The sequence below is a fragment of the Microcaecilia unicolor genome, chromosome 1 (genome assembly GCF_901765095.1).
Source record: "Microcaecilia unicolor chromosome 1, aMicUni1.1, whole genome shotgun sequence".
In the NCBI taxonomy this organism is placed as follows: Eukaryota; Metazoa; Chordata; class Amphibia; order Gymnophiona; family Siphonopidae; genus Microcaecilia; species Microcaecilia unicolor.
In genome coordinates, this window is record NC_044031.1 from 440346327 (window position 1) to 440490505 (window position 144179).

Here is a 144179-nt window from a genome sequence, read left to right on the forward strand (position 1 = left end):
GAACAACCATTTTGCCAGCTGAAATGTTTAAATTATAAAGGGGGGTAAAGCAAGGCACAAGGATGTTGTCTGGCAGCATTCTTATTATAATGGCCTCACAGACATCTTTACAGAACACAGAAGTTACCTAGTTGGACTATAAGCCAAGAGACACAATTTCAGATCTCACTGTAGCTCTTGTTGTTGTTGTTATACATGTGATCCCTCCAGGAACAGAAAAATGCTTACTATACTTAAATATACACCACTTCAATAGCCTTCAGGCAAGCAGATGCCTTATATCTTTAGGTACAGAAAGTATTATTATTTTTTTTCTGTTCCTGGAGGGAACCCAAGGAAAAATAACAAATTTGCAGTGGGATTTGCACTTGTGTCCCTTGGCTTTTAGTCCATTTCACTAGCCACCAGGCTAGCCCTCTAACCTGCTTACTGATGTATTCACAATAGCCTTAATACCTACAGTTAACATGAAGCCTGGTTTTCCTTTTCCATTTCTCTTTCAGGGGAAAAGGAGGGGGACAGTAACCACTGGGGGATTAAGTAGGGGTCATGCCTTAATCCCTCCACTGGTCAGCTAGTCAATCAGAGCACCTTTTGTAGTTTGGACGTAACTGAAACAGGTCACTTTTGAGAGACATCAAACAATGTGTTTTGCTGATTGCTTTGAAGGTGCATTATATTACCACACGAGATATAAGAAGTAGAGCATTTGAACCCATCCTTTCTTTAGACTCCTAAGGCAGGCTGTGTGGCTGAAACATGATTTGCATTGAGTCTTTGAATGATTTTATTAAAGCTGTACACTTTTTAACATCATCTAGTCTTTCTCTTTTTTGATGTCACCTTTATGTTAGTGACTTTTGTGCCCCACGAGGGACCTTGTTCTTCTGTTTTTTCACCAACAGTCTAGATAATACCATCCTTCTTTTTCACATGGACATTTCTTCCAGTTTAAAAATTGCTGTTGGACATTCTACTTTTGGCCCTTCCCTACCACCCAAATCACACCCACAACATATCCCTGTGCTATTTGGATGAACTTCAGTGTGACACATTTGAATTCTGACTTTCCAAAATCAGGACTTGGATGTTTTTGGCAGATGGACGTTTTTTAAGGCATTTTGAGGTGTCCATCTGCTTTGAAAATGAGCACCATTTAAAAAAAAATTTCTCTCAAAACTATAGCCACTTTAATACATATAGGGCTAGATTCTATATATGGCACCTAAAAAAAATTCTGCACTGAAAAAAACTCGCGTAAATGGTATTCTAAAAGTGGCACCTAAAATTTGGCACAGTTTATAGAATTTACGATTAAGTGAAGAGGTTGCACGTAAATTTAGGAGCAGCCATTTGCACCAACACAAATGTGGTACGAATGCTCAATACTAAATTACCGCACAGAGAACCATTATTCTACAATTATGTGTGTAACTCGGAATCATACCTACAACCCACCCTCAAACACCCATGACCCTTCCATTTTGTGCCATCTTTTTTGGACCATGTGTAAATTTTAAGCATGGATCCTGTGCCTAACTTTATGCAGGTAAGTCCCAAATAAATCTAATTAGTGCCAATAATTGCTTGATAAAAAGCCAATTATTGGCACTACTTGGCTCATTATTCTGTTAAATTTGTGCATGCAATTTTTGTCGACCTTAATAGAATCAGGGGGATAATAATGATAATTGTAATAATAACCAACTTTTATATACTGTCAAAACGAATAGCTCAAAGTGATTTAGAAACATCAGAAAACATACTCAATAAAAATATAATTTTTAAAATAATATAAGTTTAAAAATATGAAAAGGCAATAAAATCAAAGTATAACAAAGTAAAATTTAATCCAGATACTTGTTAAATAGCCACATAGAATAATATATAACATTTCTTTTATTCATGTTCTAGTCTTTAAGCAGAAAAAAATCCATAATCTAAGAGCCACAGAGCTGAAATGTTTCTTCTGAGAAGAAAGCAACCCTGTGGCAGAAGCTGCAGATAACTCAGATTTAAAAGCATGAACAGAATATGGGGTCAGGATTTTAACTGTAGATAAGAAGCCAAACAGCATGGACTAGAACCATACATTGTTTTAAAGGAAAGGCATAATACTTTAAACCCAATCCCTGCAACAACTTTAAAATGTAGACAATTGAACTAATAGACACATAGACCCCCCCCCCCCCCCCAGTTTATTAAGCCACGTTAGCGGATGCCATGCGGCAATGCCGACACAGCCCATTCAAAGTGAATGGGCTGTGTCTGCATTAGTGTACAGCAGCTGCTAGTGTGGCTTAGTAAACAGGAGGGAAAGTGCCATGAATGACAGGGGGGAAGTGCCATGAATAAACAAAAAACAACAAAATAACAGCACAGGAACTCATGCATCTCAGCTATTGAGAAAAGAAGAGTAAGGAAAATAATCTGCAGATCATTGACATAGAAAATACATTTTCCCATAGGTTGGAGTTCTAAACCAAGGAACTAAAGCAATCATTAAAAGAATGGAGGAGAGGAGAAGAACCCTGAGGTATACCGCATCCTGGGGATCAGGAGGCATAGATTTCTCCTTTTCTACTGACCCTATAATGGTGGTTCTTTAAAAATAAAGGGGGTCTTTTACTAAGGTATATTAGCGTTTTTAGCTTGTGATAAAAATCAGCTGGCACTAAACAATGAGACACCCATTAAATTCCCAAGGATATCTCAGCGTTTAACACTAGCTGATTTCTAGTGAAAACTAAAAATGCTAGTGCACCTTAGTAAAATACTCCCTTAGAGAACCATTCAGTACCAGTAATATCAATGATAGATTATGATTCACCACAACAAAAGCAGATAATAGATCCAACTGTATTAGCAAGGCAGATTTTCCTTATTAACAATTGATAGTGTGGGCAACTCACAATCCCCAATCCTCTTCTCCCAAAATAAAGACACAAATTAATATTTCATGGAATAAAACAGGGCCACTGCTTTTTAAATAAATTTCAATATATTAACAGAATAATATATATACAATTTCCTTTCAAATATCAATATTTTATAAATAATAAACTGACTAGATGGTGTCATACTAGTCAACATGCAAAATAAATAGCTTGGCCATCGGTGCCCCTATATCGTTTTTGAAATATGGTGACCAGAATTGAACACAATACTCAAGATGAGTTCACACCATGGAGGCATTATAATATTTTGGTCTTATTTACCATCCCTTTCCTAATAATTCCTAGCATCATGTTTGCTTTTTTGGCATATAATTGCTACATGTGACAAGGTATATTTTCAAAGTACTTAGACTTACAAAGTTATGTGGAGGGGCATTTTCAAAAAAAATGTCCAAGTTGCAATTTGGACGTCCTTGCAAAATGGTGAAATCCAGGGGCGGGTGAACCCATATTTTCGAAACAAGATGGACGTCCATCTTTCGTTTCGAAATTCTGTCAGAGACATCCAGATTCTTAAATTTGGACGTCCCTAGATTTGGATGTCCCTAGACATGGACGTTTCTGACTTTCAGCGATTTTCTGACTTTCAGCGATTTTTGAAATCAAAGACGTCCATGTCAAAAACGTCCAAATGCAAGCCATTTGGTCATGGGAGGAGCCAGCATTTATAGTGCACTGGTCCCCCTGACATGCCAGGACACCAGCTGGGCACCCTAGGGGGCACTGCAGTGGACTTCATAAAATGCTCCCAGGAACATAGCTCCCTTACCTTGTGTGCGGAGCCCCCCAAAACCCACTACCCACAACTGTACACCACTACCATAGCCCTTACAGGTGAGGGGGGACACCTAGATGTGGGTACAGTGAGTTTGTGGTGGGTTTTGGAGAGCTCACTCTTTCCTCCACAAATTTAACAAGTAGGGGGAGTATGGACCTGGGTCGGTGGGAGGGGGTTAGTGACCACTGGGGGAGTAACGGGAGGTCATCCCCGATTCTATCCGGTGGTCATCTGGTCATTTTGGGCACATTTTGTGCCTTATTCGTAAGAAAAACAGGTCCGGGTGAAAACATCCAAGTGTGCGTCAGGGACGTCCTTGTTTTTTTTAATTATGGGTCAAAGACGTCCAAGTGTTAGGCATGCCCAAGTCCCACCTTCTCTACGCCTCCGCCACACCCCCTTGAACCTTGGACGTCCTTGTGACGGACTGCAGTTGGAGACATCCAAAATCGGGTTTCGATTATACCGATTTGGACATCTCTATGAGAAGGACGTCCATCTTCTGATTTATGTCGAAAGATGGACGTCCTTCTCTTTCAAAAATGAGTCTGATAGTAATCTATAGAACTTTGTAAGTCTAAGTGCTTTAAAAATGAGCACCTTAGTATCATAGCCTCCCAGTGCCCAACCTTTAGCAATCTGTAGAGAATTACCCTTGTACCTGCTATTTAGGAGGTGGTAAGTAGCCCTACATTAACTCCATTTTAGGCAGCACAGTTAGCACAGTGCATTAATGGACCTTTTTACTAAGCTGTGGCAAAAGGGGCTCTGCGCTATTGTTGGCAGCCATGTTTGCTGTGTGCCAGGGCCCCTTTTACTGCAGTAGGTGAAAAGGCCAAAAAAAGAAATGGCCATGCGGTAAGTTCACACTTGCTGCATGGACATTTTGGTGGAGATCACTTATCACCAACCATTGAGATGGCAGTAATGGCTCTCACACTAACCCTGTGGTAACCTGGCAGTGATTACTGATGGGTAACCCCTGCACTAGAAAATCAGACCTGATTTTTTGTAGTGCCAAAAATGGTGCACACTGAGGATAGAACTATCGCCGGCACCCACATTGGGCCAGTGGTAGTTCTGGATTGCATTGCAGCAAGCCCATTGCTGCATGGAAACCCTTTACTAAAAGGGCCCCTAACTGCCAAATGCCTTCCATGCCTTCCACATCCACTCTGTCTGTGGTTTGCTGCTCATTAACCATGAAAACACCACCAAGTCTCTTAACATGGCTCTACGCTAGCAGTTGCCATACAATATATGCATGTTAAGTGCTTACTCAGGTTTAGTAAAAGGTCCTCTTAGACATCTCAGAGACCTGGGGATGGAGCAAAAACAATGGTGATATTAGGGTACATATTATGCCAAACTGATAGATCAAAATGGTGGAGAGGTGGTGCTATATGTTAAGGATGGATTAGACTCAAACAATATAAAATTTCTATCAGAAACAAAATACACTTTGGAATCTTTTGGATATAAATTCCATGTGAGATGGGGATGAGTATAGTAGGAAGGCTGTACTACTGTCCTCCTGAACAGGACGCAGAGACCGACAGTAAAACACTAACATAAATTAGGAAGGTTAACAAATTTACTAACATAATAATATTGGAAGATTTCAATTACCCCATTATTGGTTGGATAAATGTCTCATTAGAAATGCTAGGGAGCTAATGTTACAGCGTAATAACACCTACATGCATGATTGGCACCACAAATTAGCAATTATGTACATAAATGATAGGCACTATTCTATAGTATACATGCCAACTTTGCTTAGTGTGTGTGTGGGAAAGTAAATATGGGCAGAGTATAGGCGGGTCATGGGTGTATGTATAGAATACTATAAAAGTGCACTTCATGGAGTGGCCTAGTGGTTAGGGTGGTGGACTTTGGTCCTGCGGAACTGAGTTCAATTTCCACTTCAGGCACAGGCAGCTCCTTGTGACTCTGGACAAGTCACTTAACCCTCCATTGCCCCAGGTACAAATAAGTACCTGTATACAATATGTAAGCTGCATTGAGCTTGCCATGAGTGAAAAAACATGGGGTACAAATGTAACTAAATAAATGAAGCACCAACAGTAGTAACTGCCATTGACTTTGTATAACTGTTGGCATCTAACTTTAGGTGCACCAATGCCAACTTACACTAGTATTCTATAATGTCTTTTTGGTGCCAAGATGTTAGACAATTGGCAGTAAGTGTATGGTACTGGGGTGCCTAAATCTTGGCACCAGTTTATAGAATTGCCACCAATAGGATCAATCGTCATTACTAGAAGGAAGATACAGCAATATCTATTGCTGCAGCAGTTTAAAATGAAAAGGGAGATTATCAACAATCTACGAAATTAGGTTGCCAGATCAAGTTTCTAGGAAGCACAGACATTATGAAAAAAATAATAATATTTTTTTAAATGATGCAATATACACCACACACATTGAAAAAAGGTCTTGGATTCCTAAGTAAACTGAAAAAGAAAAATCCAAAAATCAGTGGGGAAAACTCATGCAAATGAAAAACAAACTACAAATATTGCTCTGCACACATCCCTTCTGTTGAAGATGTTTTGTGGTTCCTGGCAAAAGACATACATTTTCACTTTCCCCTTTCATTAAAGATACTGAGGTACTTCACTAATCTTCTTACTACAAGTTCCAGTGTACTAGTGAACTCTGCAGTGTCTCTCCACCAGTTTCTGAACTTTGCAGAAATCTGGGTAAACCGCATCTAGTGCATTCCCTCCCCTCTCCTAAATGCATGGCTCTACTCCCTCAGGGATGTCCACTTTGCTAAATGGAAATGTATGCTTATCAGAATGCATTTGGTGTTCCTTAAAAAACATAGTACATGATAAATGAATTTAATGTGTGTTAATCTGCTAATTAATACACTTTAGTTTGATTAGCATAATGTGGTATAATTCTCTAGACACCTTATTAAAACATCTGATTAATTTGACATACTTTTTAGCTGTAAATCACTTTGCTGATATTACAGAAACAGCAATACAAAAAGTGAAATAATGAACCAAAAACTATATTGTACTTCTGGTAAAACAATGCTGCTTGCATTTTGCAATTTACAGGATTGTATATACTTCACTACACTTTCCTTCAGTTGTGTCTGACTAGCTTACCACTTTTGTGAAGGTGGATCACAATGACTCTTCCCAGTCCTGTGGAGCCTTTTCCATCTCCAAACATTGAAAATATACTTAAGTACACCCACCTCTCTGAGTTCTCTTAATATCTGAGATTTGTCTCTTCTAGTCTGGTGGCTCTCTCTACTTTCAGTTTCCTAGGTTCCTCTAAAACACTTTCTTCCCTGACGTATGGAATCTACACCATTCCTGTATTTTCACTTGCCCAACCAGCCACAGTCCTTCTCCAAGGTATTCATAAGTAAACCTTACAGTGATGTATTTAATGTTTTGACCTTCTCAAAGTAATTCTTCACACACACTTTCTGAATCTACTTTGGAACCACTGTATAGCTGGAATAGAATACAGATAAGGAGTTACAAAACTTGCCATAGTTCTACTGTGTTTTACACTAATTTGTTGCTCCCTCAACTTTGCCTGCAGGGTCATCCCTATGGGTAGAATATTTGTTTGCAGGCTCGCCGCCTCAACTGCTGGCATAGGGCGTAAACACCATCACCTGCGCATTTCGCGCCCCCTCCAGCTGGACCTGCACATCTGGCTTCGTTTCCTGAAGGACTTCAATGGTAGATCCATGATACAATCTCCCCCTTCGTCCAGCGTCGACCTTTGCCTCTATACTGACGCAGCAGGATCCTGTGGGTGTGGAGCCTATTTCAACAGGGATTGGTCTGCAGCCCCTTGGCCACTACATTGGACCCGCGCAAAGCACGTGCCAGGAGTTGACAACTGTATTGCTGATGCTCTCTCACATTTTCAATTCTCATCACCTTCTTAGGTATTGAGATTGACTCCAAACTCCTCCATGGCCTTTGGCTTGCCCTCGAGAGAGTGTGCAGGGATGGCTACGAGACCGCATTGTTCAGAGCGGCCTTTTCTCTGGCCTTCTTCGCTGCCCTACGCATCAGCGAGTTCACCGTGCACTCCAAGGCCAAACCATCAGGCGGCCTGCGGCTTGCTGACGTCTCCATTACACAGGATACCATCTACCTGCGACTCGCCAGATCCAAAACTGATCAGCAGAGAAAAGGTCACACCATTACCCTACATGACGTCCCTAGTTTGCCCACTTGCCCGCTCGCCAACCTCAAAGCATACCTAAGGATGAGGCCTTCTGGATCGCTCCTTCTCCTACATCTGGATGCAACTCCGCTCACGTGCTTCCAGTTCACGGCTGTCTTCCGACAAGCTCTCCTCGAAGCTGGCCAGTGCCCCAACAACTATGGGACCCACTCGTTCCATATAGGCACAGCAACGACCGCCTTTCAACAGGGTTGGTCCCCCCCATGCCATACAGCGCCAGGGACGATGGCGGTCCTCTGCATACCAAACGTACATCAGGCCACAACATTAAACTTACCATTCCCTTCCCTTTCAGGTCTACAGTCGCCGCAGCACACTGAGCAGAAGTTTTCAGCTACAGTGTGGATAATTGGCCACTCATACATCGCCCATGCCTGCAAGCACTTGACGTCCCGGAGACCAGGTTTACACCTTGGCCTACATGTAAAAGATGTAGCGATAACCTGGATTGGCATCCCCAGTTTGAGATGGCACCAGCTCCTGCCCGCCTGGTGTCGAGTGGCGTCGGGTTGTGGCGTGCCCATCCTCGCAACAAAGTTCAAATCAGGAAGCTGGCACGAGGATTGCCCCTGCCGCAGAGCTTGGCAAAGAAGGAGAAGCCTGTGATGCGCAAAGTGACTGTTGTCCTCGAGGCGCCCTGCTCGAAGGAATTTGTGACATAACATGCAATGAGGTGGTCGGGAACCACACCCTCTGTCCATCCTTGTCGTACCAGGTATTGAGAAACATGATGAAACGCATTCTGGTAGGCTCGTAGTGTAGAACAGCTGATAGCCGGCTAATACCGCGATTGAAACTCCTGCACCGCTCGCTGCCAACAAGAGGCTCCCTAGCCCTCGCTGGCAGCTTTTATGCTTTCCCCTGTAGCCCTGCCCCTTCTGGCTTCCCAAACAATGGCAAGGGGGTCTCCTGCCACGTCATCTCAATCGCTGATGGGGAAGCCGGAAAGGAAGGGTCGCTCTGACGCAGGAGCTGCCGGGCAGCAGCCTCCATGTTATGTGTGGCTGCTCAGCATGCCCCTCGCCGGCCTACCTGAGTTACAAAACTTGCCATAGTTCTACTGTGTTTTACACTAATTTGTTGACTGATTTTCAGGAAAATAAAATAAATGCCAGTCTTATTTATTTATTAGGATTTATTTACCGCTTTTTTGAAGGAATTCACTCAATGCAATGTACAGTACTTAGACTGCCTTTGAGTGAACTTTCAAAATTCTGGGCTCCTTTTACTAAGATGTGCTGAAAAATGGCCTACGCTACTGTAGGTGCATGTTTTGGACTGTTCGGATCCGTTTTTCAGTGCACCTATGTTTGTGCAGCGCTGCGTACGCCTTGTAGCGCTGTAGAAATGCTAAATAGTAGTAGTAGTACCTGTAAAAAATTGGGGGGGGGGGGGGAAATGGACGTGCGGCAAAATGAAAATTGGCGCGCATCCATTTTGGGGTCTGAGACCTTACTGCCAACCATTCACTTAGCGGTAAGGTCTCATGAATTAACCGGGCAGTAATCATCTCTACTTGTGCAATGCCAATTACCGCCTGGTTAGCACCACGCATAAAAAATGAAATGGACTGCGGTAGGGTAGACATGGGTTTTGGGCGCACGCAGAATCATTTTTCAGCACACCTGTAAAAAAGACCCTTTTTAAAATTTTTGCCGAAAATGAACGTGCGGCAAAATCAAAATTGCCGCACACCCATTTTGGGTCTGAGACCTTACCACCAGCCATTGACTTAGCAGTAAAGTCTCACGTGGTAACCAGGCAGTAATGACCTACGCACGCCAAATGCCACTTGGTGTGCGTCCTATACGTGCGGCAGAAAAGAAAAATTATTTTTCAGCTGCACGTATAGGACGTGCAGCAAAAATGAAATTACCGCAAAAGTCACACAGAATCATATTGGCATGCGTCGGGCACAAGTAGACGCTTACATGGCTTAGTAAAAGGGCCCCCCAATTTTTTTAATTATTGTTAATAACTGTCAGGTATAAACTAGTTGTGTACTGATGACCTTTGAATTAGAGCACAACTGTCCTCCAAGGAGAGCCCTTCTATCTTGTGAGAATCTGGTGGTAGACAATCCATTCCTAACTGTGGCTTATATTTCTTGTAATTTTAGTAGTTTCTGTTTCTTAGGTATTTCTTTTATCACCTCTGGGGTTGTTCCCTGCTACTTTCACTTGTTTTCTTGTCCAGCCATGAAATTGGTTGGCTCAGTCAACTAAATAAAAAGATGACAGAAAGATTCTGCTCTGTTTGAGTGCCCAGAGCAGCTTAAGCAGAACTGCCAAATTACTCAGATCCTGGAAGGAGACTTTTCGACCAGTTCTGGTTTTAAACTTACATTCCAAAATGGTGTGATATTTTTAGTTCTTGATTCTACTCTCTGAAATCAGTTCCACAGAATCAGAATCAGAAATCCAACATGTTCCTTGCACTATAAGTTCTGGAGAAAGTATTCTGGAACTCCTATTACAATCCTAAATCCTTGTGTGAAATTCACTGTTACTATTATACTATCAGCAGAGCTGCCAGCTACCCATTTCCATGATACAGACTTTTTCACCACTCCTGGTTTTAAATATATATCCCAAAGTAGTATGAGATGTGTAGTTCCTGATTCTACTCATTGAAACCAGCTCTGTGGGTCCCATAATGCACCAGAATGAGGTTGTCAGAAATCCACCAAGTTTCTAGCACTATAAGTTCTGGGAGAAGTATTCTGGAACTGATGGTAACGTGTTTTCCTTGTTGAATTGACCTGCAATTCTTAATTCTTGTGTGAAATTCACCATTACTGTTCCATCATCGGGAAAGCTGCCAAGATACCCAGATCCAAGAGAGAATTTTTTTTTTCACCAGTTCTGGTGATAAGCTTAAAGGTACATTCCACATAGACAAACATGGTTTAATGGGACAGAGTCAACATGGATTCAGCCAAGGGAAGACTGGTCTTGCCAATTTGCTTAATTTCTTTGAATGTGTAAATAACCATCTGAATAAAGGTGAACTGGTTGATGTAATGTATCTAAATTTTCAGAAAGCTTTTGACAAAGTTCCTCATGAGAGATTCTTGAGAAAAATAAAAACCCATAGGATAGGTAGCAATGTTCTGTTGTGGGTTAGGAATTGGTTAATGGATAGAAAGCAGGGGGTAGGGTTAAATGACCAATTCTCTCAATGGAGGAGGGTGAATAGTGGAGTGCCTCAGGGATCTGTACTGGGACTGGTGCTATTTAACATATTTATTAATGATCTGGAAATGGGAACAAGTGAGGTGATTACATTTGCAGATGATTCAAAACTATTCAAAGTTGCTAAAATGCATGTGGATTGTGAAAAATTGCAGGAAGACCTTAGGAAGTTGGAAGACTGAGCATCCAAATGGTTAGCCCCAATCCATACTCAAAAAGGCTTACAAGCAGACCCTTTATGCCAATAAACAATTGCTTATGCAGCTACAAAAATACGACAAACAGAATTCTTTGGTTTGTGTTATGCCTTTTTCTACAGGGGCTTCTATGGTTTGATCTGCGATTATGAAATATTAGCATGTGTTAAGGATATATCATTCACTAAGGGATAAACTGCAATTTGCATATCAGAGGGGCAGAAATTTTGGGGAAATGAAGTTTAATCCCCGAGAGTTTACATCTCCTGCTCAGGGACATGTTTATTTATTTATTTATTTATTCAGAGCACTTATACCCCGCTTAATACCACTTAAAGCGGCCTCAAAGCGGCTTACAATGAACTGAGAAAACAAATACATTGCAGTGTCAGTATAGAGGGTAGAAGGATCAAAGGGAGAAGGGAAGGGATGGGAAAATGTTAAATGTGGGAAGTGTTTGTATTGTGATTTTGTTAAGGACGACACTTTTGTTGAAGTACCCCATACTGCTCGCAGATTTTATTTATGGTCTGGGACCAATTGCAATTTGATAAGGGTTGTTAATATTTGCCCTGTGGCTTATATTACATAGGGCAGACGGCATGTAAAATAAACGTTTATAAGGGGGAACATATAAATAATATAAAGACTGATAAAATTAGATGCCCCATTGACTGCACATTGGAATGAACGGGGTCATCAAATTTCAGATTTAAAATATGTGGTTCACCTACAAGTGCGAACAAGTTCAACAGTTAATAGAATCCTTTACAAGGAACAATGGTTTATATACATGTGGAACACCACTCACCCTATGGAGTTAAATAGGGATGTAGAATGGTTGTAGAGAAAATATTGATTGGATATTGTAGGTCACATGCACCAGGATCATACATTCAAATTCAGATATGCACAACAGGAGCATGTGACATTCAATAAAATTTCATTATGGGTTTCACTTCCTGATGGGAGAAGCATCCGCAAGTGAGCTTGGTGTTATTTAGAGGTAATTTGCACATAGTTTTTATAGTTTATTTTTGGGAAATGTTTATGGTAAGGTGGTAATTGGGTCTTTATTTTATGACAGCATATCCTTCTGAAGAAGCCACTGGTGAAACCCGGCCTGAGTTAAGGATTTGTACTTTGATTTGCACAAGAATTTGAATGTTTGGGAAAGAGTAGGACTTCAACTCTGATTCCAATGGATTTTACATAAAAGGACCAACTTGAACCTATGAGACGGGAGCAATCATATGGTGGTGTTGAAAGTGAAATAAACAAAGTGTTTTAATCAGGAGTTGCTTGCAACTTAAGATTTTTTTATTTCTTTTTTGGACACTATTTCCTATCTAATTGGAGTTTGGGACATTCTCTTAAGCGCCTGGTTTAAGACTCTTGCTACAGATAAGTACATATATATGCATATATTTTTTTGTGAAATTGGGATTGGGTGAGGTTCTTTTATATATTTGTAATAAATTTACTTTACTTCTTATATGCTTTTGTCTCTGTCACCTTATGTATAATTGATAATATGTTTGTTTAATTGTATTTAAGATAGAGGTTATGTTATAACTATTAGATAATTGCAATTGAGCATAGAAAAGTAAACTGTTTTTCCTATTATTTGGCTAATTTTATATAGTCTGGCCACTGGATCTTATGTGGCTCTCGGCCGATATTCAGCCAGGGCCCGCATAAGACTGTTATGCAGACTCCGGCTGAATATATCAGCCAAGACCCGCATGACCCTTTTTTGGTTTTTTGAAGTCCCCAGCTATCTCTAGTTCCCCTGAAATGCCCCCTCTCCTTCGATCACCTCTCCCCAGCCTGCTTGGGTCAAGACCCCTTTTATCTGGCATATTCCATACCTCTGGGATCCAGGTAGACCCCTTGGCCTACTTTTCCTCCCTTGAGATCATTGGGGGCTACTACTACTACTACTATTTAGCATTTCTATAGCACTACAAGGCGTACGCAGCGCTACACAAACATAGAAGAAAGACAGTCCCTGCTCAAAGAGCTTACAATCTAAAGCCTTCTTGCTCCTGCCCCTTGCAACTGCTAAGTAAAAGTGGATACTGTGACCTCTCATGGCAGCTCACAATATTGTTTCAGCTGGGGAAAATGTCTTCCCCTTTCAGATTGTGATTTAGAGTTCAAATCCACCCTCTTCCTAAGGCTTGAACTCCCAAGATGAGGTGCTTCCTAGAGTAAATTCACCTTTCAAACTCTCTCTTATGTTCAGCTATAGGAGTCTTCCCAGAATGTTCTCTAAGCACCTGGATTATATGGCAAATGAACTCCATTGTACTCTCTTTATCACTATAAAATTAACAGCATATAGCACAGCACTTTACTCAGATAAGATATTTATGTATCTACATATCCATATTGACTACAAAATGATTTTTAAAAACATACAGGAAAGCACTGGCAACTAAATATATATTAACTTACTACATTCTTAAAATAATTAACTACACCATCACTATGGAAACCTTTAGCACCTTCTGCTCACAACTGTCATGCAGCAAAAAATGGAGTACTGCAGAACATGCTCAGGTATCCTGCTGTAAATTTGCAATCTGTGCATGCTAACATTATTTTATTTTATTTTGAGGATCCATGTTAGGGGCAGAGAATGAGAGTTCCTATGTTAACCAGTTCACACATCTATCATTTCTTAATTTGATATACCACCTCTTTTGAGCATGAGGCAAGGCAGTTTACATACCATTGTACAGGTACTTGCATTGTCCCTAATGGGCTCACAATCTAAGTAGTATATTATACCATGGACAATGGAGGGCTAAGAGACTTGCCCAGGGTCACTCAGAGCTACAGATGGAACTGAACCTGGTTCCCATGATCTCACCCTACTGCCAACTGTTAAGCAGCAGTGGGAATCAAAATCAGTTCCCCAGGTCTGCAACCTGCTTCATTAACCATTAGCTCCTTTATACTCCGGTGCTTTTTGGGAAATAGGCTTTCAACCTATGAATTAGAGGGTCTTCTTTGTATATGGATGCTTTTTGAATATTTTACAGTTCTGCTTTAATGCTATTATATTGGAAATTTAAATAATATATATACAAGATTTAAATAAATTAAGGGTTACATATAGAGAGTACTCATGATAAATAGAGCTCTTAAATGAATCACTTTGCGGCTAGACTCACTGAAATTTAAGCTCGGCCGTAGGTACAGCCTATACTGAACTCTCCTTTGTTCCCTTTTGACTAAAGTGTTGCCGAAGTGTATTTTCTTTAGGCATCTGATATACGTTTTCTTTGGGATTAGCTATTTTTGAGTTTGGATATTTGGTAGTCATTAGCCATTAGGCCACTCCTCCACTCTACATTACTGCACACTAATTGGTTAGGACATTGATAACGCAGGAACCCTTAGCACCTGTAAAATAGCTGTCGGTAAGTGCTCCTATGGTAATTTCTTAAAAATGGCCATGCACTAACAGCAACATTAGTGCATGACCTTCTGTACAAAAAAATAGAAAATCAGGAGGTTTGTGGCATGGTTAAAATGGGCTTAGCTTGTGAAAGACTCATATTAAGGCACAATAAGGCCTATTATTACCACAGTTTAGTAAAAGGACCCCTAAACTAGATCCTAACACACAATATGCACACAAATATTAAAAATAATAGCATATAGAAAGCCCATTCAGTTCCTATGGACTTCCTCTCATTTGCCATGCCGGGAATTTCTACTGTAGTTTAGTAAAAGAATCACTGACTTTCTAAGGAAAATTAAATATTATTATTATTTCTAGCACAAGCACAGTTCATATTACAAATGGAGGGGATCAATGATGGTTAAGGAGCTTAAATGATTTGCCAGGGAAATTGGCATATTTATTTATTTTCATAAATTAAAGCTCATCGGACCATTTGGAAAGGTCTGTCTAATTGAATGTCTTCTCCCTTTATAACATTAATTTAAATCCCTTGTTTCTCATATACTCGGGAGCAGTTCTTATTCTGTTAATTTAACTTGCAAGCATACTTTTTGCTTCCTGAATCATTCCAGTAGTTTTGGCTTGAAAGATCAGCTTATGGAAGAACATATCTTGGCTCATTTACCATAATGCAAATTAAGGAATATCATGGGGGGATTGTAGTTCAAAGGGCTTGTGTTCTTAAATTTTTAAGTAAACCACAAAATCTTTAAGGTTGAATTTCCCACCCCTTGCAGTAAGGGTAAGGTATTCACCTGTATGCAGGAATGATTTATAGGGGCCGTCACTTGCATCACATTTTTTTCGAAGACTTTTAGCTGGCTAGGTTGCCGCTGCTTCCCCAATCAGCTTTCACCTACAGTAACTCAATATGGAGGCAATTTTATAACTGGGTGCCTCCAATTAGCAACTGAGGGGCCCTTTTACAAAGCTTCGGTAAGCCCAATGTGGACTTACCACCAGCTATCCCGGAAGTACCGCTGGCCCAACCTGGCCGCCTGTGGTAGTTCTGGCTTGAGCATGTGCTAACCCGGTGGTAATCAGGCTTCTCCACGCGCTACCCTGTTACTGCTGGGTTACTGTGGCGCTCTTACCACCACCTCAATGGATGGCGGTAAGTGCTCCTCCCATATGGCCATGCCATAAGAGTACTCTTACCCAATGGCCATTTTTTTAGGGGCTTTTTATTCGCTGGAGTGAAAACAGCCCTGGTGTGTGGGCAAAATTGTCCCTACTGCTACTGCAGGGCCCTTTTTCCTGCAGCTTAGTAAAAGGACCTCTAGAGGGCCTGTAGTAGAAGCCTATTCTATAAAAGAACCTGGGTGCCTATATTCCCTTATAGAATACTAGCATAACCGAATATCAATGTATCTAAAATTAAGGTTTGTGCACTTATGCCAGTCACAGAGCTGGTAAGTATACGTCTAGTTATGGGATCTCTACCTATGTCTTACTTATGCTTTGTCCCTGTGTATGCCTCCCTTATAAATATGGGCTATGCAAGTTAAGCAGGTGTTTGCAGAATATCACAGGTCCTATACTAGCATTTGCGTGAGTACATATGCACATGTATGTGTAAATGCTAGCTTTCAAAACATTCACTTGTAGCGTGCACATAAATGTGAGTACGAAGATTATAGAATTGCCCTTTATGTGCATCAAATCTAGCCACATTAGTAGAGATCGGCTGGAAATAATCCTGAGCATGCTTATAACTTGTTCTCAGTGCTGGTACTGAGCATTAACCACATAAAAAATATGCTAAAAAAAAGTTTATATTGAAAAGGCTATCCAAAGAAAAAAGAATAAAGATCTATGCATAAATTTATCCAGAGATACTAAGTGGCAGACTCGTGCATATAAACCCCTCTGAATATCCAAATAATGTTATGAGCATATCTTTAACCAGTTAACTTATGTGATCCCCGGTCTTTTAAATATTGGTCCTATGTGTTAGTATTAATTAAAAATAATAGCTATGGGCTTAATAATGGTCAACCAATAATTCTTCAAAAGTTTTGGCATGAATATTTTGAAGTTGATGTTTTCTACCCTTTCTATGATTTTCAGCAGCCATTAACGGAGGTCAGATAGAATGAGGAACCTGCTTATAATTATTTGACATTTAATCACCATTATGACTACACAACTCCCTTTTTTCCTGAATTGCTAATGCATAGTTTTGAAATTAGCATTGTATTCATAGCACATAATATATTTCCTGCAAGGATGAATAAAATAGAGATGGATAAGCTGTTCAAATACAAAATGTTCCAGATTATTACTGAATAAATGATGAGTAGAATGAAGGCTTAAAAGTAAAAGCATAGTATGGCTGTCACTGTTAGCATGACTATTTGCAAAAATAGCTTTCAAAAATAGCATACACTGTTCAAGGAAGACCACTGTAAAGGTGTTTAACATCTTTAATTTTACAAATGTGAAACTTAAGTAAAAATACTATTACTAACTATGGGGCATACTTGCTAAAGAGTATTAAGCATATGCACTTACCCCTGCATTTTATACATGGTGACTAAAGTTGAAAGTTCAATTCAGTGTGTATAGCTGATTTGTGTATGCAACTTAATTGATTAATGAGCCAATCATCACCAATAATTGCTGCTACCAATCAATTATTGGCCTTAATTGGCCTCAATTGGGAATTACATATACATTGTATTCTATGATGCTGTATGCTGAACTCCTATAGTGCATAATTTCAAGGAGGCATGGACAAGGCTGTTTTTTTTGGGGGGGGGGGGGGGTGATTCCAGAATTTATGTGTATTATTACAGAATAGACTCGATTGGCGCCTAACTTGGGCACTGGTGCTTAAACCTGCTTTCAGCATGCGTAATTGCCAGTGCATTGTTTATGTGTTTAGTGCTATTCTATAAAGGACACGGATCCTTTATAGAGTAGCACTCAGTGTTTAAAGTTTTCAGCACAATTTATAGAATCTAATCCTTAATGTGTATTAACAGTCAAATGTAACATGACTTAAGTGCAAAGGCCCTGCTGTAACTGTTGGGGTATGTTCAGCTTTCCCCTTGCAGTTTCCACATAGATATATTCCCTACAACATTTTTTAAAACATATTCAGTACTCCTATCCAGATGGATGGTGGCATTGAGGAGCATGGACAGAGAATGCTTACTGCAGAGCAACATATAAAGGAGACAATTCTTTTACAATGGATCATCATTTAGGTGCCATATTTGCACAGGCAGTGAGCCCATTCATTGAGAATCATTACATTCATGAGTGTTCTTACATAATCTTAGAATAAACCAGCATTTGTGCACCTAAATATGGCCATGCACACTTATTCTAGGTCTATGCCTGGCAGAAGTGCATGCAGCTAAATGTGGCACATGTTAATCTTGGCCCTAAGACACAGCCATGCCCTTCTTCTCTGAACACCCCTAACAGTTGTGCACAAAGCCATTTTAGCACACATAGCAGTTAGGCGCACTACTACCATTTACTTGGGTAAGTATAGAGTTATCCACATGAATGGAAGTATTCTCTACATTTAGGTACACAAAGGGGCTCACTTTCAAAAGAGAAAAACATCTAAAAAGTGGCATAAAGCAACATTTGGACGCTTTTCTCAAAAAATGTCCAAATCGGTATTTTCAAAACCTATTTTTCAGAGGTTTTTCTATGCTGTTTGTCTGCAGTACATCCAAATTTCATGTTGGGGGCATGGTAAGGGCAGGATTTGGGCATTCCTAAAACTTGGACATTTTTCAGTCATAATAGAACCAAACAAATTCATCCAGGACTAAAACTAAGACATTTTGAGCTAGACCTGTTTTTATAACAAATAAGGCATAAAAAGTTGCTCTAAATGACCAGATGACCAGTGGAGAGAATTAGAGATGACCTTCCCTTACTCCCCCAGTGGTCACTGACTCTCTCCCACCCCCTCCAAAAAAGTGATTAAATCTATGCCTGCCACAGATATTATACCCAGGCCCATTATAGCAGCATGCAGGTCCCTGGAGTAGTCTAGTGCTGGGTGCAGTGCATCGCAGACAGGTGGACCCAGGACCATACATCCTCCTACCTGTTACACTTGTGGTAAAAACTGTGAGCTTTCTAAAACTCACCAGAAACCCACTGTACCTACATACAGGTGTCCCTTCACCTATAGGGGCTATCGTAGTGGTATACAATTGAAGGGTAGTGGGTTTTGGGCGGGTATGGAGGGCTCAGCAGACAAGATAATGGAGCAGTGGTGAGGTATGTACCTGGGAGCATTTATTTGAAGTCCACATCAGTGCCCTTTAGGGTGACTCATTGCTCTCCTGGGATGTCTCTGGGACCAGTCTAGTAAAAATGCTGGCCCCCTCCTACATCCCAATGGCTTGATTTTCTCTGTTTTTCATTTGGACTTTTTTTTTCTTTTCGAAAATGGTCCAAAAAATGTACAAAGGACAAAACCTTGTTCAAAATGGTATTGAACAGTTTTTCAATTTCTCAGTTCCATTCTAATTGTTGTTATACATGGACGACTATAAATTGTTACCTTTTTTGCACCTAACATTCGTTTCCATATTACATATTGTAATAATCTTCATTTAGGGCCCTGTTTATTAAGGCACGTTAATAAACTACTTAATAAACACTATCCCACATCACTTTTTGTACTGTTAATTACAATAAGTTGTTAGCCACATTGAACCTGATCTATTGGGATAATGTAGGATATAAATGAAATAAATACATAAATATCACAGAACATTTTTTAGTTGGGAAATAGAAATCATATAAGGACATTGGTGACTACATACATAGAAATACATTTAAACATATATACTAACCTAATAGTACTTTTTATGAAGAAATCCTTGGGAACCCTGGAAAGAAAAGGAGAATCAACCACTTTAATTAACTGAAAAATAATTGTTAAGATAAAATCTATGGTACTTATCTGTCATTAGGGGAGAACACTTATCAATGTGGGTAACCATTAAGATGTGTTATTTTACTACTAGCCAATGCTATTTTAGCACAGGTCCCATTTTATGCAATGAGATCTAGTTATTAATAACTGGGGTTAAAAGCAAAATAACACATTACTTTGATGTTAACCACAGTTATTAATAACTGTAGCCCACATTGATAACTCCCCCCCCCCCCCACACTAGATGTTTTTCTTAGAAAGCATATTCAATTGGAATATCTTTCTGTGAAGAAGAGTTATCACCATTATTGAATTTAGCCTAAGACTAAATTTACAGAATTCATCTATTAGGTGTGGAGGGGCATTTTTGATATTACATCTAAATCCAATTTGGGATGTTTTGCTGAAAACATCCAAAAATCAAATGATGAACATAGCAATTTTTGAATCTGAAAAAAAATCTATTGTTTTGCTTTGAAAATGGCCATTTGCTAGATGTTTTTGTGCTCAGTATTTCTATCTTTTTGGACTATTAAAAAAAAAAGTCAGAGAGGAAAATTTTTAAAAACAAGCCAATGGGATCAATGGGAGTCCGTATTCTTACTAGACTGGCCTCACAGACATCCCAGTGGAGCAGTGGAGCACCCTAGGGGGCACTGCAGTGGATTTTACATAAAAGGTCCCATTTACACATCTTACTGTTACCTCCTTATATTACATGGAGAGACCTCCTAACCCTGTCAGAAACCTACTCTCTGACCTTATGTGCAACTTTCTTTAAATTAGTAATCTTACTTTCTAACTCCTCTTATTCTCTTACCTAGCTATCCTGCTTATAATCGAAAGAGAAAAACGCCTATATTGCGACCCAAATCGGGAGATAGACGTTTAGCTCCCAAAAACGAATAAATCGGTATAATTGAAAGCCGATTTTGGACGTTTTCAACTGCACTCCGTCGCGGATGCGGACAAAGTTGATGGGGGCATGTCAGAGGTGTGGTGAAGGTGGAACTGGGGCGTGGTTATCGGCCGAACAGAGATGGGCGCATTTCACCGATAATGGAAAAAAAGTATGCGTTTTTAGCTAGAATTTAGGACACTTTTCCTGGACCCTGTTTTTTCACGAATAAGGCCCCAAAAAGTGCCCTAAATGACCAGATGACCACCGGAGGGAATCGGGGATGACCTCCCCTGACTCCCCCAGTGGTCACTAACCCCCTCCCACCACAAAAAATGAAGTTTCACAACTTTTTATTTTCACCCTCAAATGTCATACCCAGCTCCCTGACAGCAGTATGCAGGTCACTGGAGCAGTTGTTAGGGGGTGCAGTGGACTTCAGGCAGGTGGACCCAGGCCCATCCCCCCTACCTGTTACACTTGTGCTGCTTAATGCTGAGTCCTCCACCCCCCCCAAAACCCACTGTACCCACATGTAGGTGACCCCCTTCACCCCTTAGGGCTATGGTAATAGTGTAGACTTGTGGGCAGTGGGTTTTGGGGGGATTTGGGGGGCTCAATACACAAGGGAAGGATGCTATGCACCTGGGAGCTCTTTTACTTTTTTTTTTTTTTTTTGTAAAATTGCCCCCTAGGGTGCCCGGTTGGTGTCCTGGCATGTGAGGGGGACCAGTGCACTATGAATCCTGGCCCCTCCCACGAACAAATGCCTTGGATTTGGTCATTTTTGAGCTGGGCTGCTTCGGTTTCGATTATCGCTAAAAAATGAAAACGCACAGCTCAAAAACCGACCAAATCCAATGCATTTGCCTGGCACAAACTGTATTTTCGCAAAAAAAGATAGACGTCCATTTTTTTCGAAAATACGGTTCGGCCCGCCCCTTCATGGACCCGTTCTCGGAGATGGACGTTCTTACACATAGGTGTTCGCGTTCGATTATGCCCCTCCCTATGTTCCATCTTTGCTTATACCCTACACTGTCAATTAAAATGTTCAATTACGTATTGTGTTGACATTGTAAGTAGTATACTATATGGCCATACTTTGTATTGTTATTTGAATATTTTTACTGCTGTAATTATATATTGCTCATGTTTGATTTATTCTTATTGTACACCGCCTTAAGTGAATTTATTCAAAAAGGTGGTAAATAAATCCTAATAAATAAAATCAATACTGTATCCAACTGTACATCACCACAACAGCCCTTATGGCTGCAGATTTCACTTTTAAGGGTACAGTAGATATCTGGTGGATTTCAGAGGGCTCACACCTAATATGCATTGTTTAACACTGAAGCTGTCATAGAGGCTGATATTTACTTTGTCTTTCATAATTTTGAGGGGTGGGAGGGGATCATGCCTTAATATTTTGCAGTGGTTATTTTGTCCTTTGGGCACCTTTTTGTGACTTTCTCGTGATTGAAACAGGTCTAGACCAAAATGTCTAACCTTTAGCCCTAGCCAATTTAACTTTGTTCCATTATTGCAGAAAAACGTCCTAGTTTTGAGAATGTCTAAATCCCACTCCCAACATGCCCTCTTGTGATTTGGATGCACTGCAAATGAACTTCATAGAAAAACATCTTTAAAATGGGTTTCAAAAATGAGTGATTTGGATGTTTTGGCAAAAAAAAAAAATCCATCTACCACTTTGTGTCACTTTCTGGATGTTTTTCTGTTTCAAAAATGAGCCTCACAGTGAGGGAGCAAAAGAATATTTGTGATAATAATAATAATTACTAATTATTCATGCAATTTACATGTAAGTAGAAAGGTACTTCATTAACAAACTTCTCAAGAGCAAGTTTTTAAAAAAAATATTTCAATTAATTTTAAAACTATAATAGAATAATGCATTAATATTTATTGCAACATCATCCTAATTCTCTTTAGTTCAATAATTAATAATTAAATTAATTTAATTTACTATCTTGATTTACTAAATCTACTAATTTTCTTAAATAACTCTCTAAATGTCTGTGAGGGAGTCTACGGAAGTTACCATTCTCCTTAACAGATCTCCCTCTCAGTTACAGAGCCACTTTAAAAGGGAAGCCACAGAGCAGTGAAGAGTTGGCTCAACAGGAGCAGAGCAGGTAGGGTGTGGTCAAGGCAACATGAAAACCCTCAGCATAGATCAACCAGGAAGGCCCAGAGAAGAGAATAAAAGCCCTCCAGCATATGCCCCTACTGTGTACTTGTAAGCTTATCTTGGAACCCTGCTGAAATTATAACTTTGTAATTTTGAAAGACAGAACATTAACTCTGGGACTCCCCAGGCCAGAGACAAACTGTTTGTGCTGTTTTGAGAAACATATTAGTGCATGTCGTGGCCCTGCAGGAGCCTCTCTCTGAACCTAAATAAATTATTGTATTTTACATTTAACCACTGTCTGGATGTGGTTAATTAAGGCTCTAGGCCCGCCCTCACTCACACTGCTACATATGGTTCTGGTGATGGGATCTGAGCTTCTGCAGGTAGAAGGAGCCAGATTCCTCAGTCTCCAGGACTCTGGGCATTATAACCAGTACCAATATAGAATTTGGGCTAAAGACGATAGCCCTGCTTTAGATAAGGGCAGGAAGGAGTGTAGCAAGTGCCAGATAGGCAGGCTTTTTTCTTTCTTTTAACACAGTGTTCACTAGGGTGGCAAGAAAACTATGGATAAACTGATTGAGGCCCTAGTGAAGGTCCAGCAACAGCAGCAGAAATTCATGCAAGCACAGCATCAGCAGTAGCAGTTCATGCAGGCACAAATTGAGCGACAATGGCAGCAATAACATGAATTTATGCAGGCATACTGAACAGCAGCAGCAGCAACAACAACAACAAGGCTAACAGAAGCTCAAAGAGCTACAACAGGGCTCTCTGATCCAGACATCCCTGGCACTACAGAGCCCAGTATACCATGCAAACATATCTGTCCCAGTGTTGTCTAAAATGACCACAGAAGATGGCCTAGATAATTTCCTAGTGAATTTTGATAGGTCTACTTTAATGGCTGGATGGCTGGAAGCCACATGTAGTACATGTGGAGGTTGCTGCAACTGGAAGGGAAGTCCGGCATGGTGCTAGCAAACATGGTTCTCCTTGAGCAGACCTAAATGGACTATCCCAGCCTATGAAGTAATACCTCTAGTAGACACTCGATACTACCTTAGAAGTGGCAGAAATGTTCCATCAAATACAACTGGACTCTTAACTGGGTAAGGAGAGAAGGCCATGCAGGAGCCCCAGAAAGTCAAAAGAGAAGGCATTGGGTGAGTACACAAAAGAAAGGAAGCCACCTTTCTGCCCAAGAACCAGAGGGGAAGGTCAGAGAAAAAAGTCTGTCTTTCCCCTTAGCCCAAACTCACATATCAACCACGTACAGTAATGGGGCTTCTTCACTTGCTTCAAATGTGGGAGCAAAGGACAGGGACTTTTACAAAGGCGCGCTGAAAAATGGCCTGCGGTAGTGTAGACACGAGTTTTGGACGCATGCAGAATCAATTTTCAGTGCACCTGTAAAAAATGCCTTTTTAAACAGTTTTACCAAAAATGGACGGGCGACAAAATGAAAATTGCAGCACATCCATTTTGGGTCTGAGATCTTACTGCCAGCCATTGACCTAGCGGTAAAGACTCACGCGGTAACCAGGTGGTAATGACATATGCGCGCGCCCAATACACATGTCTGAAAAAATTATGAATTTATCGCAAGAGCCACGTGGTAGCCGGGTGGTAACTAAGTAGTAGTAGTAGTAGTAGTAGTAACTCCATTTTGGCATGCGTTGGGCGCACGTAGATGCTTATGCGGGCCCTTGAGTGAGAGTCTGCTCCAGGATGAATGAAGAAGCTATGAATATAAATATGATAGATCCATTTTGTTGTAATTTTGTGGATACTTCTCATTTGAAAGTTGAACTTTGTGCCCCAGATTAACTGGAGGGGAATTCACATCAGGTGTTAGTGAACTCTGGCAGTATGAAAATCCTTATCCAAAGAGGAATTATCATCCGACTTCAAGTATATTATAAGCAGACAACAACGTTGCCTTGTGTTCATGAGGATCAGAAAGAATATCCCACCACTCGAATCTCCTTCAAAACCTGGTCACCTGGGCAATGACAGTTTTAGCTGTTGCCACAGGAGCCCTAGAAGTCAGCATGACTGGAAGTTTGTTAGTGTGTCTGTGACACCTGAGAGCAGAAAAGGATACATTTGCTTTTAAATTTGGTACAATGGTAATTGGAATAGCCTGAATGTGAAAGGAGAAAGCAGTTTCCCTTGGCTAGAAACTTTTGGTGAATTTCACGTGTTAATGCTGGATGTTACCTGGCATTGCGCAATCTCCTGTTTTAAATAATTAGTCCAAAAACTAATGGTGACACATTAAGGGGCACTGAGTTTTGTGATAGAAAATAATTTAATCCAGATTTATATTTATGGAGTTGACTGGATTATGAGCAAGAGATTATGTTGTGTGAGTGAAAGTAGTTTCTTTGACATAGTAACAAGAATGTTGCTCACCCTGAGCAGTGTAAAACCTGGGTTTTTTTTTTGTTTGTTTGTTTGTTTTTTTAACTGAGAGACTGAAGTTGATTGTTAAGCCTGTGTTTGTGGTTGAGTGAACTAGTGGTGTGTGTGGGACATAAGAACATATGTGTTTACCATACTGGGACAGACTGAAGGTCCATCAAGCCCACTATCCTGTTTCGAACAGTGGCCAACCAAGGACACAAGTACCTGGAAAGATCCCAAAACAGTGCTCATCCTAGAAATAAGCAGTGGAGTTTCCCCAAGGCTATGTTAATAATGGCATATGGACTTTTCTTTTAGGAAGTTATCTACCCTGCTAAGCTAACTGATTTTACAACATTCTCTGGCAATTAATTCTATAGTTTAATTACACATTGAGTGAAGAAATATTTTCTCTGATATGTTTTAAAATGACTACTTTGTAGCTTCATTGCATACCCCTTAGTCCTAGTAAAATAATTACCTTTATTTTATTGTTAATTAAACATCCACAGTTACCCTTTATACCATATTTAGGGAACCAACTTGCATACAAAAGTGAGGGAGATAGGGTATTTCTCCTTTTTAGCTTGCAGTAAAGACAGGTGAGAAGATACAGGGGTGGCACGCCTGAAGACAGTGTCACGGGCCATCACACAACCAACGTCAAAGTCCTTCTCAAAACAGATCCAGATAAGTGGCTGCTGCACACTGCACCTGCACTTATAAGCCTAAGAAGGGCTACATTCTGTGCTGGGACTTGAATAGTGCTGGGGAGGAATTCTTGCACTTACCTTGGAAAGGGAGGTTTGAAGTATTCTGGGTGGAAAACCTGCAAAATATAAGATCACAAAGGATCAGTAAAAAGATTAAAATAAGGGAAATACCAATTTTAGAAAAAAAATTTTATCTGATTGAAACTCCTAATTGTATATGAATTGGGTTGTTAAATTGTTGGGAACAAGATCGAGGGAAAATGATGTTAGACCCGGAGGGGAAGGGGAGAGAGAGGGAATGATGTTGGACACAAATGTAAAATGGAAGATAGAGAGGGAATACTGTTGAATCTAGAGGTGGAAGGGAGGGAAGGGGGGTGCTGGATCAACTGAAGGAGAGAGGGCAGGAGAGAAGCCTCAATTTATACATGGGTCACAGCATTTTTGGCCATTTTTAGTCCCAAAACTGTCCCTGACTTATACATGAGATCAACTTATTGTCACAGCTAGACTAGAGATGTCCTGGTGTCCATTCCCAGGTTCACTCCACTGCCTAAGCAAAACTTCCCTGTATTGGAGTCAGCAGCAGCCAGAGATGCACTGTCCTGAAGAAGGAGTTCTGTCTATACTTTACCCTGCCTTCCCTCTAATGGCAGGCCCTCCCTCTTTTCATCCTAGGCTGCTATAGCTCCAGAAGCTTCCGTGATACTCAATAACAGACCATGCTCTCAGTCCAAAATGTCACTTTTTTATTCGTATTAAAAGTATAAACTTCCTTCTTTTCACTCAGAAGGTAAGCACAAATTCTTCTTATAAAATGTCTTTGTTCCTTCTAGACAATTAAGAGCATTTAAACAAACATAGTCAAACATTCCTCAGGTAAGTTTTCAACAGTGGAGGGTTAATCTTAGAACTCTCTATGTGCATAATAAACAGCATTAAACATTTCTTAGCTAACTGCTGCAACTTGAACATGCTAAGCAGAGTGCAACCCCCCCCCCCCCCCTTGGTTTCAACTTGTAACAGGGGTAAACCAAGGGCATAGCCAAGGGTGGGCCTGGGTGGCCCAGGCCCACCCACTTTTGCCCAAGGTCCACGCTAACTATCCCCAATATAATATCCCTTGCTGCCTTCCCTCCCGCAGGTCCGGCCATCCAGGATTGTTGCCTCTTCCTGCTCCCCCTGCTCCGCTGCTGCCGCTATGGTGCTTGCAGCTTTCATTTTTGGCTGTTGCTGTCAGTGATTCACACAGGCACTCCTGGACCTTCCACCTACCGTGTCCAGCACTTGCATAGACAAGAAGTTGCATCAGAGCGGGTCGGATGTGGCAGAGAGAAGGCCAAAAAAGAAAACTGCAGAAGGCACCACAGCAGTGGCAGCAGCAGCAGCGGGTCAAGCAGGCAGTCAGGAAGAGGCAATGATCCTGGATGGCAGGGTTGTGGGAGGAAAGGGTGGAGGAAACCAAGAGACCTGCTGGATGTGGGAGAAAGAGGAGGAGAGGGCTTGATAGAAGGGGAAGAGCTGCTGGACTTCTGGGAGGAATAGAAGGAGGGGGACTGGAATGAAGGGAGAGAGCTGCTGAACATTGTAGGAAGAGGAGGAGGGGGCTGTTGGACCTCTGGGAGGAAGAGAAGGAGGAGGCTGGATTGCAGGGAGAGAGCTGCTGGATGTGGGAAGAAGAGGAAGAGGGAGCTGGATTGAAGGGAGATAGGTGCTGGATGTGGGAGGAAAGGAGGATGGGGCTGGAGGGAACAGAGAGAGTTGCTGGATATGGGAGGAAAAGGAGGAGGGGGATGGAGTGAGAGAACTGTTGGAAGTGGGAAGAAAAGGAGGAAGGGGCTGGAATGAAGGGAGAGAGCTGTTGGATGTGGAAAGAAGAGAATGAGGGGGGTTGGATCGAAGGGAGAGAGCTGTTGGATGTGGGAAGAAAAGAAGGAGGGGGCTGGAATGAAAGGAGAGAGCTGTTTGATGTGGGAAGAAGAGAAGGAGGAGGGCTGGATTGAAGGGAGAGAGCTGCTGGAGGTGGGATGAAAAGGAAGATGGGGCTGGAGGGAAGGGAGAGTGCTCCTGGAACAGCATAAGGGAGAGAGAAGGGAAATAGAGATGCCAGACCTCACAGTAAGAGGGTGGGCAGTGTGAAATATCCGTCCCTCCTCCAGGGGTTCTCAGGATCCCGTCTCTTCCTTTGGAGACTCCGGCTATGGGCCAAGCTTCAGGCCCAGCTCCATAACCTACTGTAATCCACAGGGCACGACTTGGGTAACCAATAATTCCAAAAGAAAACCAGTTTTTATTTCCTTGGTGCTCACTGTCCAGCAGTTCAAAATAAAACTGGAACAAAAACACCACCCCCACTGTTTTTCCTCATCAATGGAATCAGCACAGCAGGGTAAAAAGAAACATAAACCCCACTGCTTCCAGAACTCAGTTCGTTCCCCTTAAACAGTCCTACAGCCTAGCGCTTCCCCCACTGGGGAGCATCTGCAGGCTACAGCCCAAAAAAGGCAAAACCACTGCTACACGTCTTCCCCAGGTGCAATGGCAAACAGTTAAAAAAAACATCTTCCTTTCTCTTTGAGTAGTTCACAACGGAAAAAACAATAATCCCTCCCAAAACAACACACTTTTCACTCCAAGTAGTTCAGCAGCACACAGTTCAAAACAGCTTGAACTCTATGGGGAAATAAAAGGGTCCCACCCTTTCTGGGTCACACTTTCACAATCACTGACCCTTCTCCCGCATGACCCTTTTCTTTCCTCTTTCAGTCCAGCTTCCATACCAAGAAGTCACCTGCTTCCTCAGCTTTTTCCCCAATGATTGAGCCCATGCTGCTATGTCCATGGGCTCGTCCAGGCTCTCCCCCTTCTCTCTCTCTCCAGCCTCTTGCCACTCCATGGGTTCCTTATCCCACCCTTTTCTCAGCTGTTCCTCCTCCTCCTGATTAACCCCAGGGGACACCTGCCTTGCCTTGTCATGGTTCTCCCCTGGAGGCTGCTGGGGAGGATAGTTTCTATACCAGGGTTTTCCCCGGGGCTGATGGGTATTTTGTAGTTCTTTTCCAGCCTCCATTTTCCAGTGGGAAGAAACCCTTTTCTTTTCTCCCTCTGCAGAAGTAGCAAAGGCAAGGCTCTGTTCTGTCTCCCTTTCCTCTGGACCCTCTTCACTTCTTCTTCTTCCACTTCCAATTTATCCACCCCCTCGTCCTCCTCTTCACAGCAGGCAATCAAGTTCTAGAAAGGGAGGAGAGAGGGGAGACGCTGGATGGGGTAGATTTGGAGAGAAGAGTGATACATTGGCATGGAGAAGAGAGGGAATAAGCTGGACAGAGAAATATAGGGACACAGAGAAAGGGAGCTATTGAACATGGATGACGATAGAGACACAGAGTTGGAAGAGGATAGATAGTGGACATGGAGATGATAGAAATGTCAAATGGATAGAAGACCTTGGTGTGCGAGTTAAGAGAAGACCGAGGGAAGCAGAAACCATAGCCTGGGGCCAACATGATTTGAAAAATAGAATGACCACACAACAAAAGGTATTTTGTGATTAGAATATGTCAGATTTGAAATGTACATGCTGCCAGAGCTGGTGTTAGATATGGCCAGGGCCCAGGGCAGAAATTTGGGTGGGGACCCCAAAGCTTGCTACTAGGCTGTACCTTCTTCAGCTTCCAGCTGGCCAGGGGCCCAAGGGCAGTTGCCCTAGTTGTAACCCCTAACACTACCAGTGGCATGTGCTATTGTTATATTTTGCACAGTGTAGGAGAAAGTGTATCTCTTTCTATTTGTCTGGTGCTGTGTTACATGCAAGGTCTGGCCTCTTGGGATTTCAATTGTGATCACTTATTCTGTATTTGCCATTTGTGTTCTGTGTGTGTGACCAAAGTATTGTTAGCATGAATTTTCTATGTAGTATTCTGTACTAATTTGGCCTGTTCAATTTACTTGTTAATATGTATCAATATTTTAGAGCCCCACTGAATTATTTAGGGCACTAAAATATCATAGGTAGGATCCTTGTTTTGGATGTTAGTGCTGACATGATTGATTTGCTCTAGATTCTGAGTGATTTTTGTTTGATAGATTGTTGTACTATACCATATGCCTTGTTATTGAGATAACACTAGAAACAAACATTCTTGTATGTCCTAGCTCTGTCTGCATTCACTGTTGGGAAGGGCCAAGGGGTTCTATGGATGCAGAATATTTGGGGGAAGCATATGTGCGTTGGAGGTATGCTCAATGGAAGATGAATAGTGCACCCTCTTGTACTTCCCCTAGCCCTCAACGTGGCCTGTAGCCACTGAAGCTAGTACTGCTACCCTCTTTGAAGTTATTGGGAGTGGGGTACATGTGCGATAGGGGTAGGGGCAGAGGCATGGTAAGGGTGCATCAGGTGGCAGGTGTTTAGTGCCCACCCATCCAACCTGTTCGCCCACCCAAAAATTGCCTTCTGGCTACGCCACTGGGTTAAACGCTTCTCTTCCAGAACCTCATTTCAGAATTGCAACCTTTTTCCTGCTCAGGCACTTCTCTAGCCCAGGCTTTCTCAAGCCCTGATGCTCAGAAGCAAACGTGAACACTAGAAGTCATTAGTACCGGACTAGTGTCTGCATTTTCTACCGCAAAATGTTCAGAGCCGGTAAGCACTTGAAATGATCTCTCCAGCTCTCAACACTTTGAGCATGCAAATAGATGCTAAACAAGGCCATCACTATTTCTCCCCAATGCTTAGTGTGCAGCTTGTCAAACAAGGGTGCTGCTCCCATAGCAAGTTCTATGCTAGGTCAGAGCTGGCATTAGGGTTTGTAGGGCATCACTGGATAAAACAAGCTGAACTGTGCTCCTGAACACTTGAGACAATCTCTCATCAGTATAAATTTCTTGCTTTACTGGGTGGTACTTTTCTTAAGATCCAGGAAGATCATTATTTTCATGCCGACATGGAACAAAGGGGCTTTAATTTTCACATTGTGTTTTGTTGAGAGGGTTTGAGGATAGCGAAACCACCGGAGCACTATTGTCCTGTTGAATTTCTGAGAAGATGAACGAGTTGAGGGAACACAATGTGCCCTCTCAATTTCCAGAGGTTTTTTTTAAAGAAAATATCCAAGAGAGAAGGAAACAGAGATTCAAGGTATGCAATCATGTCTTTACGTTCCGCTCCTTCCCGTATTCCAAGAATGCTAAGATTAATTTTGCAGGACCTGTTGTTTAGGTCTTCAATTTCTCAATGTAGTGAGTCTATTTCTTTGGCCTTCTTATGTAAAGATAAGTTGGCCATGGCATTGGTGTCGCATGTGGCTTTGACAGCTTTCATTTAGGAACCAATTTCTGCTACCTGAACTTTTAAATCTGAAATTTCTTGCTTCATTTTAGCGAGATAGTTTTGGTTTTTTTGCATGATGTCTTTAAAGGAGAGAATCTCACTCATTATGGCATGTAAAGTTATTTTACTGCCAGGACTGGATGCCAATTTCATCTGAGAGTGGAGCTGGGTTTTGCCATTTTGATGCGGGAACGGGGGTGCAAATAGCATCCAATTTTGGATTTTATTAGCCATGTGTGTTGCTTTAACAATTGAGGAAGATGGAAGTGTATAAAATATGCTGAGAAGCTTGCTTACACAGGATTTTGTAGATTGGGGTTAAGAGCATAGGAATCAGGCGTCCATCTTCTACAGAGCTCACCAGTGCTCCAAAGTAATATTTTCTGTTCTAATAAATTAAAAAGAGAAAGCAGTTTCCTTTAATTCTGAGTGTTTCTCATTCAGAGGATGCCTTAAAAACAATGCCCCCACTCCTCTTCCTCCACAGTTTAAATATGGCAGTCATTGTTGACATCAAACACCTGCTGCAAGTGTTTAAATTTATACCAAGAAATTCAGTGCAGAACCCAATGTGGATACAGCACTGAATATTCAGGTATAAGTTGACTGACGGAAGTTATCAGAGTACCACTGATATTCAGCATTGGTAGCCAGATGTCTATCCAGGCAAGCTTGGACAGGAATTCTGCAGCTTGATATCCTGAACCAGGACTTTATTCCATAGGAACCCAATGCAAGACAGCAGGAACTTCAGTTTTTCAGATATTGGAGTACACTTTCCTATTTAATTTACTACTTTTTGTGTGTAAGATTGAAGGAACCTAAACTTATCAGGACAAAAAAAGTTCTCTTAACTTGCCCTGGAAGTTATCTGAGTATCAGAGGTGAATATTGGCAGTACCTGAATAACGTCCTTCTCTGTCTCAGCTCTGCCTCTGGACTGGCTTGGCACAACCTGGATAGCCATAAATCACTCAAAGAGGAAGGACATTTATCACTAGATATAATCGTATAACACTTCACTTAATTTATTTTCAGTATGATCTAATAGACAACAAATGGAAGAAAAAGCCTCAGAAATTGAGGTTTGAAGCTTTACGACCTGCATTTCTGAGGCTTTACCTTCCATTTTTTTGTCTATTAGATCATATTGAACATAAATAAGTGAAGTGTTTTGTGACTGTATCTAGTTATACAACCTAGATAGTACCAAAAATGGTCAGACATGATTTTCAGTTGCATTATCTGGACAACACCACTGAACAGTGGTGTTAGTTATCTGGATAGCATGTGCTGCTACCTGAATAACTAGCTTTAAATATCATGCCCCATATTTCTAGAACCCAGAAAGGAAGGAATTTAATAAATGACACTGAAAATTAAGTGCTCAAAAAATTAAGGGTGCCTTTTACGAAGCGGCAGTAAGCCTAAAGGTGGTTCCCTCACCTAGAGTGTGCCATTTCTGACACTGCAAAAATATTTCAATTTTTATAGCGTCCGTGTGTACCCAGTGGTAATCATTGCCCAGTTACCACCGGGTTAGCATGGGAGCCCTTACCACCACTTCAATGAGTGGAGGTAAGAGCTTCCCCTGAAAGGGCCACGCAATAAGTGCTTCATTTGCCACATGTCCATTTCTTGAAAAAAATAAACACTTGCCTTTTACCTACTGCAGTAAAAGGGGGCCTCAGCGCACATCAAAAACACATACTGACAATAGCGTAGGCCCCCTTTTGCCGCATCTTTATAAAAGGACCTCTGAGTGATAAGTGCTGTTCTATAGAGCGTGTCCTTTATAGTGTTTGTCGTGAATCTGGCACCTAATATTTGGGCACCATAATTAAGCCTGCTAAAAGCATGTATAAATGTTGGCGCCCAACTTAGGTGCACTTTGGAAGAATTCTGTAAATCCACATGTAACTTTTTAGTATGCCCCTGACACATCCCCTTTTCCAGATATGCGTGCTTGAAATTAGGCGCTGTGCATTATAGAATAGCTTGCAGGAAGATGCGCGTGAAAATATTTGACTGCCTATTAACATCAATAATTGGTTGTTAGCAGTCAATTACTGAAGTTTCTGAGCTGATTAGTCAATTTATTTTCACACGCATCTCTTATATGCACACAAAATTGGGCATGGAAATTTTGACGTAATCTGGTGTATTTGCAAAGCACTTCATCTTGCAAAGTTTTATAGTAACCTATGGAACTCTGTAAGTCTAAGTGCTTTGAAAATGAGTCCCTAAATTAGTAAGAATATGGGTGAAAATGAAAGAAAAGTAACAAGTTTTTTTAACCCCCCTTTTTTGACATTTTTCTCCTAATCCTCAGAATTTTCTGGCTTTACAACGTAAGATCTCAACAAATATCATCACTAAGTAACTTTCCTTCCTCTTCTCCCACACTTAGATTTACAACAAATTTTAGTACAGTTTCCATAATCACTGTAGAGCTTACTAATTAAAATTCAACTCAGCAGAGATTAACAGCTTCACTGATATTCCACTGAACACATTCTGCATGCTGCACGTAATGTATACACTAATAAACTTTCATCATTCAGAATAAGCAGAAGAGTCTGACAAATCAACAGCCTCAAAATAAACAGAGTGATGTGATGCACAGTTTCACAGCCACTCCAGCTTTTTAATTTTTTTCCTGTTTATAATTCTCCTAAAATTTCACTCTATGATTTGTCTAGTGATTTGCCATTTTTTTGTTTAAAGAGAAAAGGGGCTGACATATTGTTATGCCAAGGACAGTAAGGCTGCTAGGCTCCCAGCCCAAAGATTGAAATCAAGGAGGTTTTGGCATTGTATACAAGCTATTAGATCTGCAGATAGGGACCTAATTCCTGATGCTGAAATGGTCAACTGATTCAGGGAGTAATGTCAGAAGAGAATGCTTCTGGCTCTTCTCTTGATCAATTCTTGTAAAGAATGCAGCACCCTTCCTTGACTTCAATGCAGCAAGAGTTATTGCATGCTGAGAATACTTAATCTGAAATAGAACTGTCTCTAAGGAGTTGTCTTAACTTGCCCTGCTATGGTCTTATAGCATTATGCCCTGCTGCATAAGGTCATAGTACATTTTTTTTTGCTTAATATTGTTTGATCTTTTGTAATATATGAGTTCCTATGCTTAAAAAAGTTATTTTATTCTTTTGTTGCTGAGAAAATGGCATTGGGAACCTGTGAGAAAGCTGTGATTATTCTACTTGTAAAACCAGGTGGAGACCCTGAGCTTGTTCAAAACTAAAGATCTATTTGGCTGATTAACATGGATATTAAAAGCTATGCTAACATTTTAGCAACAATTATGAAGTCTACACTTTCCTCCCAAAACTCAAGGGGTCCGTTATTCAAAACTATTTAACCTGCCAGGAATGGCTCCTGGCCGGCTAAATTGCATGTTAGCACCTAACCACCGGTTATCTCCCACTGAGTATCTGTGGTTAGCAGCTAGCCACTAACCGGCTATATCATGCAACATAGCCAGTGAGGCATGCATTTTCAGCACCAAACTGGCTATGTTTAGCAGTTAAAATAGACTGCATAAATAGCAGGCCTATCTTTAACCGCTAACCCCTGGAATGTTCCGCCCTGAAATCCAAGTGTATTCTATAACAACACGCATAACTTAATTGACTCAACAAGCCAATCAATGTTGTGAACAGCGCTTAACAAGCAATAATGATTGCTAATTGGCAATCATTAGAAATTACACAGAAAACTCTTTATGCGTATTCTGTAATGCACTGTGCCTAAATGTTAATGTGCGCAGGCAAAAAGGGGCGGGGAACTGGTGTTTCAGGGCATTCCAAAATTTACGAGTGTAGTTATAGAAAATGGTCCAATGTGCCTAAACCTACGCACCGGGATTTACGTCACATTTTCCTTGGTGCAAATGGATACGTGTAATTATAGGCGCTGCGTACGCCTTGTAGCGCTATAGAAATGCTAAATAGTAGTAGTAGTAGTAGTAGTATATCAACTAAGCATATTCTATATAGTGCTTATAGATTACAATTAGGAGGAAATATTTTCCATGTAGATTTTTTAAGCGCCATATATAGAATATCGGCTTAACCAGTTAAGTTGTTGTGGTTGAAAATGAAACCAGATATTGAATGTCGGTCTCCAGAAACTGCTCGTTATTGAATATTCAGGTTTAACGTTGGCAGCATACAGAAAAAGTGCTGTCCACAGCTGGCTGAATATTGGGGTAAGTTTATTTGCTAATATTATTTATATAGCTAAGCAGATAAATGTACCAGTTATTGCTCTGTCTCTAGATTCAGAGAGAAGAAGACAAGACAAAGTATACATTTTTGACTTCCACCAAAAACATATGATCATTTTCAGACAAAATTAAAAACACGGGGTAAAAATTAAAATAACCTTTTAATAAAACTGAAACTGGGCAGAGAAAGAATTTGGGACTAGTTTTAGCTCCATAGCCATAATAAAAATTTAGTCAGCCTCAAGCATAGGCTGGTGCAGTGGAGTGTCTATCCCATCACAGGGAGCCAGGGATCTCTAAACCAAGATCTACCAGGACTTAATCTTATAGAAAGATGACCTGTGATTGAGGTAGTCCCGTAACCCACTTGTACAGTTAAGGCAAACACCAGAGACCCTGAGTGGGAGGTGATAGCTTAGCAGGGAAGGCTATATGGGAGGTGACTTTGGGGGGGGGGGGGGGGGGATAACCCTTCTAAGTTCAATTGGTGCTATTCTCTGAGTGCTGGGAACAAGAACAATATCCAACACGACTCTGAAGATACATTAGCATATTATTTGTGCAAGAAGATGAACAATGGACATTACTTGCTGATAAAAACCATGGGAGAGAGGAAAATGACCCTGTTAGGCCTGAAATGGGGCAGGGGAAATAGTTGTTTTTCCCAGAACTGCAAGGACTAAAAGATGATTGATTGCTGAAGGTTATAGACTCACCCTGACTGAAATGGGAGATCCTAACAATGACCCCATGTCAGGTGTGTGGCTAAGGATTTAGAGATTGGTCCTTCTTGCCTCCCCCAAAGGTCTAGGTTATAATCATTGGAAAGTGTTTACCACAGAGATTAAGAGAGTTAGACCTTTGTGGATTTGGTCTCCCTATAGTTGATGATCTAATGTATGTTACAATCCAATCTATTACTCAGGGATCTTCTTACAATACCATAATGTATTTTCCCTTATCAAATATGTTTGCAAATTGTATATACTCACATCATGAGCTGTTCCATATATACTATGTTTCATATATGTTACCATGTATGTATACACCCTAATGCAATACCATTTGTAAACCTGATACACGGAAATGGCAACCGCCATTCCGGCAAATGTAAGCCACATTGAGCCTGCAAATTGGTGGGGAAATGTGGGATACAAATGCTACAAATAAATAAATTATGGACTGAGCTTTTGGCTAGACTACTACTGTACACCAACTTCTGGATAGAGACATGAAGCCAGAGATCAATGGTCAGCAATTTGTGGTAGTGGTAGAATCAGCTCAAACCATCATGAAAGCAATGGATGTGTGTCCCTTCAAGGAAGGCACTGCTATCCAATAAAACCAGGTAAAGTGTACTTTGACTAGGAGGAGGGGTTTATGTTAGTGTATAAGAGAACTGAGAGTTCCGGATTAGGTATTCCACACTAGGTCTTTGCTTTCTTCTTATTATACAGGACCATAGCCTCAGAAGCACCACTCAAGTGGATGGTGGAGCAGATGCAGGCACACCAAGAGACTGTGGAATGCTGGTTTGCCCAAGTCATGGAGAGACAGTAGTAGCAACATCAGCCCATTCTGCAACTGATGGGAAAGCAAATGAAGAAGCTATAATTCCTGTCAGATGGATTATAAAAGACTGTGACCCAACAGAAATCTGAGATAGGATGGACTAGTGGGACCCCAGGGCCAAACCCCATGGATTAGGCAAAGGGACTAATTTTGACCAAGTTGGGATTGGGGGAAGTATAGCCACAGTGACAAGATAGTCAGTAGAGCAGCGGCAATCCAAAGAAGAGCAAAACACATGTGGCCACTCTGTAAATTGTCTCGACGTGTCAGGAGCTACAACAGCTATTGCAGTCCCAAAGACACATACATGCAATTTTACAGAGTGGCACAAATAAAGCCTTAAAAAAAAAATCATATTAGATATGTGTTCTGCTCTTCTTTGGCCTGTTTTCTGCACTGCAAAACATTTTGTTCCTCTTCTGGTGTTTCCAGTAGAACAGTGGGCTATCAGACTGACCCCACATTTAGCAGGGGAAGCCCAGGTAGCATATAGTGCATTGGATGCCAACAAAGACCTGGAATATAATCAAGTAGGACTCTTTCCTGACCAATATCAGAAGAAATTTAGGAGGAGAGAATTTCAGAAGGGAGAATGGCCATGGGCAGTAGTGCAAAATCTCATGGATTGGGTCACAGAACCTGAGCGGAAAACAGCAGAGCACATAGTAAAGTTGATTGTGTTACAGCAATTCCTAACCATTTTACCTTCCTCAGCCAAGTTGTGGGTCACACATCAAAGACGGTGGGAACCCTCATCCAGAAATCTAACCTCCTTTAAGGTGTGTTAGTTGTGGTGAAGAAGGTCATTTTAAGAGAGAATGTTCATTAATGGAGTTTTCATTCTCTGGTATGAGCATTGGCTCCTCCTGAATAGAAAAGGGATTGGATTAGGTCTTAAAATGAAGGGTGAGGATCAGAAGCGGAGCCAGGATGAGGCAGGTTGACGGCGCGGGGGAGCAAGAATGGACTTTCGCGGCACACATTTTCAGTGCAACAGGACAAAAAAAATAGGCACCAGCAGAACTCCATTTGGGGGAGCGGCCGCTCCCCTGGCGCCCCACCTAGCTATGCCACTGGTGAGGATGGAGCTAGTAGTCCTTCTGGACACAGGTAGCAATCAGTCACTGATGCCAGAACTCTTCACTAAGAGGATAGGTATTGAAGAGAAGGAGAGACATTTAGTATGGCAGTGCAAGTCTGGAGTGTTCATGGGAACATCAAACAGGAGCCCACCTTTGAAATTAGGATCACCTGGGAGGGAAAGATGCAACCCCTAAAAGTAGCAGTAGTGGAGAGGCTACCTTTTTCCTTTAATATTAGGTCAGGATTGGGTGGAGATGCAGAAAGTGTTAACCCTTAAGGAAGGTTGAGTATCTGCCTAGGCAAAGGACTACACCACAGAGGAAAACATTCAAACTAGGGTACATATTTCCCTTTGCAGATCAAGGGGTGATAGTAGACTCTGGAAAGACTAGGAAGCCACAATCTCGAAAGAGACTACACAAGTGGAAAGGGCTGGTTCTTTCAGGGCAGGTAGAAGCAGTTTGAGAAGAGGCAATGAGTAAATCCCACCAGTTCTCATTAGAGCAGAGATGGGACCCCTCACTTCAAGCTTTCTGGATCAGCTGCATTGTTGATAGCATATCCTGTTCAGATATTTTTAGAAGGCATTGTCAGAAGGTAAGACCAGTACACCATTTCCTCTATTGATATATTGCACTTCCAGCACTTGATAGTTGGATCATACCTCCATCATGAGACTCCTGAGGCAGGCATGGTTAGCTGAAACATGGTGCCATGTTGAGTCTTTAGCTACCATTAATAAAGAGTGTTCCCCAATGCCTGACTGTTCCATGGTTTATTCTTGAATAGCCATTATCTGTTGCCCACTCCTTCTTTTTTAGGTGTTCCTCTGTGGGAATCTGGTGTTCCTCCACTCTTGTGGATTTTTTGCTTAAGGGGGAACAAAAACAAGTCATGTCACTGAAATTTTTAGAAAACCTTTGTTGATAATAGCCCATTTCCATCCATTAGCATGACACTTGACAACTAGTGAATGGGCTAGTCTCTTTGTCTTGGTCCTACAACCCAATGGATCCACCCACTTTTGTATGGATGCTTAACCCTTTTTGACACTTAACCCATGCCCCAGGTAGATGGTTTAGAAGACCAATTGGGGGTAACTTAGTTTTTGTCCACTGTTAATCTTACAAAGGGATACTGGCAGATTCCCTTAGAATAAAAGTCAAAAGACTGAATTCATTAACCATCAAGGCCTGTATCATTTTAAAATACTCCCATTCGAGCTCCATGGAGCTCCAGCTACATTACAGAGAATTGGGGGGGGGGGGGGGCTTTTACTAAGGCACACTGAAAAATAGCCTGTGGTAGTGTAGACGCGTGTTTTGGGTGCACGCAGAATCATTTTTCAGTGCACCTGTAAAAAAATGCATTTTTAAAATTTTTGCCTAAAATGGACGTGCAGCAAAATTAAAATTCCCTTGCAGCCATTTTTGGTCTGAGACCTTACCACCAGCCATTGACCTAGTGGTAAGATTTCACGCGGTAACCGTGCAATAATTGTCTATGCACACAGAATGATGATTACCACCCGGTTTTTGCTACGCACCAGAAAATAAAAATATATTTTCCAGTGTGCGTAGCGGATGCATGTCAAAAATGAAATTACTGCAAGGGCCACGCGGTAGCCGAGTAGTAACTCAAAATTGAGGCACATTGGGCACGCGTAGGCGCATTCACAGCTTAGTAAAACGGCCCCTATGAACCTTATACTGAGACCGCATCAAGCATATGCCCGGGCTTATTGGAATGATGTGGACATTTTTTCCAGTAGTTAGGAAGAACATTTAGAATAAGTGGCAACTGTATGTGAATCCCTTAGGTGAGCAGGACTTACCGCTAATCTGAATAAATGTGCCCTGGGCAGTTAGAAATCCAATATTTAGGCCATTATTTAGGGGAAGGTTGGGTTAAACCTATGCCCTCAAAGGTAGAGGCAATCCAAAATGTAAAGATTTCCCAGACTAAGAAGCAGTCATGAGCATTTTTAGGCCTGATAGGATATTATCAGAAGTGTATCCCTAACTTTGCAGAATCAGATGCTGACCTCACTGAATTATTACAGAACTCCCAGCCCAATAAGTTAGTGGAACAGGGCAGCAGACCATGCATTCACTCAGTTAAAAGAAGCCCTATGTAAGGAGCTAGTGTTGAAGAATATAGATTTCCACCAATAATTCATTTTATAAACTGATGCCTCAGGGGTAACATTACGTTCAGTGTTGAGTCATAAGGTAGGGGAGGAGGAACACTCTGTTTTGTATCTCAGCTGGAAGGTGTCTGAGACTGATCAGTGATATTCCACCAATGAGAAAGAATGTTTAGTAGTAAAATGAGCCATTGAAACCCTCCGCTAATACTTCTTAGGAAGGCATTTTTCATTTGTGACAGACTATAAACACCTGAAATGGTTGGGACAGATGAAGAACAACATCCTGTGATTAATGTTTTGGTATCTGACCCTCCAAGTGTATGATTTTAATTTGGTGTATAGCTCTGAGAAGAAAAAATTAAATGCTAACTTCCTGTCAAGGGAGAGGGGTAGAATGATTGAGGTAGAACCAAAGGTCCAAAAATATAAAAGAGAAATTTGTCTTGTAAAAGGGTGCTATGGACCCAAACTCAAAATCTACCAGGACGTTTCCTTATATAAAGATGACCTGGGTTTGAGGTTAGTCCCATGGCCCACTTGTACAGTTAGGGCAAACACTTGGGACCCTGTGTGGGAATTTGTAGCTTAGCAGGGAAGGTTATGTGGGAGGTGACGGGGGGGGGGGGGGGGGGGGGGGGAGATAACCCTTCTGAGTTAAATTGATACTATTCCTGGAATGAGAACAATCCCCAACACAGCACTTTACAGACATCAGCATATTATTTGTACAGAAAGGTGAACAATGGACATTACTTAGCTGCTATACTATTCATTTCTTTGTTATGTTTCTAATACCAATAAAAATTATTTGAAATTATTTGTAAAAAAAAACCCTGGGAGAGAGGAAAAGGACCATTAGCCCGATGATCAGAAGCTGGAACAGTGCTGGGCAATAAAGCCCCTATGATGTAAATTTAGGCACGCATGTAAATTTAGGCACGCTATTAGCTCTGATCATAGGGGTACTTTTGCAGTAGGATTGTGCCTGGTGGGCTAGAGGCCCCAAACCTTTATACGATTGAGGAGAGAGTAGCAATCCCTTATATGGTAATAAAGCCCCACCCAGCACATCCCAGAATGCACTGGGCAGGAGAAAGAACTACCATTTTGAAGGCAGCACTGGAAGGAGAAGGGAGTGCTACTCCCTCTACCATCATCTAAATGTAAGGAGGGATGCGGGGCCTCTAAACTACCAGGTGGGGGGCACTAAACCACCAGATTTAGGGCTGGAGGTCCACCAAAACTCCAGCCTTCTTCTGTCAGAGGAGTGGGTGGGTCGAGGGTTGGGGCTCTTGTGGGGGGGTGGGCTGCGGCTCTTCCATTTGGGGGGGGGGGACCTGCTAGCATTCCTCCCCAATGTTCTATAAATCCTAATGCCAGCTCTGAGATGGCATTGGGTTTACAGTGGTAGTAGCACGCTAGTTTGGCATGCTGCCTGCTGAGCATTGGGGAGGAATGCTAAAGTCCTTGTTTAGCATGCATTTTCATGCTATTAGTGTTCAGGGCCTGTGAATGTGTTATTACAGCTCTAATTCCGGGATGTAGGTAAATGTGGGCACTAGTCCAATGCTAATGGCCTCTAGTGCCCACATTTGCCTTTGATCATTTGAGCCCGTTAGGCACAAAAGTGGGCAGGGAGAATATTTGTTTACCCCAGGACTGCAAGAACTAAAAGATGATTGATTGTTGAAGAAGACTGAAAAGGGAGATCATAATAAGGACTCCATGGCAGGTGAGCCTAAGGGTTTGGAGACTGATCTCATCCTTCTTGAAGGTCTGGTTGCTGGAGATAGTGTCAGAGGAGAGTACTAACCATATGATAACTAAGGGAGTTGAATCTTGACAGATCAGACTCTGACTTTTTAGCTGGACTACAACAGTAGACCATGGACCAACTTGTTCAGAACAAAATAGATTAGTACCAAGGCAGGTACGCGCATCATACATTCATTAATTTTGAACTACTCACCCAGCTACTGCGTGGCCCAAGCAGAAATTTCATTTTTTACGCGCATCCACTAAACTCAGTAATCGGCATTCTGCTCATGTAGATCATTTCCACCCGGTTAGCACGCGAGACCTTACCACTAGCTCAGTGGGTGGCAGTAAGGTCTTAGGCCCAAAATGGATGTGTGCCAATATTTATTTTGCCACATCCATTTTCGGCCAAAAAAACATTTTTTGCAGGTGCACTGAAAAATGGACCTGCGCGCATCCAATACACACGTCTACACCTGTGCAGCCCATTTTACCACACACCTTAGTAAAAGGACCACTCATAAAGTAGTTTGGACACCGTATAAAGCTGCTAAGGCCTTTATTGGTCCTGCAATATGCAATCTGATACACTAATGTATATGATCTATGATTGTTTCAACCTGCAATGTTTTTTGGCAAAATGTTTGAGTGCAAATTTGTATAATATTATCCATTTAGGAAATCAAAAATTGTTCAGTATGCTTAGCCGATGACAGATTCTCACCTACTGGAAAGACATGAACATTTGGTGGAATGTTTTACATAATACCCTTAAATTTGAAAAAGCTGCAACTGAATAAAACAATAGGCAAAATGTATGAAAACGTTTTGCAAAAAAAAAAAAAATGGAAGCTTTCACTATGATATGAATATTGTCAGCCATATATTTCTAATTCTTGTGTCTTGCTATATAAGTTAGGAGTGTCGTGGAGGGGCATAATCGAACTTTGCCGGTGAAATAGATAACCGGCGATCTATTTTGGCGGCGGCGCAACAGCTGGCCGGAACCGTATTATCGAAAAAAATGGCCGGCCATCTTTTTTTCGATAATACGGTTTAGCCCGGCCAAATACCAGAGTTCGCCGGGTTTGAGATCGCCGGTTTTGTTTTTCAGCGATAATGGAAAAACATGCCGGCCATCTCAAACCCGGTGAAATCCAAGGCATTTGGTCGTGGGAGGAGCCAGCATTTTTAGTGCACTTGTCCCCTCACATGCCAGGGCACCCTAGGGGGCACTTCTAAAAATGTTTAAAAAATACAAAAAAAGCTCCCAGGTGCATAGCTCCCTTACCTTGGGTGCTGAGCCCCCCAAATCCTCCCCAAACCCACTCCCCACACCTCTACTCCATTACCATAGCCCTTATGGGTGAAGGGGGGCACTTACATGTGGGTACAGTGGGTTTTGGGGGGGGGGTTAGAGGGCTCAACACAGCACCACAAGTGTAACAGGTAGGGGGGGGGGGGATGGACCTGGGTCTGCCTGCCTGAAGTGCACTGCACCTATTAAAAACTGCTCCAGGGACTTGCATACTGCTGTCAGGGACCTGGGTATGACATTTGAGGCTGGCATAGAGGCTGGCAAAAAAGTGCTTTATTTTTCTTTTTTTTCGTGTGGGAAGAGGTTGGTGACCACTGGGGGAGTATGGGGAGGTCATCCCTCATTCCATCCAGTGGTCATCTGGTCAGTTGGGGCATCTTTTTGAGGCTTGGTTGTGAAAATAAAAGGACCAAGTAAACCCGGCGAAATACTGCTTAATGCCGCTTTTTTTTTTTCCATTATCCACGAAAGCCGGCCATCTGGTAGCCACGCCCATGCCCGCCCATGTCTCTCCTTCGCTTTGCCGGTGACACACCCCTTTGAACTTTCGCCGGCGAGGCGACGGGAAAGCGGCGATGCTGTCAAAAAAGCAGCTTTCGATTATACCGATTTCGCTGCTTTTCCGAGATCGCCAGCCATCTCCCGATTTATGTCGGAAGATGTCCGGCGATCACTTTCGAAAATGAGCTGGATTGTCTCCTTTTGTGTTTTTTTTAATGGATGTTATATAATTTTAATATTCAAAAAAGGTTTGTGAATTGGGAAAAAGGGAGAAAGGAAAAGAAAAAGCCTCTCAACCACATCAGAACACATATGTTTTATGCACTTTAATCATACCAGACTTTATTTTTAAGTTCAATTCCCCCCTTCGCCAAACACACAGGGCTCCTTTTATGAAGTGGCGCTACAGATTAGTGTGCGCTGAATACAGAGAAGCCCATTCAGTCCCAATGAGCTTCTTCGCATTCAGCGCATACCAATCAGTAGCACTGCTTTGTAACAGAAGCCCTCAGTTCTCAGTACTTTTCAAAACATTCAACCAAAAGAAAAAAAAAACAGGCATTTAATCACTGCAGGGTTTTTTTTCTCAGTCTTTCCTTTTTTATCGTCCTCCTCAATCCAATTCCTATTTTGTCAGAGAAGTCCAAATTTCCCATAGAGAACACTCCATATCACAGAGCTATACCCAGCAGCAGCAGCAGCTTTCTCATTCAACTCTCTATCCCCCAACTGCCCTAATGTTTTCTGTTTGTATTATTTGGGCCCAAATCAGTTTCTCTGGCACAAGATTTTCCCACCAGTAGCATGAACCCCCTTTGAGCTTGACTCAAACTAAGGGGCCCTTTTATTAATGTGCACTAAGTCCTAATGTGGGCTTAGCATGTCAAAAACTGCATACCACAGGACACACTAAACTATCCTGAATTAATTTACCTGTTGCACACAGTAATAATTATTTTCTATGTATTTTTAGGAGGGTGCGTAAGGCTAGGGGACACTCAATGAAGTTCCATACAGAAGTTTCCTACAGATCTCCCACATTGGGTGGAAATGTTCTGCTTTTGGATTTCATTTTCCAATCACCAGCAGGGAAAAGATCCTGCCAAAATCAAAAGACTTGATACACTGTTAACCACAAGAGGCGCATATAGCTGTGTGATCTACCTCCAATGACCATGCATACAGCACAGTTGACTTCAAAGAAAAAACAAGAGGAACAGTGGAAACTTTATATGGTTGCTCACAACCCCGTACCTATTTGTATCAGGCTCCTGAGTGATTGCCAGGAAGACAACAGAGCCCAGACATGCCAGGTGATGTACATAAGTACATAAGTAATGCCACACTGGGAAAAGACCAAGGGTCCATCGAGCCCAGCATCCTGTCCACGACAGCAGCCAATCCAGGCCAAGGGCACCTGGCAAGCTTCCCAAACGTACAAACATTCTATATATGTTATTCCTGGAATTGTGGATTTTCCCCAAGTCCATTTAGTAGCAGTTTATGGACTTGTCCTTTAGGAAACTGTCTAACCCCTTTTTAAACTCTGCCAAGCTAACCGCCTTCACCACATTCTCTGGCAACGAATTCCAGAGTTTAATTACACGTTGGGTGAAGAAAAACTTTCTCCGATTTGTTTTAAATTTACTACACTGTAGTTTCATTGCATGCCCCCTAGTCCTAGTATTTTTGGAAAGCGTGAACAGACGCTTCACATCCACCTGTTCCACTCCACTCATCATTTTATATACCTCTATCATGTCTCCCCTCAGCCGTCTCTTCTCCAAGCTGAAAAGCCCTAGCCTCCTTAGTCTTTCTTCATAGGGAAGTTGTCCCATCCCCGCTATCATTTTAGTCGCCCTTCGCTGCACCTTTTCCAATTCTTCTATATCTTTCTTGAGATGCGGCGACCAGAATTGAACACAATACTCAAGGTGCGGTCGCACCATGGAGCGATATAACAGCATTATAACATCCTCACACCTGTTTTCCATACCTTTCCTAATAATACCCAACATTCTATTCGCTTTCCTAGCCGCAGCAGCACACTGAGCAGAAGGTTTCAGTGTATTATCGACGACGACACCCAGATCCCTTTCTTGGTCCATAACTCCTAATGTGGAACCTTGCATGACATAGCTATAATTTGGGTTCTTTTTTCCCACATGCATCACCTTGCACTTGCTCACATTAAACGTCATCTGCCATTTAGCCGCCCAGTCTCCCAGTCTCGTAAGGTCCTTCTGTAATTTTTCACAGTCCTGTCGTGAGTTAACGACTTTGAATAACTTTGTGTCATCACTGCTTTATATTTTGCCACTTGTTCTTTCGCCCACAGCACATGGCCAGTGTTCTCTGCTGACCAAGTGTCAGAGGTACAATGATGAGAAGGCAGAGATCATTTGGAACAGGACTGCCATACATAGCAGTGAAAGAAAAAAAAAAAAACAGTAAAAAAAATGCTGGAGGGTAGGGGTATAGAGGTAAAGAGATAGCACAAACATGAAGAGAGAATAAAGTATATCTAGGAATCAGTAAGCTGATCACCATGAGGCGAGGTTGAGTAGTGAATGTTCCTACCTCCTTTTGCCCCAACACTTCCAGGATGAATGAGTGGCTCTAAAGAGGTTCTAGGAGGATCTGAAAATTTAATTGGAAAAAGGAAAGGTAATAGAAAAGTTGGAATGTATCCTTTGTCAGGGGATTAGGGGGCCACTAGGCAAACAGATTATAAAGATAACCCGATTAAGAAGCTGAGTGTAGAAGGACCACTTTTAACATGTATGCTCCAAGTTGGGGCTGGTGGGAGATATGGAGTGGCTCCTGACCTAATAGGGATGGGAACCCCCTCCCCAGGAGTATTTAAAAAATCACACACACACACACACACACACACACATACTTTTGCACTTTGCTATGGCCAGGAATTTGCAATGTGCACTGCTCTTGCAATGCACAATTTGTTTTGTATAATTGCTCACACCAGCTGCCAGACAAGAGCAGTCTACGACCGCTGGCAAAAGAAACCGAAACCAATGAATGAATCGACTTTGGCACTGTCCTTAACTGAGTTAACTATCCTACTGTCTATACAATTTACTGACTTTAACAGAGGTGCAGCCCAAAGCGAACCATCACCACAATGAACACTGTCAAATTGCTCCTAACAATTTACTCCTTATCTCTGATCCACCATAAACTAACCACCCCTTTCACAGAAACCAACATCATACACACAATACACAATTTCAATAGACTGTCTAGATACAATACATCCCACCAAACTGACAATAACCAAAATAATGGAAGATCTCCAATACGCGGACAAAATCAACACAAAGCAAAGAAAGGTAATAACAAACCCAAATTACAAGAGAATAGACAACTAACAAAAATCAGCACAACTCCGAACATAGCTGACCCCTACCAAAAAATTCAAGTGGGATACATCAACGCCAGATCAGTAGTCAACAAAGCTACAATAATAACAGATTGGATCACGTCAGACAACCTCGACCTCAATGAAACCTGGATCCACAATCAAAAGGACCCCATAAATCTAGATCTATGCCCCCCAGGTTACAAAATCACTCACTGGACCAGAAAAGAAAAAAGAGGAGGAGGCATAGCACTAATCCATAGATCCCACTTCACCGTAGTAACCGTAGCCGAGTTCATAACACCCCAACTTAAAATCGCCTCAGTTAGAATTCACCATACAACCTTGCTTGACCACCTAAACTGTGTCTTGTTTTACAGATGACCAGGAAACTGGTATGAATGCCAATCACACTTCATGGATTTCATATCAAACACCTGTGTATCTAACTCCAATCTACTTATGCTAGGTGACATCAACCCACACCTAGAAGACCTAAACTCTACCATTGCACGTGAATTCAAGGAATTCCTCCAATTATGGGGCCTTAATTGGCCACATATGTAAGCAACACATATCAAAGGACACACACTTGACCTTATCACACACAAATTGTCTTCAGACCTGAACCTAATACTATCAGATACAAAATAGACAGACACACCATGGTCAGACCACCACAAATTAAACCTATCCCTACAATGGCGAAAAAAAGGCTCACACCATTCACAAGAACGCTCAACCTACACCACGAGAGGCCAAGTAGACTCTGTAATCTTCTGGCAACAGATATACAATAACAAATGGACAGCACAAACGGACTCGATACACTATCTCCTAGAATGGGATTACAGATGCAGAAGCATATTAGACGAAATAGCACCACTACAAACAAGAACGTCACGAAGACACAACTTGATACCATGGTACAACGAAGAACTGAAAAAACTAAAAACACAAGCTAGGAGGCATGAACGAGCATGGAAAAAAACAAAAGATGTGCACACACTCAATGTATGGAAACAAATGCAAAGAAAATACAAATATGCAATAAGACAAATCAAAAGGTCTTATTACAAAACCAAAATAGGGCCAGACTACAAAGAAACGAATAAACTATATCAACTCGTGAACAAATTACTAGATACCACATTGGTTACCACTACCAACACAAACACCCCATCTGCAGACAAACTTGCTAAATACTTCAACGAGAAAATTGTAAACCTACGCAATACGTTACCACAGAACACCACCGACATCGAAAAATTCACTGACTGTCTGGACCCAATCCTCGGTGAATACCCAGCAGACAGAATCTGGACAAACTTTGCTCTCCTTACTGATGAAATTGTCACCCAAGCGATTAACAGGTTCGCCAAGACCCACTGTAAACTGGGCATATGCCCCAACTACCTAATAAAATCCGCCCCTCAACGCTTCATAGTAGACCTCACATTACACCTAAACTACATGCTGCAACATGGACTATTTCCTAAGGACAAAGGAAACATACTACTCACCCCAATACCTAAAGATTCAAAGAAAAAAGCAAATGAAATCACCTACTACCGCCTGGTAGCATACATCCCTCTAGTAGTCAAACTGCTGGAGAGCATGGTAACCATGCAACTTACCGAATACTTAAACAAATTCTCAATATTACACGAATCACAATCAGGATTTCACTCCAACCACAGCACTGAAACAGTACTAATCACTCTCCTAACCAAATTCAAACAAGAAATTGCAGCTGGCAAAAGCGTACTTCTCATACAATTCGACATGTCTAGTGCGTTTGACATGGTAAACCATAAAATACTACTAAACATCCTAGAATACTTCGGGATCGGTGGAAGTGTACTTAGTTGGATCAAAGGTTTCCTAACCACAAGAACATACCAAGTGATATCAAATTCGAATATATCATCACCATGGAAACCAGAATGTTGAGTACCCCAAGGATCACCGCTATCTCTGACCCTTTTCAACCTAATGATGACCCCACTAGCTAAATCCCTATCCAACCAAGGCCTTAACCCTTACATCTACACAGATGATGTCACAATATACATCCGGTTCAAACATGATCTAACAGAAATCACAAACGAAATCAAACTCAGCCTGCAAATCATGAACTCATGGGCTGATACATTTCAACTAAAACTTAACGCAGAAAAACACATTGTCTCATCCTCTCATCACAATACAACACGTACAAACCCACCAATATAAACACCCCAGACTACACCCTTCCTGTTTCAGACAGCCTGAAAATTCACAGAGTTATAATTGACTGAAACCTCACGCTAGAAAGCCAAGCAAAAACTACAACAAAGAAAATGTTCCACTCAATGTGGAAACTCAAACGAGTAAAACCTTTCTTCCCGAGGGAAATATTCCGCAGCCTGGTACAATCAATGGTGGTAAGTCACCTAAACTACTGCAATGCAATCTATGCCAGATGCAAAGAACAAATCATTAAGAAACTTCAAACTGCCCAAAACATCGCAGCCAGACTCATATTTGGAAAAACGAGATACAAAAGCACCAAACCCTTACGAGAAAAACTGCATTGGCTCCCAATCAAAGAAGAAATTGTGTTCAAAATCTGCACCCTGGTTCATAAAATTATTCACGACGAGGCCCCGGTATACATGGCAGACCTCATAGACTTACCAATCAGAAACACAAAAAGGTCAGTATGCACATACCTAAATCTCCACTACCCAAGCTGCAAAGGACTAAAATATAAATCAACATATGCATCTAGGTTCTCGTAAATAAGCACGCAACTATGGAATGCATTACCAAACGTCATGAAAACAATGAACGGCCTAACAAACTTCCGGAAATCATTAAAAAACAGTTTGTTCAAAAAGGCATACCATAATGATCCAACCTAAACACCTGAACCCTGCAACACAAAGAAACCTATGTGAGAACTGGACAAAACTTAACTCTCCCTCCTTGACTAACTAATGACTACCTAATTTAATCTGTCACTCATGAACTTTAACACAATACCACTCTGTATTTTTCATACCGGAATAGGCGATTGCCATCACGGTACTAAGTAAGCCACATTGAGCCTGCAAATAGGTGGGATACAAATGCAATAAATAAATAAATAAAATAATTATTTAGTTGCAGATGTAGATAGGTAGCAGCTCATTTGCATCCTGCAGCTAAATTGTGCTAAAAATGTGTACTAGCCCAACAAATAGTAGTATAAACCTGTTAGTTGAAGAAACCTCAACATTATTTGTGATTGCATCCCTCCAGAATGTACAGTTGTTTTTATGTACTCATGCCCTACTGTTGATCTAAATTATAAATCAATGATATTTAATACAATCCTCTGGTTTTAAGAGGATCTATAGTACATTCACATTCAGTCTTTTGCCTATGCAGCCTCTACTGCACATGAGTTTTAGAAAGATGTCATAAGCATGGTCCTCTTATATTTAGATTTCAAAAATAGTTCTAACCTAAAAAGCATACTACTACTACTGCTAATCATTCCTATAGCACTGTACACAAACATTTAAGGGACGGCCCCTGCTAAACAGAGCATCAAAATTATATTTAAAAAATGCTAGAATAAATTTGTTTTTATATTTTGAAAAACAATATACATTGACAATATTTATTTTTCCCCGGTCAGATTTTCTTCTCATCGTCTATGTTTATATTAATTCATACAGGTACAAAATGATGTTTTATGTTCCAAGCATAAAATATAGAAAGCAAATCTATACTGATTGGGACTATATTGGATTCTTGGTTTCTAGCATTTCTTATTGCTCTTTCTGGTGAAAATCACATCAAGTTGTTCTTTCAACTTTATTTCTGTGAATACATTTTGGAGGCAATTTTATAAAGCTTTTCTCTTCATTGTAAATTCATAATTTACACACAGAAAAGGAATCCTATAAAATTGTGCAGCCAAAATACTCATACATTTATTTATTTATATTTATTAGGAATTATTTATTGCCTTGAGTGAAGAAAGTCACTCAAGGCGGTATACAGCAAGAATAAGTCAAACATAAGCAATAGACAATTACAGCAGTAAAAATATTCAAACAACAATACAAAGTATAGCATAGTATACTACTTACAATGTCAACACAATACACAATAAAACATTTTAATAGACAACATAGGATGTAAGCAAAGATATAATATATAGATAGACTAGTAAAAAAAGGCCCGTTTCTGCGTGAAATGAAACGGGCGCTAGCAAGGGCTCCCCCCTCCCTCCGTTGCTGTCTCCCTCTCTCCCGAGTCCCACGCCCTCCTTTCCTGCCCTCCAGGCCGTCCTCCATCTCCTCTCCCACTCCCCTGTAACTCACCACTTTGTCCGGAGTTCCGGTGGCAGACGGAGAAGGGTGAGTGGAGGGTGGGAGCAGTGTTGACGGCGACGACGATGGCGATTGTGGTGGCGCCATTTGTGGAGGGGTGGTTGGAGGTTAGCTGGGCCTTTGTGGTCAATGTAGGGTTCGTCGGTTGAAGCCATCTCTCTTTAGCCATGTCTCCGCCCTCGACATCATAACGTTAGACGTGAGGGCGGGGCTAGGAGACATGCGCAGAGAGAGATGGCTTTGTTTGGGCACATCCTCGGGCGGTTTTCTTTGTTTGGCAGTGTGCAGCGATTCGTTGGAAGGAGAGGAGTAGGGAAACACACTCTGCATGTTTCCCTACTCCTCCCCGTTCGTTCTTTCTCGTTTTTTTGTAATTGTTCCGCCCTTGACGCCATCATGTGTGACGCGAGGGCGGGGCACGGCGACATGGTCAGTGTTGTGGCTTCACCACCATGAACTTACGAACCGGTGTCTGAGTGCCTGCAGTGACGTCATTGTCTTCAGAACATTGAGGGTGAGTTTTATTATATTAGATACGAAAGAGCAACAAGAGTAAGAAAATAAGGGACTAGTTTTTTTTTTTTAATTGCAAATGAGGATCAGAAAACTGCTTGAACATTATCTTGGCTAGGGAAGGAGTGGATAAACATGTCCTGCTATAATATATCGGCTGGTATAATTTTCTTCTTCCTTTAAAGGCCTAGTTGAAGAGCCAAGCTTTCATCTGCTTCCTGAAGTGACGTATGTAATGACATTTGTATCCCGCACTATCCCAAACAGAGTTCGGGATCAATGTGGCTTAGAATTCAAACAATTTCATGCATACGTGTTATAGTTATGACAGCTGCTGATAAAGGAAAAATGTTGAGTAAATCTTCTATACATGGTCATATGAAACTTTATAAAAATTAGTTTATGAATTATTTTACAAGGTTGTATTGTGTAACAAACATCAGTTATAAGCAGTTATACTGGATAAAGTTTGAAACAGCATTTTACAAATAAGTGCATGCACTAAGTTCATGTATACACCATATGTGCACTGTATTGTCTTAGCAGTGGAGCCAGGGCCATGCTAACACGGTAAGCGAGGTAAGCACCGCAGGGGGGCGCCAACCTCTGAAGGGCGCCTACCGTTTCCTGAGGTCAGCTCACTTGCAAAATGTTTTACCTGAAGCTGTGATTCTCCTCTCTCCCCTGCCCCCCCCTCTTTGACCACAGTGCTCACTGAGGCAGGCAGGCTCTGCTGAAGCTGTTTGAAAGAATACAACCACTACTATTTATGTCTTTGGTGTGGGACGAACTCCTCATTCAGGGTGAGCTTGAACAACATTCAAATTAAAGAGAACAGCCAGGTTTGGAGGGAGGTGTGCATATGAGACTGGGGAGAAATAAAAACTAAATAGTGTAATTGTTAAAATCTGTAAGTGGTTCAAAGTTTTTGGTTTTTTTTTCTCTGAGCTTGTACACCGAGAGGAGGGCATGACTGCAATGATGTTTGCATAATTATCAGTAACTCGATATCTACAGCTAAAAGCCATTTCATTGGCTGATGGTTCCAACAGTAGTTTCAGAGGAAGTTTAGCTGACGTAGTGTAGAACAGCTGGTAAGTGAAAATCTGATTGGGGTTTTTTTGGTGTTTGTTTTTATATAAAAGATTCTCCTTGGATAGGGAAGAGTCTGTGATATGTGAAAATATATTTTGCTTTAATGAAATTGCTAAACTTTAGAGTCAGAGACTTATCAATGATCAGAAAAAGAAAGTCACCAGACAACAAAGGTAGAGAAAAATCATTTTATTTTCATTTTAGTGTTTGGAATATGTCCACTTTGAGAATGTACATCTGCTATCTTATTTTGCAATGTATAGCAATTTGTTTCTAAGAATATTGCTGACAATCCCTGTCAGTGTGGCAAGTGGTGAGCGATCATTTTCACGGTTAAAAATCATAAAAAACTAGTAAAAAATGCCTGTTTCAAAAGGGAAGGAAACGGGCACTAGCAAGGCCATCCCCCACCCTCCCTCCCTCGCTGTTCCAGACTCTGCCGTCCCTCCATTTTCACCCCCCCTTTCTGCGACCTAGTTGACCCCCATTCTCGGCAAAAACCGTCCCCCGCCACCGTCCAGTACCTGTGCTGACTGGGGACCCTAACCCCCGTCAGCCGAAGTCCTGTGCTGGCCTTCGAGGCGTTGCTTCTTCAATGATTTTGTGTCCAAGTTGCTCTGCCTGCATCTGACATCAGACGCATGCAGAGGAACTTGAACTGAAGATCATTAAAGAAGCAACGGCGCGAAGGCCAGCACAGGACTTCGGCTGACGGGGGTTGGGGTCCACCGTCAGCACAGGTACTGGATGGCGGTGGGGGACGTTTTTCCCTGAGAAGGGAGGGTCGACTGGGTCGCGGAAGGGGGGTGCAGTGGGCTGTAACACAGGGGGAGGAGTAGGGAAACTTACTCCTCCCCTTGTTTTGGTATCAGCTGTCACTGACGTCACTGACGTCAGTGCGTGTCTGCCTAGCAGACCACCTCTGAGGGAGGCACGGTCCCAGGCACATCCTGTTGGAGGTGAGAATTATTATATAGGATTATTTGTGATCAAGTATTTTGCAAGAAAGGCTTGTAAGCCTTGCCATGATTGCTATTGAGAATGATATATGTGCCCAGTTAGATATCAAAGATTTAATTACTAATTTCGTGAACATGAAAGCACGAAAAGCTAAGTGGTTATAAACCCTCTATTTGTTCAGCAATCCCACAAAGATGCACTCCATCTTTCAGCTCCTATTTCCTTTGCATCTTGTGCCACACGGGGGGGCACCAACTGATAGTCTGCAGGGGGGCACCAGAGACCCTAGGCACGGCCCTGGGTGGAGCTATATTGTATGCACATATTTTATAAAATGCATGCTTCCAACCACAGCATATATACTACTGTGGTTGGTTCTGGTAGCCTATTTCATAAAAACACGTAAGAAGGAATTCAATAAACAGCACCAAAAATTAGACACAGAAAAATTTCTGTGATAAATGCTATTCTGTAAAGTGCCCAGTTATTAATGGTTGAGAGTATTTGTGCACACATCTTGAAATTGAGCCCAAAGTTGGGTGTGCAACTTTAGGCAACATATAATAGTCCCTCAGATTCTAATTATGATGCCTGAATTTGTGAACCAAACTTTGAGTGCATTTCCGAGATATGTACAAAAATTAATAGGCTAGTGAGCCAATTAACATCAATAATTGGATGCGAACAACCAATTATTGAAGATAGTTGGCCCTCATTAACATTTGCATGAAGATCTGGCTGCACACTATTCTATAAGGAACAGCACCTAAATCCAATGATTTGTATTTCAAAAAGGGGTGTGGCCAGGGGTATGTCAAGAGCAACTCAGGGGTATTATGAAAAGTTGCCCGTTTAGTTACAGAATACAGCCTTAGTATGCCTAACCTGAGTGACAGCAGTTATCAGGTTTCAGCAGGCAGAAGTCTGGTGCTGGGATCACCACTAAGTGTAATTCTATAAAGTGCAAGCCCTTTATAAAATTGCACTTAGCACTGATTTTTTTTCCAGTGACATTTTTATAATTCCCCACCGGTATGTTTACTAAAGAAGTATTGGGCTCGTATTTGAAAGAGAAAAATGTCAAAAAAGTCTCATAAAGCACCATTTGGATGGATTACTTCTCAAAACATTCAAATCAGCATTTTCAAAAACTGTTTTGCAGACGTCTATCTAAGCATTTCATCTGCAGTGTGTCCAAATCATAAGGGGGCATGTTGGAGGTGTGATTAGGGTGTAAATAGGGCATGACTAACACTTCAATGTTTTACAGTCATAATGGAACAAAACCAAAACATCTAGGGCAAAAATGTTTTAACGCATAAGACAAAACAAGTTGCCCTAAATGACCAGATGACCACTGGAGGGACTCAGGAATGACACTATCTTACTCCCCCAATAGTTACTGACCCCTCTGATTCCCCCAAAATGTGAATAAAAATAGTACTCACCAGCCTCTATGACAGCCTCAGATGTTATAGCCAAGTCCATTAGAGCAGCATGTAGGTCCTTGGAGTAGTGTAGTGGTGGCTGCAGTGTACAGTAGACAGGTGGACATAACCCCATATCTCAACCTACCTGTTACACTTGTGGTGGAATCTGTGAGCCCTCCAAAACTCACCAGAAACCCACTGTACCCATATACAGATGCCCCCTTCATCCAGAAAGGCTATTGTAGTAATGCACAGTTTGGGGTAATGAGTTTTGGGTGGGTTCTGGAGGGCTCAACAGACACGATAAGGGAGCAATGGTGGGATGTGTACCTGGGAGATCTTATAAGAAATCCACAGCAGTGCCCCCTAGGGTGCCCTATTGCTCTCATGGGATGTCTGGGGGGCGAGTCTGCTAAAAATGCAGGCCCTTCCTACATCCCAATGGCTTGATTTTGTACATTTTTAACTTGTGCATTTTTTTTAATGGCCTAAAAAGATAAATGCACAAAGCATAAAACCTTGTTTAAAATGGTATTTTCGAAAAAAAAAAAAAAAAAAACATTTTTCTTTTTCGAAAATGGGTATATTTACTTTCAGATTTGTTACGTTTAGCGCAAACCTCCAAAGTCCAACTTAAATGCATTACCATAAATGTCTCTCTATTGGGCTCATTTTCGAAAGAGAAGGATGTCCATCTTTCAACATAAATCGGTAGATGGACGTCCTTCTCCCAGTGACGTCCAAATCAGTATAATTGAAGCTCAATTTAGGACGTCTTCAACTGCACTCCGTCACAAGGATGGCCAAAGTTCAAGGGGCGTGTCGGAGGCATAGCCTAACACTTGGACGTCCTTGACCCATAATCGAAAAAAAACAAGGACACCCCTGACGACACTTGGATGTTTTCACCCGGAGCCTATTTTTCTTAAGACTAAGGCACAAAAATGTGCCCGAAATGACCAGATGACCACTGGAGGGAATCGGGGATGACCTCCCCTTACTCTTCCAGTGGTCACCAACCCCCTCCGGCCCTAAAAAAACATCTTTAAAAATATCTTGTGCCAGCCTCTATGCCAACCTCAGATGTCATACTCAGGTCCATCACAGCAGTATGCAGGTCCCTGGAGCAGTTTTAGTGGGTGCAGTGTACTTCAGACAGGTAGACCCAGCCCCATCCCCCCCCCTACCTGTTACGTTTGTGGAGGAAAGAGTGAGCCCTCCAAAACCCACCACAAACCCACTGTGCCCACATCTAAGTGCCCTCCTTTACCCGTAAGGGCTATGGTAGTGGTGTATAGTTGGGGGTAGTGGGTTTTAGGTGAGTTTGGGGGGGTTCAGCACACAAGGTAAGAGAGCTATGTTCCTGGGAGCAATTTATGATGTCCACTGCAGTGCCCCCTAGGGTGCCTGACTGGTGTCCTGGCATGTCAGGGGAACCAGTGCACTACAAATACTGGCTCCTCCCATGACCAAATGGCTTGCATTTGGTAGTTTTTGACATGGACATCTTTGGTTTCTAAAAATCGCCGAAAATCAGAAACTTCCATGTCTAGGGACTTCGAAATTTAAGGATTTGGACGTCCCTGACAGTATTTTCAAAATGAAAGATGAACGTCCATCTTGTTTCGAAAATTCGTGTTTCCCCGCCCCTGGATTGGGACGTTTTGAAAGGACGTGTTTTGTGGACACAATAACCAGTTAGCGTGTACAAATATTGATATGCTATCTGAATAGTGTGTCCATGCCCATTCTTCACCCCTGAGATACCCTCTCCAAAATCGAAATAATGAAAACTTAGCATGCATCGAGATTCTTTAATGTGCTTTATGGTAAACAATTCTGGCACATGTTAAGCATGCATTAGAGTTTAATGTCTTTTAACAGGAATACCCCAAAGGCTTCAAATAAGCATCTTTTTATATTTCAGATAGGTGCCTTTTCATAAAATCACTATTTTTCCCTTTCTATATATACTTTTCCTTCTCTAGTTCTCTGTAGAAAAGTTTGTTAAAGTTGTGAGCAGTGCTAGAAAAATATGGCACTGAAGCTAATAAGCCATCTTTTGTTTGCAGGAGCACATGCAGGATGTAAAGTGAGCTTCTTCCTTGAAAAAGCTTTATGCGAAACTTGGCCACGTCGGCGGGGGGGTCCTTGATATCTTTAAGCTACTGCCTTTTAAGATAAGTGTTTTAAGAAGCACTAGATTTTTCATGAGATTGCACATAGCTATAAAATATAATAAAAATGAAAAAAATATTTACAAAATAATAAGCGGATTCTATGAGGATTCGCACCACACCATTCCGCTTATTGTGATGGAACAAGTTTGTTCTGATGGTTGTGTGAGGCAGTTATATCTGATGGTCCCCGGATATTAGAATGTTATCTATCATAACCTGTGCTCCACATTGATGTTTGGGACATGTCTGTGTATACTGAAGCTAATAAGGCATTGAACATGGAAGGAGCTGTGTGACCTGGAAAATATAGAGTTTGATGTATGCACAGAAGAACGAAAACTTTGCAGATTTGCAATCACACAGGAAACAGCGAAGGTGACTCAAAGAGGAGAACTGGACAAAGCTCTTCAATACAGAGTTTATTGCTCAATCTACAGACTCGACACGGCCGTGTTTCAGCCTCAGGGCCTGCCTCAGGAGTCTTTGAATGCTGCAAGTGTTACCTATGGAGTGGAGGAGTAGCCTAGTGGTTAGTGCAATGGACTTTGATCCTGGAGAACTGAGTTCAGTTCCCATTGCAGCTCCTTATGACTCTGGGCAAGTCACTTAACCCTCCATTACCACTGGTACAAAATAAGTACCTAAATACATGTGAACTGCTTTGAATGTAGTTGCGCAAAAAAAAAAAAAAAAAAAAAAATATATATATATATATATATATATATCTCAGAAAGTGGAGGAGTGGCCTAGTGGTTAGGGTGGTGGACTTTGGTCCTGAAGAACTGAGTTCAATTCCCACTTCAGACACAGGCAGCTCCTTGTGACTGTGGGCAAATCACTTAACCCTCCATTGCCCCATGTAAGCCGCATTGAGCCTGCCATGAGTGGGAAAGCATGGGGTACAAATGTAACAAAAAAAAAAAATCCCTTTCCCTGTATCTCAACTAGGGATAATTAAGTTGAAAAAACCACCATTGCTATTAAAACTGGAATATTCAGAAGTAATGCACAATTGAATCTCTGCACCAATGCCAGCAACATATCTGGGCAGGAAAGAAAAGATAGAAGCAGCTAATAAACACATTTTCCAATACAAAAGGTTTTCATACATATGGACATGAAGAAAAGTTAGCTAATCTATTTGAACTGTTATAACTTCTTTATGAGGTTTTTTGCAGGCATAAAGAACAGAATAAAGAAAGATGAAAAAGGGAGAACCCATCTTGTAAACCCTGCTGTGCTTTCAAATGAAATAAAACATTTTTAATGCTGGCCAGAATAAGAAAGGTAACAACGTTGATATATCTTAAAGAGCTGTATTGAAAAATTCACCTCGGACTGTTAGCTAGTAATTCAAATGAAAGTGAAATCTAGTAAACCTGGAGAAAGCTGAATTGAATTAACTTCTTTGCATAGGGAAGATTTTAAAATGATAGATGGGAAATAACGTGCTGACTCATTTTCATATGAATTAATTTTATTAGACATCAGAATGGAACATTCAGCTTTTGAAGACGGCTCCATTTCCCATGTGTATGAAGCACACACACTGATAAGGTATCACACATGCATAATTCAGTGCCATAATCAGACAAACAGAGGAGTAAAAGGGAAATATGTCTGTTTTTGGCACCATAATGTTGAAAAATGAAACTATTCATTTCCCCTTGTCCCTCATCTAATTTATAATAAATGGATTGCTGGGAGGTACTTAGCACCACAGAAACTTTCTCTTGTACTGTAGGGGTGCTGGAACCAGACAGATTAACTTCATACTTCTTTCATTTTGAGATTATACAAGTCTATGTTTGTAGGGTCAGATTTTATAAAAGGACATTTATATGAGAAGTCCAAAAACATGCTTATTTTAATGTGTTTTAAAAAGACAATTTGGGCGTGTATGTGATTTTATGAAATCAAAGACAATATAGGCATATATATGCTATTATGAAACCGGTTGCCAGGACCAGTTCCTAGTAGCATTCCAGTGCATACACATAAATTTTCACTTGCTCCAAAGCTGGTGTAAACATGTGCATGCATTCTAAGGGGTAATTTTACATGGAGCCTCCTAAATTTAGGCAGTAAGAATGCACAAAAATGCTGGTAATCTCGTCATTTACACATGTATATGAACGCATATATGCATGTAAAAGAGCAATTTCTGGCTACACACTGTTCTGTAAGCTGAAAAAAGTAGAACAGCAGTGGGCAAAACTGAAAGGAGCTATTTTAAAGGTGACAAACCTTTATGTTAGAAAAATACATAAAAGTAAGAGGAAAAGAAGGCCACTCTGGTTCTCGAATGTACTAGCTGAAAAGATAAGGGAAAGAAAATTAGCCTTCATACGTTACAAGAAGACTCAGAAAGGAGGATAGGCAAAAATATCTGTAAAAGCTAAGAGAAGCTGGAAAAGCTGTCAGGAATGCAGAGAGGCAAATGGAAGAAAGGATAGCCGATACGGTAAAATTGGGGGACAAGACATTTTTTGGATATACAAATGACAGGAGGACATGCTATAATAGAATTGTGAGACTCAAAGCTGAGGGGAAGGAATATGTGGAAGCTGATAAGGATAAAGCTGAAATGCTTAACAATTTTTCCTATTCTATGTTCATGGACAAAAGGCTGGAAGTAGGACTGCAGAAAACAAATGCTAATGGGGATGGATGTATGGTAGACAGGGACCAATTTTCAGAAGACTGTGTTCAGGAGGAGCTGGCTAAAGTAAAAGTACACAAAACGATGGGCCTGATGGGATACAACCAAGGGTACTCAGGGAACTTGGAGATGTTCTGACGGCACCGTTGTCTAACCTCTTCAATGCTTCCTTAGAGTCTGGAGTGGTCCCAGAGGACTGGAGAAGGGCGGATGTGATCCCTCTGTAAAAAAAAAGCATAAGTAAGGAGGAGATTGGGAATTACAGACCTGTCAATCTGACCTCAGTGGTGAGTAGACTAATGAAAATGCTTCTAAAGCGGAGGATTGTGAGGGTTCTCAAATCAAATGGACTGCAGGACCCAAGGCAGCATGGCTTCACTAGAGGCAGGTCATGTCAGACAAATCTGATTGACTGGGTGACCAAACAGTTGGACATGGGAGGGGTGGTATACTTGGATTTTAGCAAAGCCTTTGACACTGTCCCACACAGACAACTGATAAAAAAACGAGTGCCCTTGATATGGGATCTAAAGTGACTGACTGGGTTAAAAACTGGTTAAGTGGAAGGAGACAGAAGGTAGTGGTAAATGGAGCTTACTCTGAGGAAAGGGCTGTTATCAGTGATGTACTGCAGGGTTAGGTCCTCGGACTGTCTCTTTTTAACATATTCATGAGTGATATTACGGAAGACTGTCTGGTAAGGTTTGTCTCTTTGCGGATAATACCAAACTCTATAATAGGGTGGACACCCTGGAGGGTGTGGATTGTATGAAGAAGGATCTAGCGAAGCTTGAAGAACGGCCCAATAATTGGCAACTAAGATTTAATGCTAAGAAATGCATTATCATGCACTTGGGGTACACAAATCCAAGCAAACAGTACATTATAAGGGGTAAAGTGGTGCTGTATATGAAAGAAGAGCGGGACTTGGGGATGTTTGTATCTGATGACCTTAAGGTGGCCAAACAAGTAGAAAAGACGACAGCCAGGGCCGGTCTTAGCAAGTGCGGGGCCCTATGCAGACCAATTTGGTGGGGCCCCATCCTAGCCCCGCCCACCCTAGCCCCGCCCCAGCCTGGCTCCGCCCCCACCCTAGCCCCACCCCATTGATAAGATTATTCCATTTTTAGAAAATTTTTTTAATTATGAAATTTCAAATAAAGACAAATGACGCTAAACTTGTACAAAAAAACTGATTGAAATAATAAGCAAAATGCTATCATGAAACCATAAACAGCACTAATTCCAAGGACAAGACGAGCTACAACCTTATGCGTGGCATGGAAAGCCAACTTTAATTACACCGGGCTCTAAAACACCAGTGCACAACCTAGTGAAAAAAAAAACAAAAAAACAAAAATGGCTGCAAACTATACGCTAGCAGAATACTGCACCTTCCTTGATCACATCTGAAAAACACATGAAGGCAAAATACTGAACTGGAAAGTAACCTCAAGAAGTCAGAATCAGCATGCAGCAATACTACAAAAATTGAAACTTACATGAAAAATATCACAGATGCACATTTCCAAAAACTGACATATTCCAATTAATAAATCCTGAATAAAATAGTTTTTTCTACCTTTGTTGTCTGGTGACTTTGTTTTTCTGATCATGCTGGCTCAGTATCTGATTCTGCTGCTATCTGTCCTCTTAACTCCGTTTCCAGGGCTTCCTTTCCATTTATTTCTTTACTTTCCGCCTTTCTTCTTCATTTCTTGCCCTACATCCGTAAGTAAAAGCTGGGACCTCCGCAGACTTGACTGTCCAGTGGATCCAGCTTCTGCCTATTTTCTATATCCATGTGCACTTTTTCTCCTCTCTTCCTTTTCCCTCACCTCATCTCCTTCCTCACTCTTCCCTTGCCTCCATCCATGTCCAGCATTTCTTCTCTCTCCTCCATCCACCCATGTCCAGCGACCCTCCTGTCCCCCCTGCCATCCATCTATGTCCAGCAACCCCCCCCCCCCCGTCCCCTCTGCCCTCCCCTGCCATCCACCCATGTCCAGCGACCCTCCTGTCCTCCCTGCCCTCCCCTGCCGGATATCCACCTATGTGCAGAAACCCCCCTCCCCTGCCATCCACCCATGTCCAGCGACCCTCCTGTCCCCCCTGCCATCCACCTATGTGCAGAACCCCCCCCCCCATCCCCTTTGCCCTCACCTGCCATCCACCTATGTCCAGAAACCCTCCTGTCCTCACTGCCATCCTGTCCAGAAACCCCCTCCCCTGCCACCATGTCCAGCGACCCTCCTGTCCCCCCTGCCATCCACCTATATGCAGAACCCCCCATCCCCTTTGCACTCACCTGCCATCCACCTATGTCCAGAAACCTTCCTGTCCTCACTGCCATCCTGTCCAGAAACCCCCTCCCCTGCCACCATGTCCAGCGACCCTCCTGTCCCCCCTGCCCTCTCCTGCCATCCACCTATGTGCAGAAACCCCCCCGTCCCCTTTGCCCTCCCCTGCCATCCACCTATGTCCAGAAACCCCCCTCCCCTGCCATCCACCCATGTCCAGAAACCCCCCTCCCCTGCCATCCACCCATGTCCAGCGACCCTCCTGTCCCCTCTGCCCTCCCCTGCCATCCACCTATGTCCAGAAACCCTCCTGTCCTCCCTGCCTGCCCCTGCCATCCTGTCCAGAAACCCCCCTCCCCTTCCACCATGCCCAGCGACCCTCCTATTCCCCCTGCCCTCTCCTGCCATCCTCTTCTCCCCCCCAACCAAGGAAGGTTAACTTTTCTTTTAAATTTACCCTCCATCGCCGCTGGAGTAGCGTCAGTGAAAACGCTCCTCCCCTCCCGAGTTCCCCCGACGTCTGTAGCAGAACAGAAGCTCTTCCTGATTCGTTCATTCTCATTGTCCCGCCCTCGGGGACGGGACAATGAGAATGAACGAATCAGGAAGAGCTTCTGTTCTGCTACAGACGTCGGGGGGACTCGGGAGGGGAGGAGCGTTTTCACTGACGATCGCTGCTGTGCTGGATTCCGGCGACGGAGGGTGAATTTAAAAGAAAAATTATCGTACGTCGGTGCCCTGGGAAGAGGCTGACTGAGGCGTGCCGCGCGGGGCCCCCTTAAGCGCGGGGCCCTATGCGGCCGCCTCGGTCGCCTCGGCCTAAGACCGGCCCTGACGACAGCCAAATGCTTGGGTGCATAAGGAGAGGGATGACAAGCAGGAAAAAAAGAGGTGATAATGCCCTTGTATAGGTCTCTGGTGAGGCCCCATTTAGAGTACTGTGTGCAATTCTGGAGACCACACCTACGGAAAGATGTAAACAGGATGAAGTTGGTCCAAAGGCGGCTACAAAATTAGTAAGTGGTCTCTGTCGAAAAACATATAGGGACAGGCTTTTGAATCAAATATGTGTACGCTGGAAGAGAGGCGAGAGAGAGAAGATATGATAGAGACTTTTAAATACCTCAGTGGCAGGGGAGGGTTTAGTTGTGTAGGGTTAATGAGATACTATAGGGTGAGGAACTGTAAGAGTCCAGGTTTCTCACTACTTGGTTGATTTTATTAATGTTGTTTGAGCTGTTTTGGGGAGGGGGGTTGGTTACTGGGGATTAAGGTCTGGTGTGGACTAAGGGGGGGGGGGTTAGAAGGTAGGGGAGAAGAACTGCTTATGGTTAAAATTTGATGACAGTTGGTATTATCACTATCTTGTACAGATGATACTTACTGTAACTTTTTTTTTTTTAACATTAGGTCTTTGTTAATGTATTGGCTGATTTGTCATCAATAAAATATTTTCCAACTAAATACCTCAGTGGCATCAAAATACAGGGGCAAACCTTGTTCAAATGAAGGAAAACATTGGAATGAGGGGACATACGATGAACATCAGAGGACATAGACTTAGGAGAAATCTAAGAAAATACTCTTTCACTGAAAGGGTGGTGGTTGTATGGAATGGCCTACTGGTGGAGGTTGTGGAGACAAGGACTGTGTCAGAATTTAAGAAAGCATGGGACAGACATGTTGTATCCCTTAGGAAGGAAGAGTAAGTGAGGATGGTCAGACTGGATGGGCCATTTGGCCCTTATCTTCTGTCCAGGTACAGGTAAAGTCAATAGGCAGGCAGCAGGCAAGAGAGTGATCCAGGTACAGGCAAAGTCAGCAACGAGGGACAAGTAGATAAGAAGCAAACTACTGAGCAAGTAACACCTACTAAAGTAGAAGCTGAAGCATGGAGTCCAGGAAGAGCTCAGCTGACAAAAAGTGCTGATGTCTGACATCAGCAGGAACCAGTAGGGAGAAGGAGAACAGCCATAGGACAAGAGGAGAGGAAGGAGGAACTGGAAGACCAATAGGAAAGAAGCAAGGGAAGCCAGGCAGAGGGAGAGCAGACACAGGTGGGTGGAAGCAAAGCAATCAAGGAGCCTGCAACCACCGCTCTCTAAACAAACCCAGAGAAGAACTACACACACATGGCTCAGGGCAGTGCCAGTCAAGTGTGTGTGTCTACGGGACCCCGCACAGCCAGAGGATGCCGCTTGCGTTGAGGTAGGAGACATGACACTAATGCCCCTTTCCCCCCCACAAGTGCGTCTGATCCTTCTCTTCCTTTCTCAAATGATGATTCTCCTTCCAATCCCTCCATGTGACAATTCCCTCCCGAATTCCCCATATGCTAATTTTCCTCCTGACATCTTACATGTACCAACCTCTTTCTAACACACCCAGTGCTTTTTTTGTGCCGGTACGCAACGGTACGGCGTACCGGCACCTTTTTTTGCCTCTGTTGGTTTCCCTCTTTCTCTCTCTCCCCAATCCTTCCCTCTGTTGTTTTCCCTTTTTCTCTCTCTCCCCAATCCTTCCCTCTGTTGGTTTCCCTCTTTCTCTCTCTCCCAATCCTTCCCTCTGTTGGTTTCCCTCTTTCTCGCTCTCCCCAATCCTTCCCTCTGTTGGTTTCCCTCTTTCTCTCTCTCCCAATCCTTCCCTCTGTTGGTTTCCCTCTTTCTCTCCCCAATCGTTCCCTCTGTTGGTTTCCCTCTTTCTCTCTCTCCCCAATCCTTCCCTCTGTTGTTTTCCCTCTTTCTCTCTCTCCCCAATCTTTCCCTCTGTTGATTTCCCTCTTTCTCTCTCTCCCCAATCCTTCCCTCTGTTGGTTTCCCTCTTTCTCTCTCTCCCCAATCCTTCCCTCTGTTGGTTTCCCTCTCTCCCCAATCCTTCCCTCTGTTGGTTTCCCTCTCTCCCCAATCCTTCCCTCTGTTGGTTTCCCTCTTTCTCTCTCTCCCCAATCCTTCCCTCTATTGGTTTCCCTCTTTCCCTCTCTCCCCAATCCTTCCCTCTGTTGGTTTCCCTCTTTCCCTCTCTCCCCAATCCTTCCCTCTGTTGGTTTCCCTCTTTCTCTCTCTCCCCAATCCTTCCCTCTGTTGGTTTCTCTCTTTCTCTCTCTCCCCAATCCTTCCCTCTATTGGTTTCCCTCTTTCTCTCCCCAATCGTTCCCTCTGTTGGTTTCCCTCTTTCTCTCTCTCCCCAATCCTTCCCTCTGTTGTTTTCCCTCTTTCTCTCTCTCCCCAATCCTTCCCTCTGTTGGTTTCCCTCTTTCTCTCTCTCCCCAATCCTTCCCTCTGTTGGTTTCCCTCTTTCTCTCTCTCCCCAATCCTTCCCTCTGTTGGTTTCCCTCTTTCTCTCTCTCCCCAATCCTTCCCTCTGTTGGTTTCCCTCTCTCCCCAATCCTTCCCTCTGTTGGTTTCCCTCTTTCTCTCTCTCCCCAATCCTTCCCTCTATTGGTTTCCCTCTTTCCCTCTCTCCCCAATCCTTCCCTCTGTTGGTTTCCCTCTTTCCCTCTCTCCCCAATCCTTCCCTCTGTTGGTTTCCCTCTTTCTCTCTCTCCCCAATCCTTCCCTCTGTTGGTTTCCCTCTTTCTCTCTCTCCCCAAGGTTTCCCTCTTTCTCTCTCTCCCCAATCCTTCCCCCCCCCCCCCCCCCGCTGTCTTATTTTGCACTGGGTATACTGGAGCTGTAAGAGCTTACAGAGATTATTTATCATGAAAAAAAATCACGTTATTTTTTTCTCCTATAGTACTATAATATTTTCAATGATGTCTGTTTATATGTGCCATGCCTGGTATAGGGGGTGTGGTTAATGTGGGTGTGGCTATCACAGGGGTGGAGCCATATGTGGTGACCCCGCCCATAATGAGTACCGGCACCTTTTTTCTACAAAAAAAGCACTGAACACACCCCTACTGAGTGCTGCTCTCCCCCAGAGAAAGCCCTACCCTAGATAAAATAGCTATGGCCTCCTGGAGCCCTTTGTTTCTCTATCCCCCCTCCACTGGACCTACCCAGAGAATAGATTGGGCCTGTCAATGTCCCTGGGTGTCAGTGGTCCCCTTCTGCTTCTGCCTTGAATGGCATCACTATTCAAAATGGCACCTCTGCCTTTTAGCACCCTGATCTACATTTGGTGTAGGTCCAAGGGGGTGTTGGGAAGGGAGGGAAGGGGAGGGCTCAGGGGAGGGATTCCTCCTTTTCCTCTATTTTATCCAGGGTATAATTTTCTCTAGGGGGGATTGGCACTTAATGAGAGTGGGTTGGGAGGGGAATCAGTAAATGTGGGGTGTGTCAGAGGGATTTGCATGGAGGTGGAAAAAGGATTGGCACATGGGGTATTGGGAGGGGATCGGAACATGGGAGGGGGGTCTGGAGAGGGATGTCCATGTGCTGTGAAAGAAATATCTACATGTCTGCTTTATATCCATCCATTTTTTTTAAATGCATGTTCAAGCTGCATGCATTTTAGAACAGATGCAGGACGTCAGACTCACAGAAACAGAATGAAGCCTTGCGCCGGAAGAAGAGGACCTTGGTTGGCAGGGTTCGGGTCCCCCACCAGCAAAGGATGGCAACGGCGGCAGTGGGGGAGGGTTGGTGGCAGGAGGGGAGTTGAGAGGATTGTCAGCATGGGGGGGAGGGTCAAAGTTGGTGGCGGTGGCGGGGGTCAAAAATAGTGGGGGAGTCGGCGGCGGGGGGAGGGGGCTAAAATGTGCCCCCTCACCTCGGGCTCTGGACCCCCATCCCACCGAAGTCTGGCTATGACCCTGGTAGGCACCAACTTATAGAATTAGGGATTTATCTCCTGTTGCCTCAGGTACCCACTTAGACTGTTTAGCTCTTTTGTGTGGGAATATAATGTACCTGTACACCTATCACCACTGTACAGCACTGTGTCTATTCAGTAGTTCTATGAAAATGGTCAGTATCATTATTATTATTTTCATTCCATCTGACATTTAAAGGAAAATGACTGCCGAAATGGTACCTAACCAGCTAACCGCAGTATTCAGCACCGGATAGAGGCTTAAAGATATCCGGTTATATCATGTAATATAACCAGCTATCCCGTAATTTTCATCACTGGGCTGGCTAAGTTTGGTGGCCATATTTGGCCACCACAATAGGTGGAATAACTTTGGTCTGCTACAACTTAACCAGCCAGCACTGAAAATCAGCTTGGCCGGTTAAGGTGAAACCGGCCAAAGTTAAACTGGATATTCAATGCCGGTCACTGGAAATGGCCCGGCACTGAATGTCCGAGTTCAGTGTAGACCATGGGAGACAGCCCAGCTATCTCTTGCAGTCTGAATATCAGAACTATTTAAAACAGCCAAGACAGATGAATGTGCTCTACAAAAACTATAATTCCCAATGCATTCACCTTGGGAAATATTACTTCAAAAGCCTCTTAACATGAAATACACAACTTCCTCCTATTTTAAATAATGATGAATGAACACCATAAAAGAACAGCTATACTGCCCCCTCTTTAAATCCTATGACAAATTAAAAAAAAAAAACAGATAACCAAGAGGACATACCAGGGTGGGAGATATACCACTTCAAAAACCTTACTTAAATCAATTATTCAGTCTGTCTACTCCTTGTTTTGGGAACCATGGATACAGGTGGTCTTTAAATGTGGACAATTTCACCTTGAGCTGAGCAATGTCTCTTTTCCGTCTTAAGATTTGGCAACAAATGTAAAACGTTCTGTGAAAATCAGTGTGGATGTCTGGGTTCTTAAATTCAGCATTTTTAGGCACGGCTTCCAGCCTGCTTCTCACAGAGCGCTTGGACTGATTTTTCTTTTAGATTTTTATTTATATTCAATATGTTGCAAGTAAATACAACTATTTAAACCATGTAGGTAAATTGACTTAGAGGCTTCTTATGTATTCTTTTCTGTAACATCTCCTATAACTTAAAACTATACCAACATGTATATTAAATGTTTTTTTAATGATAGTTTATCCTAGATAATACTATACAGTTATGCATATTTGACTTTATTATGCTGAACTTTAAATATTTTACACAACATTTCAGTAATAAAATGAACACTGTTACCTGATTTATGCATATCAGCTATAAACTTGCAGATTCACATGATAATGAGAAATGCAAATGCATTCATGCTGTTTCAGATGCCATGAAATAACTTAACTGTGCATAGATTAAGCAGCCTTCTATGTTACTATTGGAGAGAGAATAACACTTTTTCCTGTTCACAAATATGCTAAGCCATAGTGTAAAACAGGTGCACTTGTCAACTTGCAGAGACAAATATGTTAAAATTATGGGACATTTGTTTTACACATCTTATTTATTGGGTGTATGCAGCTTACATGAGAACGATATAACACCATTCCCTAGTCCTTTGGGTACATAATGTGGGCATTCACACTCCTCCCCCTTCCCATCAAAATATATCTACACAAACTTTAATGGCAAAAAAACAGGGCTGCAGCTTTATTAACAATTATCTCAAAGTAACAATTACATAAAGATGCAATTCAGCTAATACAACATTGCTCCAACTTTACATCCCTTTAATATCAGCCCAACTTTACATTCTCATGATCATTTTTCCATAATCTAGCTTCATGGTCCACTGTTTCAATTGGCAATTGTGACTAACTGATACCAATCTAGCCAGAATTTGATAACATTGCCTAGGAATGTCCTCCTCCAGCTAAATACCTGTGGTAACACCAGGTTGTCCACCTTAAGGAACTTCTTTGTTGTGACCAGTATGGAAGCTCCATAAATCCCCAGTAGTATCAATACAAGAATCATGGGACCTCCAAAGCTAAGTTCTAGGAAAATACAGTGGTTATTTTAGAAGCTCTATTCTTGTTTTGGACCCCTTAAAACTGGCATTTAGATGTCCATATCACATGGATGCCCAAATCTCAATTTTATAAATCCAGGATATGGAAGTTTGACACTGCAAAACATCTATATAACAAGGGGTGTGGCCTGGGTGTGTTTTGGGCAAGACTAGGAGAAAAGGGACTTCCATGTCTAAAAAGATGTAAGTTGTTAGTTAGACCTAGTACTTGGCACATCCAGGTTACATAAAGGTGCTCTGATTGAGCAGCTATCCATAGGAGGCCGGTACTTGGAGGGGACATGCCCTGCCCCTGGCTTTCCTGAATAGAGGAACCTGGCCACCTCCCCTGAGAGATGGTGCAGGCCTTAGGCAGCAAGCCACCTAATGTTGCATTGTAATGTTCTTGCACTATTGTCTAAATGGGCCTACTCAGAACAACAGCAGACAATGACTGCTTTGTATTAGTTGGCAGGCCCCCAAGGCAAGGAGCGTGCTAACAATACTCAGTGAATATGCTGAAACACACACAATAGTGGTATGTTTTTAAACTGTCCTAGGCAGGTGACCATTAGGGTTGCCAACTGGATTCAGAGTTGCCTGACAGGATTGATCCAATCCTGGATTGATCTCATTGTGGTCTTGCTTTTCTTAGGGAATGCAAAGACAAATCCGCAACCTCTTCTCTGAGCAGGCCTTACTCCTTCTGGATGTTATGACCGGTGCTCACCAGGAGTGTGTCAGCCTGCTCAGGGTGCCCTGGGTGTATTGTGGGGTTCTAAGCCTCACCCAGCTCCTCCTTCTGCTTCTTCCCCAGCTTCTCCTCCTTCTTTTCCATGAGGCATGGGAGATTCAGCCCCTCTAGCTTCTTCTCTAACTCAACGGCTTCAGCCCCCTATACTTTCTCCTCCTCTTCCAACATTGGTGGTGGTGTTGCTGCTGCTAGTACTGGGCCTTCCTCCTTCTCGGGAACTTGGCCTTGGGCATCTTGATCATCTGCATGAAGAGATAACATGTGACATGTGCATGGGCAGAAATTGGTATATGGCCACATAGCAGGAACTAGGCTCAAGGAAGGCTGAAAGCAAAACATTTGACATGTTAGATAGATATGACAACATCAACTCACTGCCAGGAAAGGGATCAGTTGTGGTTCACATAGCTGCTTTGTGACAGAGAAACTGTTCTCTTTTGGACCTATCACTGTACATGTTAGTGTGACAAATGATAGAACCTTAAATGTTAACATCCCTATTAGTCACGTTTGGGCATGCTAACGTAAGTTAGGCTGCACTTAATAGCATAGTGGGTCCTACGTGAGGAATAGGGAAGGGGAAGTGGCAGTCAGGCCCCTGCCACCCCCCCCCCCCCCTCCCAATGGCAGCAGGTAAGTTGGCTTTTGGGGTGATCCTTTAACATATTGGGGAATACCTGATTAGCCATAGAGAAGAGGGACCAACAGCCAGTGGAACAGTTACCTGACAGTGAAGGCTGAGATATTCATTGAGCAGATATGTGATTTTCAGAGGTTTTTATCAACCCGTTGGACTACTTTCTTTCTTTTGGCTGCCTTCTACACATGTTCTTTACACCCTAAGATGATTATGTCCAGGAATGGCCAACATATTAATGCTTTTAATTGATTCATAAGGCAGCAAGGAACATTAATTTCCTGACTTCAGTATTGGATGTGAATAAAGCCTGGCTACCCTGTAATCTAAAGGTTGCCTGCGTATTCCCACCACATATCCATCTTGGAGAGTCGATGATTATATGGAATATATGGTGCTTAGTCTTACCTCACCACCTGTGGGCTAAGTTCTTGCCTCTGATTCCAGTCACTGTTCAGGGACCAACCGTATCTAGTACCGCTGTCTTCAGGGCACTCAAGGTTGTTGTGCTATTGGGTCCCTCTGCATCTGTCTTGTGGTGTTTGTTGCAGACCTTGCTACGCATATGCTGCCATTTCTTTTTTAGATCCTCCACCTCCTGGTTCTGGTGGCAGATGGCATTAAGTCTATGACAGATGTGCCGCCGGATAGCAAGTTGCGTACTGGTTCTGTTTGCTTCATCCCCATACAGGACATTGTAATTAGCATTCTCCTCGACCACCAAGAGGCACAGTTTTAGTTGCCATTGTATCTGCACTTAAAGGTTCGTGTGGAGTACAACACTATTTATAATCTAACATTACATTTTGGTGCAAAATGGCATGGCATGGCCAAACTCTCAAAAATCAATAATGGCAACACTGTTTTCCCACTCAAAATTTAACAGAACACCAAAAACCTCAGTGGTGCACCTTGTCAATGGTTTCACACTGACAAGTATTTCCTGCACCCACCTCCTCATCAGTCCTCAAGTAGTTCAATTCAAAATCAGTTGAAAACTGCGCTCCACTTTACTGCGGGTGACCCGTTAGCTTAGCCTCTGCTGCTGCTGCACCCTGCTCACAGGATCATGAGGCTGGGATGCATGCCATGAAAGGTTTGGTGGTGGGAATATAAACTCCACAATGGTAACACTGTGAAATATGGTGGGTTTAGGAAGTGGCCTAGTGGTTAAGGTTGTAGCTAGGGGAAGTGGGTTCAATTCCCACTTTAGCCACTGTTTACCCACCTACCCAACCCTATACTAGGAATAGTGGACCTTCAAAACTGTGTTCAAATTGCTTCAAGTCTGTTTTATTTTACTTTTCATGACTAATTTCTGTACCATTAACTATTGCATTGTAATTAACTTTAATTTGATGTCCAAAATAAAGCGTTGAACCTTTTTAAAGTGAGTTTTTCCTATAAGAACTTTGCCTACTGGGTTAAAACATAGCCTTAAGCAGTAGAGTACATATACATGTCTTCCACATAACAACACCATTGTTAGTTTTGCAAGAGACCTGTGTAGTAGCCTCATACTCATGATAACAATAGGGCAGCCATAGGCATTAAGATGAAAAGACAGGACACTGATATGAACTTCAACTTTGTTAATAATCTATAATAAAATAAAAGATTTTTTCTGTACAAAAGCTTAATAAAATTAACAGCTTTTAAGTTGTCCAAATAAAACTATTGATTAAAAGGTAGAACTTAAAAACATGAGGGGGAGAGGGAGAGAGAGAGAGAGGAAAAAAATGAATGACAACCAAAACAAAGGTGCAGATATATAATACAAATAAAAAGAGTGAAAGAAGGGGAAAGGCTTACTGGGGGCAGAAGGGAGGGAGTAAGGAAGGTGACCCCAAGAGCAGAGCCGTAGTGAGGGGAGCTGACACCCGGGGTGGGTCGCCGCTGCGCACCCCCCCCCCCCCTGGAGCGCATACCTGTGGCAAGGGACGGGCGGGAGGGCCGATCCGCCCCGACTGCACGTTGCTGGGGTGTGTCGGCTCCGCGCTGGTTCACTGCTCTCTCTGTCCCGGAACAGGAAGTAACCTGTTCCGTGGCAGAGAGGGCAGTGCACCAGTGCGGAGCCGACACCCCCCGCCCCCCCTTCCTACGCTACTGCCCAAGAGCAGTAGGAGCTGCTTCAAGAGGTAGGGATGACTAACAGGCTCATTTTCAAAAGAAAAGGACACCATCTTTCGACACAAATTGGAAGATGGGCGTCGTTCTCCTAGGGTCGTCCAAATCGGTATAATCAAAAGCCCATTTTGGACATCACCAACTGCTTTCCATCGCAGGGATGGCCAAAGTTCAAGGGGGGACCCCTGGAAATTGGAGGGAGGGGGACCCCTGGAACTCAGAGGGAGGGAAAGGGAGGGGGGACCCCTGGAAATCAGAGGGAGGGGAAGGGAGGGACCCCAGAACTCAGAGAAGGGACCCCCGGAACTTGGAGGGAGGGGGAGGGAGGGAGGAGGGACCCCTGGAACTCGGAGGGAGGGAAAGGGATGGAGGGGGACCCCTGGAACTCGGAGGAGGGAGGGACCCCTGGAAATCAGAGGGAGGGGGAGGGAGGGACCCCTGGAACTCAGAGGAGGGAGGGAGGGACCCCAGGAACTCAGAGAAGGGAACCTGGAACTCGGAGGGAGGGGGAGGGAAGGGGAGACCCTGGAACTCAGAGGGAGAAGGAGGGAAAGGAGAGAGAGAGGGGAGGGAGGGGGCCTGGAACTCAAAGGGAGGGGGATAAGGGGGAGGGGGAATGCATCACCTTTAAAAAAAATGTTTCAGCACCCCCAATCATTTTGAAAAGTTGGCTCCTATGCCTGTGATGGGGAATATACCTGTGTCTGGAAAAGGCAGTGGGAGTGACTCAGCTTCAATGTGTGGTAGGCATGCATGAGCTTGATGCCCCCCTGCTGAAGAGAAGAGAAGACTGCAAGGGTAAGTTTAAAATCAATTAATTGTTTACATAATAGAATTGATCACAGTGTGGCATAGCTGCAGGGAAGCAGAGCGCTCAGGCCACAGCACAGGCATTTTAAAGTTCTGTTATTCAGGTTATCAATAGAAATCAAACAAAATAAAACATGGAAAAGAAAATAAGATGATACCTTTTTTATTGGACATAACTTAATACATTTCTTGATTAGCTTTCGAAGGTTGCCCTTCTTCCTCAGATCGGAAATAAGCAAATGTGGTAGCAGATAATATATATGAGAGAAACATCAAAGCATTACTTTGACAGTCTGACAGAGTGGGAGGGTAGGGGTATGCATGGGGACATCAAAGCATTTCATTGATATTCTAACAGAATGGGTGTTGGTAGGTGAGAGGAGGGTAATAAACAGAGAAATAAACAGAGAAATACAGCTTTATGTTTTATAATGAGTTAGAAAACCCAGATCCTTATTAAGTCCTGTTTGTTGGGTGTCAAAATATTCAATCATTCTTATTTCAAAGGTCTTACGTTCCTGTATTGTTTTAAAATTACCTTTCAGTATTCTTACTGTTATTCAGGTTAAATTGTCCTGTTGGCACTTTGTGATAAATAATTAGATTTTGGGTTGCTGTTTGGGCACTCGGTCTCTGAAAGGTTCGCCATGGCTGGCCTAGACCACAGCCATATTATCAGACCAAATGACTACCCTTGTATTCTGCAATCTATTACTCCAAATCATAAATGCCATCCAAATTGGAAAAAGATGAAGAAAAGCAATATTTGTAGTCCAGCCTCTGCTTCACCAAGTCCCAGAAAAGAATATCCCAAAACCCACTTCACTGGAAGTGTCAGAGAACACTACAAAATCATCATTTCTTACCAAAGGAGTTTGACAATGAAAACCATTGAAATAACAAATAATATTTTTCCACACCATGCACCTTCTCACACACCCACTGGATAAAGGTTGCAAGGGCTTCAAGTCTGGAACATGACATCAAATAAATATCAAGAGTACATTTGTCAAAACGATATGTAGAACTAAATTTAAACTACAATAAATGAAAAGAGTCAGGATATATTGACAGCAATCTAAAGGCCAATTTAGTGCCATCAAGGTACTTTGCTCATACTGACCCAGCAATTCAACAGCTTGATTAAATGATGCATATGCACAGAACAACATTCAGGATCAATAAATGTATTTACACTCTGCTGTGCTTAACCCAGCATTGCCTCAGGACTTGAGAAACAGGCTTTAATCAACAGCAGCATAACACTGCAGACTGCATCAATTAGGTCTGTTCCTGAAAACCACACAAAACAATCAAAAGACCTAAACAGATCAAGAATTTACCAAACTGGAAAACAAAAGTCCTTCCACAGCACAAAATAATCTACCAAAGCAGCTAGAATAGCCAAAGCAAGCTGTTTCAGGGTCAGACATCTAGGCCTGTGCTGAAATAAAATTATTTCCTGTCAATCCCACATGCCCCTCACAATTTGCATGCATCGTCACATCTCTCAAAACTTCCACCGTGATCTAAACTCTATTCATACTCAGAAAAATTGTCAGTTCAGCACCCTGTTATTCAGCCTGATAAACGTTGTAGGGTAGATATTCAGCCCACAGTGATTAGTGATTTTTAAGCCACTGACAGCCACGGTTGAATTAACTTTGGATATTCAATGCCAGGCCATGCCCATGCTCTGCCATTGAATATCTGGGTATGTGCAGTCACCTGGAGGTTAACTGGCCGATATTCAGACCAGTGCCTGGCCAGCTCAGCCAATGTTGTATAACAACATAATTGTAACTAGTTACTGTACTTAAGTAAAACTTTTGTCACTTTTATATTGTGCCTCACAACTAAACAGAAAATGAAACTTAAAAAATAAATGCTTGGAAAAGTGCAGGAAAATAAAAACACCACTCTGATGCTAAAGTGGAGAAAAAAGTAAGCATAATACATAATAAAGAAAACAAGATTAAAATCAAGGTTTCTTCCTTTGGGTATGTTTGTATAATTGAGAAAAAAAAAGCAACTTCCTTTTATTTCATTGGTGTGTTCAGTGTTACTATGCTACGACTGTCCAATGTTTATCTGCTGAGCTCAGTGTTGCTCAAAGTGCTATGTCAAAGTACTCAAGTGAAAATAAATGTATATTTTAATACTTAAGTATAAGTACAGTGAAAAACACATTACAGATTTTACTTAAGTGAAAGTGAAAAAGTTACTGCCTAATATAATACTTTTTAAGTAAAAAGTAGAGAGGTGTGGTAGCCATGTTAGTCCACTCTTAAAGGTTATCAATAGAAATCAAACAAAATAAAACATGGAAAAGAAAATAAGATGATACCTTTTTTATTGGACATAACTTAATACATTTCTGGATTAGCTTTTGAAGGTAGCCCTTCTTCCTCAGATCGGAAATAAGCACATTTGCTTATTTCCGATCTGAGGAAGAAGGGCAACCTTCGAAAGCTAATCCAGAAATGTATTAAGTTATGTCCAATAAAAAAGGTATCATCTTATTTTCTTTTCCATGTTTTATTTTGTTTGATTTCTATTGATACAAGTAAAAAGTAAAAATACTGCAACTACAGTAAATGCAATTGCTGTTATTTACAATTCAATCCAATTTGCTTTTAGTAAAACTAAATTTTGAAAATGACTGTCACTCATTCGAGTTATTAATCCAGCAAAGCTTAAAAGGTGTTCAACAACTGCACTGGCAGGAAGTGGAGTGTTAAGTTTGATAAAAAGTACACTTACATCAGATTAGGTTGGAATACTACTGATGTCTTCTAACTGGGTCTGCAGTTGTTGATCAAGGGAACCTCTGTCTGAAACATTTGATTTCCATATAGCAAAGAATACTTTATCAGCATCATTATCATCTGCGTTAGTAGTGCTGTCTAATTCATCATTTGCATCTTCATCTTCATTATCATCGTCATGCTGGCCAATTACAGAGAAGGCTTTCACAAAGTTGGAATCAATGTCTATTCTAACAACTTTTCATCTGTTGGCAAACTCTGTTTGACTATCTTCGAGAACTGATGCAAGAATTTCAAATGCATGGGAACCCTTCAATCTTAAAGACAGATAAGCAGATTTTCTCAATGTAAAATTTTTCATGGGATCATCAGCAGTCCGTTGTGGTACAGATGTGGAGGGGCATAATCGAATGCGAACGCCCATCTCCATGGGCGTCTATGTCCGAAAACGGGTATGTGAAGAGGCTGGACAGACCGTATTAACGGAAAAGATGGGCGTCCATCTTTCGTTTCGAAAATACGGTTTGGACGGACCAAATGCCATGGATTTGGTCCCTTCTGAGATGGACTTTTTTTTTTTTTTTTAGCGATAATGGAAACTAAAAACGCCCAGCTCAGAAACGTCCCAATCCAAGCCATTTGGTCGTGGGAGGGACAAATGTACAAGACTACCATAGCTCTTAGGGGTGAAGGGGGCAACGACATGTGGGTACAGTGGAGTTTAGAGGCCTCCCATTTACCACCACAAGTGTTATAGGTGTGTGGGGTATGGGCCTGGGTCTGCCAGCTTGAAGTGCACTGCAGTACCCACTAAAGGTGCTCCAGGGACAGGACTTGTTGCTGGTGTATAACCTTGGCACAGCAATTCACACCTGAAGACTAATCTCGCTGAAAACGTCCTTTATTTGAATAAGCACGTTTACTCACAGTTAACTGCAGATCAGAGGTTGTGCCCCACTGGCAACGAGTCTAGCTGGTAATGAGATGAGCAGTAGGTCCGAGCTGGCAGAATGGTGTACAATGGCCTCTTTCAGCAACATTTAAGGTAAGAACTAAGTGCTGTAACGTGGCTAACACATGAAAGGGATCTAAAAGTGTCTTACACAAATGGCCACTTCCTCATGAACTACCGGAAACAAAACAGGGCACACTCTGACCCAGTAAGCAGAGGGAAAAGCACCATGGGAGTAGAGCCTACCAACTACCAACATCGTGAGCATTTAACACAAGCTAGTGAAATCATGGAGCCCAATACCCTACACCAACCACAATGCATTGCTGATGTGACTCTGCAGTGCCCTTAACAGAAAAGGTGTCACACTCAACCGAGACCCACATCAGAACCAGGGAAAGGCTGTCAGAGGATAGAACACATTCTGCTGTCATGGAGGTGGGTACGGCATTTGAGGCTGACATAGAGGCTGGAAAAAAAGTTTGTAAAGTGGGCTTTTTTGGTAGGAGGGGGTTAGTGACCACTGGGGGAGTCAGGGGAGGTGATCCCCAATTCCCTCTCGTCGGCATCTGGTCAGTTGGGGCACTTTTTTGGGACTTGGACCTGAAAAAAAGGGTCCAAATAAAGCGGACCAAATTCTCATCACAAAACGCCCTTGTTTCGATTATCAGCTAAAGACGCCCATCTCTCCTCGGCCGATAACCACGCCCCAGTCCCGCCTTCACCACGCCTCCAACACACACCCCCGAGATCTTTGTTCATCTCTGTGACAGACTGTAGTTGAGGATGCCAAAAATCGGGTTTTGATTATACTGATTTGGGCGCCCACGGGAAACGGATGCCCATCTCCTGATTTGGGTCGAAATATGGGCGTCTTTCTCTTTCGAAAATAAGCTGGATAGTCAGCTAAGTTCGTGAAGTGGGTACCTGATGGAATGTGTGCCAAAGATGTATTAATACTACTGACTCAACTGTCAAGTTTGAAGGGTATTTACCAATGGATTTGTAATATATCTTCGGTGAACATTATGGATTTAGTAATATTTGGACTGACTTGAAGTAGAGGATCACTTAGTTACCAAATTTGGACTCGAGGATAACCAAATTTTATTTATGTTTTTTTATGTTTTGTTTTTATCAATAGCAGATAACATATACACCGAGTGCCTTCCTGCACACCCCCTTCCCTCTTCTTTACCGTAGATTATATATACATTGGCTGGTTTCTGTTCAATACACATTTAGCCTGTATCTTGGCTAGGTTGTTATACTCATAATAGGTGCCATATATACCGATTGCCATTTTTTCCCTCCACCTTCTAAAATTGTTAATAGATTTTATGTACATTGATCAGCTTGGATGTCCCTTTCGATTATGCCCCTCCATGTAACATATTTTTCAATTATACTTACCCATTATCATTTTCTAAAGATATATTTGCATATTTTATACATGTAATTACTATGTTTGTTAATTTCACTTTTGCTATGTTAAAATTGTTTATTCTGTTTTATTCACATTTTGATGTTCTTTATATATTCCAACTGTGTCAATGTAATATTGCTTTAATTTTCAATTCGTATACATGTTTTTAGAGACTCCTGAAGAAGGCCCTTGTGGGCCAAAACACGATCATGTTGAGTCCTGGATGTTTAATAAAGGTGCAAGTTTGTACATCATCTGCTGCCCCCCCTTATTTCATCAACCTTGTTGTGACTGACTTGAAGTTTGTAATTTTCCACATGTCCATGTCAGGCACAGATGTATAAATCTCTGGGAGCATTTTGATTTTAAATAAAGATTGTTTATCTTCTTATTATGTCTGCCTTTTGCTTTCATCTTTCATGTTGGATTTGGTGGATATTTGCCTTGTTGCTTTTCACTCTTGCCATTTTCAGGGCACAGACTGTAGAAGTTAGCCCAACATTAGCTATATATTCCCCAATTACTGGAGTTGCTGTCAAAGCCCGCTCCAGCCCATTTAGATCTGTCTAGCCCGGCACTGGCCTTACTTCCCAATTATTGTCTAAGCACTACTAAGTTTTGATTTTATTCCATTCTCTTTCCATATAGGAATCCTTTGTGTTTATTCCACACATTTTTTAATTCTGTTACTGTTTTCATTTCCACCACCTCCTGCAGGAGGGCATTCCAGGTATCACCACCTTCTCGATGAAAAAGTGCTTCCTGACATTACTCTTAAGTCGACCTCCCCTGCAACCTCAATTCACTCTGGAAACAATTTGTTCACACAGAAGGAACAAATCTCCTCAAGAGTATACAGTATGAAGCAAAACAGAAAAGATGACTCAAAAGCAATGGATGATGCTCCAGTTAAAAAAAAAACAACAACTGTTTATTAGGGATGATGTAGACTTGACACAGCTGTGTTTTGGCCAACTAGGCCTACATCAGGAGTCTCTTGTATTAAATAAAATCATCCACTTGAGATATTTGTCTTCATAAGTGTATTTAAACAACAAGTTGATGCTCTATGTGCGCCAAAGTAGAACAAGAGCTATTGTAGACAGTAGAACTTCAAGAGTGAACTCGCAGTTTGTGAGCATGGGTTGGTAATGGGCGTTCCTGAAAAGTATGCGCACCATTATAGAATAAGGTCGTCCCATGCCTAAATAAGACGTGGGCATTTATATCAGCTTTTAGTTAGTGTAAATGGTTGTGCCTAAATTTTAGTCATGGGATGGCCACTATGCATATTCTATAAACCATACATAACTTTAGGTGAGGTTTATAGAATATCAGTAAGCATGGGATTTTTCATATATAGAATCTGGCCCTAATCGCTTCAGCGCTGCTGAATATTGGTGGATGGCCAGCTCAGTGGGAATTAACTGGATAGGAACCTCTCCTGCCCAGATAAAACTTTTTCAATACCAGGCCCTGCATCTTTCCATTGTACTTGCGGGCTTGCAAGAGGAATTTCAAAGGGGGAAGTCCTGTGTTTATTTTCTCTTTTGAAAATTTTGCTGGTAGAACATAAGTGGGTAGTTTAGCTCTCGTACATTAGTACCTTTTCTGAAACAGGTGCAAATAAACCTACAGAAGGTTTATAAAGCGATTTCAAAATGAGAACCCCACAGGTATTTCCCCTCCTATGACTTAACCCCTCCTCTAACAAGACCCTTTTCACAACTAAAAATACCTGCATTATGAACAGCATGGGCACTTTTGCCCACATTAAGAAGGAACAATTTTTAAAAATCTCATTGTCACTGATGATACATGCTATTATTCATGGAAATAGCTTTCAAAATTGATAGATAAAATAAGGAAAAATAAATTTAAGCAAAGCATACTCTAATACAATACCATTTAGCACATTTATAGTATTGTTTAGTAAGCGGCATAGTAAACAGGGGGGGATAATTTATTTATAATAGAATTTTAAACTGTTTTCCTGAGTAAAAAGCAAATGTGTGCTCTTCACATAACGTGTGCTGGATTTAGATTTTGAAAGGGAAATTACAGGCTTACTTTCACTTTGAAAATTATCCCACACATTTACTGCATGCAGGACTATACCAAACTGTAGTTGTAGCCTGTGTGACATGCCCAATGTCATCCCACCCAGTCAGTTTACTTTGCTGCCACCAATGAAAAGAGACAGTGAGGTAGGAGCAATTTCCACTCCCCTTCATATCTGTGTCTTGTGCAGCCACACCATTTGCATGGCCGTTAGTGTGGAGCTGCCTGTACAGGTATTTTTTTCTGTGTTACATACACACATACTTTAAATAGTTCAAAAATATTTGCAAAGTTCCAAACCCCGTCTATACCCTGCTTCCAGGAAGGCCTCCTCCTCCTACCACAGGTAAACATATATACAAAATGGACACTACATGCACATTTTTAGTTGAGTATGGGCCAAGAGATTTTTCTTTCTTTCTTTCAAAATTGTCTTCTGTACTTACAATTCCAGGGCCCCTTTACTAAGCTGCATTAGGTGCTAATGCATGCCTAAAGCAGGAAAAATGGCTTTGTGCAGGATGCGCTAAAGTGTTCTGCACTATGTGTGCACTAAGCATGCAATATTTATTTTTTTTTTTCGGAGGGGGGCATGCCAGAGGCAGAGAATGGATGTGGATGTGCTAATCAGCTGACATTACCACCTCGCTAACTGGTTAGCACATCCATAGCGTGAGAGCTTTTAGCACCTCCTTAATAGGAGACGGTATGTGCTCTGCATTAAGGGGCCCTTTTACAAAGGTGCATAAGGGCTTACGCATAAGCAGCTTGCGTCAAATTGGAATTATTGTCTAGCTAGCGCATGTATCTGGCGATAAGTCCAAGTTTGACGTGCGCCGAAAACCAATGGTAGAAAATCTATCTATATAAAACGCACCTCCAACGTTCTATGAAGCCTCAACAACTCCGAACGTTCCACATGCATGGTGGTGAAACCTGAAATTCAGAAATTCACCCATGTCTAGTTGCCCCGCCCACGCGTCAAACGTAATGACGTCGAGGGCGGAGCAATCACACACAACAAATCGGATCGCCGAAAACTATCAAAACAAACCGTTGTTAAGCGAAACGTCATCAAAGACGCATCGCAGAACAAGCCAGCTAAGGAGAAACAAGAGAAAGGCAGAGAGAAACAATGGACTCCCCCACCCGCTTCCTACAATCAAGGAAACCAACGCAAGAAGGTACTTCCAAGACCCGATTGAGAGCAATGGTTGCGGGGGGAACAAGGGGACACAGCAGAATCCCAGCCACATCAAATACCCCCCTCCCCCGCCCCAATACACGACACCCCTCCCCCAACGCCAACATCAACACCTTCGCCACCCCCTTTCATTCACTGGAAACGCAGAGCGGCTGCAACAAGCTCCTCACCAATACCAGCGAAAGTGCACAGATACAGCAACCACAATGCCCCGCACACCCCGGGACCGCACACAATCACACCTACACGCCCTCCCCCCCCCAGGGCCGGAACAACGAGATGATAGCGGAGGGGCGCAACTACGAGGAAACAAGAGAAGAGCAGAGTTCTGGAAACTAAAGAAAAGTTGTTTCTAACAGCATTCAGCAAAGCCAGATGTTCATATATTATTATATAAAAGGACATCTTATAAGGCATTTGTGAGTTTGGCACGAAACCACTCCTTCAAACTTAGACACAAAGCTACAAGAGAAGTAGCATCAGTGAGACTGCATCATGGGGAGTGATTGGCGAGGGGGGGGGGGACTTCAGAGCTTCTTATTTATTTAAGGTGGACCTGCATCAACTTACATGTACTGATCCCATGCTATCTGGCATACCATATATCACAGAGCCTGTGCTGCATTAACTGTCACTCACATACGCACTTGCACATCCTCATTCACACACACACACACACACTCTCTCTCTCACAGACACACTCCCACCCAGACTCACTCTCTCTCACACACACACACACACACTTGCACACTCACACACACTGTCACAAACACAGTCGCAACCATTCAGTCACACACACACACCTGCACATTCACCCTATCACACACAGTCACTCACACAGACACTCTCTCTAACATACACACTCAGCGGAAAACCCTTGCTAGCGCCCGTTTCATTTGAGCCAGAAATGGGCCTTTTTCACTAGTAATTTTCTAGTTTCTACCGCAGAGGCGTTCCGGCGGTAATCGGCATTTGGTGCATGCTGGACGGTTACTGCACAGGTACCTGTGAGCCCTTACTGCTAAGTCAATGGGTAGAGTTACAGGCTCAGGCTGCAAACAAATGCACGCTGGTTTTAATTTTGACACATGCCCATTTCCCGCCCCCCCCCCCCCCACACACACACACTTTTTTACAGACATGGTGCAGAAATGGTCCAGTGCACATCCAATACATGCGCCCACACTACCGCAGGTCACTTTTTGGCGCACCTTTGTAAAAGGACCCCCTAATTTTTTTAATGGCTGTGCGCTAATGCTAGCAATATAGCATGGCCAGAAATGCAATAAATAGAAAAAAAAGCATTTTGACAGCCATGTTAGAAAATAGCATAGCTAATCTTATTTAATAGCCCAGATTAGCAAAAAGGCCCTTCCATTTTGATAAAAATAATTTTAAAATTAATTTAGAAAAAAATAGAACATTATGTCCCAATGCCAAGAAGCATTATCCTATTTTGTATTTATGAGAAAATCACTTTGAAAACGAGGTGCTTTGTGATCAGTTCACCCAAAATCATTTTGATCTCTGAAAACTGAAGAACAGGTTTGACCCAAAAGCAATTACAATAAAGACAATTATTCTGTGGTGCTCAGTATGGTGTAAACATTAATCATCAAGGCTCAAAATAAATATTTGGATATATAATCAGGGTGTAGCCAGACTTCGTTGTGGGAGGGGGGCAGAGCCCAAGGTGGGGGAGCACATTTTATTCTGACTCTGCCACCTTGCCGCCCTGCCGCTCCCCACCTACTGCCACAGCAAATACCTTTGCTGGCGGGGGTCCCCACCCCCCACCAGCTGAAGCGTTGTCCAGTACCGGTCTCCAATGCTGCTGTGTTGCCTGCCCTGCTCTGTCTTCCCCTCACAGGGACGGCCCTAGGGTTTCTAGCGCCCTCCTGCAGTCTATTAGTCGGCGCCCCTACCCATCCAGAGGTGAGATCACTATGGCTCCGCCCCCGCAGTAGACACACCCCTTTTACCAGCCATTGCATCACTGAAAATATTACACCAGTATAGAAGAAAAATAACTTAGCACACAGACCAGGAATTAGGAGAACAGTCTTACCAACTCCGAAAAACAATGTGTTATCAAAATTTCAGAATCTAACAAACAGATCCCTATTCAGACACTTGGCCTTGCAGTCACACATGTAGAACAGAGATAGCGCCTCTTCAAATTCTTCAAAAATTAACCTGAAATCCTAAGAAGTTAGACTCTGCATGCAGCACAATAGCCTTCCCATGGAGCACAGCTTAGGATCTAGCTAGGATAGACTTAATCAGCATAAACTAACATATTCTACAATCTGAGTTGGACAGACTAACAGGAGTTACTGAAGTGGGAATGAGAGATAGGTGATGGTTAGGAATTGAAAGCAGGCATCTAGCCCTCCTGTCCTGTGAGTTGCTGTGTTGGGGGTGAGGGTGGGGGTGGAAAAGGCTTGGTCAGGTACAGCACTATACAGAAGTCTCTGACAAAACAAGGGTCCAGGCTTTGCTGTGCTGTCTCTGCCTGAGCCCTCTCTGGGCAGAGGTTAGCTGAGCAGGGCAGGCAACACAGACAATGCTTCAGATGGGGACCCCTACCAGCAAAACCAGGGGCCCAGAGGAAATTTTGGGGGCCCCAGGCCCATGTAGCTACACCACTGCAATAAAAGAGTATTTGGATATACAATCAAAGGGGCTACCACAGTCTCTTCACTGATACTCTCCATTCCATTCACAGCCATACCCACATTCACTTGCATACATAAGCACTGTTTTGCCTCACAGTTTTCTCACATTCAAGTATAACAAAACTTTTGGGGCAGGAATATGTCTAGACAAGGCACTATTTCAGCGACCCAATTCCCATTAATTTCAATAAGAGACAAATTGATTCTTGTAAGACACATTTAAACAAATAGATAGATATGATAGCTTAGCCTTGCTAGTGCATATGAATTGCTTTCTTTTAAAAACTATTTCCCATCTGGTTTTTGTGAGGTGTTTAAGTACTTGCTTATATGCTGTTAGCATAAAATCTCTCTGGTGCATGAATTGTTCATACCTGCATTACCACTATTATTTAATGGATTTTCATTACTACGAATACTTGACTTGTAGTTAGAAGCAAGGCAACCACTGTTTGCCTTTTTAGTGGGCATGTCTTGTTTCACACTATTGACCGTCATGTTATTTTATTGTGTCTAATTCTTACATGTGTGCGATACTGTTTGTGTCAATAAAATATTCAATTTATTTGCTGCATTCTATGCTTGTGCCATTTTGGGAGGCATTAGATGCATAGGTGTTCATATTTCTGTTTGCCACCTAGCTCTGTCATGTACAGACAGGTCACATTACACCACAGGGCTGTGTTACATAGTAGGAGCTAGATCTCAATGAATCCTGAGTTGGGAGATAGAGGGATGTGACCTTTTGGCTCTTCTATCCCTCTGTCTGTCTAGGCCTACCCATTCTTGCAAGCTGGCTTATGACAAGCCAGCTGTATCTATTTTAACTCATCATGACCATGCATCCCAGATATGTGCATTGAGGGAAGTGCATATAGTGAAAGACTGCAGTTTTATCTCTTTCCCCCTTTTTCACCATTGCACGGAAGAGGCAGTGGCAGGTGGAGTGCTCCCAACTCCACGGTTTGGGTATGACAGAGAGGGAAGTTGGAGGTCACTATCACATGATAAAGGCTTCAAGACAGCTTCATATCCCTCTGTCTGCAGTTTCTATTTGCCTTCTTGACTGCCTTAGAAAAGTTCATGTTCAGAATTACAAGCTACTTCACAATTATCTACAAGCGTATGAGACTCCTGATGCAGGCACACTAGCCAAAACACGGTGTCGTGTCAAGTCCTTTAGTGCAATAGAACTTGAATTTAACACATTATCATTAGCCACATGTTTTTTCTGGAAGATTTCTGTTGACTGTGCTACTCCATTCTTCGGATGAAAGATTTTAAAACACTGAGAAGCACTTACCCAGTAGCCATCCTTGGTCATATATGTCCTCATCCTCTTTGAACTGGCAAAAGAGAGTAGATATGAGTCTTCATATGGGCATCACATACCACCTGTATAATCAGCCAATGAAAGTTCTTGTAACTCTGTAAGGATGCTAAAATACAAACTAATGCATGATTCAACCTTTTCCTACTTGAGCACAGAATTCTGGAACACGCTCTATGAACTAACCAACTTCCGTAAACTACTGAAACCCATCTCTTTAACAAGACATACCACAAAGACCAACAAATATGAACTCCAATACAAATATCCAGAACTGCCTTACAATATTTGCTTGTTAAACTACTAGTATGTTCTATCATTATCATGTTTGCTTGTTAAACTACTATTATGTATTATCTTTTGCATGTTACCCAAGTTCCTTCTATAATGCTAAATGTTTATCTTCTTATATGCTTCCACTATTCATGATGTATTGTAAGCCACATTCAGCCTGCAGAGAGGTGGGAAAATGTGGGATACAAATGCAATAAATAAATAAATAAATAATGTGTGATCAGTGCTACATTCATACAGTCTACCATACTCATCATGCTGGTAATCCAGCAATCCACCAATGGCATAGAAATCAGTTCCAAGGTTATGCTGTTTTTGCTTCTGGTCTTAACACACCTTTTCTAGAGTAGTAATCATCTTGAGAAGTTGTACATTTCCATTCATCTCACATTCACTGTGGTTTGAAAACAGCCTGAAATAATAAAGCATAAAAAGCTCAATAATTGATCAAGGACTGACCGAATTAGACCTGCCTGTCAGAGAATCAGTATATTTAAGATTCTTATATAAAGGTGTGATGACCAATGAACTCAGTCAATATCTTCTGACCACTCCATCTGGCAGAAGACCCAAATATGTATCATGGGTACAGGAAATGTGCCAGCAGAAAAGCTTGCATGGCCTTCTGTACTTCCTAGGCTTCAAGCTCAGCTTATTTTTCTCTTTCACAGCTTCATAGACCATATTTCTTCTCCTCTGATCTAACAGCTCTAAAGAGAACATTCTGCTTCAAATTTGTGATGTATTTATTTGGACTTTGGTAGGTATCATCTGTAAAATTATGAACAAATGTTTACCTTCTTGCAATCAGTGCAAAAATATTAACAAACTCTGGATATATAACTATCTGTGGGATTTAGAGGTCTATAAACTAGCATTATCATGAATGGGGGAGGGGGATAATTTTATAAGGTGGTGCCTAGTTTTTTTTTCTAACAACACACATAAATGTTTGTGTTTTAGGCTTTTCATATATATTGCTAGCTATTGTTTCCTTGTGGGAACATATTGTACAGCTTGAGGTTGCTGTGACCTTTATAAATCCAATGAAGGACATTTCTTGTAATTTAATTATGTTATCAAACCTACCTAGGAAAATAAACCGAACAGTACAAAAGAAAGACATCTTAAAATAGCATTGCTGTGTATTTTCACTATGCTGCATGGAGTTGAAAAGTACAAGTATAGATTGCAGAGGTAATATCCACAGTAGCTGTCTTCATTGTGCAGCAGTACAAATCAATTGAGGTGAGGCAATTCTCCATCAGTTTCTTTCAAGATGCAACTCCTAATTTTATCTCCCAAGGCAAACCCTGCCTGTATGTAATGAAAACTACTAATAATAGATAATAACTGAGGCCCACATAAATGATTGTTCTGGACATATTTCCCACCACTCATTAGAAAGCAGTGAGTATTAGTTGGTGGATACCATATTACAAATGTTAGACTTATTGCAGAAATGACCAGGAAATTGTTTTAGGTGACATTTTCAAAGTTCTTCATGTATGTAAAGGAAGTCATTGTTACTACTACTACTACTGCAGCTTGCATTGAGCTTCTTAAACTAAGTGGCCTTTCTGCTGAAGCATGGCACGTTTTGCAATTACTGCACATAAAAGCAAAACTTTATGTATGGTACTTGCAAAGCCTTTGTGTGGTAAATTCGGGGGGGGGGGGGGGGGGGTGCTCTGAGTCTTCCCTCCATTTATCACACAGGGCACACAGTGAATGTACACTATATTACATGCAGTGCCTCATAGCATGGAAATGTGGATACATGCCGTGCAATCAGGAGCTGCATTTAACGTGGTGAGGGCCCATCACAAGTAAATATAAATAAACAGAGCATCCATGGCTATACACCCATCCACACACATCCTCCTCACACATCTGATCCCCTCCTCTGTCACCACCCTGATACGACAGCCTTGCCTGACAGTGAAAACCTTGGATTCCCTCCCCTTGACACCCCCCAATACAGGGACAGCCTTGAATCCCCTCTCCACAACATCCCCTATATAGTGTCAGCCTTGGATTTCCTCCCTCCAATACCCTCCCACAGAGTACCTCCCTCTAAAACCCCCTGACACATTCTCAGCATTAGATTTTCTCCTCCCCAATATCCTCCTGATGCAGTGACAGCTTTGGATCCCCTCCCCCCACCACCACCATATAAGCTTCAATCCCCTATATTTATAACCTTACCCCAGGCACAACCAGCCACTGCAAAGGCCAGCTTTGACCCCACCCTGCAACCCCCTCCTGGGTCCTATCTGAGGTCTACATTGGTAGTCAGTGATGCCAAGCAGCTGCAGGCCTCCACTGGTCCCAACTGAGCCTTGGCAGGGATCCAATTGGCTACCATTACCCCTAGTGTTAGTCTTACAATAGTACCAATAGGGGGCATCTATCCTTTGGTGGGACCCGAGAGTAGGTCAGAGGATGGGAAAAGGCCAATGGGGGCATTGGGGGCAGGAATCCAAGAATGTAACTGTGTCAGGGAGTATCAGAGGAGAGAATCCATGGCTGTCACTGTCAGGGGGTGTCAGGGAGGGGATCAGATTTGCTGGGAGAGCACTGCCACCACCTATTTTGATAGCAGCTGTATTATCAGTCTGCCAGTAGCACAGCTGCACTTACTTCCTCCTTTTGAGGTGGTTGCAAGTGCAGCCACACAATTTGTAGTCATGACAGCTAGTATAGTGATCTGGTCAACACTCTGCATGCCCAAATCACCCAACTACCGCATTAGGTAGCTAACAGGATTTTCACCTCATTGGCTGTCTTTTATGTGCAAGAGATATTAGCATAGGCCTGTGCTAATATCTGCCATGTGGAAAAACACAGCTTTATAAAAGGACCCCTATGTTAGTCATAGAAAGTAAACAAAACTTCCAGAGGCATTATTAACTTTCCCCTGGGAGCACTGACACCTTAATGCATGAGCGAACGCTCCTGGGAAACAATTGAAAGGGACAGGTGAACGTTAAGTCTCTTTCCAATATTGATCCTCCTGGGTCACTCTCATCCTGATCACAAGTAACCACTACTCAGGCAGCTACAGGCACTCAAGAAACAACTCTTCTGTGACGTTAAATATTTCTGTTGGGCAACTGGACTCATGGGCACTGTGCCAACAGATAAAAGCCATTTCCATGGTATATTCATGACTGGTCTGTACAGTACATGAACAGGAAACCTTTGTGCTAGACTTTTCCAAGAGCAACTTCTTTTTAGCATCCAAATAGTCTCTGTGTTACATGGAGGAGTGGCCTAGTGGTTAGGCCTTTGGTCCTGGGGAACTGAGGAACTGAGTTTGATTCCTGGCACAGGGAGCTCCTTGTGACTCTGGACAAGTCACTTAACCCTCCATTGCCCCATGTAAGCCGCATTGAGCCTGCCATGAGTGGGAAAGTGTGGGGTACAAATGTAACAAAAATAAAAAATTAATGTTACAGTTCTAATATGATATTTAAGAATAGGGGAAATTACTCAGAGCATGTGGTTGCAGCATGTGCTGTATTTAATAAATATGGGAAAATTATATTTTTGATTCTATATTTTATTCTCCACCAATTACCTATAAGGTAATAAGATTTACAATTGCAAGAATAAGGAGGAATTAAATATTATATCTGTGAAATTACATTAACCTGCACTGCAAGGTTTAGGAACATGTGCTCAGAACATAAAAGACCATCTATTTTAGCTTCAAAAGGGTTTATTTACAATATAGGTAATGTAATCATGGGGGCATGCGATAAAACTACAGTGTAGTAAATTTAAAACAAATCGGAGAAAATATTTCTTCACCCAACACGTAATTAAACTCTGGAATTCATTGCCGGAGAATTTGGTGAAGGCGGTTAGCTTGGCTGAGTTTTAAAAAGGGTTAGATGGTTTCCTAAAGGAGAAGTCCATAAACCGCTACTAAATGGACTTGGGAAAAATCCACAATGCCGGGAATAACATGTATAGAATGTTTGTACGTTTGGGAAGCTTGCCAGGTGCCCTTGGCTTGGATTGGCCGCTGTCGTGGACAGGATGCTGGGCTCGATGGACCCTTGGTCTTTTCCCAGTGTGGCATTACTTATGTACTTAGGTATCTTTTAGAAGGATCTTGGTACAGGAGAAATTTGCTTAAACAAGATAACAGGTTGAATCATAAATTAACTTACAAATCTTTGTTGCAGAAGATCACAGGAGTGCAGGAATTCTTACAGTAGTCATTGGTGGAGGAGGGGAAGAGAAGGGAAGAGCAGAGCGAAGTGCAGTGTGTCTAGAGGAGCATGCTCCTGGCTTTTTATAATGTCTCTAGGAGCACTGAGTCCTGAGTGATTTGCAAAGGATCATGGTCCTGGGGTCACTGAATCCTGGGTAATGTAGTTTTGCAGAAAAGCATGGTCACATGCTATAAGCCTTTTGTCTTGTACATGTGTTGGTGTCTTGTCTGATAGTTGATGGGGGGGGGGGGGGGCAGATACACATCTGATAAGATTTGTCTGAGGTAGCCAGCTGTATTTCTATAGGTAAGTTAGTGTCTTTTGTTTTAGCCCCAGCCTGAACCATTGTCTGTGAATAGGTAGATGGGCTTTCAGTCTGCGTCATAGGTGGAATCTTTGTTTAGAAGCAGTCTCTGTGGTGCTGTCCATCCTGGAGTTCTTATTATGCTGATGTACAGATATTCACATCCATAAGGCATATGACAGGATTACAAGAGTCTGTGTCTGTGAAGTAGGTGGACTTCTTTTGTCAGATAGATGTTTATTTTTTTCAGTCAGAGTTTGAGAATAGTTTTTTGTTAAGGGTAGTAAATGTGTTGATGGTTTTAAATAACCACCCAACTAGTTTCTGTTCTCAGTAGTTTTCCAGGAGGAGAGAAAATGGGAAAGTAAAATCTTTGCAGCAGTACCTTTTATATGATTCAGATCTGATCCAGCAAAATCAATAATTCTGACAATTAAACTCATATCATGCTACATCTGTTGATTGAAATGATCTCTTTGTGCTCTCGGGGACATTTGAGCAAGGTTTGCAGTTCTTTTGGACATTTTCAGGCTGAGGCACAAAAAGTATTTGGTGTGTGTGTTGAAATTTAGAATTTTTCTTCTATATTTCATGCACTCCCTAAAGCCTGACCTTGGTTACGTGGAGGGGAATAATCGAACGGCGCCGGCCATCTATATGGGCGGTTATCTATATGGCAGGCGCTGCAAAAGGCGGTCCCGAACTGTATTATTGAAAAAGATGGCTGGCCATCTTTCGTTTTGATAAATGTCAGAGATGGCCGGATTTGAGATGGCTGGCATTGGTTTTCGTCGATAATGGAAACCGAGGCCGGCCATCTGAAACCCGGCCAAATCCAAGGCATTTGGCCATGGGAGGAGCCAGCATTTGTAGTGCACTGGTCCCCCTGACATGCCAGGACACCAACCGGACACCCTAGGGGGCACTTCTAAAAATTAAAAAAAAAAACCAAATAGCTCCCAGATGCATAGCTCCCTTACCTTGGGTGCTGAGCCCCCCAAAACCCATTCCCCACAACTCTACACCATTACCATAGCCCTTATGGGTGTAGGGGGGCACCTACATGTGGGTACGGTGGGTTTTGGGGGGGTTTGGAGGGCTCCCATTTACCACCACTAAAAACTGCTCCAAGGACCTGCATACTGCTGTCAGGGAGCTGGGTATGACATTTGAGGTTGGCATATAGGCTGGCAAAAAGTTTTTTTTTTTTTTTTGGGTGGGAGGGGGTTGGTGACCACTGGGGGAGTAAGGGGAGGTGATCCCCAATTCCCTCTGGTGGTCATCTGGTCAATTGGGGCACTTTTTTGAGACTTGGTCCTAAAAATAAATGGACCAAGTGAAGCCGGCAAAATGCTCCTCAGAGCCGGCCTTCTTTTTTCCATTATCAGCTGAAGCCAGCCATGTCTTAACAACGCCCCCATACCGCCTCCCATACCCTTCCGAAACACCCTCTTTAACTTTGGCTGGCTTTGCGATGGAAAGCAGTTGAAGCCGGCCAAAATTGGCTTTCCATTATACCGATTTGGCCGTGTTTAGGAGATGGCCGGCCATCTCCTGATTTGTGTCGGAAGATGCCTGGCGATCTCCTTCGAAAATAAGCTGGATAGAGGGGCATTTTTGATATAACATTTAAAACTGACTTTGGATGTTTTGCTGAAAAAGTCTAAAATTTAAGTGGCAAATATAGTAATTTTTGAAACAAAAAAAAAAACATGTATCTGTTTGTTTTGAAAATGACCTTTTTTGTTTTGAAAATATTAATGTCTCAGTAAAAATAAGAGTAAAAAAAGCCTCGGAAGTAGATCAGTGTTATTTATGTTTCGCACTTCAATCTTTTCAATCACTGGCTTTAAATAAAAACTTCAGACTTTAATTTTTACACTTTTTCTTTTTTTTCTTTTATTTATTAATTTCAAACAATTTACAAGTTCAAAACAGTTGTACAAGAAATACAGAGCTCAATCAATATAATAAAAAAAAGTAAAAAATAAAATTATACTATATACCCAAGGGAAAGAAGAAATAAAGAAGGAAAATAATCTCAATCAATTTCCTTTACATCAAAGAGGAATTATAAACAAAACCCTTCCTTAGGCCCCAAATAAGAGAGGGGAGAGGACCCATTGATAATGAGATCCAAACGAAGTAAAATATACAAGGAAAAGGCCTAGCCAGAATACAAACAGCCTATACTTATAAACTAATTAGATAGTACACTACTGGTCACTTTCTTTACATCAAGGAAAGATTGGAGATGTTCCAGGGCACAAAACACATATTTTATTCCCAGGTATTTCACCATACACCTACATGGGTATGCTATTAAAAAGTTGCTCCTAATTTTTGTGTTTCATCTCTCATCACAAGGCATTCTTTCCATCTTTCCTGTGTTGCCTTAGTCACATCTTGATATAACCAAACTTTTTGACCATAGAAAAGAAAACCAGAGTTCCTGAAATAAAGTTGCATAATTGAGTACAAATCTTGTTCAAAAGCAACTAATAATGTTCCACATTCAGAAATTTCAGAAAAAGAAGTTTCCAAAAAAACTGAAAGATCTCTTAACTCATCATTCTTAAAGGAAGATTGAACTTGTATATCCATCACCAGCAGATTGGGAAGTAAGTTATCTGTGGAGTTTTTCTGAGCAGTTGGCAAGAAGTAAACTTTATTAAACGGAGGAACATCCTCTTGAGGTAATTTCAAACATTCCATAAGAAATTTTTTAAAGGAATCTGCAGGGGTTACTCCCAATAATTTGGAAAAATTCAAAACTCTTACAGTCAATCTTTGGTTGTAATTTTCTAATTGCTCAAACTTCCTATGCATAAATTTCTGATCTTTTACTATTGATGACACTGTTTTTTAAAGATTTTTTTTTAATCTCTTCTTGTGTGTGTGAAAACTGTTTCTGTCCTTCTTGACAAACTTTATCCAAGTTCTGAGAAAGTAGTTCAGCTTTACTTACTAGAGTAGAAGTTTCTGCCACCAATCTTTTAATGGTCTCATTCGTTTAATTGCTAGTCAAAGCGTTTCCAGTGAAATTGCCATGGGAGTGGCCAACATCTTGACCTCTCCAAAGTTTCCACTCAGCCATACTCACTGCAGGGACACTTCTTTTCTATTGTGTAGTGCTATAAGGCCAGTGCTACATTTATTCATGAGGCTATATACCATAGAGGTTCTAATGTGAAGGTGCATGTTTACCATTAACTGTGTGGAGCAGTGTGGGCCACCATATTACCCTGTGCAGTAAGCACACATTCCTAATGGGTTGCCACCAAGGTCATAGAGGTGCATGTGGTCATTTCATATGTTTCCCCCAGAGGGTCAACATGTTCACCTTACATTGCAACCTTCAACTCAGACTACCTCAACATATGTTTGGGTCAAACTTGCTGTTATTAAGAGCCAGTTTGCACATCTCAGTCCATTTCTAAGTGATAGCATATACATATCAATGTTGCATGTTGTGCACATAGGCCCTAGATTGCTTATGGCCATACTAACAGTGAATACAACACTATGGTGGCAAAAGTGTCCTACAGAAAAGGCACTATTTTATACTGTGAACCAGTGGCGTAGCTACATGGGGCCATGGGGGGCCTAGGCACCTTTAGATTTGGCCCTGGACCCCCTGCCGATGACCCACCCAACCCCCCCTCCCACCGCCAACTCGCTGTCACCTGCCTTTGCTGGCGGGGGACCACAACCCCTGCCAGCCGAGGTCCTCTTCTTCTCGCAAAAGGGCTTCCTTCTGTTTCTGACGTCCTACACGTACAACGAGAGGGGCGGTGGCAGGGGGGGACAAAGTCGGCAATGACGGGGGAGTCATTGTCATCGGGGGGGGGGGCTAAATGTGCCCCCTCACCTCGGGCTCTGGACCCCCCCCTCCCACCGAAGTCTGGCTAAGCCCCTGGTGTGAACCTGATTTCCAAGTTACAGACTCAGGCCAAGTCGGCTCATCACACTAAGGCTTGCTGGCTCAGTAGGCCCAGACCTATTGAGCATTGAACGACACATTGCTGACAGAGCCAAGACTGCAGGGGAATGAAAATAACTTTGACAGCAACCTTGTTTACAGAAACTGGCTCTTAATGTTCTGGACTCATGGCACCGATGGTCCTATTGTTTGGTCATTCAAGCCATAACACTGGGATTTCAATTTGCTGATGTCCTAAATGTACAAGTGATGCTATTATTGAATGGCAGAAGCCAACTGGAAAGGTAATAAAATGTTACAGGGTGGTGGTGGTGGTTATACTACCTGCCCTATTTGTGACCGAACTGAAAGTTCTGTATCTATAAGTACATCGAGAATGTGAGTGAGTATTATGGGACAGGTGTATTGCAAAGGCAGATGGGTAAATGAAGACAAGTAGACATATGGTTAGCAAAAAGTAGATCCTTGGGTTTGTCAGGGATAAGAATGAAGTGGTTTTCCTGTAACCAATTTGTTACTTTGCAGAGATTATCATTAATATTTGAAAAAACTCAGGTTTTTAGGTTGCTGAACTAACTGCTAGGCTAACCTGTATTCTGTAGTAATTTTGGCCTGGTCCAGCATTTCTGCCACATACATCCTAGAGGATTGGTCACTAGCAACACTGATTCCCACCTCTATCTTTTCTCTCTCCCTCCTTTTCCCCTTCTGGTCCAGCATCTTCTTTTCTTTCCTTTTTACTTCCAATATAGCCATCTCCACTTCTCTTTCCATCTTCCCTTTTCTTCCCTTTTCCAGTCATGTCCACCTCTCTCTCTTGTTTCCTCTTTCTAATCCACCCATCTTCTCCTCTATTCAAGTTCAGTCATTTCCATCTCTTCCCCCCTCTGAACCCGTCTAGCACCTGAGGCTCTCCTCTTCCTTCCAATCTGGTGGATCCTCTTCTACTTCTATCCTTCTGCCTGTTGGCGTACCTCAGGGTTCTGTTCTTGGTCCCCTCCTCTTTTCTATCTACACTTCTTCCCTTGGCTCATTAATCTCATCCCATGGCTTTTCCTACCATCTCTATGCTGATGACTCCCAAATCTACCTTTCTACCCCTGATATCTCACCTTGCATCCAAACCAAAGTTTCAGCGTGCTTGTCTGACATCGCTGTCTGGATGTCTCAACGCCACCTGAAATTAAATATGACCAAAACCGAGCTTCTCATTTTCCCCCCCAAACCCACCTCCCCGCCCCCCCCGTTTCTATTTCTGTTGATGGCTCTCTCATTCTCCCTGTCTCCTCAGCTCGAAACCTTGGGGTCATCTTTGACTCTTCTCTCTTCTTCTCTGCTCATATCCAGCAGATTGCCAAGACCTGTCGTTTCTTTCTTTACAACATCCGTAAAATCCGCCCCTTTCTTTCCGAGCACTCTACCAAAACCCTCATCCACACCCTTGTCACCTCTCGTTTAGACTACTGCAATCTGCTTCTTGCTGGTCTCCCACTTAGTCACCTCTCCCCTCTCCAGTCGGTTCAAAACTCTGCTGCCCGTCTCATCTTCCGCCAGGGTCGCTTTACTCATACTACCCCTCTCCTCAAGACCCTTCACTGGCTCCCTATCCGTTTTCGCATCCTGTTCAAACTTCTTCTACTAACCTATAAATGTATTCACTCTGCTGCTCCCCAGTATCTCTCCACACTCGTCCTTCCCTACACCCCTTCCCGTGCACTCCGCTCCATGGATAAATCCTTCTTATCTGTTCCCTTCTCCACTACTGCCAACTCCAGACTTTGCGCCTTCTGTCTCGCTGCACCCTACACCTGGAATAAACTTCCTGAGCCCCTACGTCTTGCCCCATCCTTGGCCACCTTTAAATCTAGACTGAAAGCCCACCTCTTTAACATTGCTTTTGACTCGTAACCACTTGTAACCACTCGCCTCCACCTACCCTTCTCTCTTCCTGCCCGTCCACATTAATTGATTTGATTTGCTTACTTTATTTATTTTTTGTCTATTAGATTGTAAGCTCTTTGAGCAGGGACTGTCTTTCTTCTATGTTTGTGCAGCGCTGCATATGCCTTGTAGCGCTATAGAAATGCTAAATAGTAGTAGTAGTAGTAGTAGTAGCATATCCACCTTTCTATCTTGTCTCTTTCCAGTCCAGTATTTCCACCTCTCCTCTCTTCTCTCCCCTTCCAGTCTCATTTCCATCTCTCTCTTCTCTTCTGTTCCTGTCCAACCATCTTTACCTCTCTCTCTTCTCGCCTTACAGTTTAACCAATCTCCATCTCTTTCTATCCATCCCTTTCCAGTCCAGCCATCTCTACCTTTCTCTCTGCACTCTGGCCCTTCCAGCATATTCAACTTCCTCTCTTCTCCCCTTCTCATTCAGCATCTTTCTTTCTTTCCTCCCCCTCCCCACTCCTGCCCTCCAATCTCCCTTTGTGAATCCTTCCTGTTTACTGTGGTGTCAGCATTAAAAAGAACAGGGATGTGATGCAAAGCCTCCACTCATGCACTCTGCCAGTCTCAGCCAGTTTCCTATTCCCACTCACATGCACTTACTGTTGTCATGGGGGCAGGACCTAGCAGAGTCTCACAGTCGACTTGAGTGGAGGCTCCACCACATGGGAGTAGTTAGGTTTTTTTTTTATGCTGATAACAGAGAAATACCAAGGAGATATGTAGGAATGTTTGAGAGGAGAGGCAAAGGGGGTGGCAGTACAAGAAGAAGAGGCTGGATCATATGAGGGAAGGTAGGAGGGGACAATATTATACCCATTCCAAACTTCAATATGATGTTTCTATCCCCATTACTAAATCAGGGACAGAATATAGTCAGTTAGGAAGGAGTCAGGGACAAGAGCCTACAACTGAGGGCAATCCTTAGAAATTGGGGTCATCTGGTAAGCTGTCAGGGTATAACATTGAATATCAGCCAGACATACAGATATTCAGTGCCAATGCTGGGATAGGCACTGGGATTGAATATCCAATGCCTAATTCAACCCACGATAGTCAGCTCTTAGAAAAAAGCACTGACTATCATAGGTCACATATTGCCCCCTATTTTTATAGCCTCAAAGAGCCCCTAATTAGCTGAAAAATAAACACCTCAACTTACAATTGATAAATCCCCAAGAATAAAAGCCCTACTTATATTTCTCCTCTACCAAATTCCAATTACCTGAAGTTGACTGTGAATATAGTGCCTAAAGAAAATGATCAAATTAAATTAATTACATAATACATGATTTTCAAAAGCATCATTTTAATTACAACTCAAGAATGTGTTCAGAAAGCAGATAATATGATTCAAGTCATTCTGATTATTTTAATTTGATAATGTTCTTATCTTTAGAACAATGCACAGTATCTTTAGTACTTTTACTAATAGCTTGCCTTTATACACTAGGCTGGGCTGCACAGAATTTAAATATTTATTACTCGATCATTTCATATTCTGTAACAGTTTTGTATTGCAGCATCTTGCTTTATAATTTTTAGACATTCTTAAGAAAAATACTTTTAAACTGAATTAATTCTGATTATTTTATATTCTTTAACTTCTCTTTATCTTCTTCTTTCCTTTCACCTCACGGGAATCTCAATTTCCTCTGCTGTTATGTCTTTTGAAAGGAAAGATTTCATTTTCAATATCAGGAGTTTAAAAAGCAAGCAAAATTCATATCTAGCTACTGGTCCTTCCTTTCTACAGGAAAGTTAACACATGTAGTAAATGGCACCAAGACATTTATTCCAGATTTCAGAAGGAATAGTCACAGGGTCTGTATTTTATCTTTAACCTACAGTATAGTATGGTTATTTTTTTCTCCTTTAGCTTCTAGGCTTATCAGAATCACTCAGGGTTTATCTGTATGCTACAGAGAGGATTAGACCATTAAAGAATTATTTTTTTTATGGAATAACTGCAAGCCCTGATATGAAGACAGCATATTATATCTAGCAAGTGTTGCATCAAATGACACTGGCTGCAAATTACATAAAGTCACATTCATCTATTTCAGTAACTGTGTCAATCACACTTTCAGGTGTTATGGTTTTAGAAAAATGTACTTAGCATTTGATCAAGATATTATTATCTGCCTCCTATTGCAAAGTCACAAACAAAATTTGTGTTAGTGAAGGAACAGAAAGAAAGCAGAAGCTCTTTTATGGTTGGAGGATGGGAGGCTGCCTAGGCCTTAGTAACATAGTAAATGACGGCAGATAAAGACCTGTAAGGTCTATCCAGTCTGCCCAACAGGATAAACTCATTTTATATGGTATGTGATACTTTATATGTATACCCGAGTTTGATTTGTCCTTGCCTTTCTCAGGGCATAGACTTAGAAGTCTACCCAGTACTGTTCTTGTACTAAGTTCTGAAGCTAACATCGAAGCTCCTTAAAATTTACACTCCAGCCCATCCCTATCTATTCAGTCACGATCAGGGCGTAGACCGTAGAAGTCTGCCCAGCTCCTGTTTTGTTTCCAATTACCGGCGTCGCCACCCAATCTCCGCTAAGATTCCATGGAACCATTCCTTCTAAATAGGATTCCTTTGTGTTTATCCCACACATGTTTGAATTCAATTACCGTTTTCATCTCCACAACCTCCCACAGGAAGGCATTCCACATATCCACCACCCTCTCCGTGAAAAATATACTTCCTGACATTAGTCCTGAGTCTGCCCCCCTTCAACCTCAATTCATGTCCCCTAGTTCTACTGCCTTCCCATCTCTGGAAAGGGTTCATTTGCGGATTAATACCTTTCAAATATTTTAATGTCTGTATCATGTCACCCCTGTTTCTCCTTTCCTGCAAGGTACACATGTTCAGGTCAGCAAGTCTCTCCTCGTACAGTTTGCAACGCAAATCCCATACCATTTTTGTACATTTTCTTAGCACCGCTTCCAGTCTTTTTACATCTTTAGCAAGATACGGCCTCCAAAACTGAACACAACACTCCAAGTGGGGCCTCTACAATGACTTGTAAAGGGGCACCAACACCTCCTTTCTTCTACTGGTTATGCCCCTCTCTACGCAGCCTAGCATCCTTCTGGCCACGGCCGTCGCCTTGTCGCATTGTTTCATCACCTTCAGATCCTCCGACACGAACACCCCAAGGTCTCTCTCCTGAGTCGAGCTTACTAATCTCTCCCCTCCTATCCGGTATCTCTCTTTTGGGTTTATGCATCCCAAGTGCATCACTCTACACTTCTTGGCATTAAATTTTAACTTCAAATATCTTCTGGGAACATAAAATTGTTTGGTTTTTCTTGAGGTGTTATTACTCTTGATTGTATAGAAACATACCAGTTTATCATGCTCATCCTATATAATAAAAAGCACCTCCAACGTTCTGAAGCTGACTCCGTGGCAATGAAGCCTTGAAGCATTTGTGCTCTCTGTAAGGCTGTACCCAAATCCTGAATTGACGTCACGTACTTCCGGGTTCGTCAGAAGCAGCAGTGACCAATCACACGATAGCAGTACGAGGCACCTCCAACGTTATGGAGCTGACTCCATGGCAGACTGCAGTGAAGGGTTCATAATGGGCTGGACCAGAGCTGAGAGAGAGAGAAGGGCCAAGCCTGCATGCCTTTTACCGCTGCTGCCGGCCACCGTAACCCCGACTTGGTAAATGAAGATGACTTCGACAATTCAGAGGGAGGGGGGCTGGAATTGGAAGGGAGGCAGGGAGGATGACCCTGGAACTGGGAGGGAGGGAGACCCTGAAACTCGGAGAGAGGGAGGAGACACTGAAACTTGGAGGGAGGGAGGGGACCCTGAAACTCAGGGGGATGGGGAAGGGAGGGGAGGGGGACCCTGAAACTCGGAGGCAGAGATCTGGACCTCGGAGGGAGGGAGGGAGGGGACAACCCTGGAACTCAGAGGGTGGGGACAACCCTGGAACTCGGAGGGAGGGAGGACCCTGGAACTTGGAGGGATGGGGATGATGACCCTGGAACTTGGAGGGAGGGGATGACCCTGGAACTCAGAGGGAGGGAGGGGGGAGGACGGCCCTGGAACTCGGAGGGAGGGAGGGAGGGAGGGAGGGAGGGGGGATGACCCTGGGACTGTGAGGGAGGGAGGAAGGGGGGCCCTGGCACACACTCTGATTCTCACACACACACTCTCTCTCTCACAGACACACTCGCATCCAGTCTCACTCTCTGTCACACACACACACACTCGCACATTCACTCTCTCTCTCTCACTCACTCTCACGCACACTCTCTCAAACATACACACTCCGAGGAAAACCTTGCTAGTGCCCGTTTCATTTGTGTCAGAAGTGGGTCTTTTTTACTAGTAATTCAATAATGTTGCTTTATATATTAAAATGTTATGTGATAGTGCTCAGTGATCAGTGCCTGTCTTTAAGCTATATGGCTGCTTATACCAGCGCACTAGTGCCCGTACATCATTGCACTACAGGTCCCTACCTCCCTTCCTGTCTGTTCATGGTAAATCCTGTTACCTTTACATCCTATATTCAATAGTTCTTAATGAATTGATCTTAGCCCGTGATGATCTTCTCAAAATGACGGGTGTGCTCTGGATAACTGCTCTGGATTTATTCTCTTGATTTATTTTTTTGTTTTTTTTTCTTTTTATGCTTATATAGTGCTTCCTTAGCCCCAAATTATCATTCTCAACATGCCTGCATGTTTCGCATAAAGCATCATCAGGAGAACTTAAATTTCAACCTATAACAAATTTGATCAAATTGAGTCATCTTATATCATGATTATATGCTATATTGTTTTGAGCTTCATATTATATGTTTTATAACATGGAGTTTCAACTTACATTTGTCAGAGACTCTCTGATGCAGAACAGTAAAACCTCCACCCCTATCTGGTAAGGAAACGCCGGTGCATGCACATATTCTTTTATATTCCTGCCTCACTATAGGGATTCTACGCTTCCGCAATTATCCACCAATCAATGGCTTTGTTGCCCCAGACCCAGCCCAGTCTCTAAGCAGCCCTGGTACCCAACTGTACACCACTATAACAGCTTTTATGGCTGCAGGGGCCACCAATATGCAGGTAGAGTGTTTTTTTTGTGAGTTTGGGATGGCTCACACTTTTCATCACAAGTGTAACAGGTAAAGTGGGATGTAGGCCTGGATTCCCTCTCTATAGCGCACTGTACTGACCACTAGGCTACTCCAGTGATCTGCTTGCTGCTCTAATAGGCCTGGTCATAACATCTAAAGCTGTCATAGAGGCTGGTATGTACTGTTTCTTTCACATCTTTGGGGGCTGGGAGGGGCTCAGTGACCACTGAGGGTGTAAAGGCAGGTCATGCCTTAATCCCTCCAGTGAATAATATATGTCCCAACGCTCATCTAATGATTTATAGTTATTCAATATTCTTAATATATATAGCAACCCATTGTACAAAGAGTGTCATTTGTTTTCTATATTTATTTATTTATTTATTAGGATTTATTTACTGCCTTTTTTAAGGAATTCACTCAAGGCAGTGTACAGTAAGAATATGAGCAATAGACAATTACAGCAGTAAAAATATTCAAATAACAATACAAAGTATGGCATAACATACTACTAATACCACTCAATTAGGGACACAATAGAGCTGCTGGAACACACCTACTATTAATTACAAACTCGCTCCAGTCTATTAATTACAAAATATCTTTATTGAACACATATGCTTCAAAACAGCGCACATGCATTTAAAACCACCTATAACAAAAATACTCACTCATACCTTCCATACACATTCGTTCTTTCATAGTACCTGTCTAGTGAATCTATATGTATAATACTCATATTGGTCTTACTTATACTTATTGTGCATTTATAATTTATTACAATCTCAAATTATTGATGTTTTCCTAAATTGCTTAACACCACGTAGCACATAAATACTTGCTGTTTCACAAGTCACAGATAATCTCCACAGAATTGGAAAAAAAACCGTCTCCAACACAGTTCTCTATGATCTCCCAATTCCACTATGATTTTCTGGAAGTTGTTATAATAGTCTCTAACACAGTTCTCAAAATGAGTAAAATAACTTTCAGTCGTCTTCAGGTACTTGATGAGCAGAATGAGTATGTCACTCCCACATATACTGTTAACTTGGTCCTTATACAAAACGTCGGTTCCTCTATGCAGGACCGCATTTCGTTCTCTTCATCAGGAGGAACCACCGCATCATCTACGAAAACACAATCCTATTACCACCCCTTCAACTCCAAATTCTAAATATACTTTATATTCACTAAATTACAGTACTTCATATATTTAACTGCACTTACGTTATCCAATTCTGTTCGGCTGCATGCCTGAATGAGACTTTCTCAGCACGGAAGTCAACTGCCGTGTCTCTGAATTTACTGGGGAGGGTCAAACGCCAAATTTAAATCTTCCCATAATACACTGCCCCACCTATTGGATTTAAAGAAACATACCCTCATACCCATTCTACTTCCTGATTGAGGCCCATAGGTACCACTGTTCCCCATGTATAAATGTAACGTTGTTCTATGGCTAACAACCGAGTACTGATATCTCCCCCCTTAAATCTGTCCGGGGGGATCTGTACCAATACCACGCACCTTAGCTGTTCTATAGTATGATTGTGTTCATACCAATGTTGGAGACGGTTTTTTTTCCAATTCTGTGGAGATTATCTGTGACTTGTGAAACAGCAAGTATTTATGTGCTACGTGGTGTTAAGCAATTTAGGAAAACATCAATAATTTGAGATTGTAATAAATTATAAATGCACAATAAGTATAAGTAAGACCAATATGAGTATTATACATATAGATTCACTAGACAGGTACTATGAAAGAACGAATGTGTATGGAAGGTATGAGTGAGTATTTTTGTTATAGGTGGTTTTAAATGCATGTGCGCTGTTTTGAAGCATATGTGTTCAATAAAGATATTTTGTAATTAATAGACTGGAGCGAGTTTGTAATTAATAGTAGGTGTGTTCCAGCAGCTCTATTGTGTCCCTAATTGAGTGGTATTGTTATTACATATACTTAGGGAAATGGCTGCAGCCGGATGGGATTCGAAGGCGGGTCTAACAGAAGACCGTGTCGCTGAACTATTGGGGGGAGTACGCCTGTTTTCGGGGGGTATTCAAGAGCAAGAAAGTAATTGGGATGAAGTTCTAAGGGTCCATAAGACATTGATAAGGGCGGAACTCCTCTCGGCGGCTCTGATTGAATATTGCCATACGAAACGGGTCCCTCGTGGCCTACGAATCACTAAAGAGCCTAGATTCCTTGGCAATGATCAGTATGTCGCCAGGTGGAACACCGTCATTACTCAGTGTTCCCTTGACCTTATGTTACTTACAATTGATGCGTTACAGGACGAGATACAGGGACATAAAGATGAGTTATTTCAGAAACAGAATGTTATAAGAGGCGTTCAGGATAAAGTGACATTTGAGAAAAATTTAAAGGAACATAACTTAAAAATAGAGGAGTACACCAATGATCAAAGAGCGATCAAAATAGCGAAATTCCGAAGGGATGAATATGATTACACCAAAGGTTATGTCTACAGTTGGATGGATAAAAAACGTCGCACTCGTAAGGGTAAATTTGGAGGCAGAAAAGTACAATTTAAATTGTCTTCTAGTGAGTCATCGGGCGATGAAGAAAAAGTTCATGCACGTAGTAAAATTGAAGGCATAAATACACATAAAATGCATGATCAACCTGAGGAGTTACCGGACTCTTTTTTAAGAATAGGAGATCAAGGGACCAATATATCAGGCGAGTCAAAGGGAGGAACCAAGGGACCCAAAACCAGGAAGGTGCCCAAGAAATAAATAATGTCATCAATATTTCAAATAACACGTTGTCTCCAGCGCAGAAGGAGGTCTTAACTAAGGGTTTATCTTTTGTACCCTCTAACAGATACGATGCGTTTGAGACCAGACGGGGACTATATCGGTTTTTTAGAGAATTAAGATTACGGCTACACTTTGGCAACACGGGGGATGTACAACAAGACCCCATACTCCCACGTACAGGTTACACATCTAGATGGGTGCCCCCTGGATCAGTAGATCCTATGATTCAAGCCTTTCAAAAATTGGTTTTACATGATATAGCCAGGTTGGAAGCAAATGGGGGGAAAGAATGGAGTAATATTTCGGGATTGCAACGCCGAGGTATACAGGAGTTAGCTAATGATGGTAACATACGTAGTGGTTCAAAGGGCAGATAAAGGGGGTTCCGTGGTGGTCATGGATAGGGGAAAATATAAACAAGAAGCGATGGGACAGTTGGGTCAAATCCAATATTACATATTATTGGACGTAGATCCTACGAAGCAATTACAGTCTGAGATCGAGACATACGTGAATGAAGCAGTCACGGAGGGTATTCTTACAAAAAGGGAACAAAAGTTTTTGTGTCACCCTTGTCCTAGCATACCATATATTTATTTTGTCCCTAAAATCCACAAGTCCACCACGGACCCCCCGGGTCGGCCAATAGTATCCACTAGGGATACAGTGCTGGAACCCTTATCTAAATATATTGATATGTTGTTAAATCCCATGGTCACAAAAGCAGAATCGTATGTGAGGGATTCTATGCACTATATACAAATGCTTGAACAGTTAGAACCTCAATTGAAAGAAAAGAATTTTTACATGGTGGGTTTGGACGTAGTTGCCCTATACACAAACATTCCCCAAGATAGGGCCATACAGATAGCATGTGAGCAATTCGAAACCCTGCACATTCCACAATCTAAAATTAAAGTTTTGAAACAACTTTTAATATGGGTGGTATGTTACAATTATTTCGAATTTGAGGAACGATTCTATAAACAAGTTAAGGGGGTAGCTATGGGGGCGAGTGTTGCGCCCTCATTAGCATGCCTCTGTATGACTCAATTCGAAAAAAGGCATGTATATGAGTCTCGGTGGTCCGGGTATATCGTATCTTGGAAACGTTATATTGACGATGTCATAATGTTTTGGCAGGGTCCCCTGGTGGAATTGAGGGCTTTTCTGGAGGATTTGAATGCCGCAGACCCTAATATTAAATTTACTTCTCGGATAGCTCAGAATGAACTAGAGTTTCTTGATATCAAAATAGGAAGGACCATTGAGGGAGAGTTTACTACTACTATTTTTCGTATGCCCACCGATCGTAACGCTTTGTTACATTATCAGAGTTTTCATCATCACGGTTTAAAAAAAGGGATACCGGTTGGGCAGTTATTACGCTTAAGACGCCTATGTTCCTCTACCTTGGAATTCAAGAAACAGGCTAGAGGCATGATAGAAAGGTTTAGAGCCCGAGGTTACCCGATGGGGATCCTCAAAAATGCGTATAAAAGGGCTCTCTATACCCACCGACCATGGTTATTGTTACCAAAGACTAGACCTCCTTCAAAAGCGTTAGCATGTGTTATTCCATTTTCTCAAAAAGCGTCTACTATTTGTGGCATTATACATAAACACTGGCATGTGCTTTCTATACACCCAGAATTCAGGGAACGTCCTAAGGTAGCTTATAGGCGTCAAGCCAATGTAGGTGAACTATTGAAGAGACCAAGAAGGGGATTGGAGGAAGGCAGACACTCCCCTTGTGGGAAGTGTGTGTACTGCCGTTACTCCTTAAATACTGGGATGATCCTTATACCTCATTATAATAAGGAATTTATATTGCGCCATAATACCAATTGCACTAGTTCCCAGGTGGTATATTGTATTATATGCCCTTGTGGACTTTATTATATAGGTCATACCAAACGCCCTTTAAAGAATAGATTAGCAGAACATGTTAGTAACTTACGATTGAAGAAGGTAATGAGTCCTCTTGTGGCTCATTGGTATGAACACAATCATACTATAGAACAGCTAAGGTGTGTGGTATTGGTACAGATTCCCCCGGACAGATTTAAGGGGGGAGATATCAGTACTTGGTTGTTAGCCATAGAACAACGTTACATTTATACATGGGGAACAGTGGTACCTATGGGCCTCAATCAGGAAGTAGAATGGGTATGAGGGTATGTTTCTTTAAATCCAATAGGTGGGGCAGTGTATTATGGGAAGATTTAAATTTGGCGTTTGACCCTCCCCAGTAAATTCAGAGACACGGCAGTTGACTTCCGTGCTGAGAAAGTCTCATTCAGGCATGCAGCCGAACAGAATTGGATAACGTAAGTGCAGTTAAATATATGAAGTACTGTAATTTAGTGAATATAAAGTATATTTAGAATTTGGAGTTGAAGGGGTGGTAATAGGATTGTGTTTTCGTAGATGATGCGGTGGTTCCTCCTGATGAAGAGAACGAAATGCGGTCCTGCATAGAGGAACCGACGTTTTGTATAAGGACCAAGTTAACAGTATATGTGGGAGTGACATACTCATTCTGCTCATCAAGTACCTGAAGATGACTGAAAGTTATTTTACTCATTTTGAGAACTGTGTTAGAGACTATTATAACAACTTCCAGAAAATCATAGTGGAATTGGGAGATCATAGAGAACTGTGTTGGAGACGTTTTTTTTTCCAATTCTGTGGAGATTATCTGTGACTTGTGAAACAGCAAGTATTTATGTGCTACGTGGTGTTAAGCAATTTAGGAAAACATCAATAATTTGAGATTGTAATAAATTATAAATGCACAATAAGTATAAGTAAGACCAATATGAGTATTATACATATAGATTCACTAGACAGGTACTATGAAAGAACGAATGTGTATGGAAGGTATGAGTGAGTATTTTTGTTATAGGTGGTTTTAAATGCATGTGCGCTGTTTTGAAGCATATGTGTTCAATAAAGATATTTTGTAAATAACATACTACTTACAACATCAACACAATACGTAATAGAACATTTTAACTGACAGTGTAGGGTATAAGCAAAGATGGAACACAAAGGGCCCCTTTTACTAAGCCGCGTAGGTGCCTACGCGTGCCCAACGCTTGCCAAATTGGACTTACTGCCCGACTACCGCATGGCTCTTGCAGTAATTTCATTTTTGGTGTGTGTCCACTACGTGCGTCTGAAACATAATTTTTATTTTCGGACGTGGATAGCGGACATGCACCAAGTGGTATCTGATGCACGTAGGTTCTTAACGCCCAAATTCTTTACTGCTAGGTCTATGGCTGGTAGTAAGGTCTGAGACCCAGAATGTAGGAATCGTGTACCCTTGCATGGGATAACTACTAAGGGGACAACATAGGAATATATGAGCATCCATATGGTTAACACGCGCTAATGCTTAGTGGAACCAAAAACGCTAATGCAACTCTAGCGCAGCTCAGTAAACAGGGCCCTTAGTTCCGGAATATAGTAGCATAGTAAATGATGGCAGATAAAGACCTAAAAGGTCCATCCAGTCTGCCAAACAAGATAAACTCATTTTACATAGTATGCAATACTTTATTTGTATACCCGAGTTTGATTTGTCCTTGCCATTCTCAGGGCAGAGACTGTAGAAGTCTTCCCAACACTGTTCTTGTACTAAAAGTTCTGAAGTTAACATTGAAGCCCCTTAAAATTTACACTCCAGTCCATCCCTATCTATTCACTTACGATCAGGGCATAGACCGTAGAAGTCTGCCCAACACTGGCTTTGCTTCCCAATTACCGGCGTTGCCACCCAATCTCCGCTAATATTCCGTAGATCCATTCCTTCTAAACAGGATTCCTATGTGTTTATCCCACGCATGTTTGAATTCCATTACCGTTTTCATCTCCACTACCTCTCATGTAGCAAGTGGTAAGCCTAAGTTGGGCTTACTGACACTTAGTAAAAGGGCCCATGGATTTTAAATGCACAGTTGGCTTTAAGGTGGGCTAGCATTAATAGTTAGTACACATTAAAACCCAGGCTAAATTGTTTAGTGTTTCATAGTAGACATGCCCCTATGTTAGAGCTGATACCTGCCTTTGAAACCATTGATCAGAAAATATTTTATCAAGATTGAGTGTTATCAGTGACCAAAGCAAAGCCATCCAACAGTTTACCTCATTCTTAACCAGCAAATCTCAGTCAGTAGTGTAGAAATGGAAAGCATTTGCCTTGATTTATGTGGCATGTGGTTTCCTTAAGGCGCTATCTATCTCCAGCTTTGTTCAACATCTTTGTTAGATGTTGCTAGGTCTTAAGTCTTCAAGGATCAGTGTTATACCTATGATTTTTAAATTAATTAAGTATAGGTTGATGATATGAGATGTTTTATAAATTGTTGTTTTCACTGATTTAGCTTACTTTTCTGGAATGTCTAGACCATGCTGGTTCTGTGGTCACATTTTTCTTCATTTATCCTACAAGATGTGTTTAAATTAGCTTTCCAAGAGTCATGTGCTGTTTTTATATTTTAAATTACATAGGGGCCCTTTAATTATGCTGTGCTAAAAGGTGGCCTGTGCTATAACTAGCGCATGGGTTTCCCCACGCACTGAGGCCTCATTTAGCTTAGCAGTCAAATAGGTGCTTTTTCATTTCTTCAATTAATGGCCACATGCTAATTTCCCAAATAGCGAATGGCCATTAGCGTTTGAGCCCTTACCATCACCTATTTTATAGGCAGGAAGGGCTCATGCATTAACCATGCACTAATTGGTTGGTGCATAGCAATGTAGCTGAGATAACTGATTAACATTGAGCATGCATACTGTCCACCCCCAAATACACCCTCAGCGATAAAAAATAAAAAGTATTTTTTTTTAGCATGTGGGAAGCACGTGCAGATGCCAAACTGTGGTTCCTGCACGTTAAGCATGTCTTAGTGCTTACTGCCACTTAGCAAAAAGAGCCCATAGCATTTAATTTCTCCACATCTGACTTTTTCACTTCTATAATATGTTTGTTTTCTTTTATCATCTCTGATACTGAAGGATCTCAGTCATTCTTTGGAATTTTCTCCTCCACTACACTGAACTTTTTTGATCTGTGATTTAATTACTTGAACATGCTTTAAAAAATATGTCACTACTGGTTTAAGATGCAAGTGTAGGATGGCCATAATTCAGGGATGACAAGGTTATTAACCAAAATGGCAATAATTCAGGCCCCCAGGGCCTTAAGTGAAGTCAGTTCAAGATCATGCATTGAATGAAACAGTACATCTCAGCCTTCCCAAGCTTCACATTCTGTGAGTTACTTTTGTATATTACTGGTAGGGCCAGTTTCAGGTTACAACCTGCTGTTGAGGTTACAATAGGGCACTTTTTCATTCTGGTTCTACTTACCTAGTTATTTTGTCCTGGTTTACATCATGTATTACAGTTGACAGGTCACTTCAACTTTGAAAAAGTAGAGGATATGAGTCATAATTAGAATGGGACAAAATTAACTTGGAGTGATATGTATTTGTGTGAATATCTTTAGTTCAAAGTATGAGAACACAGTGCATAACTTCAAAGATAAATGGATCCTGTGAAAATCACTGAAAAGATTTGATCTGAGCAAATGCAGTGATTCAAGTTGAGATGTAAAGGGCTTAGATGTATCAAATAGACTTTTATCCTAAAACAGTGTGAATCCGATATTTTGACAGAGTGTAGATTTCATTCACACCGGTTTAATCTCTTCCTCCCTCAACTTTTGTAGAGGTAAATATTAAAAATGTATTTTCCCATGATGTATACATCTTTTTTTTGTTTGTTTGTTTACCTCTAAATCTCCTCTGGAATAGGAAAGCACAACTCCAGAACTCTTAAATGACCATGAATTTTACCAATAAGAAAAATTGCTTTGGTAACCTAATATTGTAGAAACAAAAAAAAAACCCCAGACCTTAATTGATTAATGAACCAAACAGCGCCGATTATTAGCAGCACTATTCAGCTTTAATTTGAATTTACATGTACAACTCTCTAAGCGTATTCCATGGGCATGTTGTGGGTGTTTCAAAAAGCTATTATGGAATACACCCAATCTAAACAGTGTCTTCATCAGCAAAACTCAGGATCCCTTTTACTGAAGGGTGCTAAGTAATTAATGCATGAAATAGCACAGGTTAACTACTTCAGCACAAGCACACCAACTGTTACTGTGGTGGCATGGCAGATTGTGCATGCCAGGTCGCACAGTAAGTGCATGTTGGGCTAGGGGGGCAGGAACTAGGCATGTCAGGAATGGAGAATGGACATGGATAACTCTGGAATTTGTTGCCGGAGAACGTAGTGAAGGCGGTTAGCTTAGCAGAGTTTAAAAAGGGGTTGGACGGTTTCCTAAAGGACAAGTCCATAGACTGCTACTAAATGGACTTGGGAAAAATCCACAATTTCAGGAATAACTTGTATAAAATGTTTGTACATTTGGGTAGCTTGCCAGGTGTCTTTGACCTGGATTGGCCGCTGTCGGGGACAGGATGCTAGGCTCGATAGACCTTTGGTCTTTTCCCAGTATGGCATTACTTATGTATTTATGACTGCATATTACACATTTGCAGTTTGTGCTAATTGCAACCTAGTTTATGGGGCCCTTTCATAAAGCAGTGGTAAGCCCAACATGGGCTTACTACTCACTGAAAGTACCGCTGGGCTACGGCAGCAGCCCAGTGGTAGTTCCCTCCCCAAGAGCACACCATTTCTGGTGCTGCAAAAATATTTTAACTTGTGCCAATGTGTACTCAGTGGTTACTGCCGGGTTAGCGTGGCAGCCCTTACCCCCCCCCCCCAAAATAAAAATGACCCCAAGGCAAGTGCTTCACTTGCCACATGGCCATTTCTTGAAAAAAACAAAGACCTGCCTTTTACCCACTGCGGTAAAAGAAGGCCTTGGAGTGCATCAAAAACACACACCGATGCCAGAGTAGGCCCCCTTTTGCTGCAACTTCGTAAAAGGGGCCCTATGTGCACTAGTGCGGTTTTCAGTGTGGTAATTGCTGAGGACATGCTGAGTGTGCTCTCAAAAATTATTGCACAGCCTTTGCAAGTAAGGAATTTTAATTTTTCAAGGTTCAAGATTACATTTATTTGATTAATTGCCTAGGGCGATGCCATCAAAGCAACTTACATACATTAAAATCAGGAAATTACAGAAAAATACAATGTGTCAGAAAAATTACAATGTAAACAGGAAAGAATAGAGCGTGCTGTTAAGGCACGCTCTCCTTAATTCTATAAAATCGGGTTTACACTTTTACACTTAGGGGGTCTTTTACTAAGCCACAGTAGCATTTTTAGCATGTGCTAATGATTGGCATGTGCTAAAAATGCTACCTCAGCTTAGTAAATGTCCCCCTTAGTGAGCAAAGTTGCGTGCACAAGTTATAGATTAATGTCAGTTGCAAATATAACTGAATATAATAAGCTGTTAATTGTTGTTAATTACCAATTATTGGCTATACTTTGTGTTATGGGTGCTAATTGGCACTAATTAGCAGTTACATGCATAATTGTTCTTAGTCAGGGTTCTTCAAATTGCGCATGTAAAATCCATAGCATGCAATTGCAAAGGAGTGTGGATAGGTCAGGGGTGTGCCTAGTACAAGTTACAGAATACTAATTGTTGTGTGCCTACTGTCTACATTTAAGCATGAACATTTACTCCAGCCATTGAGCTGATCCAAGTGATTGTGCTTAAAGTTAGGCACCTTATTGTCGATATATGCTAGTATTCTATAATGGCATAAGTACATAGATAAGTACATACGTATTGCCATACTGGGACAGACCGAAGGTCCATCAAGCCCAGCATCCTGTTTCCAACAGTGACCAATTCAGGTCACAATTACCTGGCAAGAGCCCAAAAAAGTACAATACATTTTATGCTGCTTATCCTAGAAATAAGCAGTGGATTTTCCCAAAGTCCATTTTAATAATAGTCTATGGACTTTTCCTTTAGGAAGCCATCCAAATCTTTTTTAAACCCCGCTAAGCTAACTGTGTGCGCAATTGCCGTATTAGAATTTGTAATTAACATGCATCATCTCGGTTCCTAACTTTAGATAATCTATAGAGAATTACCCCCCCCCCCCCCATAAGTAGAAGATAGGGGCCCATTTACTAAGCTGTGGTAAAAAGTCTGGATGTGTGAAATTGGCGTGCACTTTTAAATTTAAAAGTAGTGTGTGCCTGTTTACTGCCTGAACCCTTACTGCCACCCGTTGACCTAGTGGTAAGGGTTCACATGCTAATCGAGCGATAAGCATGCAACACGCGACAATGTGGCCACACTACCGATTACCACTGTGAATGCCTGTGGTAGAAAATAGAAAAAAAGATTTTCTACTGTGGGAAACTGCGTGCGTCAACTTCAAAATTACCACCAGGGACCCACACTAGCACGGAGGTAGTGACAATTTGGTGCACACCACCCACTCATTAGCTCTACCGCTGCTTAGCAAAATGACCCCTTAGAGCAGTTTAGTTAAAAAAAAAATTTAATTAATTTCTCTGGATAATACTTTTAGGGAAAAGTTCTTTAACTGGGCACCTCCATTAGGTGCTCCATGGGCAGATGGTAGGAGTGTATTATTTATCAAAACAGATGCCTAGGTTCTGTTACAGAATACTAATATAACCCTGTAACAATGGGTTAACATTTAGACGACAGCCTTTACATCAGCCATAGAGTTGGCAAAGTGTGGATACCTATATATGGTAGGGACATGAGTATCTTTTAGTATTCTGTAATTTATGTGCATTAATGGGAGCCCCACCCTTTACCTATGTTCTGCCCAAGCTCCACCCATGTGTATACCCCCCCCCCCCACTCAAATACACACTATGGAATACAGTCACATGTTTACAGAATAGCGCCTACTTATTTATTTATTGAAAAAAAATTGAATTCTGCACAAGCTAAGGATATTGGCAGATTACAAACAATACATATTTGTACAAACCAACACAACAATCAATTTAAATAACAACTCCTAAAAATGACAATACAACAAGAGTTTCAGGACATTGCAGACTAAATTCTATAAATGGTACCTAAAAAATTGGTGCAGAAAAAAATAATGCAGTCCCTCCTCTTTCCTTTGACTATACTCCTCCCTCATTTAATGTCTGGGTTGTGGCTCTATCTCTGAAATCTGTCTTCTAACTGGCAGATAGTCATGCAGCAGACTGTCACAATGCCACATACCTTGGTAGGACTTTATAAAAGCTCACCACCAGAGTGATCAAGACAGCGGAATCTGTTCTTCAGCATGCCAAATGTATACTCAATGACTGCTGTGGTAGCACTCTGGGCCCTATTGTAGCAAACCTCTTCTGGCTGTCATGAGCCATGTCCTCAGGGGATAGCCACTGACACCTGTATTGAGTAGAAGTGAGATGAAATTAGCTAAGGTACACACACCTTTGTTTGGATGGTGGCAGCCCCCACAGGAGTCATCCTCAACACCACTGGCCCCATACTGACCACAAAACTGGAACAAGCAGAGCTGTGACTAATTATTAGAAGGTTGTAGGAGTGTTAGGATGCTCCTCACCTAATAGATACCCGCCTCTGATTTCCCCACTCTGGAAGGCCTCGTGGATGCCAGAGCATGCCAGCACATAAGAATCGTGGCAGAACCCAGGATAGTTGGCACAGACATCTGTAACCTCTAGTGGTAAGTTGCAGATAACATGCGCATTGATGGAATGGTATGCCTTTCTATTGCAATATTGAAACTCGCTATGAGCAGGTGGCCTGAGGGCAATATGTGTCCCATCAATGGCATCAGGCACAGAGGGGAAATTAGCTATCTCATAAAAACCTGTCATTGTTTCCTGCTGTTCAGCTTCTCGCACGGGAAAGCGGATATACACTAGGTCCCTTTTCAAGAAAGCCTCCAGAAACTGGCTAATGATATGGGAGGCAGCTGGCTGGCTGATCCCTGCTGCAGCCCCTAGTGGAGTCTGGAAAGTTCCAGTAGCCGAAAAGGCCAGGGCAGTAGTGACTCACACATGAAGTGGCAGAGTGTGCCCCCTGCAGGACATTGCCTCCAGGTCCTCTTGTAGCTCCTCACACAACTGGACTATGATCTCCTTATTGAATCTAAATCGATTGAGCCACACACTGCTCATCTATTAGGTCTATAAACCTGGTCCTGGGCCTGGTCCTATGTATACCAGCTGCCTCCTCCCCCTTCCACTCCTGTGCTAGTCTTCTCCCTCTTGTATCATCCACAATCCCAAGAACCCCTCCATCACTGTGTTGCAGTCACAAACATACTTACAAACACTCACTCACTGTGACACACACAAATTATACAATGGCATACCTACAATGACAAGAACACTACAAAGTGGCTGCAGCACACCACACACTTATACAAATACAACACCAAATACTACAACACACCAATATAGATACACACACACACAGACCAACAAAGCAACTTGCATGCAGGGTGGAGGATGGGGATAGGGATAGGGAGAGCAGGTAATGGGAAGGGAAGATTGGACAGATGTAGAAAAGGTGTAGGTGAAGAAGGAAGACACACAAGATAATCCGAATATTGGGCTGGCAAACATCAAAATCACCAAGTAACATGCAAATCAATGAAGAACAAAATCACACTCTGGAGTCTAATGGTGTCTATCTGAGCGCTAATTATAGCACCTGTGTGATCAGCAACGAAATTAAAAACCGCATCCATATCAGCTCGGTAATTGTATCTATGCGGTTCCAGCTATCAGAGTGGTTATCCGCGCAGAGTAAAAACAATGACAATTCTTTTGGAGGTGGTACCTGAGGAGAGATTACTCCTTGTGTGGATTGATCCCACAACTCTTTCATTATGAGGCAAGTGCTCTAACCTTTACACTATCTAATATAACTACATGGGGGGGGGGGGGGGGCTCAGTCACAAGATTTATTTTGCAATGAAGTGGGATATTGCTGGCAAAGATTGGAGAGATGTAGAGAAGGTGTAGGTGAAGAAGGAAGACAAAGAAGATAGTATGAATATTGGGTTGGTAAACAGCAAAACCACCAGGTAACCAGCAAATCACAGAGGAGCAAAAGCACACTCTCTGGAGTCCTAAAGACAAAATATTGTCTGCCTGAGCCTTAATTATAGCAGCTGTGTAATCAGCACCAAAATAAAGACAACAATGCCCACATGGGTGCAATAATTATTCCAGCAATCAGAGTGAAAACTGTGTGCAGAGTAAAAAAAACAATACCATCTTGTTTTTATGTAGAATTTTGAGGACAGATTATCCTATGTGGGAATTGAACTCACACCTCTTCCAGGATGCGGCAAGTGCTCTAACTATTACACTACCTTATCTAGTGGCAAGGAGGAATCTGTCATTATGTTTATTTTGCTATGAAGTGGGATATTATCTTTGCTATTTTGTTTGCTTCTCTGTTCGCCTGTCATACATGTTTTGCATTGGGAAATATTTATTTGACTGGCAGGTGGAAGTGTCTACAATAGGGGAAGATTACTCAAAGCTGTAAGGATGTAGCATATGACACTTATATGAGGGGCCTTTAACAGAGTCTGACCCCCTTCCTATTGCTATCTCCTTTCACGAGATTCCAACTTCCAAATTTCTAGGCTGCAGATTTTGGGTCAGTCATGGATTTCTAACCACCCCATCCTGGTGCATTAGAGAACTTGCAGCACTCGATTTCAATTGGCAGGATCAGGCACTATTGATCCCACACTGCTTGGAATGTACGTTAAAAACCAGGCCTGGACAAAAATCTCCAGTACGGAACTATGTAGCTTGCTATGTGGTGGCCATGGCCTCCCAGCAATACCGTTACAGTTCACACCTGACAGAAGAGTACACACAGCACTGACCCCGGGAGCAAGACTGTTCTTTATTAAAGCAGGACATGCCACCTGTCCTAACCTGTGCACTCCCTCGTCTAATATGTAACCTTTACATATTATTATATATTGGCAGGTGGAAAAGTATCCAGCTCAGACTCTGTCTCACATTGGCTGGGTCTGTTTTGTCAAACAAAAGCTCTCACTCAGTGACCAGTGTGGTTTAAAGTACTAGGTTAAAGTACTAAAGTAAAAGTAAAGATAAATGCATATTTTGTTACTTAAGTAAAAAGCACAATGAAAATTGCATTAAAAAATTTACTAAGTAAAAGTAAAAAAGTACTGTGACTACAAAATGTGTTTGTTTATTAAATACAATATATTGCTAATGGCAGTTGTATCACAGTATGAGTGTGTCATGGGTTGTTTTTTTTTTTTTTTTTTATGGGGGGGGGGGGTTGGAGAATGGTGGATGGTGTGTGCCTGTGTCATGGGCTAGGGGTGGCTGGGAGATGAGGATTTTACCTTGGGTTTGACGGAATTGGGGTCTTGCTGGGACTTAGGGGAAGAGCATAGGAAGGGCAGTGACGGCTGAAGGATGGAGAGAGAGAACTCTAGAAGGCTCTCTCCCTATCCCACCCCCACAGCATGGACATACAGTGGGGGAAATAAGTATTTGATCCCTTGCTGATTTTGTAAGTTTGCCCACTGACAAAGACATGAGCAGCCCATAATTGAAGGGTAGGTTATTGGTAACAGTGAGAGATAGCACATCACAAATTAAATCCGGAAAATCACATTGTGGAAAGTATATGAATTTATTTGCATTCTGCAGAGGGAAATAAGTATTTAATCCCTCTGGCAAACAAGACCTAATACTTGGTGGCAAAACCCTTGTTGGCAAGCACAGCGGTCAGACGTCTTCTGTAGTTGATGATGAGGTTTGCACACATGTCAGGAGGAATTTTGGTCCACTCCTCTTTGCAGATCATCTCTAAATCATTAAGAGTTCTGGGCTGTCGCTTGGCAACTCGCAGCTTCAGCTCCCTCCATAAGTTTTCAATGGGATTAAGGTCTGGTGACTGGCTAGGCCACTCCATGACCCTAATGTGCTTCTTCCTGAGCCACTCCTTTGTTGCCTTGGCTGTATGTTTTGGGTCATTGTCGTGCTGGAAGACCCAGCCACGACCCATTTTTAAGGCCCTGGCGGAGGGAAGGAGGTTGTCACTCAGAATTGTACGGTACATGGCCCCATCCATTCTCCCATTGATGCGGTGAAGTAGTCCTGTGCCCTTAGCAGAGAAACACCCCCAAAACATAACATTTCCACCTCCATGCTTGACAGTGGGGACGGTGTTCTTTGGGTCATAGGCAGCATTTCTCTTCCTCCAAACACGGCGAGTTGAGTTCATGCCAAAGAGCTCAATTTTTGTCTCATCTGACCACAGCACCTTCTCCCAATCACTCTCGGCATCATCCAGGTGTTCACTGGCAAACTTCAGACGGGCCGTCACATGTGCCTTCCGGAGCAGGGGGACCTTGCGGGCACTGCAGGATTGCAATCCGTTATGTCGTAATGTGTTACCAATGGTTTTCGTGGTGACAGTGGTCCCAGCTGCCTTGAGATCATTGACAAGTTCCCCCCTTGTAGTTGTAGGCTGATTTCTAACCTTCCTCATGATCAAGGATACCCCACGAGGTGAGATTTTGCGTGGAGCCCCAGATCTTTGTCGATTGACAGTCATTTTGTACTTCTTCCATTTTCTTACTATGGCACCAACAGTTGTCTCCTTCTCGCCCAGCGTCTTACTGATGGTTTTGTAGCCCATTCCAGCCTTGTGCAGGTGTATGATCTTGTCCCTGACATCCTTAGACAGCTCCTTGCTCTTGGCCATTTTGTAGAGGTTAGAGTCTGACTGATTCACTGAGTCTGTGGACAGGTGTCTTTCATACAGGTGACCATTGCCGACAGCTGTCTGTCATGCAGGTAACGAGTTGATTTGGAGCATCTACCTGGTCTGTAGGGGCCAGATCTCTTACTGGTTGGTGGGGGATCAAATACTTATTTCCCTCTGCAGAATGCAAATAAATTCATATACTTTCCACAATGTGATTTTCCGGATTTAATTTGTGATGTGCTATCTCTCACTGTTACCAATAACCTACCCTTCAATTATGGGCTGCTCATGTCTTTGTCAGTGGGCAAACTTACAAAATCAGCAAGGGATCAAATACTTATTTCCCCCACTGTATAGGTCTCCATCCCTCCCCTCCCCCTGGCACCCATCCACCCAGTGCTCTTTTCCTCCCTCCCTCCCTACAAAGCACATAGATACCCACTTCTTGCTCCCTCCTGCTCCATCCATCCCCTAAATTACACATGCATCCAGTGCTTTCTCCCACACTTTGCCCAAAGCACACAACCAACCACCTCTTGTTCCTTCCTGCTCCACTTCCTCCCCCTCATTGCACATATACCGAGCACTCCCTTCCCCCCACCCCACACAAGCACCCAGTTTTCACTCCCCTCCCCTATTCTATTCTACTCTAGTTCAATATTTCTATATCGCCTTAAATCTTACCCATGCCATCTCGCAGCAACACAGGCACCCAACCGTCATACCCCCCTTCCCCAGCCAGGGAAAGGAGAACAATCTTCTGATAGCCAGTGCTGAATTTAAAATTAGAACTAAGTGGGTCAAATTTTTCCATTTAGCACCGGGTATCAAAGGAGGAGGCTGCTGCCTGACACATAGCTTCTCTCTCTTCTTTCCGCTTACCTCCACAGCCTGGCAGGAGAGTGAACAGATGTGCCTTCGTGAGCATGTGCGTGTATGCGTCTAAGCTTCTGCAGTGGAGGGAAGAGGCAGAATGGAGGGAAGAGAGCTGAGCCGCTGCTATGTTTCCAGCTCAAATAGAGCTACTTGCTGCTGCAGTGGAAGGCAGAGACACCAAGGGTGGCCCATCCCAATGCTGGAGATTTACCACCGCAGTGCTGGAGATTGAAGGCCAAATGAGTGAGATTTTTCTTGCGAGCCCCAACCATGTCTAAAACTAGTTCTGGCAGATGCACATTCTAAAAACTGACATGTTCCAATCAATAAATAGAAAATAAAATGATTTTTTCTACATTTGTTGTCAGATATGCCGAGGGTGGGTTATCCAGAAGAGTGACATGTACCACCCCAATAAGTGAAATTGAAGGTCAATGAGTGAGGTTTTTCTCACAGTGCATTCATTCTATGAATTTGAAATGGTGGTGAAGGGACTGAAATCCAGGGAAGAGCTACTAGCTACACTTATTGAAAAATAATGCCTTCATGTGTCTTCATGGATGAGATACTATATATTTTAAATAGCAAAAAAAAAAAAAAAAAAAGCTTTAGCCAAATTTTGAAGACTCTAGGTGATTTTTTTTTTACCGTTTGGACATTGTTTTGTACTTTGGACCCTCTCAGTGCTGCTATGTTACACATTTTAAACACAATTATTTCAAGCATGTCACAAAATCACATACAAGCCTATGGAAACAATTCAACTGTATCTGGCAGAATCTCATGATTTAAACTTGATCACATACATGTCTGTTATAAAGACAACTACCTCAACACACAACAGATTCTGCAAAATTTTCTAAAACCTCATCTGATGTTATGACAAACTAAAATTAGATTAAAGTTTTGGTGTCACCTCAGTAAGGCCAAGACATAATCCCTCCACTACAAAACACTATGCAGAAACTTGTGTAAAAACACATTCAGAATCTTACCATACCTTAACAGCACTAGCTCCCAAGATTCAAAAAGCAACAACCTTATGCATGAAAAGGCAGCACTGTAAATATTATACCATGACCTAAAACACCTATACCCTACCTATTGAAAAAAAAAAAAAAACACAAAACAAACACGACTGCAACAAGATCTCTATACAGGCACTACACATGGTAGCAGAGTACCATACCTTATTCCAGTGATTCCAAAACTGGCTTCTGCAGAACCCCAGGGATTCTCAAACTCTTTTCCTTAAGAAATTAGATTGTTTAGGTAAATTGAGGGCTCTTTGGTGTATCTTGATCTGTCTTGTAGTCTACATTCCTTCCTCTGTGATCAGCATCCTGCCCCCTCTCCAGTGTCCAACAAAAAGGCCCAAACTCTGCAACACAGCAACACCAAAGATCGTACTGAACACTTTGAGGGGCATAATCGAACAAAAACGTCTATCTCCATGGGCGTTTATCTCCAAGAACGGGTCCGTGAAGGGGCGGACCAAACCGTATTTTCGCAAAAAATAGACATCCATGTTTTATTCGACAATTTGTGAGCTGGGCGTTTTTGTTTTTCAGCGATAATGGAAAATGAAAGCAACCAGCTCAAAAACGAATAAATCCAAGGCATTTGTTCGTGGGAGGGGCCAGGAGTCGTAGTGCACTGGTCCCCCTCACATGCCAAGACACCAACCGGGCACCCTAGGGGGCACTTTTACAAAAACAAAAAAAAAGGTAAAAGAGCTCCCAGGTGCATAGCACCCTTCCCTTGTGTGTTGAGCCCCCCAAATCCCCCTCAAAACCCACTGCCCACAAGTCTACACCATTATTATAGCCCTAAGGGGTGAAGGGGGGCACCTACATGTGGGTACAGTGGGTTTGGGGGGTTGGACGACTAATAAGCATTAAGCAGCACAATTGTAACAGGTAGGGGGGGATGGGCCTGGGTCCACCTGCCTGAAGTCCACTGCACCCCCTAACAACTGCTCCAGGGACCTGCATACTGCTGCCAGGGAGGTGGGTATGACATTTGATGGTGAAAATAAAAAGTTGTGAAACATCATTTTTTTGTGGTGGGAGGGGGTTAGTGACCACTGGGGGAGTCAGGGGAGGTCATCCCCGATTCCCTCTGATGGTCAGCTGGTCACTTAGAGCACTTTTTTGGGACCTGTTCGTGTGAAAAAAGGGTCCAACAAAAGTGTCCTAAATGTTCGCTAAAAACGCCTTTATTTTTTCGATTATCGTCCTAACGCGTACATCTCTCCTCGGCCGATAACCATGCCCCAGTTCCACCTTCGCCACACCTCTGACACGCCCCCATCAACTTTGTCCGCATTTGCGACGGAGTGCAGTTGAAAACGTCCAAAATCAGCTTTCGATTATACCGATTTATTCGTTTTTGTGAGATAAACGTCTATCTCCCGATTTGGGTCGAAATCTAGGCATTTTTCTCTTTCGATTATAAGGTGGTTTATAACCTTCCCTATCTTCAACCCTAATTGTACCTGAAACTTATCTACCTTAGTGACCACAACATTACCTTGTATTTGTTCCTCTACCGGACTTGGCGAACGCCTTCACGGTACTATGTAAGCCACATTGAGCCTGCAAATAGGTGGGAAAATATGGGATACAAATGTAACAAATAAATATTATCCCTTTGTGTCCCTATTTCCTCTCTGTCATGTTTTGCCCTTGTGCCCCTCTCACTATGCTCCCTCCATGTCCAGTATCTCTTCTCTATCTTTCTGTCCCTCCTCTCTCTTTTTCCTTCCTTCCATATCTCACACCTCATACCCCCTACTCTCTACCCTGGGACCAATATCTCTGTCCTTCACCATCTCTCTTCCTCCCCCTCATTATATCTCCCTCTTGAGTCCAGAGTCTTTCCCCTATCTTCCTCTCCTCCAGTCTCACTCTCTTCCTCCTAGCTGGTCCAGCACCTATCCCTATCCCTCTCCTTCCAGCTCCTTGGTCCAGTACTTCTTGTCAGCCCCCCTCCCCCCGTAAAGCAGTAGCTCCTTCATCTTTCTATCACTGGATCCAGCACCTCCTTCATCTTTCTATTCCTAGGTCCAGCACCTCTCTTTCCCTCACCATCTTGCAGGTGAATCATCTGTGCCCTTTCCTCCCCCTCCTGGTTCCATCATCTGTTCTATTTCTTTTCCTTCTCTTCCTACCCCCTTCCCTGATCCAGTGTACCTCCCCTTTCTCCTCCCCCACCCTTCCTCATTTCATTGTCAGTCCCCTTCCTCCTTCTACCCTAGCCCGGTCCAGCGTTTGTCCTCTTTCCATAAAGCACCTGTCTCCCTTTTTGCCCCCCCCCCCCAACATGCAGCACCTGTCTCCTCCCTTGCCCCCCACCATGCTGCACCTGCCTCCTTCCTTGCTCTTCACGATACAGCATCTCTCTCTCTCTCTCTCTCTCTCTCTCTCTCTCTCTCATTGTCCTTCCCCCCTCCCTGCCCGCAATCCAGTACCTCTCTTCGTTTTTTCTTTTTAAGTTCTTGCCATGATTAACCTTGCATTGTTGGTGCTTTCAGCAAGAGCAGCCTGCTTTAGCCAAACCCAGAGAACCTTCCTTCAGCAAGGGCGGAATGCAGCTGAAGGAAGCCCCCCCTCCCCCCCCCCCCCCCCCCACACACACACTCCAGGATTAGCTGAAGCAGTTATTGCTGAGTAGCAGGCAGCTTCAGCCAATCCCAGGTCCTTCCTTAAGCAAGGGCAGGATGCAGTTGAAAGAAGGCTCTGGGATTGGCAGAAACAGCTACTGCTGAGTAGCAGGCTGCTTCAGTCAATCCTGTGGCCTTCTTTCAGCAAGGGTGGGATGCAGTTGTAGGAAGGTCCTGGGGGATTGGCTGAAGAACCTGCTATTGCTAAGAGTGCTGGCACTGTGCAGGTTGTGGCAAAAAGAACTTTTAAAAGAAGAGGTACCACATTGCGGGTGGTGGGGGAGGATGCCAATGTGTGAGATTGGGCCCCTTAAGCATGTGAGCTGGAGAAGGGGCCCGATTGCATGTGTCACATGCTAAATTCATGTTACTTGGCATGTGTGGGAAGGTAGGAGGCGAGACAAGGGGAAGAGAGCTGTGCCATTGCTATCTTTGCAGCTCAAATGGAGCTGCTCGCTACCACAGTGGAAGATATGAGGCGAGGGGAAGAGAACTAAGCCACTGCTGATTTTGCAGCTTGAATGGAGCTGCTTGCTGCCATGCTGGGAGCAGGGTTGCCATATAAAAAAAAAAAAATTCCCACCCAAAACCTGCCCCAAAACTGCACACACCCCACCCCCGACATCATCACCCCCGCCCCTTCCGTTATCACCCCCACCCCCGCCGTCATCAACCCCACCCCTTCTGTCATCAGCCCCACCCCTTCCGTCATCACCCGCCCCCACCATCATCAGCCCCGCCCCCATCATCATCGCCCAGCCCGATACGTCAGCAAACCCCGCCCAAAATGTCATAAACCCCGCCTCTGTCACCATTAGTCCCACCCCCGCCGGCCGAAAAACCGCCCCAAAACCCGCATAAAAAAAACAAAACCAGCCCAAAAAACCGCAACCCGCCACTGGCAAAGGTTTCCCGCGGCGGGTTGCGGAAAACCGCCCAATTGGGCGGGAAAACCGCCCATCTGGCAACCCTGGCTGGGAGGGTGGAGGAGGAGGAGCAAAGGGAAGAAAGCTGATCTGCTGCTATTTTTCTAGCTCCAATGGAACTGTTCCCTGCCTTGTGGTGGTCCTGCAAAACACAGGCACCAGGCCTGATTTTTCAGTCACCATGGCGACCTGGTGCCTGGGGTTTGTCAAGCTCTGGCTTAATCACTGCTTGAGAGACTGAAAAAGAAGAAAACTTAGTATTTCAGCCTTTTACTTAAGTAGAGGAGTGTGGTAGCCGTGTTAGTCCACTCTTAAGGTTATCAATAGAAATCAAACAAAATAAAACATGGAAAAGAAAATAAGATGATACCTTTTTTATTGGATATAACTTAAATACAACCTTCCGTGGGCACATTTTACATGCTACCCAAGATCCACAAACTGGGAAACCCTGGCAGACCAATCATATCAGGTATTGGCACACTCACGGAAGAAATATCTGGATTCATAGAGGGAATTCTGAAACCTCTCGTACACAAAACTAACAGCTTCATACAAGACACCACAGACTTTCTGAATAAATTGAAAAATATCAAGCAACTACCACCTAACACCCTTCTGGTCACGATGGATGTAGAATCACTATACAGCAACATTCCACATGCGGATGGCATAGCTGCATGTGGAAGACTCCTAAAAAAATCCACACTGGACCATCAATACTCACCAGAAACTATTACAAAATTAATCAAATTCATCTTAACTCACAACTACTTCCACTTTAACAATGATATCTATCTGCAAATAATGGGCACTGCGGAGAGGAAGTGACGTCAGCCGACGGCATGGTAGCCTGAATTCACAGCTCCCTTCCCCAAAGCTGTAAAATTGGAAATAACACGATCCAAACGGCGATAAAAATTGCAAAACTGTAAGAAAATACTTCCTGGCATACAGACGCTATGAGTAAAGCGGCCTCGACCCGGAAAAAGGAGATGGAAAAAGCGGAGAAAAGCGTGGCGAGTAAGGCCTCCAGACACCGCGAGTCCCCGGAGCGCGGGTCTCCTTCGGATTCAGATTCAGCGTTATCTATGGCTGAGACGCGAGCCCCCCCTTCCAAGAAAGGACTGTCCGTTGAGCTCCGTAAGTTAACTGCTACGATACAGTCGGAGATTAAGCAGTCAAAAGTAGAAATTTTAGAGCGCATGGATACGCTCAGCGCGGACCTCAGAGAATTGGGCGGTAGAGTGGAGGAGGCAGAGTTAAAACTAGATGAGCACGCTGAACTGCTTGATAAGCACACTAATATGTTACAGACTATGGAACAAAAACATGAGCTCCTGCAATATAAACTAGATGATATCGAAAACAGGGGACGAAGAAATAATCTCCGTTTTCGAGGAGTCCCAGAGGGTGGAGACACAGAGAACGTGGCAGAAATAGTGCATACATTGTGCTCTACTTTGTTGGGCCCTGAGGCAGATGAAATGAGATGCGAGCTGGACAGAGCGCACAGAGCTCTTGGAGCACGAAAAGAGCAGCAGACAAGGGACATCATTGTGAGATTTCACAAATATGAGATTAAGGAGAGAATTTTAGCCTCAGCTAGGAAGACAAAGAGCCTGGAGTATGGTGGAGCCCCGGTTCAGGTCTATCAGGACCTCTCGTTATTCACGCTCCAGATGAGGAGGCTGATGAGACCGGCGCTGGAAGTTTTGAGCAAACAACAGATACAATATAGATGGGGCTTCCCCTTCTCATTAAATTTCTCTCTGAAAGGCACCAAATATCGGGTGCAAACTCTTCAAGAGGCATGGGACGCCTTGCACGCAGCTGAGATGGTGTCCACAAAGACTGCACCTGGAGTGATGGCGCCAGCTACCAAGACGAGGCTTCAGCGATGGCAGAGAACCCCGGGACCCGCAAGGCATAATAACCAGAAGCGTTGAAGCAAGTTGGATCGGGACACTGGGGACATGCTTCCAGGAGATTACCTTGATGGGTAGGCATTGCCGCAAATGCCAGTTGACTCTGAACATTGATGGTAGGGTTGACAACAACCTTAAAATGTATGATTTTGAAGAATGTTGAAATGGTAAATTGAAGGGAGGGCATAGTAATGAAAGATGTAAGGGTGAGGATTAAGTGGGATCGTGAATGAGCTGATATTGATGGGGAGGGATAGATGTGGGTTTGGGAACTATGTGGTGGGTGAATAACTTCCCAAAGACCCACTTGGAGGACATTGGTCTTCCAATTGGTGTGAATGGAGGGGGTGGGAGGGAGGGGGGGGGGTGGGAGGGAGGGGGGGATAGTGAGATATGGGAAAATAAGGGAGAGAGAGGGGCACTGCTGGGTATGCAGGGAGTATATTTTGCATTATGGCACTGTATAGAGATATCATGCAGGGGTGCGATAGAACAGCTTTATTACAAACTACGGTGATTGATACAGACTTAAAAATTCTCTCCTACAATGTAAAGGGCCTAAACATGCCTCAGAAGAGGCAAAAGTTTTATAAGGAAATAAAGCAGCATAGACCACATGTGGTTCTCCTGCAGGAGACGCATTTGGTGGGTAGACATGAAAGGCTTCTTTCCCATCCAGAGTACCCAGTAGTGTATTGTGCATCAGCAACTGGGTCAAAGAAAGGAGGAGTTGCGATCTTGATTCATGCTGCGGTTGGGGCGCAGGTTCTTAAGGTAAAACGGGATGTGGGTGGACGCTATATTTTTATGCATACCAAGATTGATAATGTGGATTTAACCCTGGCCTCTATATATGCGCCTAACACGGGACAGGCTGGGTTCCTGGAGAAGGTTAGAAATTCCTTGGCTACTTTTGCGCAGGGCTCACTAGTAATAGGGGGGGACTTTAATACAGTGATGAACCCGAGCATAGATCGTTCAGGGTTCCCCAGAGGCGAGGGTCATAGGGAATCTTTGGCCTTGAAGTCTTTGGCGCTTTCGCTGGGCACAGTGGACCTATGGAGGGTAAAACATCAGAGGGTACGAGACTACACATTTTACTCTGCAGTACATAACTCTTACTCACGCATAGACTATATATTTGTGGATGCAACCCTGGTGGAGCATGGTCCTGAAGCAGGGATAGGTAATGTGACTCTGTCGGATCATGCCCCCATATGGGTGACTCTACCAAATATTAGGGCCGAAAAAAAAAATAAAAGATGGACACTGAATACTGGTCTTCTGCGGGAGGGAACAGTGGTGGATGGCTACAAGCAAGTGTTGAAAGAGTATCTTGAATTTAATCTAGGCTCAGGACCCCAGCTTAGTATAATATGGGATGCTATGAAGGCGGTGACCCGGGGATATTTCCTACAATTGGCCAGTAGACAATCGAAAGCTCGTAGGGCGCAGATCGCGGAATGCCTGGAAAGCATTCGTTTGCTAGAGGAGCAGCATAAGGCTACTGGCGCAGCTGGGGTTCTGAGAGAACTTAATTCCCAGAGAATGCGCCTTGACTCCATATATTCAGAACACCTAAGCATGCTACAGGCAAAGAATAGGGTGAGCTCATATGCATATGCTAACAAAATAGGGCGCCTTCTCGCCATTAAGTTGCGCAGGCAAAAAGTTGAGCGGAATATCATAAAGATACGAGATGGTGGAGGAGATACCTTAAGTACATCCGAACAAATACGACACAGATTTGGGGAATTTTATAAAGATCTATATGCCCAGGAGCTCAACCCTTCGATGGAATTGATAGATCATTACTTACAGGATAGTGAACTTACCTCTCTGAGTCACCAGCAGCAGACAATGTTAGATGAGCCAATTACTCCCGTGGAAATCCAGGAAGCAATTAGTAGTCTCCCCTCATATAAATCGCCCGGGCTTGATGGGTTGCCCAATGAGTTCTATAGGAAGTTTGCCCCTGAAATAGCTCCGCTCCTAGCAGATTTGTTTAATCAGGTGGGGAGAGGGGGGTCATTACCTCAATCAATGATGGAGGCATGGATAGCGGTCTTGCCTAAACCAGGCAAAGATCACTCTGAATGCGGATCCTACAGACCTATTTCTGTGCTTAATGCAGATGTCAAAATATTGGCTAAGGTACTGGCGAACCGTCTGGCCCCTATTTTGCCAGTACTTATTCATCCAGACCAAGTGGGTTTTGTTCAGTACCGAAAGGCGATGGACAATATTAGAAGGGCGGTGGATATAATGAACTTGGCAAAAAACAATCAGAAGCCGTTATGTCTTTTAAGCCTCGACGCGGAAAAAGCCTTTGATCGGGTTCACTGGCCCTTCATGTATAAGGTGATGGAAAATATGGGGTTTGGAATACAATTTCGTAGCTGGATTCGGGCCTTTTACGAGTTCCCTAAGGCCTGTGTTCGGGTCAATGGAGGAAATTCAGACTTATTCAATTTACACAGAGGTACTAGGCAGGGATGCCCTTTGTCTCCCTTATTATTTGCAATGGTAATGGAGCCTTTTGCAGCCCGTGTGCGGTCTGATCCTGATATCTCGGGAGCTAAGATAGCGGATAGAACACATAAATTGGCCTTATTTGCAGATGATGTATTATTGTTCGTCACTAGACCCTTGACCACATTCCCGCACTTAGAACACATGATACAGCAGTATTCAGCGGTGTCCGGATTTAGGGTCAACATGACAAAATCTGAGGCCCTGAATGTGACAATTCCGGAGGATGTGGTGGAGTCTTTAAAGATTTCATCCCCATTTCGGTGGGCCCACAAACATTTAAAATACCTGGGGGTGAATCTGACTAGGGATCCTTCGGAGCTCTTTAATGCAAATTATAAGGGGTTGGGTAAAATTATCATGGAAGATCTAGAGAGGTGGGGAGATTTGGGAACATCATGGTTTGGCAGGATAGCTATTCTTAAAATGAATGTCTTGCCAAGACTGTTATACCTTTTTCAGGTGCTGCCTGTGATAATGCCCAGGCGATTCTTAGCTAATTTACAAGATAGGCTGGTGCGATTCGTCTGGGCAGGAAAGCGTCCTAGGCTAGCGAGGTCGCTCCTATATAAGGAAAGGAAAAGGGGTGGACTTGGGGTACCTAATCTTGCATGGTATTACAGGGCAGCGCAGGGGAAAGCAGCACTGGAATGGTATCAAGAATACCCGGACCGCCAATGGGTGCAAATAGAACAACACTCTGTGGGTGACAAACCTTTGAGTGCACTAATGTGGCTGCCAAAATCCTTTAGAAGTATAAATGAAAGAGCTTGTCCCTCCATAGCGGTAACGCTCCATTATTGGGATAGTTTGTTCCCTAAGAGACAATGTATATTGACTCGCTACACGCCGATAGCCTTTAATCCTTTATTTTTACCGGGGACGGTTACGGGGATCTTTACTAAATGGTATGAGATAGGGGTGAGAACCTGGGGCCAATTATTTGAAGCTGATAAGCTGGTATCTTTCGACACATTGCGGGGCAGATATCCTGGGGTGGAGGGAGGTGACTTTGCATACCGTCAATTAGTATCTCTCCTTAAAAGCAAGGCGGTGAGGGAGGTGATGCAGCGTGAGAAATTAGAATTGGAGGGGATATGTGAGCGACATGCTTCATCTAGGGGATTGATAGGTTCCCTGTACCATAATATAAGCAAGCAGGCGCCCAGTTACGGGGCACATAGGAAAAGCTGGGAGCGAGAGCTGGGGACGAGTTTGGGAGACCCTGGGTGGGAGAGCATAGAAAAAGCAGCTGTGAAGGTGTCAACCCATGTACCCCTGCAGGAGAATGCTATGAAAGTATTATATCGGTGGTATCTCACGCCTGCCCGATTGAGGCGGATTTTCCCAAATGCCTCGGGCATGTGTTGGAGAAGGTGTGGCCAAGAGGGTACCATGGGACACATATGGTGGAATTGTGTTAAAATTCGTGCCTTTTGGAAGGCGGTACATTACAGGCTGCAGGCTTGGATAGGGTGTACAGTGCCCTGGGCCCCTGAGGTGTTCCTATTTTCAGCTAGGATTGCAGGCCTACTATCCTGTCAACAAACTTTGGCAAAGTATGTGGTTGGTACAGCAAGGGTGGTTGTAGCTTCACAATGGAGGAGGGAGGGAGTTCCCCCGCTGGCTAAGTGGCTTAATAAGTTGAGGTATGTACGTGAAATGGAAAGATTGGTGGCTGAGCATAAGCAACAAATGGGGAAATGGCACTCTGTTTGGAAATACATTCCTGTAGACGCTCTGACGAACTAATATGTCTGAGAGAAGAGTGCCTAGTTAAATATATTAAAAAAAAAAAGAGGTAGTGCTCAGCGGTGCTCTCTTGGCGGAGAGGGGTAGGGGGGCGGGAGGGAGGGTAACCTCTGTTCTATTAAACAGTTGGGAAAAAAAAACAAAAATGTTGAAGTTTAAAAATGTTGATATCGGAAAGTTGAAACTACGATGAGTTATACTGTACAAAGCACTAGTGGAATACTGTATTAGTCAAAGGTAAATGTAATCTGCTGGATAGTATTTTGCATTCTTTGTGTTGTTTCAATGAACAATAAAGACTTCATACAAATTCAAAAAAAAAAAAAAAAATAATGGGCACTGCGATGGGCACCAGGACAGCACCCCAATATGCCAACCTTTTTATGGCTGAGCTGGAAGAGACATTTCTGCATACACACCAGACCAAACCTCTAAAATACTACCGGTACATCGATGACATTTTTATGATTTGGACGGAGGGTGAAGAAACTCTGAAACAATTTTATTCTGCATTCAATACATACCATCCTACAATCAGATTCAAAATTGACTACTTCCCAGAAAAAGTCAATTTTTTGGACACCACGGTCTCAATCAGTGATGGCTGTATACAAACATCTATATACAAGAAACCCACAGACAGATGTAGCTACCTCCACAACTCCAGCTTCCATCCTTCACATACAAAAAGATCCATCATTTACAGCCAAGCCACAAGATACCACCGTATCTGCTCTGACCCAGGGGACAGAGACAGACACCTTAAAACCCTGACTGAATCCTTCAAACAGAAGGGCTACAACCCCAAAATAATCTCCAAGAATATTGCCTCCTCCCTCAAAACACCCAGGGAGAATCTGCTACAGTACAAAAAGAAAAAATCCACAGACAGAATCCCGCTTGTAGTGACATACAATCCAGAGCTGGAAAAACTGAGGAAAATCATAAGAGATCTACAACCTATACTCCAGGAGGATGAATCACTGAAAGAGATATTCCCATCCCCACCAGTACTGGCCTTCCGACAGCCACCCAATTTAAAACACAAGCTAATCAGAAGTAAACTTCCTTCACAGACTGAAAAGGAACAGAAGGGCACACTTCCCTGTAATTTATCCAGTTGCAAACTATGCCAAAATATTTCACAGGACCCCAAAGCCATCCACAAAGGAAAGATATTCAACATAAAGGGATATTTCACTTGCTCATCTTCCAATGTGGTATATATCATTCAGTGTAAAAAATGTAACGAAGGATGCTATATTGGAGAAACAGGCCAGATGCTTAAGGCAAGATTCAATTTACATAGAGATCATATGAACAATACTGGTGCCAGCAGGGTTCCCACGCCTGTTGGTCAACATTTTACAGGACCAGGACACTGTACCAGTGATTTCACAGTGAGAATCCTCAAAGGTAACTTTAAAACCATACAAGAACGTAAGACCTTTGAAGTCAGAATGATTGAATAATTTAACACCCAACAGAAAGGACTTAACAAGGATCTGGGGTTCCTAGCCCATTATAAACCATAAAGCTGTATGTCTCTGTTGATCACCCTCCCCTCACCTATCCACACCCACCCTGTTAGAATATCAATGATATGCTTTGATGTCCCCATGCATACTTCCTACACACCCCCCTCCTCCCACCCTGTCTGACTGTCATAGTAATGCTTGAATGTTTTCACTTATATACACTGTCAGCCAGCACATTTGCTTATTTCCGATCTGAGGAAGAAGGGCAACCTTCGAAAGCTAATCAAGAAATGTATTAAGTTATGTCCAATAAAAAAGGTATCATCTTATTTTCTTTTCCATGTTTTATTTTGTTTGATTTCTATTGATAGCCTTTTACTTGTAATGAAGCAACATGTAATGAGGTAAAAGTATTTAAATCTGGTTCAGATAACACTTTGTTACAAGTAAAAATGCTTGTGCTTGTCATGTACTTGGTAGCAAGTAAAAGTAATGAAATGTTTACTTAAGTATTGTAACACTTTACTTTTACTTCAATCCCTACTGGGTGACATCAGAGAGCAGTGTTTTAGCTATCACACACCACTGTGCAGAGACAGCTTGTGAGCATATTAGTTAGCTGGCAGCTGTCCACTGTGCATTTGCCATGAACTAATACAAATGTGTATGTGGCAGAGTTGTGAGACTTTAAAAGGTATATGTGCTTAGCAGGTTAGTGTTGCAGAAGTGGAACCTGCTGAAAGAAATAAGATGTAAATGTAAAATGTTACAAGTAAATCATACGTACGTGATAGATAGGCACTGTAAAAAAAAATAACTTGGATATTTATGCTAAAGAAAACTTGGTGCAAATCTAAGCATACATATAAACGTAGAGAACAACAACTTCTTGCAGAAATTGAAGGAGCACCCACATTACACCCATTCTGAAATGCGCAGAACGCCCCTTTTAAGATATGCACATTAGAATCTGGTCATATTCTGCAAAGTACTGTGCACAGATATTTATGCACATAAATTCCAATTAATGCTTTATTTCGCTCATTAGTGATTGATAAACTATTAACATATGTGTATTATATATAGATATGCACACAATTTCATGTGGAAATTTTGACACCGTATAGAGAATCGGGGGGGGGGGGGGGGGGGAAACGTCCCAAATCCGAATAGCAAATGTAACCATTTGCAAAAAAAGAAAAAGTCTATCTTTTTTTTTCGAAAATACCATTTTGAACAAGGTTTTGTGCCTTTTGTATTTATCTTTTTAGGCCATTTTCAACAACAGAAAAAAAAACTTGCACAAGTTAAAAATGCACAAAATCAAGCCATTGGGATATAGAAGGGTCTTGCATTTTTAGCAGACTGGTCCGCTAGACATCCCAGGAGAGCAATGGGGCCTAGGGGACACTGCTGTGGAGTTTATATAAATGCTCCTAGGTACGCATCTTACCATTGCTCTCTTATCTTGTCTGCTGAGCCCTGCAAAACACACCCAAAACCACTACTCCCAACTGTACAACACTACAATAGCCCTTATGGGTGAAGGGGGTACCTATATGTGGTACAGTGGGGTTTTAGTGAGTTTGGGAGGGCTCACAGTGTCCACCACAAGTGTAACTACTCCAGGGTCCTATATGCTGTTCTACTAGACCTGGCTATATCACCTGAGGCTGTCATAGAAGTTGGTGAGTACTACTTTTATTCACATTTGTTGGGGTGGAAATGGGGTCAGTAACCAATGGGGAGTAAGGGGGGTCATCCCTGAATCCCTCCAGTGGTTATCTGGTCATTTAGGACACTTTTTGTGTCTTTATTTGTTAGCAGCAGTGGGATTTGAATTGGCCACCTCTGGATTGCAAGACCAGTGCTCTAAACACTAGGTCACTCTGCCACTCCTCCACTCCCTTGAAATTTGGCCATCCCTCTGTGTGTGTGTGGGGAGGGAGAAGTATGCAGATCCCTGGGGGGGAGGTATGTATGTGTCAGCGGAGGCATAACGAAACTGTGGACGTCCTTCTTTCAAACATTTTGGACGTCCTCAACTTCCCCCCCTCCAACAGGGATGGCCAAATTTCAAGGGAGTGGAGTAGAATGGAGGAATGGCATATCCTACAACAAATAAAAATAATTGTGTAGCTCAAAAAAGATCTGGAAGATGCCAACAACCGAAGTTGAAGGAGCAACATGAATATTTTAGGCTTACCGGAGGGCGCGGACGGTACCGTTCATAGAGAAATTACTCCCCACGCTGCCCTTGCTTTTGAAGGTTATAATTCCTTCATAGAGTGTCTCCCAGGATTTGTACTTTTGAAAGAGTAAAAAAGCAATTCAGTTTTTACCCATTCTACAAATTATTTTGCTGTTTTTGTATTTCTGTAGATAAATATAAAGGTATTACTACACCTCCAAGATACATATTTACTAATTTAAATACATTATATTTAGCATATGTTCATTTTTTCTTCAAAACCTCTGTTAAGAGGTTTGATGTTCATTTAAGGATGGCACCCGAATGCCTGACCTAGCGTGTGACTTGGAATGAGTCGTATGCCTGTGGGATGGGCAGATGGAGTATGAATTGGTGGAGATGCCTGGATAAGGGCAGACAGCACATGAGTTGCCTTTTACAATTTTGTTCTGTATTTCCTCAAATGTATTTAGTATATTGGATATGTCAAGATTACTGTTGTGTCTCTTTCTTTTACTCTTCCTTTACATTATGGGAGGTCTGAAAAATCATTTCTCTGAATGTCAATGGACTCAGAAACCCCACTAAATGGAAACGTGTCTTCATGTTTTTGAAAAAAAAAAACTAAAGCCGATATATTTTGCTTACAGGAAACTCACATTTCTGTTGTGGAGGCCGGTAAACCTACTGGAGGATGGGTTAAAGCTTGTTATGCAGCACAAGCTATTGATAGGAGATGCGGAGTTGCAATTCTTATCTTATCAATAAAGCTTCTACTATTGATGTTGTAGATTCCTCCTGTGATGTTAATGGTGGATGGCAAACTGTTACTATTAAAATGGGTACTATGATGATGACAGTGATAAACAAATATACCCCACTGGTTATGCTTCAGGTTTATTTTTGAAGAACTCACATCTATATCTCCATCTGAACTAATTATTGCCGGAGACTTTAACCGAGCCATGGACCCACTTTTAGATGCTTTGCTGAGATCTAAATCTTGTGCTTCTACTACAGATGTTTTCACTTTCTGTTCCACCTTGGGGCTTGTACATCCCTGGAGGTTGCTCAATCCATTTGGACAAGATTTCACATATATATCCCAGGTCCATCACTTCATATCCCAAATTGATTTTTTAATGGTTTCTTAATCACTTGTAGACAAACTAGTGTTTGTCTCTATTGGAAATATCTGTCTCTGACCATGCTGGTGTTGATTACTTTTAAAGGCCTTACACCTGACACTGTTCCCCTCTTATGGAGATTTAATAAAGCTCTATTGCAGGACTCCACCTTTTTAGATCAAATGGGGACAGCTATCAAGGATTATTACCAATTTAAGAATTCAGTGCCAGTTACACCTGCCATTAAATGGGATGCTCTAAAAGCCACTTTACATTGAGTAAATATTGTGTATACCACTATGCTCCATAAAGAGTGATGGATGTGTCTTCAGATTTTAGAATCCAATATAGCTTCTCTTGAGGCTCAACTTTTTTTGGCATGAGTTACCAGTGTCCTTCAATGCTTGATGCAATTTACGTTTGAATATAATGGGATACTCAGTGAAAGGGCATAAAGTGAACTCTTTCTCCAAGGGGCTAGGACTTATATTGCTGGGAATAAGACAGGTAAACTGTTAGCATCATATCTCAAAGGTAGGAAACATAGAGGCATGATACATGGCATTACAGATGGGACACATAGAGGGGGATAATCGAACAGGGACGCCCATCTCCATGGCCGCCAATCTCCGAGGACGGGGGCGCACAGACCGTATTATTGAAAAAGTTGGGCGGCCATCTTTTCTTTCGATAATACAGTTGGTGCCGGCCAAATGCCTAGGATTTGGGCGGATTTGAGATGGTCGGCGTCGGTTTTCAGCGATAATGGAAACCGAAGCCGGCCATCTCAAAAACGACCAAATCCAAGCCCTTTGGTCGTGGGAGGGGCCAGGATTCATAGTGCACTGGTCCCCCTCACATGCCAGGACACCAACCGGGCACCCTAGGGGGCATTTTTAAAAATTAAAAAAAAACATTAAAATACCTCCCAGGTGCATAGCTCCCTTACCTTGTGTGCTGAGCCCCCCCCAAATCCCCCCCCAGAACCCACTCTCCACAACTCTACACCATTACCATAGCACTTATGGGTGAAGGGGCACCTAGATGTGGGTGCAGTGGGTTTTGGGGGGGGGGGGTTGGAGGGCTCCCATTTACCAGCACAAGGGGAACAGGTAGGGGGGGATGGGCCTGGGTCCACCTGCCTGAAGTGCACTGCACCCACTAAAAACTGCTCCAGGGACCTGCATACTGCTGTCATGGAGCTGGGTATGACATTTCAGGCTGGCATAGAGGCTGGCAAAAAATGTTTTTAAAGTTTGGTTTTTTTGGTGGGAGGGGGTTAGTGATCACTGGGGAAGTCAGGGGAGGTCATCCCCGATTCACTCCGGTGGTCATCTGGGCAGTTTGGGCACTTTTTGGGGACTTGGACCTAAAAAAAGGGTCCAAATAAAGCGGATCAAATTCTCGCTAGGGCCGCCTTTCTTTTTTCTATTATAGGCTGAGGGCGCCTGTCTCTTAAGCACGCCCCAGCACGCCCCTGTCCCGCCTTCGCTACCCTTCCAATACGCCCCTGGAAACTTTGTTCGTTCCCACGACGGACTGCAGTTGGGGGCGCCCAAAATCTGCTTTCGATTATACCGATTTGGGCACCCGCGAGAGAAGGGCGGCCATCTCCCGATTTGGGTCGGAAGATGGACGTCCTTCTCTTTTGATAATGAGCCTGATTGCACGTCCGCTTCATTCTTTCACACTCTGGCATCAAGCATATCTTGTTCCATGAGATTGCCTAAATTTTCTTTGATGTTCACCATGTCTTCCTTCAAATCTGTCTTGGATCATATTTTTTATTTGTGTTTCTTCTGCCATAATCAGTCAAGGAGTTCAGAGATTCCCTGTGGTTTTGCCATCTTTATGGGAGTTGGTAAGTCTTATTTAGGGTGCTTATTGCTCTCCGCGGATGGATATAAACTGTTGATTTTGCTAGTTCTAGGTACTGTCATATTTTAATACAGAAAACAATATTGTGGAGTCTAGCAGAATGTCCAGAATATACAAAGTTAAGAGGTAATAGCTGGAAAAGCAGCAAAGCAGTTGTTCTAAGCTACTGTCTTAGTTCTGAGGCAGACCAGAAGTCCGAAAATAAACCATTTTAATAGTAGCCCAGATTGATAACTTTTGTCCTAAATGATTCAGCCAGTAAATACTATTTGCTTCTGAATAACCAAACATTTGTTATCTGGATATTTTTGGAACTTTGCTATGCAGGATTGGTATTTTGGAGTCCACAACAATTCCCACTGCAGCCTCATGGTAATGATGCAGTGGGTTGAGACCCTGGGTTCAATTCCCACTGCAACTCATTGTGCCCCTGGGCAAGTCACTTAACCCTCCATTACCCCAGGTAAAAAACATCCAAACAGTTCAAATTAATGATTGCCACTATAGCCCATTGGTTCCAGGAACATCATTCTATTTCCGATATTCAATGGTTTATTGTTGATATTGTTCGCTCTGGATGGGAGGGAGGGGATTTTGAAAAACGGCAAGACTTGATGGATGGATGAGTTAAATTCTGTAGCCCCATGGGGTTTAAATTAAGAACTTGAATGGCACTCATTAATTTGAATTGATTGGATGTTTTTGATTTTCTGCTTATATATTGCTTATGTCAAATGTTGTTGCCATTTTGCATATGATGATAGGGTTTCTAGATATATGTGCCAAAGAAAGCTAAGTGAGTGAGAGATTTAAAAGGACCTTCTTGTCTGGTTCATGTATGTGTGTAGAATATGAATGCTGATTCTGAAACTGTCATCACAGAGTCACTTTTTCTAATGCAGCTTGGATGTGAAACATGACACTATGTCAGACTGAAGCCACATTTTTAAGAAAAAGAAAAAAAAAGAGATAATATTCAAATGAAGATAATACTTAAATATTTAAATATTTTTGAGAGAAAGTGATTAAAACATATGGCCTGATGAGGAACATTTGATGGCAAATGATCACACCGGTGTGGTGAAGATTGAAAAACATTGACTGTAATTCTGATGGTCCTTAAAAATGGAAGTATTTTGAGTAGTAGAGAACATTGTTTTGTATATGTTCAGAGTTAGCTCCTACCCATTAATGTATCTTTGACCACAAATTTGTACACTATAGAGTGGAAAGGCAAGCATCTCCATTACCTTTATAGCCATGTCACCACTATTTCCTGTTTCAGAAAACAGATTTGCTCTCTTTTATATTCATTCCATAGAAATGTTAGAGAGGATATACTACTGTAAAGCTGACATTTACAGCCCTGAGCTGGAATTGATAGAGCTTGCTGCTACTAAAGAGCAATGCTTAGAGAACTACCATATTTAGATGAACAGATGGGGAAAGTGGAAGTCTCAATCTAGGTCTTTTTTCTTGACTTAATTATTCCTTTAAAGTGAGGATGATGATGGTAATGATCCAGTTTAGCTACTTACAAGAAAGTCACTCATAAAGTATAAGATAATTTGTGAAGAAATGTGCATTAGAGGTCCTTGATCTACCTTAAGGGCTACAACAATCCTCACTCACCTAAACAGGAACATAGCTGGGGAACCTAAAATAGAAGGTGAGATATAGGGGAGAAAGTTAAAACCCGGGCCAAGAGAAGAAGCAGAAAGGTTTCAGGACTATGTCAGGACACCTATATAAGAAGTCCATAATATGCACCTAATTTAAGTTGTAGGCAAAAAATCCCCAAAGTATTTAGGGCTAGAGTCTATAAATTGTGCCTAAAAAATCATCACTGAAACCCTCCCACTTAAGCAGTATTCTATAAACTGTGCCTAACGTTTGGGGTGGTTTATAGAATAAATGCTTAAGTGGGCAGGCTGCCTGTAAATTTAGGCACCGTCATTTGCACCAACAAAAAGTTTACCTGACTCGCCCAAGATCAAAGAAATACATAAGTACATAAGCACCGCCATACTGGGAAAAGACCAAGGGTCCATCAAGCCCAGCATCCTGTCTCCGACAGCGGCCAATCCAGGCTTCAAGAACCCGGCAAAACCAAAACCAAAACCAAAAAAAAATGTTCAATGGACTTTTCCATCAGGAATCTGCCCAAACCCCCTTTAAATTCCATAAGGCCAGCTGCTGTCACTACATTTTCCGGCAATGAGTTCCAGAGTCTAACTACATGCTGAGTAAAGAAAAACTTTCTCCTATTTGTTTTAAATCTACCATATTCTAGCTTCATCTTGTATAAACAAACAAAACTTACCCAGAGGCTGTAATATAGACCCCCTCATGGATACTATAGGTCTTACAGGTGGATTATTTGCATAATTGCATGGCTACTTTCTGTTTCCATCTGAGAGTTTTATATACATGTATTTTCTAAAGTCAACCTAAGCACCTATGATAATAGGCACCCAGAACAATTAGCACACATTAATATAGATATGCTAAATGATCAGTACAGAAATGCATACTCTGCCTCTGACAAACTGCAAAATTATTAACATGTGGTTAGCGTGCGCACATGCAAAACTAATGTGGGACACTAGCACATCCCACATTAGGCTCACATAAATACCTAATGCAGATTAGTAAAAGGGCCCCAGAGTGGTTTTCACACCTGTAGTTGTAGCTAAATTGTCAGATATGATACTGTCCATCATTAGTGAAGTATTGGAGAAGGGTTTGGACCAGAATTTCATGCACTAACCACATGTTAATTATTTTGCAATGTGTCAGAGGAAGAGTAGGCATTTCTGTGATAACCAGTTAGCATATCTACATCAGGGGCGTAGCCAGACAGCAGATTTTGGGTGGGCCTAGGCAAGAAGTGGGTGGGCGGGCACCAAATGTTCTCTCCCCCACCCCCACACCAAAAAAATATCTCAGCTGGTGGGAAAATGCTTCTCTCCAGTCTCCACCTTGGTAGCCTGCAGCAGGCATGCGCTGAAAACTGAGCATGCGAAGGTGCCGGTATTGTGGAAAGCAGCATTTTCATTACCATGTGCTACTGTTGGATGGGCCTGAGCCCTAAGTGGGTGGGCCCCGGCCCACCCAGGCCCACCTGTGGCTATGCCACTGATCTACATTACTGTGTGCTAACTGGTTAGAGCATGGCTAATGTGGAAGCCTGTACTGTCTCCTAAATAAGTGGTGGCAAGTGCTCACGCAGAACATTTTTTAAATGGCCATGTGCTAATGGTAACATTAGCACATGGCCATTAATGAAAGTAATAATAATAATTTTAAAAGACCTTTTGTGCCAGCTGTGGTAAAAATGGCTTCAGCCAGGGGCGTAGCCACGAGTGGGCCTGGACGGGCTCAGGCCCAGCCACGTTTGCTCCAGGCCCTCCTAGCCTTTTCTGCCCGCTCTCCCCGTCCACATGGTCTGCTGACTTTTACTGCCCTGAAGCGCCGTTCTCCCTCCAGCACCGGCGATTCCCATAGCCAGCCTTCTGCCAGAGCGCGTCATCGGGGCCTCTTCTCAGGCGTGGCCCGCCTCCTCTGCAACTTCCTGCATCCCACCTTTGCGGAAAACAAGAAGTTGCAGAGTAGGCGGGATGCACCTGAGAAGAGGCTCTTACGACGCGCGCTGGCAGAAGGCTGGCTATGGGAATCACTGGTGCTGGAGGGAGAACGGCGCTTCAGGTCAGTAAAAATGACCAGAACTGACCATGTGCAGGGGGCTGTCTCGGGGGGGGGGGGGGAGTAGCAGGTCGAGAGGAAATGCGGCGGCGGCGGCAGGCGGTGGGCGGGGGGTGGTAGCGGGTGGGGAGGAAATGCAAGGCCTGTGCCCACCCAGTCCATCTCCAGGCCCATCTAAAAATTGAACTCTGGCTATGCTACTGGCTTCAGCACATTGCTCCAGCGCTTAACCATTGAGATATAACATAGAGCAGACAAGAACCATTAGAATGCAGACTTCCTTGTTCAGGAGTGGCACTTAACCAAAGGAGGTTGAGCTGAGGGAGAGAGTATGTGAAGGAGTATACAGGTAAGATTCCCAGTCCACATCTAAATAGTAACATGCTGAGAGTCCCAAAGTAAAGGATGGATCTGAAGAGAAGAAATTTTGAATTTAGGCCCAGAGGTCACCAAGTAAAGAAAGGAGGCCAAAACTAGGAGGAAGAAAGTCTCAAGCGTATACCGAGACTGTCTAACTTTGCTGTTGCACTATTTAAAGCCTGCAGAGGTAAGCCAGGCATCATTTATGTTTTCTGTTTTGAATGAAAAACATCTGTGTGTGCTCTGAGCCTGGGCTCAACTTCTTTGCTCTTTTAAGGACATTCAACATAGGCCCAGCATCCCAGTCTGCCTGCAAATATAATCACCAAACTATAAAGTATTTCCATGGCAATACAAGAATACAGTGTTCTGCAACAAGGTGCAACAAGTAGAGTTAAAAGTTTACTTGGAAATGGAAATAGAGTAAACTTTCCTCTGGTTAAACATTTTGGCACAAAGCCAAGGAACCTCTACTCCCCTCCCCCCATGAGCAGTATCCCCTAGATTCTATATAGTGCAACTTAAGTTGCAAGTGGAAATCAGGTCGTATTCTGATTAGTGCACAAAACTTAATTATCTTATGCCAATCAGTACCAATAAAGCATGTTCTGTAAAGTGATGCATGTAAATTATAAGATGCATATTAGAAAAGGGGACATGGTCATGGGTGTGGATTGGGTGGGTCATGGGTGATTCTAAGAACTATGCATGCTGTAATAGAATACACCCACTCCACACCTAAATTAGGCATAGACAATTATTCCAAGTTTTACTAGGCGTAAATATCTGCAACTAAATTTAGCCACGCGGAGGGGCGCTAGGTGTATTCAATAAACTGTGCCTAAATTTAGGCATAGTTCACAGAATATATATATTTGGTTATAGAATTTACATTTTTCTAATATTAGTGATAACTTATCACCTCTCCTCTCTCCCTTTCCCTCCTCAGTTATTTCTCTTTCCCTCTTGTGACCTTGTATACTGTATTTTGTACTACTGTTTGCTTAATAGACTATTGTACGCCACACTGAGCCTGCCCGTGGGCGGTAATATTGTGGGCTATAAATGTCATAAATGTCATAAATAAATAAATAAATAATATTCTTCAAAGGCAAAGAAAAGAAACAACAGCAACAAAAAAAATCTAATGAAAGCCACAATGCCCTAAGTAATGGGGAAGATCCAAGTCAGAACACAACAACAACAACAACAAAATTTCAAAACAAAAAATACAGAACTAGATAGGGATATATATGCAAAAATGTTTTGTCATTTTGTCTTAGGTTTTATGTTACATCATAATTATATGGTTTATTACTTTTGCGTTGATTGGGATGGTGCCATGGAAAATAGTAGAGGAGCAGAATTCATGAACTTGGACAAAGACATTAACTGACAGGGAGGCAAATTTAAGGCCAGGGTTACTAAGGTGAGCATGTAAAGGATTCCTTTATGTTGAATATTTTTCCTTTGTGAATGACTGTGGGGTCCTGTGAAATGTTCAACATAAAGGAAGGAATTCTTTACATGCTCATCTTCCAATGTGTTATAGATCATTCAGTGTAAAAAATGTGACGAAGGGTGCTTTATTAGAGAAACAAGACAGATGCTAAAGACAAGATTTAATTTATGTGGACATCATATGAAAAATGCCAGTTCCAGCCAGGATGTCACGCCTGTGGGGCGGCACTTTACAAAACCAGAACACTGTACCAGTGATGTCATAGTAAGAATCGTGAAAGGTAACTTTAAAACAATACAGGAACGTAAGACCTTTGAAGTCAGAATGATTAAATATTTTGACACCCATCAGACAGGACTTAACAAAGATCTGGGTTTTCTAGCCCATTATAAACCATAAAAATGTACTGCTTTGTTTTTCACCCTCCTGTCTCCATGCATATCTCCCTGTCTCTCACCTATCCACCCCCATCCTGTTAGACTGCCACTGAAATGCTTTGATGTTTCACTTATATATACTGTCATCTACCAATATTTGCTTATTTCCGATCTGACTAAGAAAGGCAACCTTTGAAAGCTAATCAAGAAATGTATTGTTATGTCCAACAAAAAAGGTATCATCTTATTTTCTTTTCCATGTTTTATTTTGTTTTATTTCTATTGATTACCTTTAAAAGTGGACTAACATGGCTACCACACCTCTCTACTCAATCCTTTGGAGTCATTGGAAAATCACTGTAGGAGTGGAATAATAGAATGTGCTATTATCGTCCAATTTTATGCAAACTAATGGACGGAGGAGTCTTGAAGGATATCCGTGTGTGAAGATTGTTTATTTCAACTGATGGGAAAAAACTGACTAACTTGGACTGTTTTGAACACTTGTAATGTGCTGGTTGGTTTACCTCAGCATTTTCACCATGGACTGACTCCTAAGGATTGGAAATGTTTTCTTAGCGATGTTATATATGTGGGGAATGAGTGTTGTGGTTTATGTCTTATATTTTTGATAAGATTGCTGTGCTTATTACTATTGAAGAGATTTTTTGAAATGAATAAACTTATACTAATTTACAATGCTATTATCAATGTAAGAACTTTCTTTAAAATTCTTTGGATTTAATATTGAGGAAGTATCGTTCTATTAGATTCCTGAATAAGCATTGTTTGATATTCAAAAATCAATCAGGTTAAAGTTACTTCTAGCAACTGAGGAGCAAGAAAAGGTTGTTTTTAAATAAATAAATAAATAAATATTGATTGGGTCCTGCGTTTTTTGAATTTGTATATCAATTAGTCTTTACAGATCATTAACTTTGTTCAAATTTTGCCATATCTCCCTTGAGATGGAAATTGTTTTTATGTTGTATACCAGTATATCAAGATCACATTAATATCTAGGCAATTTACTTTTCAACTTTGTCACTCTATATGCTATTGTAACGTTCTTGGGACTTTTTCATAACCTGTACTGAACGCATCTCTTTTACTGCATATAGCTGAAAAACCTTGATTTTTATTGTGTGTTCACTTTTTGGAAAACTGTAAGAATGCATTTCACAG